Below are 111,759 nucleotides of genomic sequence, written 5' to 3'. Positions count from 1 at the left end.
ATTCTGAAAGCTGTATGGGGGTAACAAATTCAAAGTGTGTAATCATTAACAGAACATATGCTTTTGGTTATTAACTCCTGAATGCTCATTACATATAAAATCCATCCAGTTTTTCTGGTTGGACCATGACAAAGACAACAAAAATGGCAAATCCTCACGATCCATTAAAATACATGTGCATACACATGTAGCAATAAGGTGAAGGGAAGCTCTCATAAGTTCACAAAGCACACTGCAAGTTGTAAATAGTGTGTGGAATAGTAAATAACAGTAGCAGCTCAGACTAGTATGAGACTCCATAAAGATGAGATACAGTCAAGTAATATTCATGTTGGGCACTGAATACATTACACTTACAATTTTAGCAATGCAAATGACTCGATGATACAGAGTGTATGTGTATATCAAATACACTTTGAATGTAAGGGTAAAATAATGGCAAGTTGAAAATAAATTAACTGCTCCTACCTTCCCAAATTTTCCTGTGTGTTAGTATACACTGTACTACAGAATGATGTGAGTAACATTTGTCAAATATTTGATTTTTATTTTTCACCAGCAACTGAAAAACCTCATCCCAAAAACAGATGGTTGGAATGAATCAAGTGACAGTAGACCAAACTGGCAGGAGACATAAAGATAATGACAGTTTATACTATAAAAAGCCAAGATTAATAAAATCTCAGTATGGACATGTCTGGAAAGAACAGCTATTTCACAGTATTCTGAATATAAGTACACTGTATTCTCAATATAAGTAGTGTATTCTAAACATGAGTAGGCGTATTCAATAGATTTATGCTGTGAGATTGCCTATACAGTATGTCCCCCCCAAAAAAAATTACAATCAGATTTTCTTATTGATAACACCCAATATGATTAAGCTGTCTAAATGCTACTTCAGGGTCTTAAAATATAACATCTTTGCTCTATTTTGCAGAAAACCCCATTCAATTTGGTTAAGCGGTCACAGAGAAATGTGGATTGTTGTAAAGCATGTCATACGTCTGATTCTTCGAAGTGTAGCACTTGGATACTCTTGTGTGTGAACACAATAGATGGAACTTGGAGGGAAGAGATTCCTGACATGCTCTACAACATTCCTCATTTCTCTCTGAACACTTAAGCAAATCGAATGGGGTTTTCTGTAAGATGTGGGCAATGAGTATAGTTTCGTACCCTGAAATTGTAAAGTGTATTTGGATTGAGTCACTATTTTTAAAGTTATCATTGCAGAGGGTCCTGTTGTAGTTTGTTTTTGTTTTTTTTTTTGTTTTTGTTTTTGTTTTTTTTTTGGGGGGGGGGGGACATACGGTATATCAAAACATCATCTACATCTCACTTTGACATGTTACTGTGTAAACTGTTCCATTTCAAATCTATGTCACTCACTGAACCATGCACCTAGCTCTGAATAAAAATATTCCTTAACCTGAATGCAGCATGTCATTACAGGGTTTTCTCCTCTGGTTATTAGACTGTATCACTGTCCATACCTTCATCTTTGACTACAAGAAATATAGCTACAACTAAATTGAAGGAAAACTCAGTATCTGAAAAGAGACTGTATCAATGTACACATAACTAACCAATGCAATGCCAAATTTGATAACATAAAATTCACATTCACTGTCTTATTTCAAACTGATTAATACAAACAGTTGCTTGTCTACATGGGCAAGAGGTGTTGAAAATGTCATGACTGTTTCACTACATAGGAAATCAGGATGCCAGATGTAATGTATTACAACATACGATCTCATGAAAGTAAACACAAAGGCAATAGTGTGGGGTGGATAGTGGTAGTGTTAACAATCCATTCAAACATGATATGCCAGTATGTATGACAGTCTTAGACTGTGATAATTTGTCTTTGCACTGTCATCCAGACAGCCTCAAATTGAAGATGTTTGTGACTGCTTGTGATTCTCCAGTAAACTGCTTCTAACATGGTACAAAAATATATAGATATCTTCAAAACTTATCTGCCTGCATGGTGAAATACTACAGCGTCACATATATTTTGCAACAGCACCAAAAATAGGGAAAAAGAAAAATCAATTCTTTAGATTACATGATCTTGATGGTTCCTTGAAGAGACAATGCCCTGAAACTGATGAAATTATAAAACTGAAATGACATTCCTGGTTCGAACAATTAGCCTAGAATGTCCATGTCATCAATCACAGAGAAACAGACTACTCTGAGAAAGATTCATAGAACACAAGAATCCCAAAGGACTCTACACTCAAGTGATTTCAAACTTTAAATAAATCTAAACCACTGTGGTTATTATGAAGATAAGCATTTCACTTTTAATCATGTGATTCATAGTTCAGTCAGTTTATGTTCATTTAAACACTAGAAGCTAGTTTAAGAGAGCACACTTCAATTCCATTGGTATACATATATATAGTGCATTATATAAAAAAGAGGAATGTCTCCCTTATATGAATTCATGGAATTAATCAACATACAAAAAGTACCAAGGTATGCTTTCAAAATAAAACATTCAACTTTTCTTGGTATCAGTGAGAAACCACAGATGGTGCTGGTGTTCATAGGTTGTCTGAGGTATTCCAGTTTTACCAGCAAACAGACTTTGGAGGGAAAAAATCTTAATGGTAACAAGCACATAGCAAAGCACTGCAAATACCAGCAACCACCCATACACACGCAAACACACACACCCTTTGTGTACATTGTACAAACACACACATCAACCACAAATCTACCAACTTAGATCAATAGCTGCCATGTAGTGACAGTGTTGAAATGATCTTTATGTTACACAAAAGTTTTTCTGGAAATTTCAACAAGCACAGACATGGCTATTCAAAACCACCTCTATGCCCTTGATTCAGGCATCATACCATAACATGTGAGCTCAAGATGTTAGAAATGTCTGGAATATGTATTAAATAGCATTACATAGGCACAATATAGTCTGTTGGTGTGAATCATACATGCTTTCAACACACATTATTTTTCCTTCTCCATGCAAAGTGCACAAAGTCACAGGAAAACCAACACAAGATGATGGAGGTAATCTGGCAATTCATCCTGTCTCTATGAAAGTCTTTTGGTATTGCCTCTTGTCTCAAAACCTGGCTGGTTTAGGTGCAGTCCATATCTCTCTCTATGGCATCTTGTACTACCTCTTTTTCTGCTTCAAGTGATGCTTCCCATGAAGAAGTTTGATGGTTTTCTCTTCAGCACTACATGGTTCCAGTATCAGGAGAGATGATGATGATGATGATGATGATGATGATGATGATGATATGAGAGAGAGAGAGAGAGAGAGAGAGAGAGAGAGAGAGAGAGAGAGAGGGAGGGGGAGGATACAGAGACACTGATTAAAATTCACAGAGCTATGAGTCTTAAAGGCATTATTATTATAGACCCCATGGAAGACCAGCTTAATGTAGCTGAATATGGGCTATCCAGCCATCTTCCCAGATGGAAAATAAACAAAACAAACGTTTACCATTTGCAGATGAAACAGAAACCCAGCTTCAGTGCTTCAAATTAGTTCTACAATGTGTGTTAGGGATAGAAATAATCAATCATGTAAAATTTTAAATTCATATTTTAATCAATGCTAAGTATTGTTAAATTTACAAAATGTGAATAGTTGTGTGATAGAACTGACCTACTCATATGCATCAAATGTGATATCTTGAACATCTTTTTTTAAATCACCGCTCCCAAAGGTAAACAGAACGTTTAAACATTCCTATTAAAGATCCTTCATGGGGACCATACATACATAACTCATGAATGAATAATTCTGCACTCCCATGATTTTTTTAACTAAGTCAGCTTGGGGCATGTGAGGCTTTACCCCTGGCGTGTCATGGAGACCACTGAACAATTTACACAACACTAAATTCCCTGTCTTTAAGAAGGATGTCAACTGAATTTGGTATCTGGATGTCAGGTACTGGATGACAAAATGTGACCCGCGACAACGGTTTCAGGCAAAAGTCACAAGAGCAAATTCCCTCCTAGGCGGGGTACAAAGATTTTGACCATTATTTTTGTCGATTTAGGTTTTTTGCAGAAATCGAATCTTTGATGTTTTCTACATCTACACTAAATTTCATAGCATAAGACTAAGTTTTTCCTATCGAAAATGGAATTTTAAGCACCCTATGTTGGATCGCACTCGTCAGTTTCGAGCTTCTTTCGAACGCCGCGCCAATATCCTCAGCGTTGCTACGGTGCAGGGTCTCGCATGCGATTGGCTGGTGCGTCGCATGCATTTACATAATTCGGCTTTCGGAGACACCAGTTGCAGCGTTTGGCGAATGCTTTGTCCACACATGCACGATTACATGCTCCATTGTTCTTGCTGTAGTGGTTTATATACGCTCGCTCTATAGTGCGTGCTCTTTGTTTGGCTTTCTATCCAAACTATTCTACCACAATGTTCAACAACGGAAGTGAATCAAAGATCATGTAGCATGACATAATCGTGTGAAAAGAAAACTAAATATTCTCAAATTTGTCTACTTGTACATGTAGTAAAAATTATGACAGTAGACTGACTCAATGGAAGGTAGATGAGAGGAAAGGAGCGGTCACATGTGACCAAGTATATTCAAATAATACACGTCAAGATCGCACCAAACTAACGAGTTGTGTTTGTTTGTTTGTTTGTTTTAATTTAATGAGCACCACCGAACAAAGCAACATATTATGCATGTCTTGTAAAGGCAAAACAAACAGGAAGCGTGACCCTTGCCGGCACTAGCAATTTTCTGCTTTCAAAAGGCACCACAATGAAAACGCGATTTGTAAATGTGTGGATTCGCCACCGTTCCTGTTACATGCACACGGCCATGGCATGTGGATGCCATTGCATAATGCGTGCACCATACACATGTACATTGTACATGTACACCATACGTGCAATTATCGTATTCGCCATCTTGAAAGACGTACAGGTAAACGAACCCGAGCGAAATGCATTGTTTATCGGCTCCATACGCTGAGCTCCGAGGAAGGTGCCCGGGAAATTTGACTCTCTCAGTGAGCCAATCAGAAGGCGATGTGGTTGCTAGAGGCGGAGCTTAACATCGATTGGCACCATCCCACGGATGGGTGATTCTCCCCTCGCATCGCCGCTCGGACATTGTCTTTGAGAAAGAGGTGAAACTTCAAAGCCTGTTTTCTCGCAATTTTGTCAGGCTAACAACTTCAAAAGTGCATTTTATTTCTCTTTCTATGCCCACTTATGGTGCCGAAGAATACAAGTGTTTTATATTAGTGCAAAGCTTAGGAAATGAGCAATGAGATTCAGTGAAAAAATGAATTTTCAAAATTCCTGACTTTTGCCTGAAACCGTTGTCGCCGATCACAAATTATGAAAAGCAGTTAAGACAAGTACATAAAAGTTAAAACATGTACACTGTGCATTTAGCTGCTTACATGGCTTTCAAAATAAGCTAAGAGAGTGAAGTCCAGTGATCATGAGTTTTATCTTCCAATCTCAAATGTTCTGGCAATGTTCCACGAGTCATTGGGCCCAAATGTCTATGAAGCAACTTTTTACCAAAAAAGTTGCATATATGCCAGAGTTGTAATTTAATCTTCACTGCCAGTGGAAATGATCAATATAATGTCTTATGTGGTGGATAAGAAATACCTGTCAGTATGAAGGAAACAGCTAAAGGCTCTCATACATGATACTAGAGGCCATTTCTACCAGAAATGTTTGTCTATCTGTGAGATTACTAGTGTAACTCATAATCACAGAATACTTCCCATGAAGAAAATCTTATCCTAAACCTAAGAACTCACCTCCCTGGTCGTATGATAGAGAACCGACCTATCTCTGAAAGGTCAATGACCGTTGAACCTTTCCTGGCCTCTTCTGAGTCACTTAGGATGCCTCCATCAAAAACCAGATCTATCTTGGACCACAGCTCTTCAAATTCCTGGGAAGAATTTAAACAAGCAAAAGCAACCATCACAGTACATCAGAATATCTAAAGAACAGTATGAAATGTAGTAGGCAAGATCTACAGTACTAAGAGAAATGTGAAGGTACGTCATTACCATTACCTTCAGCATTAAAAGCAAATCAAAATTCTTGCATCTTTCATTTTCACTTGCATGTTACTGACAGTGGGCCAATGGTGTGGATTACTTGTTACAGTCAGTGAACCCAACCAAGGATCGTTTACTGCTATGGACAGTCTTTCTACCCTGTTCATAATTTACTCTTACTAAAATTCAGAGGGAGCCCACACTGTAAACTGCTTACTGCTACTGGTAGTGAACACATACTTTGGACTGCTCACTGCTACTGACTGTGAACTCACACTGTAGACCACCCACTGCTGATGACAGTACGCTCAAACTGTAGCTTGTTTAATCTTACTAACAGTAAACCCATACTGTGAACAGCTACGGCATAATTTTCAAAGGTTTTCGAAAAGTTGGTACACAAACAATTGATCTCATTCTTGGAAAAAAATGCAATCCTGTATCAAGGGCAATTTGGTTTCAGACAAGGATATAGCACATTTATGGCCCTTTTAGAATTTGTCAATAATGCTACTTTGGCTTTTGAAGAAAAAAATATTGTTATTGGATTATTCTTAGACTTATTAAAAGCCTTTGATACTATTGATCACAAAATTCTGATAAGTAAAATGTATCATTATGGAATTAGAGGCAATGTGTTAAACTGGTTTGAAAGTTATTTGTTAAACAGAAAACAATATGTGTCTATTGACAATCATACTTCACAATTTCAACATATCAATGTTGGTGTCCCACAAGGATCAGTGTTAGGTCCATTACTCTTTTTGCTTTATGTTAATGACCTGGCTTTTGTAAGTGATGTTTTAAAGCCCATTATATTTGCTGATGACACAAACATCTTTCTGTCAGGCAAGTATATCCATGATATGAATGTTGTATTCAATGCAGAACTTGAAAAGGTGTATTCCTGGTTTTTATCCAACAAACTCACTATTAATTTTGAAAAAAACAAATTTTATGATATTTAGACCTCAGCAATTACAGCTAGATACAAATTTGTTTGATTTATCCATTAATGACCAAAAAATAAGTAATGTTAAGAAAATAAAGTTTCTTGGTGTCATTATTGACGAACATCTCACATGGAAAGATCAAGTTCAAAATATTTCAGGTAAAATAGCAAAAGCAGTGGGTATTTTAAACAGATTGAAGAGTTTGCTTCCTCTTCGAATTATGTTAAATATTTATAATACCTTGGTTTTGCCACATCTTTCATATTGTACTGTTGTATGGGGAAACTGCTCTAAATATCTTTTGAACAGATTGATTGTTTTACAGAAACGTGCAGTCCGTTGTGTCTCAAACTCTCACATTTTAGCTCCAACAAACCCTTTGTTTGAGAAATTTAAGGTTTTAAAGGTCTTAGATTTGTATACATTGCAGGCAGCATGCTTCATGTACAAATTTTCTAAGGATTTACTGCCTGATGTTTTTAAAGATTATTTTATTTGTAATAACAAAGTTAATTTGTATAGAACTAGAAACTCTGATAAATTGTATGTACCATTTTACCGTCTTAGCCTGTCAAGAAAGTCAATAAGGTATACAGGCCCAAAAATATGGAACTCAGTTACCCCCAGTTTGAAATTATGCTCCACCATTTCATCATTCAAAAGACAGTTTAAATTACAGTTGATTAATGCGTACCGGTATTGTTCATAGAACTGTACTGTGTCTATACAGTGCACTGGCTGATTCTCGGCATGTGTTGTTCTGTGTTCTCTATTCGGGCGCCTGCTCAGTGACCTTCACCCCAGCGCGCTGGCGGGGTGCGCGCGCCGCGATGGGGGTCGCCGGGTGGCCACCTCGGGTGGGGGATGTAGAGTGGTACAGGTTGGGAATCGCGCGCGTGCCTGTGGTGATTATGATCGGAGCCTTCTACATTCATTGTACAATGTATTACAATTATTTTTTACACTGTACTCAGTACATGTATCGTAACGGAGAGCTCTGATCATGTTGGAAGTGGTGCGCCCTCAGTGGCGGGGCGCGGCTCACGATATTGCTTGGCATATGTACACACTGAAGAATCACGATTATACAGCTGCACACTATATTCAATGATACTCGGTATTATGATGATATGTAATTTTTTTTGTCTTTGTCGATTTTTATAGAATATTATATGCTCAAACCATATATATATTTCTTAAATTGCATTCAGTGATAATTCTTGCCCATTTTTTTTTTGTCCCACCCTTTTTATGGTTGTTTTTGGTATGTCATGGTTCCTTCCTTTTGGATGTGCTTTTTTTTTTTCTTCTTGTCCCTATTTATTGCAAATCCAGTTCTTTTTTATGCGACTCATGATTTATGTAACAGTGTATAACGACATACAGTTTTAATATTGTATATTTGCTCAGGGGATCAGCCTCGAAAGGCCAATGGCCTACTGCTGATTTCCTCCACCATTTATTTTAATTGTTATGTCAATCATGAACTGAAACTGAAACTGAATTTACCATTTGCAGATGAAATTAAAACCTGGTATTAGTGCTTCAAAATAGTTCTAAAATGTGAGTTACGGATAGAAACAACCAATGTAAAAATTTGAATGTGTATAATCAGTATTATTTCAAGTAATGTTGAATATTTAAAATGTGAACAATGGTTATAATAAAAATGTTACTAGACTAATCTGTCAACAGTTACGGTTATTGAGAAAAATAGTGATATCTCCTTATATTCTAGGTTTTATTGCAAAATTTTTACATGACACACTTGTAGGATGTTTTATGATACAACTGACCTGCACATATGCATCACATGTGATACGGTATCTCAAATATTTTTGAAATCACTACTCTTAATGGTAAACATTACCTTTAAAAACATTGGGCCTCTGCTGTGGATTGCTCACCTGTACTGACAGAGTGCTTCTCTCTGCTGAGAGGTTAGCACTGGTCAGGGCAATAGGTTCTCCCACTGATGCAGCCAACTGCTGAATGAAAGGATAATTTGGAATACGAACTCCAATCAGGTCAGTGGCAGGATTGAAGTCAGGATTTAACTCAGGTCTTCTTCTGAAGACTAGAGTCACTGGTCCAGGAAGGAGGTCTCGAAGAACATCATCTGTGACAGTAACATAGCTCCACCTGGTGAATGACCACAATGCACACAGGAAAATTAATAACACTTAGGACAATTAGCAATGTGTTTAATAAGCATCATCAATGCCATGATGTCAGTAAATAGTTATTAGAATGCAAGCTATACTGAAAATGAAAAAAAAAGAAAAAAAAGTGAGTTCATTTTGAGTCATTCCAGCAATGAATGGCCTAGCATTTTTCCCTGGAACACTCTTCATTTCTCTGACAAAGTTCATAAGGGCTGAATACCACATATGAATACAACAGTCACATGTACAAGATGTAGGATAACTAGGAAAACTGTGTTAACTGCTTACTGGTACTACAACTGTCTGTTTCATATCACACAGAGATTGTTGTAGGAAGTGCATTTCATTCACAGATTTTATCATTGATGGCAGGGTACCTGTCTGAAAACACTCCTATTTGTTTTTAGCCCAGTGGCATGCAAGCCTACACTGTCTGGCTAGGATTACCATAATTTGTAGTAACTACAAATGGTGTATGATGTATGAAGAAGATAATAGGCAGCCAAAAATTTACTGAATTCCTGCAGTAACTGAGTTCCTCCTGGTCTGATTTGAGCTACATTTGTATAATTTGTGGGGTAATTTTAAGTTTGGGCACAGAAAGATCTTAATGTTTGATAGAATTCATGATGATAAAGACTTGACCAATATCCACTACTTCACCAGTCTCGTAGCCTTCATATGATGGCTTGTGCTCAAACCAGTCAGACCACCATTACCAGACATGCTTTAGTTATTCAAATTTATGAAGTTCTTCCGTCGAGATGTTTTCATTGCAACTGATTGACAAATTGCCCTACATCGACGTAAATAAGCACTGAATTGATCAGTGTTTTAGTAGTAGCCATGATAAAAAATCATGGGCGTACATACTCAAGCAGGATTCGAACCCACTACCTCCTGATCACCGGACAGGCGTCATCTCCACTAGACCACCGAGCTTTCGCCCGACAGCAAGTGTTGGTTCTAATCCTTATAGCATGCAGCGGGTACTGCTTTTGTTATTCAAGCAGTACCTGCTGCATGCTATAAGGATTAGAACCAACACTTGCTGTCGGGCGAAAGCTCGGTGGTCTAGTGGAGATGACGCCTGTCCGGTGATCAGGAGGTCGTTGGTTCGAATCCTGCTCGAGTATGTACGCCCATGATTTTTTATCATGACTACTACTAAAACACTGATCAATTCAGTGCTTATTTACGTTGATGTAGGGCAATTTGTCAATCAGTTGCAATGCTTTAGTTATTACCTCAAGTTACCTCAGTAACAAAGGTCATAAAAGCAGTCATATTATTTGAGATTATGTGTGTGGGTTGAAAATCCAAAAATTGTGAAGGTGGCACAAAGCTTAACACCAAAGAGGTATAATGCATAGTACTACAGTGATCCAGATTAAATAAACAGTATTCCAATTTATATTACAACAGGCAGGGTCACAAGCTCAAATACAGACTTCAGTACAATGAGTTGATATTCTGAATACAGTGTACATAATGTAAATTTTGGTTTCATCAACACCTCAATTATGTCAGCCACTTATCCTTGACTGATATAGAATTGTAGACTATAATTTTTTTTTTAATAAATATTTTACTTATTTCTTGCCTGAACTGAATTGCCTTCTTAGTAGAGGGTCTTAAAAATTATGTACAAACTGTACATGTAAGGACAATCTAGTAACTGCAAGTGTATAACCCAGTTACTGCAAAGTCATCAGAAGACAAGACAAGATGATCATACTGTGGTAATTTGATGACCTCCTGGTTATAGCTCAGGGCATTCACTCACATTATGTGTGTTCTATGTAAAACATTAACTTAAAATAATATGGGCAGAAGCTTTATTCATTCACTTGGCTGAAGACGAAAATAAACTGCCATGTGATGTGACTTCACCTTTTTCTAAAGATTTAATCCAACTCTACACTTTAAAATGGGCTACTCACCTGTGAATGTCCTCAATACAGCTGACCGATATGGCAATAGGCTTCTGTCCATTCCTCCCTTTGATTTCATACAACTTCTCGACTGCTGCAGTATTCTGAGCAAGAGCTGCAACACCATAGATTGTGTCTGTTGGCACTGATATGACATTTCCACTTAGCAGACTGTTTGCTGCTAAAGCAACAGCTCCAGCAAGACAGTCAGGATTGTTTCCTTCAATAGAAGACAAACAAAACCTAAATTTAAAATATGTAAAGCAAACTGACTACAAACATGCTACAAACCCAACCTATGGAGAGTGAGCTACATGTACTTCAAGACCTACTTGCTAGTTTATATACAAATATATTGCAAATCCAAAATATCAGAATAAGTTTCTGAAGTCAAGGATTAAACTGTTTCTTCCAAATTTCTCTGAGAGCCTTCAATGCCCCCCAAAAGATTCTTTTGCTAGTCAAAGGTTGGCAATCTATCAGTGCAAAGCAGTCAAGCAGTATGTACAGTACAATGTAGTCCCATTTCATGGGCAACTGCATGTGCCATCAAACACAACATGTTGTCTGGATCTGAGATTATGACTACAGCGCATGCTGATGGGTTCGCAAACTCTTTTGTCACACTTTCAGGACCGTATCAAAAGGGGTCAGCGAAAGACAGTAGTAAGCTCAGCCTGAATTACATGTACATCTTCATATGAGTACTATACCAAAGTGTGCACTACAATGATGGAAAAAGTAAATTACTGGCAGACCCCCCTCCCCCCCCCCCCAAAAAAAAAATGCATGCTTTGCAGTTTTGATACAGAAAAGAATAGATATTGATAGAAGAAACTCTGATCTTTTCATCAAAGTCATTTTCAGGTCAGCATTACACAAATAAACTTAAATTTCGGCCACAAATGTAGACACTCCTGTCGACATTTTGAAAATCTGGCATCAAGTTCCAGTAGGGAGCAGGTTAAAGGGGATGGCTAGCAACTAATCAGTGGAGATCAGTGGGAATCAGTGGGAATGCTGGGGGATGATTGTTCCAATTCTTGTGGGATTCATTTTAGAGTACATATCTATTGTTGTGTGAAAATGATTTGCTTCAGAACGGTCTAATATTCAAGTAATGGGCAATTCCGCGGTAACGGAATTACAGATCAGAGAATTTTGGCTCATATTCTTTCACCCTGTATACAGGATTGATTACTCTGCCTTCTCTTGATACATTTAAAAGATGCAGAGGTACTCACACTGTCACCCCAAGTACAAATTTGTTAAATGTTCTCACTTGGTTGGTTACAAAGGAGGTCTATGTGAGATGGTAACGGAATTACCAGAAAATTTCGTCACAACTTCAACTCTGACTTTGGGAGTTGTTTCTCTGAAATCTATAACACATACAGTGTAGGTTGTTGTCTGATTTCATCTTTGATTGTGTCAACTTCAATTTAGCTGTATTGTTTTTCAAATATTTCATCACATTTTCCAAGCAGCAGGCTTTTTCCCTGTAAAGTCAGTGGTAACGGAATTACACAAATGGTAACGGAATTACGCCTTCTGAAATACACTGGAAAAAATACACATTCTTGGTACTCATGTATTCTGAAATGTCTTGATAAAGATTGTTTATGCCGTTAGCTATAATATAACCACTAAATAAGTACTCTCTAGCCTTTGACCTTGAACTGCTACAAGTGTATAGAGGCCAAATGAGTTTTTATTGTCAGAAAACATAAAATGTTCATGCTAACGACCATGATTTGAAGTCGTAACTATGTCAGTCAAGATCTCTAACTTCTGAGTACCACATCCATCAAAATTTGTCTACTTTCAAGTTAAGAATTTCACACTCTGCAGGTAAATGACATCTAAGACACATGGTAACGGAATTACGCTAGAATAGCCCTATACAAGTACAATTCTATAAATCCAGCCAACAATACTCAAAATTTCTTGTATTTCTTTTGTTGATATCATGCAAGACAAGATTTCTCTGTTTTCTTCTTCCTAAATATGCCAATAATTGACAATATGTATGAATTACTTACAGGTATTGTACATAGATATTATGTGCACATGCATAAGAAAATAATAAAAAACTGTCCGGATTGACGCTGAATTTAAATCTAAATCATATAGTGCCAATTTACAGTGCAAGAGCACAGTGTGCAGCCCCATCATTGAACACAATGTTTAATATTAAGGATGAACACTAAAGATGCTTGAAACTTTTAATTTGCTAAGTGAAAAGATGCAGTTGTGGTTCAATGACAAATATAGCATATTTCAATTCAATCATAAATAGAAAAGAAAATTTTCGTATATGATTATGGTACTGCACCAGTGCTTAATCATTATTATCTATGTTGTGACATATAAATCATTAAAAACTTGTGACATTTTACTAATAGCTGAAGTTGCCCCCGGTATATAATGTAGTGCATAATTTGATAATTCCCTTACAGTGTAAGTCCTACTTAAGCCCACCAAAATAAAATGAACTAAACTACTTTAACAAACTACAACTTTTTGAACCATTAGAGTGAGTCCACCAAATTCTGTTAATTCATAGAAAGATAAGAGGGCCTCTTTTATCCATCTGCAGCTCACTGTGTTAGAGTTAGATTAATCAACCTGTGAATAATGTTATTATTTACTTCTGACCACACAAAATTTCCAAATGACGTCTTCAGAAACACAATCATGACTTGGCCTATAAATTTCCTACAAATTTCCTGTCTCTGTCTTTCTTCTTTGACTTTGTCTATTTTCTCATCCTGAGTGTTGCCATATATTTTCTCACAAAAAGTGTTCATCTTCTCTTTTGCAGTAAGTTGTATTTTGACTGCCTGAAAGCAAATTATAAAATACACTGTAATGGCACTTGTATGAAAGGAAACTGGATTGTACAGCAAATGGTAACATGAAGAGTAAAGGAAGAAGCAGAAGCCCATTGACTTTAATATTTACAATCTTCTTAGGATGGGAAAGTATCTTAGGCCTAAATGATACATTTTAGAGCTGTATCACAATTACTGACTGGGTAAATGTTCATCACAAATGGTGTTTTTGTCTTTATTCCTTTTAAAAAGAAAGGATTAAAGAACAAATTTCAAAGGGTAGCAGATGCTCTGTATCAAATGGGTACCATTAAAGATAAAGGACTTGAGGATGAAAACAGGACATGTCCAATAAAAGGTCAGACTATATTGACTTGGTGATAATAAAGCCTTTAGCATAAAGAAAGATCAAAGTTGTCACATTTAGTGGGCATCCCGTGTCAAGTAATGACTTCTATCATATTGTGTATGATCCTTCTCTTAAATTCCTGATCTTTCCTCACAAAAATTATCCTGTTCATTTCTCTCTGTCAGTAGCAGTGCTCTCTTTTCCTTTTAAAGAAATGTTATGTCCTTCTTCTTCTTTGTAACCTTTGTTCAATTTATGCTGCATCACACCCATTCAATAGTCCCTCATCACTATACTCAGATTTTGTATGAAACCATGAGACTTTTTAGCAAGAAAATATACATTGATATCTCAGAATTCAGTATGATTTTTAACATTTGAGAATGAGTATCTGTAGCAAACCTTATAAAGTTATCAGTTAGCACAGTCTCCATGTACACGTGTAGTACTTGTACATGAGAAAAGGTGAAAGAAGGGAGGAGACTTTCAGCACAAGAAGTCTTCTCAAGCGTGTACCCTGATGTCAGGACTCACTGTCAGAGGCATCCAGCTACACTGTATGCTGAGTCAAGTCAGTGTATCATACCATACATATATTTCAACTTTCACTCCTTTACTGCCAGTCACTAACACTGTTAAGCTCAATATTAATGCCCTGAAGCTATTTCATGAACAGTTCACATACATATTGGCACGAAAGTAGGATATGTCATTCTCTTCCATATTAGATGTGCGTGTAATTCCGTTACCATGTAATTCCGTTACCACAATTACAGAAGAACTGAAGGAGATATTTCACAAAATGTTTTGTGACTTTTCAGGGAGTCACACGTAGAGTAAAAATTTACAAAGGGAGAAAAAATCAGTGATTAGTTTGTTCAGGAGAAAACTTTTTTCAATTTTATGGTAACGGAATTACGTCAATTTGTCAGTAGATTTTGAAAATTTCTCAAAAAAATATCATGATGAGAGTGACTGAATGCTTCATTAAATGTGATTGTTGAAGCATAGGAAGAAAGATGTGGAAGTATGGATAAAGCAGAGAGATATTTAAGTTGTTTCATTTTAAATTTTCATTTAATATTGTAAAATTTTAGATAAATACTATAAATAGTCTTCCAACTTTAAAAGTGTGTACAACAAAAACGAGGAAAGTTATTGGAAAAGGGTTTTTTGTTTCCGTAAATACAACAATCCGTCTGTACGGGAATCTGAAATTTCTGAGCATTTACTTAACTTTGAATTTTGCTGTTTTTGCCCTTCCCATACGGAATTGCCCTAATGTGCAGTTTAAGGCCCCATCACTGTACAGGCATGCTAACCCGGAAACATTAAACTGCACATTATTTGAATATGAGACCATTCTGAATCAAATGATTTTCACACAACAATAGATACAGTACCGGTATAATGTACTCTTAAATGAATCCCACAATCACAATCCCCCCATCACACAATAGGCTAAGTTTACATGCATGGCTGAAGAGTACACATCTTCTATACACACCCTCAATGGAGAGATTTAAAGACTGTTGTGCTAAATACTGTTAGTAGATTTATGGAGCAAGACTCGTCAGTAAACCTTCTCTGAATTCAAAGATTCATCTTAAAGCTTCAGACTAGCTAAATGACAGTTAGAAAACCAAGATCCAGGTACATGCACATTGTAAGTTTTAATTGATGTCAGTGATTATGTATTCAGGAATATGGACAGTGGGAAATTGACAGGTTTGGTATACCTAGACATAAGGAAAGCTTTCGACTCCGTGGATCATGGCCTGTTATTACATAAACTACGTACCGGTACATATGGTATAGGTGATAACGCAATATCACGGTTCAAATCATATTTGATACGTCGGAAACAATGTACAATGATCCATGGGGAAAAAAATCTGATACACTGGATCTCAAATCAGGAGTACCGCAGGGTTCTATTTTAGGACCCCTGCTCTTCACGCTTTTTGTTAACGACCTACCCTCTGTTGTCACACACAGCAAAATCGTTTTGTATGCAGATGACAGTGCTATTATGTATAGCGCTTCGAGTCCCAAAGAATTAGAGACTGTATTGAATGATGATCTAAGGCAAGCAGAGTCGTCGTTTCACACTCAACACTGAAAACACAAAGTTTTTGTTAGTCGGCACCCCACAGAGAGTAAATGGTATCAGGGAAGACATTGATATTCAGATTGAAAGTGTGTGTCGATAGAACATGTGAAGACGGTCAAATATCTTGGTGTTTGGTTGGATCAACACTTGACCTGGAATGAACATGTTGCCCAGGTATCTGCCAAAATTGCTTACAGGCTAGCTTTGCTCCGTAGAGTAAGAAAGTATTTGACTGTAGAGAGCACTAAGCATATTAGCAAATGCTCTGATATTACCTTACTACGATTACTGCTCAAGTGTGTGGACAAACTCAAGTCAAAGAATAAAGGATATTCTTATCAAGCAACACAAACAAACAGCAAGAATAGATGTTCACACGTCTAAAATGGATAGATATAGAGAAGAGATGGAAATTTCAGAAAGGAAAACTTATGTTTGACATTCTGAATGATTCTGCCCCTGTATATCTGCAGAGTATGTTTTCAGCTGCCATGAGTGTACATCGATACAGTACGAGAAATACTCAAAGTAGAGGTTTAGTTGTACCCAAAGTAAAAACTGAAAGTGGCAGAAAGGCATTTTCTTTTGATGGTGCAATACTTTGGAATAGTTTTCCAAGTGAAGTGAGAAATGCTCAAACAAAGTAAACATTTGTACTCAGTTTCTGAAAAGTCGGCAATATTAAGATGCTGTATTGGTGATTATCATACATTTGATAATTTGGTATATGTTTTTTGTTTTTTGTTTGTTTGCTTTTTTTCACAAGCAATGTTGTTTTGATAATGCCATACCTTTTCATTTGAAGATCATGCAAAAAATGCATTTTTTCTCTGAGCTCACATATTTTTTGAGCACACATGTGCTTTCTATGGTATGTACAAGTTTGTAGGAATGCAGACCCACCTTTTGTAGTTGTCGGAGAGTATGTGCTGTGGTGACAGGTTTTGTTTTGTTATTCTTTTCTCTTCTTTTCTTTTCTCTTTTTTTTTCTTTCTCTGTTTTGAAGGTCATTCAAATTGCCAGTGGATGAGATAGGCTTTCTGGTTAACTGTTGTACAATGTCTTGCCATGGTAACAGTATAATTTGAATGAAAAATCATATAAAAAATTATGGATTTTGTTAACTCATATGAGTTTTGAGTATTTGGTTTGAAATTTGGCATATGTGATAATTATATGATTTAGATGTTTACATTTTTGTTATGTTATAGTTGAAAAGTGTGTTGCCATGTTAACAACATTATTTGAATGAAAATTATAGAATAATACTGCTTTTTTTTAGTTTTTTGAGTATTTGATTTGAAATTTAGGATATGATATGATCCATGATATCATACTTGTGTATAATTTTTTTTTCATGTTATACATTGTGTTACCATGGCAACAGCGTTTTCACTGACAAACACAGAAATTACCGATATATTTATTTTTCTCAGATTATGAGCATTCGACAAGAGATACGATATACAGCTGTATATAATGTGAATGTCAGTGGGCAGTGTATTCTTATTCAATGTTGAGTAATATATTGTTACGTAAATAAGTTTGTTAATTAGTAAAATAAGATGGTTGCTGGTTGGGTATTTATCACTTCCAGTGACAGTTTTAATTTTTGATGAAATTTATGGTTAATTATTTGGTTATGATAGATACGTAGGCCCACCATGTTATTATTGCTTGTTTGACTAGTAAGCATGTAATTGTCAGTGTATAGTTATTGTGTGACTGTATGTAGGGGACTCGGTGGAAGAATTGTACTTGTCCACATACAGTGTGTTGTATTTGATGTATATGTCTCTGTTTTGTCAACTGTAATGCTTTGTTTGTGCAGGGCCCCCAGTAAGAACAGTACCTGCCTACTGATGGGGCTACCCTGTTGAAAAAAGACTGAATAGATAGATAAATAAATAAATAAATATCTCACAGAATTGCACAAAATCCCGAAATATTTCACCTTGAAAAGGCCCCAGAATACGGTCACCGCAACCAGTATTTGGTCACGCGATGTGCACGTTCAAAGTCAATGCGTGTTCAAGGCAGCTGAAAAATGCGCGTGCGCGCTACCCTGTTGGCGCAAAATTGCATCAGGGACGTTGCGACGACCATTGGTGACCGAATACTGGGGCCTCGGCACGCGCACCTGTATTCAACACTTGTACATTGAGACACTGTATCGGCATGTACGGAAATTTTGTTTTTCTTTTGCGTTTATGAGGATACCATTAGGCCAAGTAAAAAAAGAAACCAGTTTCTCGTCCTCGCGCGCATCGATTTTGGCCGCCGCATCGATTTTTTTACTATTTACTATTTTCAAAATGGCGCTGAAAATACCAAGAAATTCATAATTCTCGTCCCAGCCCGCTCCCCGCCCGCATCGATTTTCAGTTGCCGCATCGACTTTTTTGATATTTACTATTTTTTCGGTACGTCGTGATGTAGACAGGACGTTGAGCACCTTCTGTACATTTCTCTCGTGCTGTTGCCCGCTTCATGTGCTGCTAGATTGATTGCGCAATGTAACCACAAACCCCGTTATAACGAGGTCCGTGGGACTGGCGATATTACCTCGTTATAACCGTACTCATCAAAAACAAAGAAAAACATAAGCCTGACGTCATATACCCATCAATGAAACTTAAACATACCCTTTGCGTTGTTATTACACAATTATTGAGCGTTATTATTGAGAGAATAAAGGGAGATTATTTGTGAATTAGACGAAGAAATAGAGGCTGAAATGATAAGTTAATTCTTTATTGTAATTCTTGTTTGTTAAGCTTTTTCTAAACACCAGCGCAAACATGGGGGCAAATATATAGAGTAACATACAGGCCTTGTTTACCGTAACTTGCTAGGTATTTTTACGCTGTTGGTGCCCAACGGGAATGCGATGATTTCATGAATAATTTCGGCTGTAATCTTGTACACATGTACAATGTATGATCGTTGCGCCCAAATGGATTAAAAATGCGTTCTTTATTTTCTTCCGAAAATCTCTTCGCGTTTTGTACGACCGTTCTTGAAAATATGCGACAGGATTGAATGTGGGAGGTTGTCATCTTGTTTACGCAAATCTGTACCAGATCTATTCAAACTAATAAATGCGTTTGTTTCTTTTTCTGATTTAGGTTAACATGCGTCATTCAACTTTTTTTACGCTACTGTCACCTGGCGAGATCGCGATGATTTCAGAGTAACATACGTGCGTTGTTTACCGCTAACTTGCGAGGTACATTTTTGTATTTTACGCTGTTGGTGCCCAGCGGGAATTCGATAATTTCATGAATCATTTGGCTGTAATTTTATCGTTATGCTCGAAGGGATTAAAAATACGTTCTTTATTTTCTTCCGAAAATCTTTTCGCGTTTTGTACATCCGTTCTTGAACTGTTGAATGCGTTTGTTTCTATTTCCGAGCACCGATTAAGTAGGTTAACATGCGTTATTCAACAATTTTTACGCTACTGTCACCCGGCGAGATCGCGATGATTTCATTAATTATTTCGGCTTTAATCATACACACTCATATTTAAATTATCATTCGTTAAATGATAATGAACAAATCCAAATCTATTCAAACTAATACATGCGTTTGTTTCTTTTTCCGAGTACCGATTAAGTAGCTTAACATGCGTTATTCAACTATTTTTACTCTACTGTCACCCGGCAGGATCGCGATGATTTCACTAATTATTTCTGCTTTGATCATACACACTCATATTTAAATTATCATTTGTTAAATGATAATGAACAAATCCAGATCTATTCAAACTAATAAATGCGTTTGCTTCTTTTTCTGATCACCGATTAAGTATAGGTTAACATGCGTTACTCAACTATTTTAATGCTACTGTCACCCGGCGGGATCGGAGCGATGATTTTATTATTTCGGCTTTAGTCATCCAAACTCATATTTGCTCAAAACCTGCAAAAGAACTGGAAGTCGGAACTAAAATTGGAAAGGATATAATGATGAGTTGCACACGCATTCCAATTGTTCATTTTTGGTCACAATTTTATTGATCGCTACATGAAAAGTTTTTGAATGCGTTATCTATTTTTTTCTCTTTGCACTTTGGTCTAACCTCATATCACGCACGCGTTTCTCGCGAAAAAAGAAAATCGAATGATTAAGTTAAATTATTTAGTAGGAACATCGGAAGGTGTTCCTGTGTCTTATCGCGTGATTAAGAAGAAAACATGGAAGGAACGGTTCTCTGCAAAACGGGAAAAGACGTGGATAGCGAGATTTCGGTTTCCAATGTTTCATTTGTCGCGTGTTTGAAAGCGGCAATTTGGTCGAGAAATGGTCTAGAAATGGAACCTCGTTATATCCGATCAAATTGCTTATGTTTTTCTTTATCATGATTTACCGAAATTGTCCTCGCTATAACCGGAATCTCGTTATAACCGAACTCGTTATAACCGATTCGTTCTACCTTAGGTTTACACGCAAAGGAAAACGGGACCGAGGCGATCACCTCTTTATAAGCGGTTCCTCGTTATAACCGAACTCGTTATAACGGGGTTTCACTGTAGTAGAGACCAGCCAGCCAGCATAGCATGCGTTCTGGGGCTGGGAAAAAAAAAAAAAAAAAAAAAAAAACGTCGTGGAGTGATGGAGAGAACCGATCTCAACACCATAGTGATGCATAAATGTCACTATTTTATGTTAAACCCCCCCCCCCCAAAAAAAAAAACACGTTTTTTTCCCATACCCTTGATATGACTGAATGAATACAGTCACAGTGTAGTTAAATTGGTATACTTGTCATGCATAAACAGCAATATACGCAGATTTGGTATAAAATTGTGCATCACTCAAATGATAAGTGGTTTATGTCACTGCTGGTTCTTGGTAGCCTGTAATGATGGCCATGGAAGAAATGAAGGGAGAATATGACTTACCTTCTCAGGTACATGTTTTACTACATATGTAGTTTTGGTATACAATCATTCATCATCCAAATGATGAGTGATTATCAAATGTCTTTTTAGAACATGAAGAAACATCTTTAAATGTTTAATGCTATAATGCCATATCAGTATCATTTTGACATCCATCTGCAATTGTACAAGCCAGTTTCCAGTTAAATGTGCTACAATTGTACTGTGAAGAAATGCAGATACATACCAGCTGTGTGGACACAAAAAGTCACAAACACCGATGATAAATAAAGCAGTGTTTTGAATATCATGGAATTTATTTCAGTCGTACATTTGTTGAAAGACATGTTTTATACCTATTTCAATTAATAGCACAATACATCAGAATTGCAAGTACACTGGTATCAGAAATGCCATTACAACACTAAATACCAGTATTAAGATGGCCATTTTCCCTTCATCTGTAGTGGAAAGAAAAAGCAAATGTATTTCTGCATGCATGAAGTTTCATTTCAAGTATGTTACATATATCTATTTGTTTGAAAATGCACAGAGTGCAGGCAAGACATACACTTGGGACCTGGTCTCTCATAACACAGCTACCAGAGTGATATTTCATTTCATAAACTGGATATAGAAAATACATGTAGTAAAGCCCTCTCTCGTTACCTTTCTCAGAATTACCGGACGAGAAACACATATTTCTTTCATTTTGACAATCCTGGAAAAAATAGTAAGATATCAAATAGTAAGGACCTCCCTCATCGCCTTGCTCAAAAAACCCGGACGAGAAACTGCTTTCTTTTTTTACTTGGCCTTACATTCCAAGCATGCGATAAGCAAAAAATCCCGCAAGAGAACGGCGTATTTCTCGATTTTTAGTGCTTTTTCGGTGAACCATACTCTTTGACTGGGCCTCATCCGCGCCGATTCCGCACTTTTGACGGTAAAATTTGGGATTTTGGAGGGCTTTTTGGAGGGGGCTAAGGGAGTTTCCTGTTGTGAATGAGTGTGTAAGTATGTGAATTGATGTGATTTGCATGTGTTGTGACATTTGAACTTACTGGCTGGTGGCTACGCTACTGATAAGTGACTGAATATATTTACCGGTACCTGACCGAATACTGGTGCCCTTACCCTAACGTGTTAGATACTGTTTAATAATATGAGTGTTTTAGGCTCTGGCTGGCCCTTGGCCTGACCAGACCGCTGTGCACAGCACAGCAGTCTGACATGCGTTAGTGTTTCAACGTTGTAAACGACCGTCACTATTGCAAAATCACATAAAATACCTTTTATTTTGTATGATTTTAAGAGTAATATAATGTTTAACACTCACCTACAGCGTATTTTCCTGATGGTTGAGTTGAATTTGGCGTTTTGTTAGTATCCAGACCTTATTGTTGAATTTTTCAGAGAAAATCGTGCGGTGGCATCTTTTCCTTCGAGAGCTTCACAAAATCGTAAAGCTTATCTAGTATTGGCCTACCTGTTCATCACGCGCGCCGGCAATGATTTGACCTTTTTTAGTCGGGGTCATCTGACTATCTCATCACTTCTGCCCCGACTACCTACGTTGTAGTATACGAGAGTGAATGTCATTCAAATGATACGCAGATGAGGAGTGAAGCAATAAGGACGTTTACAGACCTGATTTTAGCCACAGATTTCGGTGAGTTTTTGACAAAAAAACAAAAAATCGCATACCGATTATTGAATGATTATCATAGATTACGATAGTTCCTTATATTTTAGTTTTCCACGATTAATAAAGATATTCATGAAGGAAACGCACACCCTCCGCTGAAACATAACAACGTCTGCGAAGGAATAGACGTGCAGCCACTGTCGCGAAGCGACAGCAGCTGCGTGTAGTTAGCTGGCCCTGTGCTGTGGCTGCCCGAGCTGAGCCTGAGTAGAGCCAGGTGCAGGTGTGCTAAATTAACCCCCGCCCCCTATACTTACTGTACTAAAGTATAGTCTGATAGTTTTAGATCTAGAGAGACAGATGAGAAAGATCCGTCTGCCCATGTGCGGAGTCTTCTTTTAATTTGTTTGACGTTATCATGGTTATCGCTCTCCTCCGCGGAGACTGAGTCTGGCTTCACGCTAACGTCAAAAAAAATAAAACTACCAAAAAAGACTCCTCCGGACAGACGGATCTTTCTGTCTACTGATGTGCATGCTGACGAGGCCCAGACACACAACACCATGAACACAGAGCAGAGAGCTCAGCTGATTTTGAGTGAGAGGCTAGCGCCAGTAGCGGCTCGTAGAACTTATTTACTTACACGTAACTCAATACCTGGGACTGCAGTCTACACGCGTCTACTCCACAACAAGCTGCACTACCAATACTCACCAAGTTGAATAACATTAGCCATCTTCTTGTATATGCCAGCGTGGTTTCCACACGACGAACGGGACAATGCACGCAGAGCACTGATAAAAACCATGAATTATAGAAATAACTACTCCCTGTCCCAATTACATCGGAGCATAAACTGGCGCTGTACAAAGGGTATTTCGCAGTCTTGCATCATTGATAATGCATGTAGTCGAGAAATATTGGTGTGATTGATTGTCCACTGCATGCACTGTACTCAGTACTGCGTGCGCGGCATATGTCATGCTGTCCAAAGTTACACACACACGCGCACGCGCGTCCTTACGTACGTGTAATACGTAATCTCTTGTCAGCGCTGAAGCAATTAATGCATTATTCATCATACCTGATAATTCGCACATTCCATTCAGACTTTTGACCAATGAGTTTAGAGAGATTATTTTGACGTCATGCATGTATACATGTTATTGGAATGCAGTGTTTGTACCCGCCACGCCTACATCCTGACGATGTTGGTGGTTTCACGGATCATGGACCATCTCAGCACGGCCGCCGTGTCCCGTACGATGGTCTGTGGCCGTGGGTAGATGCTGGCGGTGCGATGGCGTTCGGGTCTGGTTCTACCAATGGGTAGGGTGTGCAATAAACCACCGGCACCGCGCCATGCCCAAATACAGAACAGTAGACAACGAAAAATGGCCAGAGTTTGGAAAATCAATCTGTGTTGTTTGTGGTATTTGACTGCACTAATTCTTCTCCAAAGCGTCAATGGTAACCTGGTATCAGAATGTAATAGCAGATGTTTGGATCACCTGGTAAGTGAGTTAGGCTTTTCAAAACTTTCCTTCATTTCTTGACAGTAAGGTATTTTGCGAACGTTATTGAGAGCGATTCCTGCTTCAGTTGAGCATGGTGTGTGACCCCTCCTATCTCCCCAGGTGTCCCCCAAAGTTACGGCAGGAAGTAAAGTTGGAGCATGGGGTGGTGGTGCGGCACTGTAGTGCGGCATTTGGTGTTGCTTGATGTTGATGTAATATAAACTGGAAGTTCAATAGGAAAAGTGAGGGGGGGGGGGGCTAGGGGGATCAAACACATCATCAAGAAGGGTCCCAAAAAAGGTGGTATAGAAAACTGTAAAAAGTATGTATTAATTATAAGTGCATTTTATTGTTTCTGACCCGCTGATGTGTTTTGCACAGGTCAATTTACTCAGATACTAATTGATGAACTACAAAGGAGTGTATTTTGTACTGTAAGACAGACGTCTGCTAGTTACATAAGTTCATGATTAGAGGGGGGGGGGGTAGTGCTAAATTAGTTTAAGCAAAAGATTGTGACAACTGCTTTCATGTTTGTCTAATAATGACTTAAGAATAATAATGTTTTTATGAACTCTTCAACTGTCCCATAGGCCTAGAAAAGCTGATATTGGGTCCTGCATCTCAGATGTTGACTTGGAGCTTAATTGCCTTTGGCCAAAAACTTTTCTGTTTTGAGCTATGATCTGGATCAGGTCCAGATTCTGTTGGCTAGGTCATAGCCATGGGGAATGGCATCAAACTTGAACTTTATGTTTTTTACTTCCAAAACTTGTCCAGACCAATTTCAGAAAGTAGATGACTTGGTGCATAATAAAGTTTTTCGTTTTTGTTTCTACTTGTCTAAGGTTTCTTAATTTGTGATAAGCATATGAAATGATATGTTTGATGTATGTAGTGGTGAGTGCTCTAGAATAGAAATCTATAGTTTTTATTTTTTATTTTTTTAATTCTGTACTCTTGTCATTCATTTGTCAGGCCTGTAAAATATATTGCAAGTCAGGGACTTATGTAATAGTAATATACTTTCTTATCATATCTGCAGAGCATGAATGCTTTAATCCATATTACCCATCATCGGGTGGTCAGCCAAAGTTTAGAATCCAAGGTGTTTTTCTTTTAGCCTAAGCATTCCCTATAAATGCTAGGGCATAAGAGTCACATTTTACTTATAAAGGCAATGCTAGTCATTCCAAAATGTGTAGCCATGTTTGTAGTATGTGGAATATATGACTATAAAAAGTGCATGTATTTTATTGCATATATGAAAATAAGAGTTTACATGGCAAAATTTGTGGTATATCGACTTTGTGGCATTGCATTTGTTTTTTTTTTTTTTTTTTTTTTTTTAGGGGGGCATAAGGAAGTCTTTCCTCATACTGCAGGTACATATGTAAGACTCTTTGCCCATTTTAGGTATATCAAAGTACACGTAGTGGAGAAGTACAGGGATGAATACCTGCATTAACCCGTTGAGGGCAAGTCCCGAGTATACTCAGGCAGGGGTCTATTGGAAATGTATGATGTAGCAAAATCAGTCCGTCCTCAAGAGAGATTTGTGTTTAACAGACAACATGTTCAAACTCTTGAATGCTTTATCCTCAAATTACTTCATAGTTCAGGCAACTCAATGAGACTCAGAGAGTCATACAAACAGAGCCCATCCTACAAGGACTAAGTTAATGCAGTATTTTGTATCATTTTGCTTGTACTTTCTGCACCAAGATAAGTAAATGTTCCAGTTCTTGTGTTTTGTAAATTTTTCAAGCATTTGTAGGGTTATTATGCACATTCAACCAGAAGCACTGTGATGCAGAATACCAAGCTGCAAACTCTGAAATCCTGTTCTAAATACCACAAACCTATCCTAACATTTTCAATAAAATAATTGAACTAGAAAAGCACTCAGAGAGCGCAGACCTCCACCAAGCATGAAGCTTATTTCCACCACTACACTGATCTTGTTCTTCCCAGGGAGGTGCTCACCTCCCTCTTCTTCCATAGAGATATCTTACGTACACACAACATCGGTGCTAAAAGTCGCCAGATTTCCAAATATAGAAGCCTTCGTTACGTCATAAGCCTTCAGCTGCACGGCGCGCCTCGTCCCATCAGAAACTAGAGCATGCACTTTAGTGCGCGCAGGCAAACCTCAAATACGCGCGGCCTGAACTCCCAAGTCCATTAACCCTACCTGCCAAAATATCAAAAATCCTTCATAAATTCCCCCAAAATTCTCAGATCACTACCAAAAGTTAATTGTTTGGTACTTGTGTCATTCTCAACCTTTCCTGCAAGTTTCATCCAAATCTGTTAACTACTTTTTGAGTTATTTTGCACACGGACAAACTAACTAACTAACTAATGAACGAAAGAACGAACACACAAACCAACGATAACAAAAACATAACCTCCTCCCTTGGCGGAGGTAATAATCATCGGTGTCTATAGCAAATAAGAAAACAAGCAATTGTCTGCAAAAAAAGAAGAAATTATCACCTTGATAAAGGTAACAAACTGACAAATTCCTGACAGTGCACAATTCCTGTTTATATGACTTCAAAGTTCAAACAAAAGTCTGAACAATCAGAATAGCTTTATAGCGAGGAGATTAAGTAGTCCATGACCACAATGACTGAAAAACAACAAATTCATAGTGATTTAAGGGAAATTAATCACATACAGTCACAATGTTAGAATATCAGTGCCAGGGAGTTGGGTAAAGACAACACGTGGCAAATGGTTACCACATTAATTAACTGCAACTTTTACATGCAAAGGGTTGTATTTATACAACCATATTTTGGTCTGTGTTGTGCTGAAGAAAAAAAAAAATGCTTTTTGTTTGTTTTTTTAATTTCTTTTTTTTTAGCAAAACAAATCCTAATGCTCGTCATGTCAATTGACTGCCTGAACATAATGCACTGTACAACTGAACATTGCATGCTGACACTCTAACTAACAAGTTTTTTAGTCATGAAATTAAATTTTATTTTCAATATCATTGATTAGTTGTCAAATCATACGATCAGTTCCCACTTCAATGTTCCTTTGAAATGAGGTATTGTAGCTTGTACAGGTTGCTCTTGTATTAAACTTATGAGTGGAATCATGTACATGAAGACAAACTGTCTATGCCTATCTTCAACATATGTGCCACAAAAAATAACTTTTTGTGTGTTTTAGTGCAATTGTACAGACTGTCCCTTATATGTCCAGATACAGCAATCTTTCTTGATGCTTGTACATGTATTTTTTTTTATTTTTTGTTATCTTGCTATCTGAAGCTGTTTACTAGCTCTTATCCTATTGTCATTGTTAATGCTTTGAGATGTGGGTTTGTTTTCAGCCAACCCTATTGCATTTTCATGATTCTACTGCCTTTTACTTTAGCTATCTATAGGCCTAATATGTTTGGCATCAGTTGTTTATGTGGAAATCAAAGAGTGTAATTTCTATGAGAAGTGAAGGTCTGAGAGGATGGCTCTGGTCAAGCAGTCAAACAAATCCAGATTTGAATTGTGCTATCATTTGAGTTGTGCTATCATTCTAATTTCAGTATACAAATGTATGATTGATTACTGGTGAAAACATATAGCATATAGAGTATGTTCAAGTCAGAGCTTTACGTGCAGTAAAGATTTGTAGTGTACTGAGTGTTAGTGGAGCTGGGAGGAAAGCTGAGTCTCCCAGAGTCTCATTTATCCACCACAGCTGCCATTGATCACCAGCTGGAATTTGATCTGTATATCATGTTTGAAAGAAGTAAACAAAAACCTGCCTCCTTAGTTTCCATTAGATTTCAAATCTGCCCAAAATCATGAAACAAACTAGTAACAAACAACTGGAATCATTACTGAAAGAGGCAACTTTGTGCAAATCTTTGTAACTTTCTCATTTAAAGGCAGGCATACAAATGGTCAAACTTTGTGATAATGTACAGTGTAGGCCTACATTGTATCCTGGTGGTGCTGGATTGGGGTTACAAAAATGTTTTGTGGTAGGACTTGCAGACTGAAACGTGTGTCAGCACACAGATCCTGTTCAGGGCTTGAAAAACCCCTGCTGGTAACACAAGGCTCATGTCAAGACCACTAGAAATTCTCCTATGCGGTGTGGTAATGGTTTGACTGTCATCTGCCATCTTTCTAACCTCATTTCCTTTCTGTAATTCCATACTTCCACTGTTTTAACCACCAAAAGTCCAATGGAAGTCTTTATGTAACCGTTATTTGATACAGAAATCTGTCTCCGGTTTCTGTTTTCCGATGATGGCATTGATGCTGACTACACCGTAGCTCCTTATGACATTGCGGCCTATTGGTCAGACTCATTTCTTACGAACAACAACAACAACAAAAAGAAGATGAGTTTTTATCACAACACACACTTCCACACCTTTCCTTGTTGGACTCACATTCCTTAAACATTTTGCTCAAAAGCAATTACCATCATACTTCAAAGATTGTGCTCAAAGGATTCTATGTGAGATTTTGTGCGTACATTGTAACATCAGGCATTTGATGCTATTTCACCTGACTTCTCTATTGATGATATCAAGAAAGTCAATACTATCATTATTTAAAGGGTGGAGCTTGGTGGGTACAAAAAATAGAAACAAAAAAGGAAATGAAGTGATTAAAAAAATCATATTTACTGTATGTATTTTAATTAAAGAAAATTACAATTTGTGACAATGTAGTAAGTATTCCCATCTGTAGAAATCATCATAATGGATGTCGAGGGACAATGATGATCATTATAGTCAAGACATACTGTACATGTATAGTACACTTTGTATCTCAAAGCAGCAGGTTATACCTCCAAATGTACAGTGAAAAAGGCAGATTTATGGTGTAGAATTTTTCATTGCATACACAGTGTTGGTGCTGTAATTATGTTGTCATTTGAGCACTGTATGAGAGGTTTCAGATGTCGAAAACAGAGTGATCATAATAAAAGGTGGGACCCACTTTTTATTATGATTGTTTTGTTTTACTCTGTTTTTTGATGTCTCAGCCATTCCAAAACTGATTTCCATCAAATCAACTTTGAATTGCTCAGATTATAATGATATGCTCTGTACTATTCCAAAGTGGTTTCTTGGTATCTCTCAAAAAGTTTAAAGCCAAATCCTCATCTCCACCAATACTATACCATCCCTTTAAGTTGGCCTATTCTGGCTGTAAGTGTTATTGAAAAAAATGAGTAAAATGGTAAATTACACCAATTATACTTTAATGAGGTCATGGAGAGCCTGACAGCAATATTCCTTTCATCTGATGGAGAGGAACATTTTGTGTTTGTCTTTAATAAATGTACTTTAATTGTAGGTTTGTTATGAGTGTTACCTTACTCTGTGTGTGTTTGCTGGTTTATCATTTCTTGCCATATCTGTCAATTCAGCTCAGGCTTTATAGGAACAAACCTGGACATAAGACACTCTTATGCAGGTTGAAGGAAAAACAGTTGATGCTGTCAGTGATACTGGCATTGTGTAAAGGGATAGAGACACACATAGAGCGTGTTTCTACTGAGAGCACCTCACATCCCTGGCATCGCCACGAATTTTGTCCAACGCAGCACCTCGTATTTTACGACCACTCGAGCTGTTTCTACTGAGCGATAAAATACGAGGTGATGCAAAGGTGACGTGCAAATTCGGCGATTCCGGAAGTCAGGTATTTTTAAGTCACAGATTTGGGTCACGCGCGCACTGCTTTGCTTTACTTTGCTTTGCTACAACTGCGTCGGCTATTTTTTGATTAGCCATTTCTCTTTGTCTTCCCATCCAATATACCCCGAACTAACATACTGGTATCCTGCCACTGACTGATGAGAAATCTTTGGAGATCGAGGGTCCAGTTGAGATTTTCTCAAGGCTGCGACATACTAATGTGGTACTCTCGTGATTCGAGACAATATAAAATTAAATGAAATGACGCGGTGTAAAATCAATTTAAGTGATGAGGGCTTAGTACTGCAATAAGTTAGGCTGTTAATCACGCGAACAATAGACGATGAATGCCACAATTCACATGTAACGTAACGTATAGGGCCTATAACACATACACAAGCGAGTTGGTACAAAGCATGATGCGAACACGGTCGCTATGTGTACATACGTATTTTGTACACATGTGTCGAAGGAGTATGTGCGATGAACCGATTGAAAAGCGCGGGGAGAAATTCTAGACGTCCGATACACCACGAATTTCGCTACCCGGTGTGTTTCTACTGAGAATCGTCCTTCGCGTCACCACGCATCGACCACCTCAATAGATGGACGACGGAGCACCTCGCATCAGCCGGCATCGGCCACTACCCGATCTGTTTCTACTGAGGAAAAATTCGAGGTGTCACCACGCATCGGCCGGTATCGGCCGGCATCGGCCGGTATCACCACACATCGGCTGGCATCACCTCGAATTTTCGTCGCTCAGTAGAAACACGCTCATAGTAGGGTTTGTGTTGGGCTTTGTCCTGTTGCAGAGAGTCATTCAGAGATTCCCTATTGATTCCCTATTGATATTGGGTGCATAGATCTTCATATTCCACCAAATGGGGTTCCAAACATGATGTACAAGATCTGATGACATGTCATATGCGGGTTCCATTGTCTTTTAATTATTGTTTTTCAGTTTGGCCGACTTTATTCCACACATAAAAACCTCACCAAAAACGTCAGATAAAATGACACTCAACTCTGCACACATACCAGATCAGCATAGTCACTTGTGGCCTTGCTTGTGGTTAGAGGAGGGAAATACCAACCTCACTGCCTGACTCAAGATATGTGACATTCCATGCACAGGTGGTTGCTAAGCAACCATGACCTCTGGTTCTTCAGTCTCTTATAGCATGCCTCAGTGAGAGGTGGGTGCAGTCACCTAGGACTGCTGTGACTAATGGCTTGTAACCTACAATTGTACAGCATGCTGTTAGTTGGGAGGTCTTGGTAGAAAGAGTGCAAGCACGAAATATCTACTCTGGATAGGATATGTGGAATGGCATAAGATTGTAATCGCACTGCATGTGGAGAGTACATCGACCTATACAAACAAGTGTGCCTCATCACAAACTTCTGTATAGAGATGAGTTGACCAGATTGTTTTTTCCATAAACATCTAGATGCACATAGTTTCGGATATGAAATGTGTTGTCTTTTGAAAGCTTTTTGTCTGTAATCTCCTATTTGAATACTGTACGAGCAGAAGTTTTCTCGATGGTTTTAGTTTCGCGAACTTCGTGAATCGCCTTTGAACCGCGAAAATGATAACATGCGAAATAACAACGCGTGAATAAGTAAATTCAGTTAGACCCTCGCAACCGCAAAATTAACAACACGCAAAAATGTCCTCCAAGTAGCAATTCACGAAAATATCTGTACGCGAAAATTTCAGCTCGTACAGTACCGTTCATGGTAGAACAAAGAGCTTTTATTTCAAGCCTGAGTCAGGCTGGATGTTCAGTGTACCGGTATAACCCTTACAGATGAGACTTTCTTTGCAGTCGCATATTGAAGACATAATCAGTCCAGGTTCATGTAGGCTGTAGTAAATTAAACAAAATCAAACAGATACAGTGACGAACTATTGAATTGAAACTTGACCAAGCTTGGACATGAAATGAGGAAAAAAATATTGGGAAAGTTTCACAATGTTTGCATACTGTGTCCGGCAGTGGCAGATACTGGCAGAAACATGTAAATTAATGGGGATGATGTTATCACGCCATACATTTATACAAAAATTGTAAGTCTCCATTTGACCTGTGCACATAAACCTTGCAGCACAAAAACCTTGCTTCCTTTCTTTTCGAATAAAAGCACTGATTGTAAGTTCTAAATTGCTGCATAGAAGTGTTGTTTAATATCACAGTAATGGTGTTTTATGTGTGTGTGTGTGTACAAGTGAATGTAATGGTTGTAAAAAAGTGATTACTTATTGCCTGTAGATAGTTGCAAGTCGTAACTTGATTTTGTGAATAATTCAAAGATTCCATAAATTTCCAGGTTTTGATTTTGACTTTGATGGAACTTTTACCATTCTGTTTGTATATTTCTCCTTTGCTTATCAAAACTTGAACTTCAGGTACACTTTAAGTGTGCAGCTATTGAACCGATTAGACATGACTGACAGGGAGGAATGTTGGAAGATCACAAATATCAGTCAGCTTCCATTCTATGTGCTTTGCCATGCATTGAAATTATTCTGTTTATTTGTATAAAGCACGGCACTGTAGCACAGAGATACTGAGGATTGAAATGACCTAGATTGAATTGACACCACACCTTGTCCAATTGATATGGCATGGCGGGCTGCTACAAACATAATTGTCCCCGCCGAACGAGTTCGAGCAGGGGACTATGAAACGGGCTCCGTACGTGTGTGTGTCCGTGTGTCCGTCCGTCTGTGCGTCCGTCCGTCTGTGCGTCCGTCCGTCTGTGCGTCCGTCCGTCTGTGCGTCCGTGTGTGATCAAAATGTTCAATTTGCTACTTCTCTGTCATTTATGAGCCAATTTTGATTCTGTTTGCTTTATATGATAGCACTGCATGGGAGCTTTGAAACTTCTACACAGAATTTCAGTTGTGACCTTTGACCTTGACCTTTGACCTATATTGTACATTTTGCTTCAAAATGCTACTCCTTCGCCATTTCTAACCCGATTTCGATTCCGTTTGCTTTATGTGATGGCACTAGGTGAGGGCTTCAAAACTTCTACACAGAATTTTGACCTTTGACCTTGATTTTTGACCTGTATTGTACATTTTGCTACAAAATGCTACTCCTTCGCCATTTCTAACCTGTTTTCGATTCCGTTGGCTTATGTGATGGCACTAGGTGAGGGCTTCAAAACTTGTACAGAATTTTGACCTTTGACTTCTTTGACCTTTGACCTTGATTTTTCACCTATATTGCACATTGGCTACAAAATGCTACTCCTTTGCCATTTCTAACCCGATTTCAATTCCGTTTGCTTTATGTGATGGCACTAGGTGAGGGCTTAAAAACTTCTACACAGAATTTTGACCTTTGACTTCTTTGACCTTTGACCTTGATTTTTGACCTGTATTGTACATTTTGCTACAAAATGCTACTTCTTCGCCATTTCTAACCCGATTTCAATTCCGTTTGCTTTAAAAGTGATGGCACTAGGTGAGGGCTTCAAAACTTCTACACTGAATTTTGACCTTTGACTTCTTTGACCTTTGACCTTGATTTTTGACCTATATTGTACATTGGCTACAAAATGCTACTCCTTCGCCATTTCTAACCCGATTTCGATTTCGTTTGCTTTATGTGATGGCAGTAGGTGAGGGCTTCAAAACTTCTACACAGAATTTTGACCTTTGACCTTGATTTTTGACCTATATTGTACATTTTGCTGCTAAGTGCTACTTCCGGTGGGGACATATATTACGCACCACGTAATTTCTACTTTTCCTTGTTATTATTGACTTGCTTCCCTGCTTACCCAGGATGACTAAATCCTTACCCAAATACCAATTTGAGCCAGTTTGGGATTTTTATGCCTCCGCCACGAAGTGGTGACGGAGGCATAATGTTTTCGGAATGTCCGTCCATCCGTCTTTCCGTCCGTCCTTCCGTCCATCCGTAATGAATTTTGTGGACAGGGTAACTATCAAAACCTTTTGAGGTATCCTAATGAAACTTGGCATGTACACGTGTATATGTATTAGGGGGTGAAGTTGTGCCTATCAACTTTTGGGTGCACATGCTCAAGGTCAAAGGTCAAAAGGTCAAGATCAAATACATAAAATTTCACTATTTTCATCATATCTATGCAACGCCTGAAGTTATTTTCTTGAAACTTAGTGTATACATGTATTACCCGATTAGGATTCTCTGTTGAAAGTTTGGGTCATGAGGTCAAAGGTCAAAGGTCAAAAGGTCAAGAAAAATATTAAACCTTCACCTTTTTTCTCTGTACCTTGGAAATTGTTCAAGGTATCTTCATGAAACATATACATGTACTGACTGGCAGTGATTATCTAGAGAATTTAGGGTTCATGGGGTCAAATGTCAGGGGTCAAAGGCCAAGGGCAATGCTTCAAAATTTTACTAAAAAGTATAATTTCCCTCATGTTTATGCAATGCCAGCAGGATTTTTTTTTTTACACTAGGTGTATGCATGTATTTAACCTAATAGAGATCTCTGGAAAGTTTTTTTTTTCTTTTGTTTTTGCCTCAAAGGTCAAAAGGTCAAAGATCAAGTGGAAGTGCTAATCTAAGTTTTTCCTCCATATCTCGGAAGTGGCTCAAGTTATCTTGAAACGTACTACATATTTATGCATGTTCTGCCTGACATTGCTTATCTTATGAATTTTAGGGTCAAAGGCCACATGAAAATGGTAACAATTTACTATTCAATACAGAAATTGCACTTTTTCTCCATACCTTAACGTGTTGCTTGATATTTGTGATATTGTGTTGGAAATGCATGTTGGACAGGTGAGTTTTCTTCAGTTGCTGCTGTGATGGCTATGCAAACTTTGTTGTTCACACTGCACTTTGTGTTCAAGACTTTGTTTAATCTTCTCAAAATTGTCATTAAAACAACAGCAAACAGACAAAAATGTTTTCACTTTAATTGTGGAATATACATTGTACATTGTATTTACCATTGATGTACACAGCTACTGTTAGGATTGCACTAGATGTGATTTTCAAAGTAATAATGTACTTTGGTGGGAAGCAACACCCTTTAAATATGAGCTCATTCACATGGTGCTTATCATTTAGTCACAAAAATGTTATCATCAATAAACACTTGATAGTAATATAGTGTGCACTTTCATTTAATTGTAAACATTTGTTTGATAGTGAAGTGTGGTATGCCTATAATATCTACTTCCAGTGAACTTGCTGTGTTCATAGCGGCCTGAGAATGCAGAAACCCAACATTTCACTGTATCTAGTGAGATCTGATGAAACAAAGCCAACAATGCAAACATACCAATTATCAATTGACACATTATACACCCGTATATGTTATATGCACACCACATGCAATACAATGTTGACTCGTACAGATGATGCTATACAGTGTATATTTATGACAATGATAGTGATATTGTATGTTACAATGTACTGTATATGTGTGCTTTGTATGAATGTATCAATGTAACCGGATATGCATGCAAACAAAAAAAAAAAATTCCATAAATGGACAATGAAATTGTATTAAATTGAATGGAATTGAATTGGAGTTCTTGGAAAAGTCATCAAACTTTTCTCTGAACAAACATCAATCTTTAAACTATGTAGTGACATTTATTTGCATTGTGGTCTATCAATCACCTCACACATTGGTGTACAGCATATGTTGTGTGGATTATTGAGAATATCCATTATTTGGTCATTCATAATTCTTCACTTTCATCTTTCAGCTTTGTATTTACAACCTCTCTATAATGAGGTGTGCATGTGTACTGTGATCCCCAAATATCCTTCTTTTTTTTTTAAATCTCAGGCAATACAGACATTGTATGTGCTTTTCAATTGATAACTCATAGTGTCATAGATACACACGGTCCAGGGTACATATCATGTACATCATCAGGCATTGGTATTGTCATTTCTTCTGAAGATGACAAGCAACGAAAGACTTGTACCAGTTTTCTGTGATTAAAATATTCATGGAAATTGTAATTATGTGCAAGTCTCTTTCAGCCAATGTACCACATAGGGCCTACTGCCTGTGTCAGGTATGAGTGTTTCACGCATACAGTGTATCTATAGGCCTTTAATGTCTGTACATAAACAGTATTCTTGCTTTGTTCTGTGACATGTATACATGAATTATTAAATGTCATGATCACCAATCAGTGTGATCCAATTCATTTGTATTAGAGGAAGGACAGAAATTGTGTGTGAGACCCAAAGGAAGAGGGAGAGAGAGAGAGAGAGAGATAGAAAGATAGGAAGATAGGGATAAAATGGGAGGAAGAAAGATTGAGGGAGGGGAGAGAAAAATTTCATACACAAAGCTTCATAATGTTTGAGCAGGGAGGTGGGAAGTCCCTCCTCCCTTGTTTGAGTAAAGCTGGCAGTACGTTGTACATATTATGTGGGGTGGTAACTCTGACAGCCACTCCGCTGCTTTATCATCTCTCAGCTGTCTGTTGTGGAGGCAATCGCCATATTGTTTGTTTCAAAGCCTTGTCATAAATGATATATACAGGTTGTATGTCTCTATGAATTTTAATAGCGTGAATCATGTGCGGATGTCCTGAAACCTGCTATGAAACTGGTTGTGTACTGAACTACTGAGTACTTGTACATAGTATCTACAGTGTATGAATGAGATGAAGGATGTGTCATTCAGTGCCACTTTCAGATTTCTCCTAAAATATTCCACCATTATGATTTGCACATTCAAAGCAAATGGGTGCAAAAAACCCTGTCACATCCTTGCTTGAAGTGTTTGAGCCATGGATTTGAATGATGTCTCATGTTGAGTACAAATGTTACCATGGTGATGAGGTCAAGAGTGAGAGGGCAAGCCACGCCCTCCTGGTCTCCTTAACTCCTTGACACCAGGGATCTGTCAAGAGATCAAGGATTCTGTCTCTCATTTCTTATCTGTCAAATCTCTCTCTCAGAGTGTTCCCTGAGGTACTGCCCTGTAATGTAACTATGGAGTTACATGACTGCAGGTAGCTAGCAATGTCTCTGAATCTCCCTAGAACCCCCAGTAATCCCTCGACAAACTTTACAGGCCAATCAGGAAGGATGCACCAATTCAATTGCATACATTGTACAACGTAGTTTGTAGTTTGTAGTACTTGTGTGTTCAACTGCCATTTCAAGGTTCATTGTCCAAGAATTCAATTGTTTGGTACACTGGGTTGGTTGCTTTGTGGGTGTTGTTTACCGCTTGTGGTATGTGTGAACAAGCTGTACAGTGTGAGGATTTGTGTGGGTTTTGGCCTGTAAAGGTACAAGTTCATCATGCAGTCATATATTTTGTTTTATTTTGCTCTGCTATGCAAGATGACTTTGATGTGTAATAGTAATGTTCATTTCACTTCCAGAGACTGAGAAAGATCAATGACAGAATGAATTCACATGTCCATTGAACAAAATGTTTGTGTTTTTCACATATATAGCTAGGGTTGTGAAATGAGAGAAATGAATGAACATGTATCCATAGTCTCATTCCATGCATTTAGATGCCTCCACCACAAAGTGGTGTTGACTGACGGCCTAATGTTCTAGGTTGTCCATCCCTCTGTCCATCCGTCTGTGATGAAATGAGCTTGGAAGCAAAATCATCCCACCCTAGAATGTCATTTACAAAATTTATTATTGATGAAAGGATGGATATATTATATGTCCGTCTTTTCGTCAAAAATAGATTTTGTACAGTGATTCTTTTGCGGGAAGATTTTACTTCCGAGCTAATTTCATTTCTAAAAGAATTTGTCAGGAGTTTTATAGGTCTGCAATATTGTTGTACATTATCTTTGCCTGCATCACTTGCTGTATATCTGCATGTACAGTATTTGAATGACTTGACATTCCTGTTTGCTATGATACAGGTTGTGGGATAGGATCTGTCATATATTTCAATCTTGACTGCTCATTTGTCTGTGCGTTGCAACAATGCTTAGATTGTAATATAGTTCATTTTGTTCTCTGTATATACGTGTGGTTTTAATTGAAACAAACACACACACACACACACAAACAAACACAAACAAACAAACAAAAACAAACAAACAAACAAACTCTGAATAAGGGCTTGTTCTTCATCTCTCTTGAGGTACACATTTCATGTTCACCTGAACAATCATTATTTGTAGTTTTGTGTGGCATCCAGTGCAGAAATATCAAATTCATATTTGATGATGTGAAAGGATTTCATTAAAAACAGAACTGATGTTAGCAGAGTTGTAAGATATTGAAATTGCATGCCATCAAAATAACAAATACCATTGCCTAGTAGATCCATGAAGTGAATGGGAGAACATTTTTTTTTTATTTATTTATTTATTTATTTAATTTTATTTTATTTATTTATTTTTTTTATTTTTTTTTTTTTGGGGGGGGATTACATGAGCTTAGATCATATAATTTATGTAGGTTTCACCAGTTTTCATAGGCAGTGAAACACCCAGGTTCTTCTGACGTTCTACATATATGTCTAAGATGCAATTTCTAGGCACCTATTGGAACATGTATGTACAGTGAAAAACATAGATGAAAGACCATTTATTATTTTTTTTTCTTTGAGATTCTTTCTTCTCTTTTTTTTTTTCGTTATTCACAGCAATACCTCTTTCAAATAAACCTACACTGTATCAGGTTTCAGTGTTTTCCAAACAAAGTCACTGCACTTTTTTTATGAATGTTTTTCATCTAATCGCTAGAATGAAATATTTAGAAATCTGATCTGTAGTCCCTACAGAAGGCATAGTTGTTATCCTGATAACAAATCTAGAATGCTTCATTGCAGAACTTACTGCCCAGCTCTATGAAAACTTAAACGACTATTACAGACCTTACAATTAATGTAGTTTTCTTCAGAACCAGAAATAAACTGTGTTCAATGGAAAATTTTGATGATTTTCTGTTTTTTGTTTCCTTTCATCCCACAGTCGGCTCTCACTTCAGACATCGGGTCTTGTGACCTCCCATGCAGAAATGTTTCGGTAAGACATTCAAGCCATTATAAGTGATTCTTGTGTAATGGTAATATGAAACTTGTCAAATCAGACAAGCTGTTATGATGTATGATGATGCATGCAAATTTACATTCAGTTCTTCTGTTCAAAGTCTCTACTCATTCACTATGAACTGTGGTGTATTCACGCTCTGTACCTGAGATTAGTTGTCCCTGCCGAACGAGTTCGAGCAGGGGACTATGAAACAGGCTCCGTATGTGTGTGTGTCCGTGTATCCGTCCGTCCGTCCATCTGTCTGTGCGTCCGTGTGTGATCAAAATGTTCAATTTGCTACTTCTCTGTCATTTATGAGCCAATTTTGATTCTGTTTGCTTTATATGATAGCACTACATGGGAGCTTTGAAACTTCTACACAGAATTTCAGTTGTGACCTTTGACCTTGACCTTTGACCTATATTGTACATTTTGCTTCAAAATGCTACTCCTTCGCCATTTCTAACCCGATTTCGATTCCGTTTGCTTTGTGTGATGGCACTAGGTGAGGGCTTCAAAACTTCTACACAGAATTTTGACCTTTGACCTTGATTTTTAACCTACATTGTACATTGGCTACAAAATGCTACTCCTTCGCCATTTCTAACCCGATTTCGATTCCGTTTGCTTTATGTGATGGCACTAGGTGAGGGCTTCAAAACTTTTACACAGAATTTTGACCTTTGACTTCTTTGACCTTTGACCTTGATTTTTGACCTATATTGTACATTTTGCTACAAAATGGTACTCCTTCGCCATTTCTAACCCGATTTCGATTCCGTTTGCTTTATGTGATGGCACTAGGTGAGGGCTTCAAAACTTCTACACAGAATTTTGACCTTTGACTTCTTTGACCTTTGACCTTAATTTTTGACCTGCATTGTACATTTTGCTACAAAATGCTACTCCTTTGCCATTTCTAACCCAATTTCACTTCCGTTTGCTTTATGTGATGGCACTAGGTGAGGGCTTCAAAACTTCTACACAGAATTTTGACCCTTGACTTCTTTGACCTTTGACCTTGATTTTTGACCTATATTGTACATTGGCTACAAAATGCTACTCCTTCGCCATTTCTAACCCGATTTCGATTCCGTTTGCTTTATGTGATGGCACTAGGTGAGGGCTTCAAAACTTCTACACAGAATTTTGACCTTTGACTTCTTTGACCTTGATTTTTTACCTATATTGTACATTTTGCTACAAAATGGTACTCCGCCATTTCTAACCCGATTTCGATTGCGTTTGCTTTATGTGATGGCACTAGGTGAGGGCTTCAAAACTTCTACACAGAATTTTGACCTTTGACTTCTTTGACCTTTGACCTTAATTTTTGACCTGCATTGTACATTTTGCTACAAAATGCTACTCCTTTGCCATTTCTAACCCAATTTCACTTCCGTTTGCTTTATGTGATGGCACTAGGTGAGGGCTTCAAAACTTCTACACAGAATTTTGACCCTTGACTTCTTTGACCTTTGACCTTGATTTTTGACCTATATTGTACATTGGCTACAAAATGCTACTCCTTCGCCATTTCTAACCCGATTTCGATTCCGTTTGCTTTATGTGATGGCACTAGGTGAGGGCTTCAAAACTTCTACACAGAATTTTGACCTTTGACTTCTTTGACCTTGATTTTTTACCTATATTGTACATTTTGCTACAAAATGGTACTCCGCCATTTCTAACCCGATTTCGATTGCGTTTGCTTTATGTGATGGCACTAGGTGAGGGCTTCAAAACTTTTACACAGAATTTTGACCTTTGACTTCTTTGACCTTTGACCTTGATTTTTGACCTGCATTGTACATTTTGCTACAAAATGCTACTCCTTTGCCATTTCTAACCCAATTTCACTTCCGTTTGCTTTATGTGATGGCACTAGGTGAGGGCTTCAAAACTTCTACACAGAATTTTGACCCTTGACTTCTTTGACCTTTGACTTTGATTTTTAACCTATATTGTACATTGGCTACAAAATGCTACTCCTTCGCCATTTCTAACCCGATTTTGATTCCGTTTTCTTTATGTGATGGCACTAGGTGAGTGCTTCAAAACTTCTACACAAAATTTTGACCTTTGACCTTGATTTTCGACCTATATTGTACATTGGCTACAAAATGGTACTCCTTCGCCATTTCTAACCCGATTTCGATTCCGTTTGCTTTTTGTGATGGCACTAGGTGAGGGCTTCAAAACTTCTACACAGAATTTTGACCTTTGACCTCTTTGACCTTTGACCTCTTTGACCTTTGACCTTGATTTTTTACCGATATTGTACAATTTGCAACTAAATGCTACTTCCGGCGGGGACATATTTTACGCACCGCGTAATTTCTACTTTTCCTTGTTTCTTCTGTAATGTTTGCCCTTCTCCTCCCTCAGATTTTGTTCTTTCTCATCAAGCTTTGAGCTCATTATGATGGTCTCCTGCAACTTACCATTCATTACTCTATGAGCTCTGAGTTTGATTTACAGCTTGTTTGTTGTCAAATACGAAAACAATTTAAAAATAGAAAAATTGTGACTTTTTATGCCATTTTAAAACTCAAAGACATTATGCCTCTATAAGCTGATTTACAACACACTCTAGTAAGTATTTATTTCAAAGAAGATGTGCCCTGTTGAATATTCAAAATATAGTGAATTAGAGTCAGGTAATGAGGTAAGTGTAACCAAATACAATTCCTTAACCTTTCATCTGAGTGTTGAACTTCTTTAAGTACAGCTTTATGAGGTAGTTTTTGTGTCACTTTGTTTCATTTGTTTTTACCCAATTCCCGGGAGCTGTATTCAACTGACTAGTGACACTGTCTTAAAATCCAAATAACCTTAAATCCATTGCAGTGTGACACTGGCTGTTCATCCTGGGACAATTCAACACTTGAAGCATGCTACACAGAGTGTGTGAGTATTACACCAATGTAATGAAACAGGCAGATGATATTCCAGTAAGATTCAATGGAAGATGAAGAGTTTCAGTTATCATGAGAGAAAGTCTTGTAACCAACATAGGACCCTCCTGATGTTCATATAATGCAACCAATGTAGCACCCTCCTGATATTCACTTAATGCTGCCATTGTGCATGTGTATACTAAGGGCAAAATACATTGTAAGTTCCATATCATCAGGCACTGACTGACAATGCTAATTTTGGATGAAAAACAACAACAACAAACAAACAAACCTTTCGACAATCTTACAAAAAAAAAAGAGAAAAAAAATAATAATCTAGAAGTCTTCAGGCTTCCTGAACACCAAATGTATGTGTAGAGAGCTGCAAGTAAGATTTTGCAGAATTTCATTGTCACTTGTAACACCTGTAAAAACAAAAAATGACTGTCACATGAGTAATTATTATGTATAACAGAATATCAGCACTTGGGATTTATTTTGTCATCAATAATTGGGCAACTCAGGTCTAAATTAGTAGCTTCTTGTATATGCACATGACTGAGACCATTTTCACCTAAAGAATACCAGGTACATACTTTTGTGTGGGTAAAATGATTATCAAACCCACAAGATGAATTATGTATACATGTACAAGTGTAGCTCTCTTTATCATGCAAGCAAATTTTGTCTGGAAAATGTGAACATAGAGCTTAAAAACAGTTATCCTCTTGCATTTATTTGGCAAAATCATTTGCATTATAAATGATTTCAGACTCAAAATTACTTTTGAATGTTTCTGTCTCCCAAAGAGTTGAAGATTGTACAAAATGTTTTCATTTGTATTTCTTTCCAGAATGTCACATACTTTGGAGAATCTCAAAGAGTAAGTATTCCCTAACTATCTCGATGTTTCAATTCTATCTACTGTTTGGAAGCCATCATGCCCAGTCCATAGATATTCTTCCAAATTTTCAGAAAGTTTTAAATGGCATGAGGGTAACATGAGACAAAGTGAGAGCTCAATCCAAAATATGGTAGTAAAGACTGTACTTTGCATGTCTGCTGTTAATGTATCCAACCCATCATGGCATTATTCTAGTGAAACTGAAGTTATCAAATCCAAGACAATTGTTAAATGAGTTGGACTGATTCTATTGAGAAATGGGAAATTGACAGTTAGCAAATCAAATGGTTTGGTGTGAACTACTGCCTGTCAAAAAAAAAAATATTTTGAAATTTGTGATTAATTTTAATAGTTTTTGACAATAAACCAGCAAGCTAAGGATCTAAAGATGTAAAAATACCATAATCAGAAAAATGGCTGCAATGTGATTTCATTAAATGTTTTCATAGTGTGGGGTGACATACACTTTGACCCCTTGAAGACAAAGGTCATGCCATGATCGATGGTTGTAACCAATCACTCAAGACTGCTCACTATCTCTTGACACATGAACTTGAGATAAGTTTGAGATGACTTGGAGATTGTAGTATTGTCTCTGGACAGTCCTTTCATGTGGACCAGCCTCACATTGTCTTTCCACACCGTGACACTAAAGCAATAATCTGTTCTGTACTGTGGACTGTGGAAACCAAGTGTTTGTAAAGAATGCCATTGGCTGTCTGAGAATTACACTTTCATTAGTGAGAAAAAAGTATTGTACCATACCGCATTTATCAAAGTTTTTGTACTGTGTATTTATACTTTACACATGAAGTGAATTAAAGGAAACCAAGACCCAAATATAAATGTGGATTGAGTGAAAGCAGCAATATTAGTTCAATTCATCAGTGAAAGTTTGAGGAAACTGGACATTCCATTCAAAAGTTATGAATTGTTTAAGTTTTGGTACTATTATCACTGGACAAGGAGACTAAATACAGTTCAATATGTTGTAATGGACAACAATCTATAGAATACATGATGAAAATTCAACATATTTTCACTTTTCTAACATTATAAAAGAGCACTTTGCTTATTTCTTTCAAAAAGCACAGGGAATGATATTACCCTTAACATGTGTCAGTAGCATGCCAATGAAATGCGTACTTTCCATGAAAAAATTAAATGATTTTGGGATTTTCAATATGTTTTCTTTGTGTTGTTGTCTGCAATGATGTCAAGAACTGTAATAGTCTCCTCATCCAGCAGTGACAACACAGAAACTTTAACAATTCATAACTTTTGAATCAACTGTCCGATTTTCCTCAAACTTTAAATCTAATACATGTATTCTTCTAAATGCCTCTTTCACTCAATCCAAATCTATATTTGGGTTTTGGTTTTCTGTAATCATTTTGCTGATAAACATGTTTTTATGTGTGTGTATACAAGGTGCAATATTGTGAACTTGGCTGCCTGTTTGCTGAAGATGAGTATGCATCAATTATAGAAGGTGAGTTTCTCTGAATTTACTTATTAAAGTGGTGTTAAAATTTGTAGTGTTTCCTGGTCAAATTTGACATGCTGTTGAATTGATGGTTTGTGAGCAACACTTGCTCATCAATAGTTCTTTAAACAAATTTAAAAAGTCAGCTCTTCTGTACCTGAAATCCCAAAATAGCACATGGACTGTAGAGGTCTAGAAATTTACATTGAATTTTTGAAGCTGTCATAATCACATCTCAGTGAGATTACACTTTGACCGTGGAAGTACATTGTATGGTGTGGTACTGGTGTACATCAATTGGCATAGTGTAGTGCGGGTGTACAATAAGATATCAATTCCAGATTCATTTTTACAGTACCATTCAATTGCTGTATGAATGCATAATGTTACCTCATACTCTCAGATGATGGCGTGATACTACTGTGAGTAAAAAGTTTAAAATCCTTACTTCAAAGTATGTTGCTACCATTGACAAGAGCCATCCCACATGTTATCTTTCTCTTATGTTAAGGGAATACTAATAGAGGAACTGAATTTGAAACTTTACTTGAAATTAGATTGGAATGATTCTGTGTTTATGGAATATCACATTTCTTTTGATGCCTCTTACAAGGAAAGACTGCATAGTACATGTATGGGTATTTACATTAACATGCTCTGCTTGCCGAAGTGATAATGTTGCATTAATTGCATTCTAGAAACTAGAGAAGCACTCTGAGAGCGCAGACCTCCGCCAAGCATGCAGCTCTTTTCCATCACTGATCTTGTTCTTCCATAGAGATATCAGTGATTTCCACCCATAGGCCTACGTACTTATAGCATGCTGAAAGTGTTTATAGTGTGCTGAAAGTCGCCCAATTTCCCAATATAGAAGCCTTTAATTGTTACGTCATAAACCCTCAGCTGCACGGCGCGCCTCGCCCTAGCAGAAACTAGAGCACGCACGTTAGTGCGCGCATACAAACCTCAAATACGCGCAGCCTGAACTCCCAAGTTCATTGACCCTACCTGCCAAAATATCAAAAATCCTTCATAAATTCCCCCAAAATTCTCGGATCACTACCAAAAGTTAATCGTTTGGTACTTGTGTCATTCTCAACCTTTCCTGCAAGTTTCATCCCAATCCGTTGACTACTTTTTGAGTTATTTTGCACACAGACAAACTAACTAACGAACACACACACACAAAGCAACGGTAACGAAAACATAACCTCCTCCCTTGGCGGAGGTAATAACATAACTATGTGAAAAGTGACTCATTCATATCAAATGTTTTCAAGAGGTAGTAGTCACCATCTGTATACTGCCCAAATTGTCTAGAGTTATGAGTACAGACAAGGAATATTGACTTGACTCATTTCAGCTGAAGTAAAGGAACCCTCCACCCCTGAAATCAGTGACATAGAGGCAACCACTCTGACACTAACTTGGACGCCGGCAGTCAACTCAGCTGTTACCTACCTAATTGAGTGGCGCTATGCAGAGGGTGCTAATACAGCATGGAATTATTATGGATCATCAGAGGTTTGTTACATCTCAACGTGTTCCTGAAAAACTTTCAGAGTATAAGAATGATTTATCATCATCATAGTCAAAAACTGTTTGGGTTGTTCTTCATATGTATTTCTGTTAAACATCATGTAGGCAAGTTGCCATGAACAATAACTTAATTACCAGTAGTTATTAAGATTCTGTTCTTGTTTTCCAACAGCCATCCAAAATCAATGTGTAAAGAAGAGTTTTTGTAAGATATCTGTTTCACTCTAAGACTTATTTCTGGAATTCAGTGAAAGTCACACTGATGGTGGTTGTTATGAAACATGAGAGTGCTCTTTCCCTGGACTTTCCCCACAATGCAGTAGTGAGAATATTATGTTTTGATTTTGCTTCAAGAAGGCAATTTTCTTTCTTTGTCTTTTTTTGTGTGTTATTGTTTACTTTTATGTGAATTATGTGATCAGGTCTAAAAAAGAGCAGAACTACATTTTCTTGTCTCAGATTGTCCAACTTGTTTTTGCATTCACATAAGAGTGTCAGAGGCATTATTCTTTGATGTAGCCTGGTGTTTTGTACAGAAATCCACTCATTAAAGTTATTCATGAGAGTTTTTTTTTTTTTTTTTGGGGGGGGGGGGGCGTGGGGTCTAGCTCTTTTTGTGCACCATAACCTGGAAGTACAGTGTACGTAAGTGGCACTAAAAAGAAATAGATACAGATCTTGAAGTGTGATCGCGGGTTCCGCTGAAGACCTTTTTTTTTTTTTTTTGCTTGTCAGCCGAAGAAACCCGGAAGTGGAAGGGGAGAGATGAACTAAGGACCCTTTTTTTTTTTTTGCTTGTTTGCACAGTGTGAAATAAACTGCACACGAAGTACTAATATGTAGCTACACTGTACATTGGTATCTCTGTCTAGACCAGCCTGTATTCAAACCATAGTGTGTAGGGTATATAGGGCATGCAAGAGGAAATGTTATTTGTGGTATTCTTGGTTGAATAGTTATGCCTTCATGCTATAATGTCTATTCATCACTGTCACATTCTATCTTTCAGCCGATAAGTGAGTCAAGTCTGAATGTGGAGGATTTGATACCCTATGCCCTCTATCAGTTCAGAGTGGTTTGGGTCATCACTCCGAGACATACCCTCACCTCGAACCAGTCAAGAGATGTCAGAACTGAGGAGTCTGGAGGTGAGTTTAGAACTTAAAAGCATATGATAATTCAAGACACATACAGTGTATATTCTACCACCTGATTCAACTGAAAAGGTTTTCATATTGTATGAATACTCCTGTTGCATTTTTTCACATTGAGAATAAACATGTGATTGACATGTGCTAATTTATTGACATGAAAAAGCTCAAACGGTATTTTCGTCTGTTCATTGTTTTTGTATATTTCCTTTAATTTGATGGTGTATTCTGTTATTTTGCTCTGAAGTGCATGTTGCAGCAATCACAGATACAGAATTGCGATTTATGGTAACTATCTGTGTGTTCTCTTTTCCATTGTTCATGATGCAGCGCCCTCTACATCACCCACCATCACAAGTCTGACGAGCTCCAGTCCCTCAGCTATCTCTGTGTCATGGGAGCCTCCTCCCTTTCCTAATGGCCCTATCACAGGATACTCAATAACTGTACAAAACTTTATGGGTCAACCTTACGTGGTTCGGTCAGTTGTAGCATCCAAGCAGCAGGACACAGTGGTGGACTCTTCCCTTCAGGCGTCCACTCTGTATAGAGTTTTTGTGAGGGCAAGTAATATGGCTGGGGATGGGCCGGCTGATGGAAGAAATCTGACAACAGCTGAAACTTCTAATGGTGAGTGTAAATAGTTAAAAGGCAGTGTGGTAAACCTCAGCATTGGTTGATAATGTATGTTTGTTGACTGGAAGGCATAGGTTGAAGGTGTCCATGTCTAAACGAACATCTCAGTGTAGATTTCCAGCTCAGGTTGACTGGAAGTCCCGGAACCTCGTAAAGTCTTTATCTTTTCTTATTGTCTCTGGTTCCAGTATCAATAATGTACCTGAAATAACCATTGAGAACTGCTAACTGGTTATGCATACAGGTGTATATATTCACTCAGTTACATAACTCAGTCTTTTTAAATGTTTTTTTTTATAGCAAGTATTCCTCATTTATAGATTTAATATGTGGCTTGCAAAGTGTAGATCTGAGTGCTTGAATTGTTTTAAAGTTAAATTTCTTGTACAATCTCATTAATGTTGTTATGCTATTGGCCTGTAGTTAAAAAAACAGAGATTGTATACCATGATATGTTTATGATGTAACAGTGCTATGTGAAAACAATGTCTTCATTTCTATTACCATATGAAATCTTTAATGTAATCACACAAACACGAGTGCAATCTCTCAATACCCTCTCATACTAACAAGTGTTAAACACAGTCCAATATTTCTTAGGTAGTCAAAGCTGTGGAAAATACCCAAGTGTCTTCTTAGAATTTGTAATATTGGTGTGTGGCCTCATTTATTGGGATGTTCTTCGCATTCTCTTTTTTAAAAAAACAATATTTTAGTCTAACTAAATATATAATGGAGTCAAAATGGGCCTGAGCTTTCGATCCTAACAGAATCTTCATCAGAGGCAAAATGACAAACAGGCAGGGAAAGTAATCACATATAAGGACTACACACAACAAGAACAGTCAGGGGAGGGCTAGGGACACAGAACAGAAAAAAAAGGAGGGTTGGAGGTCATGGGCAAGGAGCCCAACAGGCAACGTCAAACAACATGAGGAACAGCAGAGAGATAAAGAAAGGAAAAGAGTGAAATAGCAATGGCAAGAGTGGGGGGGGGGGGGGAGGGGGGCTGAGCAAGCAGGGAGCCCTATCCTGGTATACCAAGAAGAGGCAAGTAAATGAAAGTAAGAGTCAACCAACAAATGCAAGTTATGAAACATATCAAAGTTTATGATTTATAGTAATAATGATAATAATAATAATAATAATAATAATAATAATAATAATAATAATGATAATATATGTATATATATATATATATATATATATATATATGTATATAATAATAATAATAATAATAATAATTATTATTATTATTATTATTATTATCAGTATTTTTATACCCCCGCCAAACGAAGTTTGAAGGGGTATATAGGAATCAGCGAACGGTCGGGCGGTCGGTCGGGCGGTCGGTCCGTTGCAAATCTTGCGTCGCGAACTACTTCCTCAGTTTTCAACCGATTCCCATAAAACTTGGCACAGATGTGTGCCTTGGGTTGTAGATGTGCAAGACGTATTTTTTGACAGTACCCAAAAGTACGTTGCCATGGTAACGGCATATTATGGGCAAAAATGGGTACAAATCTTGCGTCGCGAACTCCTCCCACAGTTTTTGATCAATTTTTATGAAATTAGGTACAGATGTTCATCTGAATATGTTAATGTGCAAGACACATATTTCCACAGTGGCAAAAAGTGCGTTGCCATGGTAACGGCATGTTATTGGTAAAATATAGGGCAAAATGCTTCATGGCAAAACTGCTTCATCAGTGTTCTTCCAATTCTCATGGAATTCATATTGAATGTTTGTCTTAGGATATAGGTCAGCATGACACATTTCTTGACAGTGACAAAAAGTATGTTGCCATGGTAACAGCTCACATATTATGAGCCAAAATGATGGAAAATTATGTGTTGCAAACTACTTCCTCAGTTTTTGCCCAATTTCCATGAAACTTGGTACAGATGTGTGCCTTTGGTTGTAGATGTGCAAGACGCATTTTTTGACAGTACCCGAAAGTACGTTGCCATGGTAACGGCATATTAATGGCAGAAGATCAAGGAAAGATCTTGCGGATTTAACTACTTCCTCAGTTTTTTGACCAAAGCTTATGAAATGTGGCACACACCTTGATCTTGGTGGGAAGATGTGGAAGACATATTTTTCGGACGTGTCGGAAGCTGCGTTGCCATGGTAACGGCATATAAATGGCAGAAGATCAAGGAAAGATCTTGCGGATTGAACTACTTCCTCTGTACTCGACTGAAGCTCATGAAATGTGGCACACACATTGGTCTTGGTGGGAAGATGTGCAAGACATATTTTTTGGACGTGTCGGAAGCTGCGTTGCCATGGTAACGGCATATTAATGGCGGAAGATCAAGGAAAGATCTTGTGGATTGAACCACTTCCTCAGTTTTTGACAAAAGCTTATGAAATGTGGCACACACAATAGTCTTGGTGGGAAGATGTGCAAGACATATTTTTCGGACGTGTCGGAAGCTGCGTTGCCATGGTAACGGCATTCAAATGGCAGAAGATCAAGGAAAGATCATTCCTTGGGTAAGACTGTCGTCACGGGGCGGGGGTATTAATCACCTTCAGTGATATTTCTAGTTAATGTTATTATCAGTAGTCTATAATATGCTTTCTCCCTCCAGTGACAGGCATTGTACCGTATCTTGTGGTTGGGGTTACAAGTGCAGACTTGGAGGTTTCTCTTGCTGTTGAAGCATCCACTGTGGCCTTTGCTGAGTATGACTCCCTCACTGGTTCTGATACACCAAAGAATCTGCACACAGTAGACAGAGAAAATGTAACCATTGCAGGTCAGTTTGCAAAATTCCATGACATTCATTTTGTGTGTTTGTTTGTGTGTGAGTGTGTTTGTGTGTGTATGTGTGTGTGAGTAATCATATCTGTACCAATTTGTTTTTCCTTTTTCCAACCTGATTTGTAATTATTCTGTATTATGTGACCGTGCACCTCAAAACGAACATAAAGTCGCACACACTGATTTTGCCAGAGGACTGAAAATAAGTGAAATGGATCAACCTAGCCGATCTTGACTTTTTCATATTTTCTGAAAGAGCAGGTCTTCTTTTACATTATGCTAAAATTTGGTATCATAAAATGGGCGGGAAAGTGTGTTTTTTAGCAGTTTATGTCGAACATTTTTGGTCGAATAGTGTGATTAGGTGTGTGTGAGAGTCCCTTTTTCATTTCTGAAAAACCTTGTCCACACTCTTCACTCTCAACTCTAATAACTTTTGAAGGGATAGTGCTACTGCTTTGAAAGTTGGCATTAATTATGGACAGAATGAGCTAATAAGGCATGCTTAATTTCAGTTTAATCTGATAATCCCTTCATTGTTGGTAGTCTGGTGGTTTACTTCCTGTCTTTTGTCCCGTTCATCACACAGCCATCACGGTTTGGTAAAGATTAAGCGCTTGAATAGACACTGTACTTCAGAGCCTGTTTTCTCAGTTCACACTTTTCCTGAGTTTGTGCCTTCTTTCCAATATTTAGATAGGTTAGGAGAGTCCACTTGACTTGAGTTATACATCATTTTAAAGCTTAAAGTCTGCTCTTTCAGAATATGGTCGTAACTAAAAATTCATGTCTGGCGACTTTTTGTTTGTTTTGTGGTGCAGGGTCACATACAACTGTATGATATGGTTTTTGAAGCTTCAAAGAAGAAGTTTTAAAGAAGACATAAAACTCATTTTTTGACCAAGAATTGAATGTCCATTCCTTTAATATTGACTTATCTTTCCAAAGAACTGTATTTTATATGCTTTATATGATATAGCTTTAAATTTCATTCATTCATATATGCTTGTATTAGCTGAATTAGGCCATTTCTGGGCTTATATTCCAGTCCAGAATAAATATTGTACTGTCCATTCATAAGCTCCCACCACAAAAAAAAAAAAAAAAAAAAAGGAGAAGAAAAAAGAAGAAGAAGAAGAAGCTGTATGTACAGTTGAACCTCTCTTATCCGGCCTCCCTTTATCCGGATCTCTCTGTTATACGGACGCAATCTCGCCGTGATTTTTTTAAAAAAATAATTACGGGAGGAAAGTGGGATTCCCAACTCCTTGAGAACTCCTACACGAACACACATGAATTACACATTACTTCCAACATGATTAACATACACCTCTATTTTGGGGTCTGTTACTGAGTGCAACAATGAAAAGGTTGCAGTATACACATTACTACATGTGGTACTACAATGGGCTACATCAGTACATGTATATGTATATGTACATGTATAAAGCATTGAGTCTCCCGTATCCGGCCAAATCCCTTATCCGGATGAGCCCCGGTCCTGACTTGTCCGGATACGAGAGGTTCAACTGTATATAAATTGTTCTTACATTTTGTTCATGCTTTATATAATACAGAGGTCAGTTTGGATATGTGGGACCGACTTAATGACAAAATGCTTTTTATGGTATAAAAAAAGTGATTGTCCTGTACCACAAGAATGAACACCAAGAATGAGTGATGCAATGCTTAAATTCTTATTTTGTCAATCATTTAGTTTTTGTCGAGCCCACAGGAGGTGAGGGGAGACTAAGGGATCGCCTGCGGCGTCTGTCCGTCCGTCGTCTGTCCGTAACGCTACAAAAACTTCAATAACTCTTTACTCTGGGCTTCAATTGCAATCAAACTTCGAGGGAAGAGGGGTCATACAAAGTTTCACATTTTACCAGGAAGGTCAACTCAAGGTCAAAGCTCACAGACAGGGGTCAATGAACTTTAGGGCCCAATGTTAAGTTTTTATGGGGCGTTTCTATTATGGGTCATAACTTTTGATCCATTATTCCATTTGTGACCAAACTTGGATGGTATATGCCCCTTGGGGAGTGGATAGTCACTACAAGGTCAAAGGTCACAAGCATGGGTCAATGAACTTTTAGAGCCCAATGTTAAGTTTTTATGGCGTGTTTCTGTTATGGGTCATAACTTTTGATCCATAGATCCGTTTGTGACCAAACGTGGATGGTAGATGTCCCTTGGGGAGTGGATGATCACCACAAGGTCAAAGGTCACAAGCAGGGGTCAACAAACTTTTAGAGCCCAATGTTAAGTTTTTATGGTGTGTTTCTATAATGGCTCATAACTTTTGATCCATAACTCAATTTGTGACTAAACTTGGATGGTAGATGTCCCTTGGGAGTGGATGGTCACCCCAAGGTCAAAGGTCACAAGCAGGGGTCAACGAACTTTTAGAGCCCAATGTTAAGTTTTTATGGCGCGTTTCTATTATGGGACATAACTTTTGTTCCATAACTCCATTTGTGACTAAACTTGGATTGTAGATGTCCCTTGGGGACTGGATGATCACCACAAGGTCAAAGGTCACAAGCAGGGATCAACAAACTTTTAGAGCCCAATGTTAAGTTTTTAATGCGCGTTTCTAGTATGGGTCATAACTTTTGATCCATAACTCCATTTGTGACTAAACTTGGATGGTAGATGTCCCTTGGGGAGTGGATGGTCACCACAAGGTCAATGGTCACAAGCAGGGGTCAACGAACTTTTAGAGCCCAATGTTAAGTTTTTATGGCGCGTTTTTATTATGGGTCATAACTTTTGATCCATAGGTCCGTTTGTGACCAAACTTGGATGGTTGATGTCCCTTGGGGAGTGGATGGTCACCACATGGTCAATGGTCACAAGCAGGGGTCAACAAACTTTTAGAGCCCAATGTTCAGTTTTTATGGCACGTTTTTATTATGGGTCATACAGTGTAACTTTTGATCCATAGGTCCGTTTGTGACCAAACTTGGATGGTAGATGTCCCTTGGGGAGTGGATGGTCACCACAAGGTCAATGGTCACAAGCATGGGTCAACGAACTTTTAGAGCCCAATGTTCAGTTTTTATGGCGCGTTTTTATTATGGGTCATACAGTGTAACTTTTGATCCATAGGTCCGTTTGTGACCAAACTTGGATGGTAGATGTCCCTTGGGGAGTGGATGGTCACCACAAGGTCAGAGGTCACAGGCAGGGGTCAACAAACTTGAAGGGCCCAATGTTAAGTTTTTATAGCACGTTTCTTTTTTGCCATATATTTTTACCCTTTTATATCTCTTTTTTTTTAGCTGTTATATCCCATTCGCGTACAATTTCTTGTACGCGAATGGGCGAGACACATTATGGCACTTGCCTTGTTTAAACTCACAAACAGCACAGGTTTTTTTTTGAATTGTGGACATATAATGATCCTTCAATAGTGACTAGATTTCTTGGAAGGATAAAATTATTCCAGAGACATCCTTTTGATCTCCTGTGCAACTTTCAGCATCTCAACAACAAAGTTTTTATGCCTTGCCACAAAGTGCCCCCAGGAGCATTACCGTATGTTTTTGGGTTGTCTTGTGTGTCTGTCCGTCTGCCTTTCGTCTATCTGTCTGTCCATCCTTCCATCTGTAATCCATTTTGCAGACAGCATAACTTAATTAGGCATCCAAATGAAACTTGGCATATATGTACATGTATGTATGAGTGAAAGAAGTATAAAATGCATTATTTATTAAAGGGACACAGTCCTCACGAAATTTAAAAAAATATGTTGTTGTTGGTACCTCCAATGAACTACTTTCACCAAAAACAAACTTTAAAATCACCAAATAAGCTCGTACATTTTGGTTGAAAAAGTGTGACTCTGCATGGTGAATATGCTAATGAGCAAGTCTTGGCGGAGAGTCATACGTCGTCGATGCACAACTCTTCCCAGCCGTGTTCTGCTCGTTATCCGTACGCTCCCTAGTTTACCCGGATGCATGAAGACGTCGGTGGCTACTCCGACTCGTATTTGATATTTATTGTTTCTACGTTGTGTGTGTGTGTGTGTGTATTTGTGTGTGTGTGTATGTATTGTGTATTATATTCACACGTGTGGACGGTACAACTAGATGATAGATCTACGGTAGATACGCGTACGCACCCCGTACGCGGTTTGCCCTTCGCACTTTTCCAGTCTCAAGCGCAGCTGCAGCCCTACCTGTCGCCGCTCATGCATGTTCTATAGTACGTACAGAGTGTACATATTTGTAGGTAGAAACGATTCTACACAGGCCTGCTAGTACACTACAGGGGCGACCGCATTCAGCGTCGTCTGGTCAGGCTATCTTACATCAGTAGTTTTGCTCGAATCGTGCAGAAAATTTCCCAGGAAAATCCTTTTTTCCGTCCCAGACCAACAAAAGTATCGTGAAAGGTGAGCTGTATGGCTGGGAAATATCGGTACAACGATGCCGAACATAAGAAACTTAGGGCCTACAAAATCTCGAAATCGTGTTGTGACCTACCTGTGCGTGGACAATTTGTGAAGCGATGTTTTTACGTGGACCGGCAGGCTGTGGCCCTCGGTTATAAACCGAGAAAACTCCTGAAACCAGATGCAATCCTGACCATTTGCTCACATGAGTTATAAAACAGAAACACCTCGAGCATCGACTTCGAAGAGAACCGAGGGAAAAAAGCGTAGAGAGGTAAGGAAAGTGGCTAGCTATGTTTAATTTACCGTGGGCCTGCAGCCGGGGTTGGACTGCAGTACAGTGCCACTGAGCTAGCTGCTGCCGGTAATGCCAGTGCCGACTGGACATGCACGGCAAAGTGGAGCGAAATCATATCCATACGACCCCCTGTGTTTACCCTTCCCGGCTCACGTCATATTTTTTTTTTTTTTTCGAGGAAAGGCGATTATCTGACTACTTACAGAAATATTGAGATACAAACAATATTTTCTTTGAAGAATTCGACTCTCTCATGCACAGGTTATCTTCGGTTTGAATGCCAAAATCGACTGGACGGAGTCGAGTGTAGGCCTACTGTGTATGTATACATTGGTATGGTAAGGATTTGCGCGCGTGAGTGGTTTCTACGCTAAGAAGTATGCAACACGGACGGAAGCTAGAAAACGACCGTGCCTATTTGATGTCAAGTTCATGGTATATTTGGTTTAAAAATATAAATAAATTTATGTTTACAATATTAATTTTTCGTAAAATTATATATATCTAAGCTTGAAATATTTTGTTTGAAATTATAAAACCACAAACTTTCACATTATATGATAAAATTGCAACTAATCATTTGAACACTTAAATTGGTTTTTAGAGGCACGGCTGTCAACTTGGTGAGTAGGGCATGCACTACGTAGCATCTTTTTGCCGGCTCTTTCACGATCGCTTGCAGGAATTATTTTTCAAAAATCGCGTACGGAGACAATTTTTGATGTCCAAGCGTATAAATTGGTGAAAGTTTATATTTTTTACTCTTCTTAATTATCAGTACAGTGAAAATCTCAGGACTGCTTCCCTTTAAGTTTTTCTAAACACCAGCGTAAGTAGAGTAACATGCGTGCGTTGTTTACTGTAACTTGCTGGGTATTTTACGCTTTTGGTGCCTAGCGTGATTGCGCTGATGTTGTAAACTATATCAACTGTAATCTTTTAATATATGCACCCGAAGGGGTTAAATATGCATTCTTTATTCTTCCAGAAATCTCTTCGTATTTTGTTAATCCGTTCTTGAAACTATACGCGACACGGTTGAATATTAGAGATCATGACCCTTTTTACGCAATCACTACCTCATAGACCATTTTGAGAGAACGACAATCTTCATTTGTGAAATGCAGCACTGCATTTCACAAATGAAGATTGTCGTTCTCTCAAGTTAACTGATGGTGAACAAAAACATATCTATTTTAAATACATTTGTTACTTTTTATGAAAACCGGCTCAAGAAGATTGTTAACATGTGTTACTCATTTTTTTTTTTTATTGCTGATATCATCTGGCGTGATTGCAACAAATTCATTAATTACATAGGCTGTAATTTTTTATGTACTATATACACTAATGTCTCCTAACCAGCAAAACAACTGGAAGTCAGAACTGAAAATGAAAAGATATTATGATGAGCTTATGCATTCCAAACACGTATTCTTCCATTTTTGGACACGATTGTCATTACATGACAAATTTTTGAATGCTTTTTTTTTTCATGTTGCAATGGGATTTGAGCTAATATCATGCATGAGTATCTCGAGGGAAAAAAAAATCCAATGATTATGTTCAATTAGTTAGATCTAGTAAGAACAGCAGTAGGAATTAGTGTCTTATCGTGTTATTTAGAATAAAACATGGAAAGAACGGTACGAGTTCACATTATTCATCTGTGATAATGAGGGATAGAGATAGATAATAGTGGGATGCGGGACTGAGCCTAGAATGGCTGATCCCTCTTCTCGCTTCAGATGGTGAGTTCATGTAGAGAAATGGCATGAGGATTGTATAGGCCTACATCTATAATGCACTTGTGTGTACATGCACATTACTGTGTTCAGTGCAGACTGCAGAACGGGAAAGAGACATGGATAGCATGAATTAATGTTTTGTTTGTCGGGTGTTTGAAAGTGGCAGGTCAAGAAATGAAACCTTGTTGTATCCAATCAGATTGCTTGTGTTTTTCTTTATCGTGATGCACTGAAAATGTCCTTGTTATAACTGGAATCTTGTTATAACTGAACTTGTTATAACCAATTTGTTCTACCATTGGTTTACAAGCAAAGGAAAATGGGACGGACATGATCGTCTCATTGAAAGCGGGTCCTCGTTTTAACTGAACTCGTTATAATGAGGTTTCACTGTACTTCCCCTCTGGATCAATTTAGCCCCCCAAATGAAATTTGATTCAAGGAATATATAAACACTAAACACATTTGGAGGTATGTCATCAAACTTTCAAACATTTTATATCAATTTCTAACCAATGTTGTCTCACACTGAAAGTGTAATATAGACCTATGGGAGAATAGTGTGATAAGGCTGAGACATATCGCTTGCCATAGTGACATTTCTAGTTCATATTTTGTTTGAAATCTCTAAGATCGATGATATTTCAATCTCAATTGCTTCTGTAAGTTATTGTTAATTAAAAAAAAGAGATGCATCTATAACTAGATTTCATGGCATTGCTAAATTCTAACAATGTTCACGTAAGTTGAAATAGTCTACCATATTTCCATGCTACGTACTTGCAGATGTTGCAGTACACTACTGGAAGAGCATGCTTTTCATCAGTGATAGTGGGGGCAGCATTCATCGTCAAATTGTGGATCCTTCCAACTTGACATTAGCACAATCTCAAGAGTTGTACACCAATGAGAGTCCAGCTCCAACCAAGCTTGATGTTGATTGGTTGAATGACCAACTGTACTTTGTTGAAGGTGATGAGGTGAGAATAATGAAAGTGGAATTTCCCCCAAATATATCCTTGAATTTTTTGAATGCTGAAAATTGATAGAACTCTTTAGTGAAGTTTGGCAAAATCAGACAGTCTCTATTCAAAGTTATGAACACGAGTTTTCATTGTATGTATGGGCTGTCAATGTTGGATAAAAAGACTTCCGCAATTCTTACTGTAGTACAATGTGTAGTGATAGTCTTTCTCTCTTTGATAAGAAAGTTATCGGCGGAGAGGATAGAAATAAATTGGAAGATATTTCCTCTGCATACAAGATTAACACAGATTTTGTGTAAAGAATGAAAAGTTAAGACCTATTAATCCCTTATTTGAAATTTAGCACCACAAAATAAAATTTGAGCTAGAATTGTTTAGTTTAACATTTGAAACTTTCATTCATGTAATGCAGACAGTGCATTGTTATACAATGTGGTTTGTTCAGGGTACAATTATTACTTTGTCTTGTTCTCGGGTTGCAACAAAATGTTTTGAATGTTTCTCTTTTTCAGATATACCGCTGTGATTTGAATGTGTCAAACTGTGTATTGGTAATCACTAACTTTCAGTCTGTGCCAACTGAAATGAAGGTGGATCCTTATTTAGGGTGAGCTGTTTATATTTCCATGGGTTTCATGTACAATGTACTGCACATTCTGCTAGCAAAACTATGAGGTGCTTTTCTCTTTTTTTTTCTGTTAGGATGCATGTTCTCGTAAAGCAAATATCAAGTCAATTGATTCCCTGCTTAACAAGAACCATTATTGTGGTAATTTTTGTTCGCCCCATGTTTATTAACTCTTGTATACGATTTTTTTTTAAATTCAACTTTTGTAGACATTTGAGGACATAAAGCAAACTGCTGCCACATTATCAAAGTGCACATTCTATGTGCACCCATGCACATCTTCACACAGAAGGTGAAATAAACAAGGCATATGTTAACTTTTACGCTCTACTCCAGTTCCGTGATGTGCAAAATATGCAAAAATGTTTCAGCACAAAGTGTCATGTAGAGTGTATCTGTGTCTACAACAGCAGGATGCTGAAGTATGTTTAATAGAATTTATGTCCACATCCATGCATACATGAAAATGGTTGCTGAAGATGTACCTGTTTCAAAACCTTTCAAAGTAAACTATGGAGCATGCTACTCCAGACAGTGTAAAGGTTATTATCACACTATAGTATGGCAAAGTTTTGTAAAATTATCAGCAATCCTATAATGCATACATGTATGTTGACCATTATATCAACAGTAGACATTTATCACTGTATTGACAGGTGGATAAAATCTAGTATCATAGTCACAGGTTTATTGTTTAGTTGACAAAGCTTTGTAGAGCCCATTGAAGAAACAAGAGAGTGTTGGATTTTCTTAAATGTAGTTTCTTAAAATGTCAGAAAGTAGTTATGTAGCTGCCCACGACGTCAACTCTTACACGTGTACCTCACTCAATCGCTGTACCATGAACACACAGTGATTGAGTGCAGACACCTTAAAAATCAAAGTATTCTGGTTAAATAAAATGATCAAAGTGCAAGTGTCAAACTCATTACATAATTATTGTGCCAAGTAGAATTCAGTGAATGAATTGTATAAATTTTTGGAAATAACCAAAGTGTTTGGAGGTATTAATATTATAGTTCTGTGACTGTTTACCATTTAATTGTCTTTTTTTTTTTGTGGTAGGTACTTGTTTTGGAGTTTGCCTGATGATGGAATCTATCGCATTGAACTGAGCAGTCTAGAAGGAGCTGTGAGTGCATCAGAAGCAGAGCTGGTAGTAGGTTTGTCTGGAATGTCTGTGTTTGCTATCAGCACACAAACCTTTCAGATACTGTATGCCAATGAGACAGGAGACTCCATGCATTCAGCTCTACTGGACGGGTCTGAGCAGAGGACCATCCATGAAGTAAAATCAACAGATGTACACACATTCCGGAATACAACCAGCATTGTATATTTCAGCAATACTTTCACCTGGACACACGTGGCACACGGGCCTCCCACGCGGTGCTTACGTTTTGGTTATGAATATGTTGAAGATGAACTGTTCCATGAATCTCCACCTGGAGCAATCTCTACCTCGACTGTGTTTTCGTGTGCATCTGGATACCATGGACTGGATATGTTCTATCCCACCTACCAACCTATTCCAGTGCCTTCATTCCCTCCCACTGGTTTACAGGCACTGTTCACCAACTCCACAGCAGACATATCTTGGACTAAACCCTCAACCGTGCCAGGAAAAGGTACAATGACACAAAATGCAGTAACGTAGTGCCTGAGTATGAACCTCCATGCTGAGATTTTTTTTTAGAATTAAAAGTTGTTTCAGTTAGATATACATACTTTGGTAAAGGTCACTAACGAGCAGTAGAGAACTGTTGCTATGTGATTGTAGGCCTATAGCACATTACAAGTGTGATGTAATAATGATGTTAATTAATTTTCAGCATATTAGCATCTGGAGAAAATACTGTTTGAAATCTAAAGCCAACTGCTGTAATTTTGCCACGCAGTGAGCATAGTACATGTAAGAATGCCCTAAATGTACAGTAAATGAAACTCTGAATTTGAGAAGCAAATGAAAAGTGCTCTTTTGCTGCTGGACTACATTATGAAGGAATGTTAAGCTTTGATTTTTTATGCCTCCGCCACGAAGTGGTGCTGGAGGCATTATGTTTTCAGGTTGTGCTTCCGTCCGTATGTCCGTACCCCGTCCGTACGTCTGTCCGCATTCGTTTATGCGATAACTTGAGTAATATTAACTGGAATTTTACCAAACTTGGTCCAAGTAAAAGTTATAATAGGGCAATTGCTTAATTAGATTTTGGGTGAAATCGGCTAAAGGCCAAAGGTCAAAGATCAAGGTCAAATCATGAAATTGTGTCCGTTTACGCCATAACCCAAGACTGGATCAAGCAACTTCTACCAAACTTGGTCGAAGGATGACGTATGATGGTGCAATTAGTTAAATAGGTTTTTAGTGAAATTGGCAGCAGGTCAAAGGTCAAAAGGTCAAGGTCAAATGCTAAAAATGTTGCTATTTCCCCCATATCTATGCAATGCCCAAAGGTATTTTCTTGAAACTTAGTGTAGACATGTACTTCTGCATAAAGACTCGCCAGAGAGAGTTTCATGTCATAAGGTCAAAGGTCAAAAGGTTAAAGGTCAGGTGAAAATGTTACAATTTTACTTTTCTCGCAAATGGTACAATGTATCTTCATGGAACTTGGTACATACGCATGTACTGACTGGCAGGATTATCTAGGGAATTTCGGGGTCATGGGTCAATAGTCGTGGGTCAAAGGTCAAGGCCAACTCCTCAAAATTTCACTATTTCCCTCATATACTAGTGCAATGCTTGCAGGATTATTTTTGAAACTTAATATATACATGTATTACCTAATAGAGATTCTCTTGTAAATTTCCTGCCAGAAGGTCAAGGGTCAAAGGTTAAGTGTCAAAGGCCAGGCTAAAATACAAAAAAAAATCTATTTTATATTGTAATTACACTTTTTCTTCATACCTTGAAAATTACTCAATTATTGTTATTATTATTATTAATGGTATCTTTATTCAACAAATCATTGATCGCAGCCAGAGGCTGAATTACAAATGATTTTACAAAAATGAGAAATATACTTACACAGTATTACATAAATATACAAAATCAAAATAACGCACAGGCTCATACAAAAAAAGAGCAATTCAGCAACAACAACAAAAAATCCTCAGGCACTGCATACATAAGAAAATAATGAAAGTTTGAATTGACGTGGACCTCTGACCGTGAAGTTTCCAAATCACTGCCAATCAATACATGAATATTCACTAAATTCCATAAATATACCTTGAACCATCTCATAAATATATAAAAAAATATATTTTCACTTAACCTTTCACCATAAACCTTTGACTTCATAATCCGAAATATTCTCTTTATAAGGTTATATGAATACCGACCAAACTTCTGAAAATACCAGTATTGCACAAACAAATGGGAGAAACACTAAAATATTAAACATTTGTTCTTGACCTTGACCCTTAAATTCCAAAACAATCATTACCAATCAGTACATACATATTTACTAAGTTCCACTAAGTTCCATGAATGTACCACATACATATTTACTAAAAGATATGAAGAGGCAAAAAAAAAAAAAATCATTTGACTTTTAACCTTTGACCTTTGACCTTTGACCTCTGGCCCGCAATATTCTCTCAAAAAATAACTTCCGGCATTACACAAACATGAGAAAAATGATAAAATCATAAACATTCAAATTATAGACCTTTGCCTTAAACACATACACCCGATTTTTTTTAACATAACTCCCTCTCATAATTTTATATATTACTTATTATTTATTTATTACAATTACCGGTACTTCACTATTGTGGAAGTGATTAAAAATTGGAACAATTGCAGTTGCCATGACAACACTGCCTTGATTGCAAACACAAATAATATTATGCATAATTACACCACAGATCATTATACATAACAGACTTGAAATCGATTACCAAAAATTTTGTTTACCATGGCAACACTTTTCGTGACAGACACAAAAAAAACATATCTTTCACATTCATATTTGATACCGCAGTATCCACCAAAATTAATTTCAATTGCTTCACAATTGCTTGAAAAAAAAAAAATCAAAAATAAATATACCAAAAAAAAATTGTTACCATGGCAGCGCTTTGTCGGGTATGGATGCAAGGAGTGTCTTGTACAACTATACCTTTAAAACATTAAACCTTTCCAAATGCATACTCTTATAAATACTCTTATAAAAGAGTCGGTCAAAAGTCAAGTAAAAATCCTCAATTCCCCATATACAATCATGTACCTACACTCTTAGACAATTATAACAAACCTAGTTCAAGGAAAGTGAACATAACAAGACATTTCTGACAAACCTCTCATTTCAATATTTTGCCAGTTATGTGAAACTGTCAACACACATTGTGAAAAAATTGTACTATACATCTATTGGGAGAACCATGCATTATGGCGGAGGCATACCAGTCGCCATAGCGACATCTCTATTTTTTTTTTCAGTTTATTTGTTTCATTCAATGATGGATCTAATGATATTGGATTTAAACTAGTAAATACTAATGCATACCTGCCAACTATTCAGTTTTAATGTGAATATTCAGATTTTTCACTGAAAGAAAACACATTAATTTCAGTGTGTTCTGATTTTTTGGAAATATCTGTTAATAATAAAGTATATGAAATTTATGAAAGTACAGATTTTTAAAATAATTTTTCTTTGTTTGTTCAGATTGATTAAGTCTCAGGGTTGGCAGATATGCTAATGCAATTTGATATACCATTTTGCATATTCCAGAGTTTCTTGTAATATAACACTAACAGCTTACTTAAAAGCTGGCTAAAGTTGCAGGCAATAACACAAAGCTTACAAAGCTATGCCAACTGTGTACATGTATTCTGTTCTTTATATTTGAGAATTATACATCCTGTAGTAAACTGATAATGACTTTAGATATTAACACAGTGATATACAGACTTTCCAAATGTTCATGGGCTACACCTTGCGTGCTGTTTGTTTTAGGTTCAGGTGCCTGGGAGGAGTGGCTTTATGAGATCACCATCACAACCCAAGAAGGAAATACAACAATCGTTAACGGTATCACTGAAGTCTATGCTACCGCTGTAAACCTGGAAGCTGATACGGAATACTCCATTCGTGTGAGAGCCTACTCCCAGGCTGGCTTTGGTCCTTTCTCTGAGATATTTACTGGAACTACTCTTATTACAGGTAGGAGAGAAAGAGATGAATATTAAATAATCGAGATTTGATGAGAAGGTAAAAGGTCAAATGTCATTAAACTTTGGGTCAACATATCATTTCTAGCCATGATTCAGCAAGGACAGCTAGTGGGAATGTAACTGGTATAAAGGCTAGACATTGTGGACATATGAAATATATCCTTCCTGCAATTCTTGCTTGGAGGTCTAGGCTTTGAGTTAAAGGTCATGATCAATTAACTTCATAGTATTTATGTAAATGATTTTGCAAAACGTGACAGCTGCTTGTGGTGATTGACACATCCATGTTGCCTGTGTGCAGCAGTCAGAGTATTCTTTCCCTCACAATCTAATGTGCGTCTTTGTCATGATAAGAGTGTGCACATTTCTACATCAACATGTAGAGCTAGCCATGAGAAAAAAAGGATTCTTTTCCATAACAGAACATGACAGGCAGTTTGCAGTCCCGCATTCTCCAGTGTCTTGCAGCAGTGGTTGTATTGCTTGAAATCTACTTTAGATTTCAAACTATCGGAATTCCTGTTTATTCTTAAACTCCTAAAGTCTTGCTTTAATAGTAAGCCAGGCATGAATAATTTGGACTGTCAAGTGTTCTTAAAATAGAAGTTGGTATTTCCTACGTATTTTGATAACTTATTATATATTCTTTGATTGTGTACAATGTAAAGTGGATGTGGATCCCTATCTGCTGCTGACCAATGACACAACCTTGTGGACCAGTGAGCTGGATGGGAGTATGGAAACAGCAATCCTTTCACTGCCGTCGCCTGTGAGAGGTAAACTCATTGCAATGCTTGGGTTGCCTTCCAGTCCCAGATATTAAGCCTGATATATGTATGATGATATATTCTTTATTTCCTCCTGCATGGTTATGAGTTCAGTCAGGTAGAAGGATTGTTCTCTCAATGATGACATTTTGTGTGCTGGAAAACTGTAGACATGACATGATGATTGTATATAGTAGTACATTCATGTCTCCTTGAATGTTAGCAAGTCCATAGTAATACATTCTTGTCTCATGTGAGGTTGGCCAGTCCATAGTAATATTTTCATGTCTCATGGAAAATTAGCACTAGAGTGCTTGGTGTAATATAGTAATCACTAGTTTAATAGATATTTGTCAACACACATGGGGTCTGCATCATGAGTAAAACTCAGTTTATATAGTGAAAACTTTCCTTATTCAATCCTCCAGCAAAGACTTTGATATAAAGTGGCAAGTCAGTGGAATCTGAGGCTGGGTGCATTATAAGACCTGCAAGAGATAGCAATCCTTTTTAAAGCTTTCAATACAAGGATGTAAGAACATTAATATTTGTCTTTACATTTGTTGTTCTTTTTTCATTGTGTATGTGTGTGTAACTTTGTGATGTGAAGATATAGACTGGTATGGAGACTACCTAGTGTGGAGTACATCATCGGGGGAGCTCTACCGGTCTGTCCAGGGTAGTGATTCAGCTGATCAGTTGACTATTGATCCTCCAGACTTTAGTAGTACAGTCAGGGCCATTGCTGTGGATTGGCTGAGTGAATTCATTTATTGGGCTGATACAGATCAAGACCAGGTAATTTATACAACACCTATAAAAAGATTGTAGCTATCTGATTGGTCAATTGCCAATCACATGACATTTAGTTAAAAGTTCCATCTCGCACTGTTGCTGTCAGGCGTGCAATTTTGTTTGAGCGAAAGTGGATATCGCGCAGCTGATTTGTATATTCATGGGGTTCTGTTAAGTGTTGTCTTTTTTTGTTTTTGTTTCATTTTTTTGCTATCATAATGCCTGTCAGAAAAGTTCTCACTAGATTGACAATGCAATATGTAATGTTGATTACTATTGTTTTAGAAACTCTGTGGATTCAATTCATTCTCACTTCCTAACATCATTCTGTACTGAATACAAATGGATTTACTTTATCTCTAACTCTCTGTGCTTGAAAGGTATTCACAGGTTTCTTTATAATCACCAAAGCGAGAAGAATAGAAACAAAGTAAAATGCCTGATATTGTTGTGAGGCAGCTGAGAGTGTACATGCAGCAATGTATATTGATTTCCAAGTTTCTCTCTTTACATTCACTACAGATCATTCAAGGGAGATTATCAGAGCCACCTTCAGTCTCTGTTACAGTACCAACCATCATTGTCCCATATGCAACTGATGTTCAGGACCTTGTAATTGATTCAGTTCAAGCCTATCTCTACTGGACCACAGCCAAGTCTGTACAGACTTCTCGTCTCAATGGAGAAAGTCGTCAGGTGATCTATGAGGAAGGAGACTTGTCTCTAGATGCAGTAGCAGGTGTGACACTTGACCTGAATGGTGGCGCCCTCTATTGGTTTGTTGTGACCAGGGAAAACTCTATGGTGGAACAGAAACTCTACCGTGCTTCATTGGCAGGAATAAGGTACACTTGTCAGCATTTAGTGTAAAGGATGTGATAGTCTTGTGATCAGTACAGTTTGTCACAAATCCTGGTTACTAATACTACAGTGTGCTTCTTATCACTTCTTATCATGACAGTATGCCACACATGATTGGATGACACAGTATATCATACTATGCAACACATCTTGGTTGACACAGTGTAGCACACATCTTGGTTGACACAGTGTAACACACATCTTGGTTGACACAGTGTAACACACATCTTGGTTGACACAGTGTAGCACACATCTTGGTTGACACAGTGTAGTACACATTGTGGTTGACACTGTGTAACACAAATCTAGGTTGGCACAATGTGCAGCACATCTTGGTTGGTACATTGTCGTACATGTCTTGGTTGACACAGTTTTTTTTCTATTTTGATGCAAATCGTTACACTTGGTAGACAGAGTACCTGTATATGTCACTGTATCGCAAAACTCAGTTTACCACATCATGTCATTCATTTTGGTTAACGCAGTGTGTACATCCTTTAAGTCACTACAGTGAGGAGGTTCAAGGAGTGCTCTAAAATTATCTCATTGACTATGGTGTAGGTTCAGGTAGGGTTTGATTTGCATGAAACATGTATATCTGTGTGTACAATGTATTTTTGGCTATAAAACCCTGTTGAATACATCACCATTCTATGTGTTAGCGGGAATTACAGGAAATGAAAACAATTCCTAAAAGTTGCCAGGAAATTGTTTATATCTTTGTAGTGAACTTGCAACAGCAATTGTTGAAATGTGGCTTAAAGTAGTTTTAAAAAGCCTGTTGTGGACCCAGAGAAGTATTGTAATCATTTAGCAAGCTTTGGCTCTATATGATGGTACCCCTCTCCCCCACTTCAAAAGCTGAGAGAGAACTTGAAAGACATATTGGTACAGGATATGATGTCACATTACAGTTCAGAAAACTAGGTTTAAGTAAGCTTTGACATTCTTTGATTATTATGATTGAGTTGTCAACTGAAGCTGTCTTCAGTTTTTACTAGCAGTCTTTTACCATTTTTCCCACTTTTCATATATTTTCATGTACATTGTATATCAACTTGCATGCTTTTTGTGATTGCTTTATTTTGAAGCTGGTGATATAAGCCCTATTAATTTGTAAAGACATTTGCCCCACTTATATTTATCTTTTTATGAGTTTCCCTGTTGTTGTTGTTTGAATTATGTTTTAAGTTCTTTTTGTTTGCATGTGCCTCCTTTTTCATTTCTCCTTGCCATGCTGATCAACTAATGTATTCAGCAGTCCTGATCCTCAGTCTAGTGTGGAAGAGATTGGTGTAGTCCCATCTGCAACACAGTGAGTATTACAGCTCTCAATCTAAATCTGAGATACCTGACGTATCCTATTCATTGTATTTCAGTGTTGTTCTAAGACCAGATGATGATATTTTATATTGATTTCAAGGTATGTTGTATTTCTGCAATAACCTGATCTAAAGCTACAAGTTGTGCATTTCATGCCTGATATGCCTTTCATAGGCTAATTCAGAAATAAGCAGCCATTGATACACTTATTTTTCCATGTTGCTGTTGTTTTTTAATTCTTTTTAGGGGTTATCTTTTCATCCAGCTACCTGTAAATTCATGATACTGACACTTTAATTGTATCTCTACAGAAGTGTGGAACTGCATTTTTACAGCTCCAAGTTGTTTTGGATAAATGACCAGTCCCAGGTGGTGGTCAGCGATGACCAGGGCAAGAGGCAGGCTCTGCTTCCAGCCTCTGATGTCCAAGCTATGAGCATTGTCCAGGAGTCTTTGAAACCTTTGCCAGGTAAGCAGCAGTGTCTGACTGCAGGGGAGTGGAGTCTTCTCTTCTTGCATCAAGATACCAAGACATAGTATGAGCCCTTTAAAGCAAACATCATTTGATATTATCTTCACGTAATCTCTCACCATTCACAGCTCACTTGAGCCTTTGCTCATTATTTCTCATCTGTCGTTCTCCATCATTCCCGTTAAGTCTTTTCTTGCCTGTGATGAGCTTTATATCTACTCATCTTGAGAATCCAAGGTCAGATATTGAACAGATTTGTTGGCTCATTTCTTAGCTGGGGGCAGCTGATACAGAATTCTCCTCTATTATACACAGCCTTCACCAGACCCCCATTGCAGGACACACAACAGAATTGTTATCATGACAGATCCAAGGGAGTCCCCATGGGGTTTCAGAGGGGAAGACCTACAGCAGACTTTCACATTACACAGTCAAATTTCAACCCACTTTGTCAGAAGTTATGTTTGGTGTTAGGAGAGTGCAGACTCTTGGAGACCAAAACTATGAAATTGTTGTCATCTGTTGGAAAGTATTACCTACACTTGTGCTGTAATTTACACAAGAGTTTGAAAAGACAATATGAAATGCTATCATTTGGTATTGCAGCGATTACCTTTTATCCAACAGAATTCATTATTGATAGAATTCATTTATGGATTCTCAACACATTGCTGCAAATGTGTCTACAGAGTGGAGAATCTTCAGATAATGACATTACCTTTTCCTGCTTTCCAAGATTGAATATTAGATATAAGTTCCAAAGTGCTTTAAATTCTGTCTTTATCGCCCAAATCCTGCAAATGCTGGTAGGTTTGTTTTTCATTTTCACTTTCCACAGTGAGGTTTGAAATCATCCTGAACTCTTTGTCAGTTGTCATGTTATGTAAACCACTGATTTCATTGACATGATTTAACATTGATTCTAACTTATCATTGTCAATTTTGTTCATGACAGCTGGATTTAGTGAAAGCCCAAATGTGATACCTGCTGATATCCCACAATCCTCAATCAATATTGTTGGAGTATGGAATGACTTTAACGTCACTTGGCAGGAGAGTTCAGAGGTCAGCTATGGGACTGTGTTTTACTCTGTTGCCATAACAACAAACTCTGAGGAAACATATAATGACATTGTTCAGGTGAGAATCAATACAGGGATGTTACCACTAGTGATAAAAGTATGCCTTATTGGTAACTTTGTACAGGTAATGAATCAAAGCAACGTCAATACAGAAACGTAGTTTATATTGTTTGACTTGCATGACTGTATATTAACTTCCCATACTACAAGTTTGATTATTATAGGAAATAACTCTGCACTGTATTAGGGTATACCACACTAGTGTGTGGTCCATTTGATAAAATGCAGATAATTTTGTTAACATTGCTCTCTTGCCTTTGCTCCAAGTTTACCAAAGTCATCGTGACTTGTGTTGTTATTTGTCCAATCAGACATAATATATTGAGATGTTATTAGTCTAATCATGCATTGCTTCATCTGTTTGTAATGCATTACAAAAGGAGATTTTTATAGTCCAGATTATGAAATAGCAATGTAAAATTAAGTAATTCTGTGCTTCTTCTTGTTATCTTTATCATAGATTAAAAAAAAGAAACAAACACCAGTAATTTGAATGTGAACATGTGAAATGTACCAGTATACTCCTCCACAGAGGAACACTAAATTTCTTTGTTTTGTGATACTTTCATTTCTCCCTCATAAGTGTACAAATAAGTGTTTAAGGCTTCTGCAGAGAACATCTTTCTTGAAGCATCTTCATATGAGTAATTCTTCAGTTATATGATTAAATATGTCTTTCTTCTCTTCCCAGGATGCATACTACACCATTGAGAACCTACACCCATACCAGGCTCTGACGATATCAATAACTCCATATACATTCTGGGCCTCAGCTGCATCAACCTCTACCCAAGCAAGATCTCCAATGTCAGGTAAATTCACCAACGCATTACTTCATTTCTTAAGCTCCGCCCTTTGATGTATATTTCCAGGATGTTCGATGGATCTGTGCTGCTATATGAAGCTGCCTTTTATTGTCTTGATCAGAATCCCAAAGACACAGGGCTATTGTTAGAAATGATCTGATGCCAGACTATACAAGATCAACATGATTTGTTGAGTTCCATTGATTTACATGGATTATAAAGTACACTGAAATTGGTAAAATCACTTGCTGACATTCTTTTCTTTTACACAGCCATTTTCTGAAATTTTTGTTTTTGGTAAGGAGGTTCTTTCTTTTTTATGTGGAGAGCAGTCATACGATGCATTGGTGTTATGTATCTTCATTAGGGAAGGTATTACATCATATAAGACAGTTGTTTTTTAGTGCTATTCATCTGTTTAGCAATTTGCGAGTTTACATCATAAAAGATTCCACTGAGTTTGTTGAAAATGGATTATACAACATGTAAGTTTAGACATGTGAATTAAGAAAACGACTTGTATAATCTGCAGTTCATGAAATGAAGAATCAGAAGTTTATAATTCATGGAGAAATTCTTTTGATACAGTAGGTCGTCTACATACTTTCCTGTAATATTCATGTGGGTTTCTTAAGTTTGGTTTGCAAAGTGTGAATGAGAGACCTTGTTTTTGTATCTGTCTCAGAGTTGACTTGTATCAATGTTTTCTTCAAGGATTGATTCCTTGCAACATTTAGTTTGAAAATGACTTCATTTTGTAAATACTTCTCTTATATTTTCATAGTTCCAAGCATTCCGCTCAACCCCCGTGCTTACACCTTTGAGGAACAAGACATTTTTACAGGACAAGTGAATTACTCTGCAGAATTTCGCTGGACCCAGCCTAGTGATGCCAATGGTATATTGCAAGGCTATAAGATATCCTGGGGATCAGATGAGGATCAGCTTTCTGTGATCACAGTTAATACATCAGATGTGTCAATTATTTCAGCTGCTGGAAGTGAGACTAATACATACTCCTTCTTCAACCTGACAGGAAACAGTACATACTTCTTCCAGGTTAGTATTACAGGTCTGCAATTAATGTATTTTGTATAGATCATTCAAAAGTTTTCAAGAACATGACAACACTTGTGCCATGGGACTATTTCCCAGAATTCAATCAAATATGTCTATTTCTGTTTTTAAACAATGGTAGTAATTTTGTCTTATTTGATATGTTTAAATATGTATATTATAATTGCCAAGTCAAAACATAATGCCATTATTAACACACTCTGTAAAAGTGATTATTTGAAACACATTGAATAAAGACTACTTATTCATTTTACTATCAATTACAGAAAGTACTTTCTTATTAGGTAATCAATTTCTTTTGCTGGTATCTTGAAATATTTGAAATAGGAAGAGAACAGAATAAAGTCCATCTTTCAATTTTATCTTTTCCTTTTATGTGTTCTACTGATGTATCTAGGTGGAGGGTTTCACTGAAGTAGGAAGTGGGCCAGCCACTGATCCTGTTTCCATAGTTACAGGAGGTAAGATTTGTGATAGTCTCTTAATATTTTGCAGTTAATTAGGAGACTGGGTGATATGTGAAAATGTAATGATAATAAAAAACAGACCTTCAGTATTTTAAAGGATGCAAAATCAAGCAGCTCCCTGTGTTGATTGCTCAAGTTTGGAAGAAAATATCTTAATGTGTGAAGTCAATGCACTCGCTTACAAATAATGCACACCCTTGTCAATCTGATACTGTATTAAGGCCTTGTCACACCGAATTCAGTCCACGTCATGGAACCCATTCCTTGGCTCGTACTACATCACATCATCTCCACAGTGATCACATAGAAACTGTTGTTGTTACTCTTCCCGCCACCATGGCATGGATAGTCTGAATAGTCACATTGGAGGGGTACACAATAATTTTATTATCACTTTTTTATGCCTCCGCCAACGAAGTGGCCGGAGGCATTATGTTTTCGGGTCGTCCGTCCGTCCGTCCGTCTGTCCGTCCGTCCGTCCGTCCGTACGTCCGTCCGTACGTTCGTACGTATGTCCGTACGTACGTCCGTATACGTACGTCCGTCCCGTTTTGTTTTTGTCGATATCTCAAGAACCGTGTGGTGGTTTTACATCAAACTTGGTATGAGGGTATATCTTGGGGGGATAATACTTTATTTGGATTTTAGGGTCACGCTGTCAAAGGTCAAAGGTCACAGGTTATTTTGTGGAAAAAAAAAGTTGAAAATTCATGTTTTTCTCCATATCTCGCAAATGGTTCAAGGTATCTTCATGGAACTTAGTATATATGCTTGTTCCAATGGGCAGTGATTATCTAGGGAAGTTGGGGGTCATGGTTCAAAGGTCAGAGGGTCAAAGGTCAAGGTCAACTCCTCAAAATATCACTACTTTCCTTATATTCATGCAATGCCTGAAGGTTTTTTTTTTAAAAACTTTATGTATGCATGTATTACCCGATATATATTTTGTGGGAAGTTTCTTGCCAAAGGGTCAAAGGTCAAAAGGTCAAAGGTCAAGTGAAAGTGTTGAATTGCACTTTTTCCTCCATATCTCAAAAGTAACTCAAGGTATCATCATGAAACTTACATATTTATGCATGTTCAACCTAACAGTGATTCTCTTTGGAACTGTGAGGTCAAAGGTCAAAGGCCAGGTTTAGATAATGCTATTTTCCCATTTGATACTGAAATTATACTTTTTCTCAATACCTTGAAAATTACTCAATGCATAAACTTATAAAAGGGTCAAAAGTCAAGTAAAAATCATCAGTTCCCCAAAGACCTGGTTTCTGACATTTTAATCATTCATCCAATTGAACCTACATGTAGTTCTAGGAAAGTGAACATTCAGCACATTTGTGGCAAACCTGTCATTTTAATATTTTGCCAATTGTGTGAAACTGTGATCACACATTGTCAAGACATTGTACTATAGACCTATTAGGAGAACCATGCATTATGGCGGAGGCATATCAGTCGCTGTAGTGATATATCTAGTTTTGCCTACATTGTACTTGAAGAGGGCTTGTTCTGTGGCCAAGACCGTAATTTGTGTGCCACATCCTTTAGTTTAAAAACATGTTAATATTTTTTTTTCACTCATGTGCTGAAAGGCATTGCAGTCTGACTCTTTCTAAATTTCCACAATAATTTCCCCAAATAGGTCATACCTCTGGGACTAAAGTACTGTGCTCCATCACTTTGATTGACCCTTCATCTGGTCATGTCTATTCATTTTGTGTCCCCCTCTCCATAGTGTCCACCCCTCCACCCACTCTGGCATTGAGTTCTAGTACTGGTGTCACTCTGAGAGATCTTGATAGTGGAACGTCCACTTCAATCCTTGGTGGAGATACTCCTCTTGCAGCCCTGGCGTACATCGCCAAGGATGACATTTTCTTCTATGTCGAAGAGGATGGAGATGAAATCTATCGTAGTGACACAGAGACTGAGGTAAGTTACCCACTTGTCTTGTTTTGCAGGATTTATTGAATATCACTTCAATGTTTAGCATTTTGCTCAAGCTGTAATGTCACAGCTTGAGTATACAATTTCTGTTTTGAAGTCTACTTGTGTAAAGTTTCGAGCTCATGAATGGCTGTATCAGCTGATACCACCAGATAGGCTGGATGTTTACACAACTGTTTACACATTCTACCCATCAATGAAGCATTTTTCTTGGTTGATGGTCTATTAGCTGATGGTCCCTATTAGCTGATGGTCCCTATTGGCTGATGGTCCCTTTTGTGTTGCTTAGGTTAAAAATACATATGAAAGTTGGAGACTGCTTTAAATCACACCTGGTATAAGGGAGATGTATTACAATGCATGTGAATAGTTTGCATTGAAAGGTAGATGAATGTCTTGTAGCAAGGGTCAGGGGCACATATCAAGGTTTCATTGATAGTGTAATTGCTTGTTATGATTCTGATTTTTTTCTCCCAGCAAATTGGGAATATCATGTAGATTTGTAGCGTGGCAAGGTGTGTCACTATATGGATTTTGTGAAAACTCTGTAGAAGGTCAAGGGTCAAAGGATGTAAATTGTAAAATTTCATCTCTTGCACTTGTCCTGTCTATACTCTGTTGTGCTATGACATTGAATGTAGCAGGTTGATATAGTTTGAAGGGATGATCAAGCTAAAATGTCAGTATGAAGTAATATAACTGATGATCCACAATCACAATCAACAGTCAACATAAAATGCACAATTGCAGTCTGCATGATAATGTTGAATATGTTTAATGCCACTTAAAAGTTGGATGTGATGCTGAAATGAAATGTTACAAGATATTTGAATGAAAAGATTTTGGCAGGAGTTCTAAAAGTTGATACAGTATGTACAATGTATATACAGTGTGTTTATTACATTTGTGCATAGATATGACTTCAATTACAGTGTAATATTCTGAGGAATGCCATTCACCATACCGGTCTCAAAATAAAGTGGATTTCTGTGTGTCAAATATTCATAAAATTGGATACATGCGTATTAGTGATACATTATTCAATATTGAAATATTAAAGTATGATAGACCATGTTTACTGTTCATTATATGAGAAAGGCATGCTGATATTTGATGTATGAAAATAGCTGCAGTATTGTACCATTTCTCTAGTCATGGATGTGAGCCTGTGTTGACCCACTAAAGTCAAGATTAGTTTAGATAGTGACTCTGACCAAGGTCAGATGCTGTGTACTTGCTGTTTTATGAATGAAACATTTTACATTTGAGAGATGTCTATGATCTTAATGGCGAGAAGTTGATGATGAATGATGAAGTCATGGCATCGGAGGGGGCTATGTCATGCACTCGGTGTTTTTGTCTTTCAGAAAATGTCATTATCTGATATCACCTCAGCAGCAACATCCTATCATGAATGTCATATAACTTCTTTGTGTATCCATTCTAGATTCTGGACCTTGGTGAACAACAAACTCCTAGTCAGTCAAACTTTGTTCTTGATTGGATTTCTCAAACGTTGTGCTGGAGTGACACTCAAAGTATCTACAGCTTTGACACCACCCTTCCTCTATCCCTAGCAGCCATGAAAACACTTTACTCAGCTCCTGAAGGGAGCTCCATTGGAGGAGTGGCGGTTGTTCCTTTCTCAAGGTCAGATAAGTTTTATTTCTCACTCCAGAAATGCAAACTCAAATCCCATTTTACAGCAGAAATTTGTGAAAGAGTTGTTATTTTTTCCTTTCTTTTTGTTTGGGATGGGGTGGAGTGGAGAAAACAGAAACTAGTAACTTAATTCCCACATTTAATTTGTTTTGTTTTGTTTTGTTTTTGTTTTGTTTTGTTTTGCTTTTGCTTTTTTAACTGGAAATTGTTACTAAATTTAGCATGCTATACTTAAGACGAGGTGAATATGAAATTTCAAGACAAATCTATTATGTCTAAGTATCAAACTTGTTTAGTTTACTTGTTTGTGGGGAAAGTGAGCAGATAGAATAACAACATAGAATTTTAACAAGTGCATAACACTGTTTGGTATTTAGGAAGCGTTACATTAAGAATGCATACTTAAAGCATCAGACTGGCAAATAGTTTTAGAAAATTACTGCAGGGATCAGTTTAGTTTTTGTTTTGTTTTGTGGGCGCATGTGTGTGTGTGTGTGTGTGTGTGTGTGTGTCTGCGTCTGTGACGATTTCATGTATGACTCCAATCTAGGCCTACTGTGATTGTGTATTACAATAAGTTTCTTTACACAGACTTCTATGTAATATTGTTTGAGAACTCTAAAATGAGTAATATCAATATCATGTGATAGTGGCTCTTAGCTATTTTATGAAAAAGCTATGCGTCGCTGCGGTGACAAGACCTCGTATCTACAAAATGTCAAATGTTCAGGAGAGCAAGAAAACATGGCGGCCAAAACTCTATAGCGAATGGGATAGTCTTTCCTTTGACATGCCATAGTGGCTTCATTTTTGGGGTAAGACAGTTGGGATTTGGCCAGGACATCACTTAACCCACTATTTGACCACAGATCCAAAAAAATCATTTTCACCAAAATTTCAGATACAAGGTCTTGTCACCCCAGCGACGAATGACAGTTTGAACTTGCAAAGTATTATCCAGACTTCAGTCTTACTGCTAGAAATTAATCACATCTCCTATATGATCAAGTTCATTGCTGAGGCAATAACGTTTTGTGTGTTTTTCAGCTTATTGGTTTGGACAGAAGTATCACAGTCTGGCTCAGCTCTGATCTCATCCGACCTGGATGGTGGAAACATTTCACCCATCTTTGATGACATCAACCGAAGAAGACGATCAGCAGAGAACTGTTCCTGTTCCTCTAGTCTTAGTCCTGGTTATGTCATCGTTGTAGATAGCTCAGAGCCGACAGCAACAAGGATTTATTTCACAGATTCAGCCACAGGTGACTTGTGGGTGTCTGATGATCAAGGATGTCAGTGTCAGCTTCTTTTCACTGCTGCATCACAAGTGAACTCAGGTAAAATCAACTCTCCTGCAAAATTGTTCAGAATTATAGATTTTCTTCCATTTCCGAAATTTGTCTTGAGGTCTTCTCCACAACCAAATTGTTACCATTGCATTTTTTGACGAGAGCTAAACTAGGTTCCAATTTCTTTCTGTCAAAATACCTCTTTAGAACCTTACTAGGCCAAAGTATAGCCACACAGATCTCCAGGCCTTCTCACTGTAATGATGTGAAGTAAGATAAGCAAGTAGAAGTGCCAGGGAGTGAGCCATAGCCAATTCACCATCCAGAGGGCCATTGAAGCCCAGGTCTGTGTCCTCAACTATTTTTTTCCCCTCTTTTGAATTGCAACCAGTATTTCACAATTATTTTGAATCGTGAGCAGCAGTCACTTTCAGAGATCTTGCTAATGTGCTGACATGTCCAGCTTTGACAGGCTTTCCTTTCCGGCATTTGGCAATCTCAGTAACACAAGGGCCATGTCTCCTCTTCCTCAAAGTTTGGAGAAGCACCAGTCCATTGACTCTGAGCTGAGAACTACCCATCGACTACACTTCTATACCTCCCTTAACTGTCTAAAATTGTGTGAGACACATTTGCCATTTTACCTCACAAATTGAGTCAGTAATTGTTTAAAAGAGAGCAACTTACTCGTCTTTCGAATTTTTTCTTGTAATTCAGGAGATGTCTAGTCATGCAATACAATAACTGCATTTCTATGCACTTATAGCAGGTTTACATTATTTGATAATTGTGGTGTCCCTATTTCATGTACATGTGAATAATAAAAGTCAAAGTTTGCAGTCACACTACATGTAATGTGTGTTAATGTTGATTGTTCTGTTCATCTCGATATATCGTACACTAAAGGAAAGGAAAGTATCCTTTTGTGAGAAGCTGTTTATAATCCTTTTTTCTTCCTATGAAATTGATTATACAGTCCCCTGTAAAACAGTGCTAAGCTACCTGGACCTTAGCCTTTACAATAATGGTAGGCTAAGTAGCTCGTAAGAACTCTTTACAAAGAGAAGAATTTTGAAATTCCATTTTTCCACAGGTCTACCTCCTGACTCACTCTCTGTGGACACACATCGTATCTACTGGTCCAATTCTGCTCAGGGCATTGTAGCCAGTGTAGACAAGTGGACTGGTGCAGATTTTACCAGTCAGACTGGGCAAACAGACATCAGTTTTGTCGTGGCATATGGTACCAGTCTTCAGCCATATCCAGGTATCCTTCTCAACAAGTTTGGCTGTTGTTGTTGTTTTATGATGGTGGTGATGGTTGTGATTGTTGTTGTTGTTGTTGTTATTACAATCATCAATCCCCTTCTCATCATCGTCATTACTGTAATTACAGAATGTGTGTTTGTGACTGACCATGACTTTACATGGAATGAATACTTAATATAAATATTCTCTTGCAATAGATGAAAACATGACATAATTCTGCCAATGTAGACTGTACTACTTATTTTAAAAAGTGTTGTATGCAGGATCCAGGTCTAATTTGTTTCCTTATGTATATAGATTACATTAGCTCATGGTATGTCTAACTTTTTTTTCACATGATTGAGCCATGGTGATATCTTTCAGGGGTTTCCCCAAATGATGTTCTCCGTCCATTGAGAGGGAGACAAGTCAATGATATTTATAGCCATCTTGGTACAAGTACTTCTCTTTATTACTCATTTACACCAGTGAATACATGAGTACCTCAAATACATGTAAATTCCCCTGCCATATGGATGCTGTTTGCAGCAGAAGTTCAGTTCAGTTCAGTTTTCAGATTCTTCTAACCAAATCAAAAATAACAAAAGTACAAGACATAAATGCAAAAATTCAGGATAATAGTTTCAATAACAGAAATAAAGTGTTCTTTGAATCCATAGCATCAGCAGTGAAGTCCCAGCCATGTGTTATGTGTTATTGTATGTAATCTCTTGACAGACCCAGAATGCCTATCTCCAGCAGACTACAGCCAGCCTGCACTCTTTGACACCTCAGATGACTCTTCTTTGACACTAACACTAACACCTGTCACACAATGTCCTGGTGTAAGCACAGCAGCAATCATCTACACTGTGTTCTATGGGATCATTGAGAGTGAGAATTCTGAGCTTAATTGCAGCTCACTCAACCTGACATGTGTCTCTAAGGTAAAATAATGATTACCTTCATGAAACCTATCCTAATACGCTGCGATAATTTTATGTTTTGATAAATAATAATAGTGAGACTCTTTTAAAGCGCACATTTCTACCTATTCATGTTCAATGATTATTGCCTGTCAAATTCTCAGATCTCACCAAAATTAAGTGTGCCATCATACCTCATCTAAAAAAGATTTTACAATATAAGAATAATTATGTCTTAGAAGTATATACACTTGTACATTGTACATGTATTGTTTGAAATGATTTGTATTGTTAGTATCAAGTATCATATGATGTGGGAATAACTGCTGAACTTTATTGTCTGGCTGAGGGCACCTCAAGGAAGAAACCATTCCCCAGGGAACTGTGCAAAGTGCATTGGTACTGCTTCTTCTACAAAGTTGATGGTGCGCACAGCTCAGTGTGCATGTATATCATAGGTCAGCTGAATGTCATAGAGTCCCATCCATACTTACTTTTTATCCTGTCTGTTCTGTGTGGTCAGAGCATTTGGTTTTAAGTAACTTGGTTTTGTGTGTGACAGAGTTGTTATTTTTGGCTGAATTAGAGGAGTAACGAGATGAAATATCGATATAGGTTAATTTACTTAACTCTAATATCAGTTGAGTTTATCTTTGTGCTGATACGTAGACTTCTTCATGCTGGTTGATAAGTGTACTTATGAAAACAAACAAGATCCGGACTAAATGATGTGTTCTTTCTTTCACCAGGAGACTATGGAATCTATTGTTAGGATAGAGAACCTCGAGTCATATTCTTTTTATGTCACTCAAGTGTCTGCCAGAAATTTTTACTCCGTTGGGTCTCCCAGTCTCGGTCCTTCAGCAATCTTCAGAACGAGTCCTGGAGGTGAGTCAAACAGTAACTCTCTCAAACCACTTGTAGGTTTTAGTTTTTACATCATAAGGACTCTAGTCTTGGAAGCAAGACACATTTCTGTAATCCCTATTTGAATATTTCCCCCCCCCCTCTCTCTCTGTCTCTCTCTCTCTCTCTTTATTTTCAATTATTTCCATATGACTCCCACGCTGTCCTTCCATTCTATGTGACTGTGCCAAAATACTCAAAACCTTGATTAATTGTGAAATGACCATTCCTATCCCAGGAAATTGAATCTTATCCATAACATATGAAAATTCCATGATAAAAGAGGATAGTGAAAATGATTGTTGCTCATTGTAAAACAGAGTTTATGGTTGAGGTAGATGCAAGGCTTTTGTAGAAGATAAAAAGATATTTACTGGTCAAACTGATACCACCCAAACTCCAGACCCCTCCCCAGCCAGGGATGTTGATGTTCAGGTCCTGACTCCATTTGAGGTGAACGTCTCTTGGCTCCTACCTGTGGAGGTCAATGGTCCCCTTGATGAGCTGGAGTTTAGAGTTTCTTACTCTACAGACAACCAGTTCTTTAAGACACAGACAAGTGATACTGTGTCAGATGGAGATGGACAATACTCAGTGCTGATTGATGGACTGTCTGGGGCCACACAGTATTCATTTACAGTAAGTAAGACGGAGATCAACGAGTAGAGGAATTCAATTTAATTCAGTGGTAAGGAAGCCAAAAGATGCAACAAAATCATGTTTGTCTGGAAATTTTCTACCCTTTTTAATATTGAAAAGGTACTCAATTACTTGGTGAACAGTACAATGTAGGTAAACAATAAAACATACTGAAATAGTTTGTTCAGGCAGTTTGTAAATTTACTTTGAATTAGTACTTGATAAAGCAGTACCCGTTTGTGCGGCGATTTCTAAAATTACTATTCCAAAAGTTTGATTGCAAAATGAGTTAACTCCACTCCTGTCAATTTGAGATATATGTGATTAAACCCTGCTAAAAATGATAATAAAAAAGTAGATAGAAAATGTAGGCTACTTTTAATCATAACTTCAAGAATATTCCTTATTATGCAACAAGGGAGACATTATTGGAAATTTTTATTTCGCCCTATCCGATGACAGACTTTACTTTAAAATGTTTAAAAATGACTCTTAACCCCCCTTTTTTTGCAATCAAACTCTTCATTTGTAATGCGGGCAAATTTTCATTTGAATCATGTAAGTCAGATTATTGATCATGGTTCTCTTTGACTTGTTTATCAGGTGGAATCATTGCAAATCTCTCGTCCCGATAATAGCTTTACTCCTAGCAACATCATTGCAGAGACAACTTTCCAACCTCCAGCCATGGTCCAGCTAGTCTCTTCTACCAGTCAAACCTTACGTGTAACATGGACTGCCCCCAATGACAGCAGTGCTACATTTCACTGGATAAGATACAAAGAGGTAAGCCAATGAATGAAGTCAGTGAGTTTTTAAAGGGATGGTATAGTATTGGTGGAGATGAGAATTGAGCTTTTAACTTTTTGCAAGATACTGAGAAATCGTGTATGGAATGTTACAGAGCATACCATTCTGACAGGAATTCATAGTTTATTTGATGAAGATCGGTTTTGAAATGGCTGAGATACCCAAAAACAAAGTGAAACAAAGTGATCCTAATAAAATGTGGGTCACACCTTTTAGTCGGATTGCTTTGTTTTGGATATTTTGGCCGCTTCAAAACCAATTTTCATTCAATAAACATTAAATTCTTTTTGGAACTACATTCTCTTTCATATGTCATGAGAGGTTTCTCATTATCTCATCTAAAAATGTTTGAAACCTGAACCCAGGTCTCAAACAAAACTATACCATGCCTTTAAGTCTGGTAGTCTAGTGCATGGAATTGTTGAGTCTTATGTCTTGTTGGCCAATGGATGGAGTCAGTCAGTCTTATAGTGTATACCTTTTATGTTAGGTTAGACATTCTGAGTGGAGTTTATCAGTGGATTGAGGTTTTTGCCTTTCTGTATCCTGTTTCTTTAGCAGACAGCCGGAGAATGGCAAGAAGCCGTAAGTGGAAACACCACATCAGGTGCAGTCTACAGTGTGACTATTGGTGAAGGGAGGTCAGACCCACTCACTCCATTCACAGACTATGAGGTTCGGACTGACCTTCTTTACACATCTGGAATGGAGTACACTTACAGCAACAGTGATGAGATTCTGACTGTACAAACTGATGGTGAGTGTGATAGAGTTTACATTTGTATGGCATTGTAATTAGTCATAACTGAGAGAGAGATATTCATGTGAATATTCCTTAGAATTTATATTGTACATGCACAAAGGAAAAGAATATGTGTGGTTTCTGGAATTGTATGTACATGTATTACATGTTTTGGGAAGATCCATGAGAATACATAAAAGTCTAACTCTACAAATCGTTTTGCCATCAAGTTAACAAGTATTTCTGAAATGTCTTCTCTGTAAACTGTTGAATGATTTTCTGTTCCAGCTTCTGGACCTGATGCACCAGGTGTACCTACAGTATCAGAGACAGGGATAGGAACTGGAACCTTTGTTGTCCAGTGGTCAGAACCAGTGGCCAATGGACCTGGAACTCTTGAATATAAACTGGAAGCTAGGTATGACTGTCATTGTCAAGAAGTACTATATGTTGAATTCTGCTTACATTGTGAAAGAGTGTGCTACGTGTATTTAATGAATGAGGTCTTTTGAAGATGACTTGATTGAATCTGGCAAAAATCTTATAATTGTTTGAAATGTGGTAAAAATATTAGCATATTGCTGTTGTGAATAAATTTCCTCATGTGCCTCAGTTGAGTACATCTAATAACAAAGCACAATACTTCAAATGAAATGTTTGAGTGTTTTTTCATGGAAAGCATTGCCCATGATAATATGGCTGGAGGATATGTTACTTGATATCACCAACCGTCAACAAGACCACAGTTTCCTTCCATTCTGATCTGTCTCCATATTTTCATAGCCTCAGTACACCTGTCTTAAGTTCTCCTTCATTTTTGTAACATTTGTACACATGATGTGTTTACCACAGGGCCTTGTCCATTGGAGAGTGGGAAGAAGTCTATGTAGGCCCTGATAGATCCTGGATCGTTGTTGGCCTTGCTACAGGAGACACCTACACCTTCAGGGTCTCAGCTGAAAATGGTGTTGCAGAAGGACCGTTTAGCCCAATCAGTGAAGGAACTGCCTTACCCAATCCAAACAGTTAGTAAAGAGCCCTTTATACAATGTGTCCATATGTCAGTATCAAGATGAAAATAGAGCAAAGACCAATGGCTGACAAGATGACCTTTGTCCCATTGACGAGATTTTACTTAACATTTAACGTATAGTGCATCTGTTTTTCTTGTTTTCTTCTGCAGAAAAGGATGTTTTTCATTTATCCATTTTTTAACTCTTTTTGTGCCGTGTTCGCATGCCCAACTTGTTTGACGGCGTGCGAAGTCCGCATATTGTCCGCTGCTCAAAAACTCACCCAACCAATTAATAAATCGCCATATGTCACAGTACAATGAAAGCATTTCTTGTGATTTTAATCTTGTTGCATGTAGCTTGTACTTAATGTATGTGGTGATTGATTATCAAGTGGTGTCCCTACTCTATCTGCGAGTGAATTCTTAGTTTCTGTCACTCTTTTGTGTGCAAAAGTTCTGCCTCTACAAAAATGTCACTACTGGTCATATGAAAGAAGAGCAAACATACATTAGTCACACAATTTACATCAAAGCAAAGCCTGGCATTTTGTACAAATTTCTTCTTAACATGTCAAGAGTAACAAAAATCTGTAAAAGTTACATTGATTTGAAGCAAAGCCTGGCATTTTGTACAAATTTCTTCTTAACATGTCAAGAGTAACGAAAATCTGTAAAAGTTATATTGATTTGAAGCACAGATTATTTTCCCAAAGCATGACAATGTTGCTGTCTCAGAATAATGTGGCACACATGGGGTTTACATCATTGTACACAGGGGGTTTACACCACAGCACATAAAGAGTTAAAGGTTGACACCAGCACATAATGGAATTACATTCAATATTGATTTTCATTAGCAGTAAACATGAGCAAATACCATACTTTTTTCTCTAAGAGTATGGAATTAATCTTACTCCATTATCATGTTTACTTTCAGATAATAGCACCACATTCATCATCATTGGAGCTGTGGTAGCTGTGCTGGTCATTGTAGCCATAGTAGTCATCGTCCTTGGTAAGTATTGAATGCCTTGGAATTACCCAACATGACTGCTTATGGGTGGTCTGCCACTTGTATTGTGTTTGACTGCTTTTCATGTATTGATTTTGTGTGTGTGTGTTAATTTCAGTTTGCTGCCACCGAAAACAAGATTCTAAGGCTGGGGCCATTTTCCAAGAAGACGTTGAGCTTGCTCAACTTAGAAGTTACCCCAACACCCTTGTACGCCAGGACAACTCAAACTATGCTGTCATGTAAGTACTTCTGACTTCAGTTGCATGGAAAGATGTGTACTGAGGGCTATTAAGACACTGATTACATTGAGTGCTATACTATGGTGCTTGCATTCACACAGAGTCTGAAATAAGGAATATGGTCATGATATTTACACTCATACATATTTACATACATACATGCACAAAAACACGATATAACTGTGCATTTGATATCAAAAGAATACATTTTGGGCTCTGTCTTGAGAAAAAAAGAAGAAGAAAGATTACTTATTTTATTCAGTGAAGTCAGAAGTAAAGTTGACTTGATGCCAAAACTTGATTTGTACAGAGACCATGAACTATTCAGGTTTGTGGATTTACTTTAACACTTTTTGCACTCTGTCATGAGGAATGTTGCAATTATGAAATTTTTATGATTGGTGACTAAGAGATATTAAAATAGTTCTCTTATGATTTGGATTTGATATGAGAACTGTAAATGTAGTGTACGTAACAACCATCTTAATGAAACTCTTCCGTAACCCCGCAATGTAATTCTATATCAATCTGTTGTAAACTCCTTGGTGTGAATTTGTTGAGACTGAATGTATTGAAATCTCTTTGTGTTCTCTGCTAATCCTCTGTGATCCAGGCATGATGGCAAAGAGGTACTTCTTCCAATCTTTCCAAGAGAACGTCTCAAGCTGATCACCTTCCTTGGAAGCGGAGCTTTTGGGGAAGTCTTTGAAGGCAGTGCCCTGGACATCCTAGGCAGTGGAAGTGGGGAGTCCAGAGTGGCTGTGAAGGTGGGTGTGGTAGGAAGTCCAGAGTGGCTGTGAAGGTGGGTGTGGTAGGGAGTCCAGAGTGGCTGTGAAGGTGGGTGTGGTAGGGAGTCCAGAATGGCTGTGAAGGTGGGTATGGTAGGGAATTCAGAGTGGCTGTGAAGGTGGGTGTGGTAGGAAGTCCAGAGTGGCTGTGAAGGTGGGTGTGGTAGGAAGTCCAGAGTGGCTGTGAAGGTGGGTGTGGTAGGGAGTCCAGAGTGGCTGTGAAGGTGGGTGTGGTAGGGAGTCCAGAATGGCTGTGAAGGTGGGTGTGGTAGGGAGTCTAGAGTGGCTGTGAAAGTTGGTGTGGTAGGAAGTCCAGAGTGGCTGTGAAGGTGGGTGTGGTAGGAAGTCCAGAGTGGCTGTGAAGGTGGGTGTCATAGGAAGTCCAGAGTGACTGTGAAGGTGGGTGTGGTAGGAAGTCCAGAGTGGCTGTGAAGGTGTGGTAGGGAGTCTACAGTGGCTGTGAACGTGGATGTGGTGGGAAGTGCAGAGTGGCTGTGAAGGTGGGTGTGGTAGGAAGTCCAGAGTGGCTGTGAAGGTGGGTGTGGTAGGAAGTCCAGAGTGGCTGTGAAGGTGGGTGTCATAGGAAGTCCAGAGTGGCTGTGAAGGTGGGTGTCATAGGAAGTCCAGAGTGGCTGTGAAGGTGGGTGTGGTAGGGATTCTAGAGTGTCTGGGAAGATGGGTGTGGCAGGGAGACTAGAGTGGTTGTGAAGGTGGATGTGGTAGGGAGTGCAGAGTAGCTTTGAAGTTGGGTGTGGTATGGAGTCTAGATTGGCTGTGAAGGTGGCTGTGGTAGGATGTGGTAGGGAGTCCAGAGTCCGCTTCATTCAAGTTTTGTCCATTGTGTTACCTGGTTTAAGTGCTAATAACAGATTAGGGCTAACACATTTTCCCTTATATATGGTATTACCTTTGCACCAAACTAAGGATTTCAAAGTGTTTAACATAAAAGAAACTCAACAATTGTATGTTCTGTAGATACATACACTTCATGAAAGCAACAGTTTTATTATTACATACATCTGTTAAAAGATACAGCTGTATCATCTTTTCTTCATGTATCTCTGTTTTCTCCTCATGTCTTCTTTTTTTTAATGAATGGTCAGACTCTACGTAAAGGAGCAACAGACCAGGAGAAGGATGAATTTTTGAAGGAAGCTACAATTATGGGGTAAGTCTCCTGTCTGATGTCCACACATTTCTTGTGTACACCAAATGTGAGTGGTGTATGTGCATGGCCTGAGTCTTTCTAACTGATATACATCATTCGTTTTTGTATGCTGACTGAGACTGTGTGTACCAGATTTCATATTTGTATGAAGCTTAATGTTGGAAGTGTTGAGGGCATTTATTAGGCGGTCTTCGCATCCTCAGCACGGACGTAGAATTTGCGGTCCATTTGCAAAAATCGACACGTTACTATAGTAACAGCGGGCAGCCTGCCGTAGCGTAGAAATCTGGAACGGGTCTTGCCCAGATTTATGTCGGTCGCAACGAGGCCGGACACAGAATCAACAACCAATCAGCGCGCTTGTAGCAGTGTAGACACCATGCATGGCGTGCATGATTGAATCACACGTGCGTTGCAAGCCTCTATGTTCAGATCCAGGTTCTGTTGTCTCTAACCGGGTGGTTTGGCCTTATAATCACAGTGGATTCGACCAATTTTCAGAGCTCTTTGGGGATTTTTTAAAACTATAAGTATGGGTATAATTAAGATGAAAATGCTATACCGTACTATGAATTTGAATGAGTAATTGTTAAACTTTGTAGTAACTATGAGGAGCTTAACAACATCGAAGAACAAGGTTCGCCGCTCGTGAGTCGTGAGATGTGCATTGTGAATCGTTTGCATAGATCTGCAAGCTGCAGCTGCAGCTGCATGCATGCAAATTTGTGTTAACTCCTTAGACCTTAATTCTTGACCTTGGTATTTTCTAACTTGCTATTTTCTGTGAAATTGTGTCCTGGCCCCGTTTCATATAGAGAGTTGTGATTAATCGCAAGTTCAATACCATGATACAAACTACACAGTGTGTACAACTACTACAAGTATGGTTGGCAGTCTACGTACGTCCGCGTTCAGCAAATCAGCAAAACCACTTCGTAGGGAGTGTTCTTTGAGCACGGCGGACATAGCAGGAGATCGCTCCCACATCGTTGAAACCCTCGTACTTCGCTGAGCGAAAACACGCTAATGTCTTGCTGTAGAGAAAACCAACCCCACACCATTTAGTTTTTAGCCATTAAGAATCTTACTGTCAGAAAAATCATATGTCTGACTCATGGTCTGCACTTTGTTTTACTTTTTACTTTCACAGAAAATTCAAGCATCCTAACATTGTGTCTCTGATGGGAGTATGTCTTGACAACGACCCTCAGTACATCATTCTTGAATTGATGGAAGGTGGTGACCTCCTGTCTTACATTCGAGCAGCGAGGGCGCCCTCACCAGAAAAAAGTAAAATTACTCTTCAAGACCAAATGGATATCATTTATGACGTTGTCAAGGGGTGTGAGCATTTGGAGGAACTACACTTTGTTCACAGGTCAGTGCCTTGGTGGTCATTACTTGTTTGGTCACTAACTGAATGACCACAGTAAACCAGTCAGAAATTGGATTTCCTTCCTGTTTATGAGATAACATGCAAGTTGTCAAAGGCAGCCTCGAGAGATCATGATTACTGGTAAACTGAGTGCCAAAGTGTGAAGCCTGCTGTCTGGAATGAAAATTTAGTTAAGCTTTGGACATAGAAGCTTGTCACTTGAAAACTTGATTAAAATTAGCACTTCACAGTTCTGCTGAACTCAACAGCACTCTGATTTATCTTTTTTTTTTTTCTTTTTTTTTGAGGGAAATCTGTCCACAGAAAGCTTGATTAAATTGGGTACCAGGCAGCAGCACTGCCCTTAGAAATCGTGATTTAATTTCATTGCTAATTACTGATCTAAACCGATTCAGATTTCTTAGGCAATTCTTTGTTAAGCAGCATTGCTACCTCAGAGATATAAATGTCCCAAGAAATCTCACGAAATCTCATTTTTCCCTTGTTTTCTTTGTTCAGAGATCTTGCTGCAAGAAACTGTCTTGTGTCCACCAAGACATATGACCCCCAAGTAAGGGTAGTGAAGATAGGAGATTTTGGTCTGGCTCGTGACATCTACAAGAATGATTACTATCGTAAAGAAGGCGAGGGCCTCCTTCCAGTACGCTGGATGTCACCAGAGGGTTTAATGGATGGATACTTCAGCATACAGTCAGATGTCTGGTATGTCTTTCCTTGTTTCTCTCTCTTTCTATGTCTGTAATGTTTCCTGTTCTCATTTTGCTTATCACAGTACTCACTTAATAATCACGAGTCTTTTAGCTGGAATCTCTTTTAGCAGGAACCCCATTAGAGTGCTACAAAATTCACTGTTAAAAACTTTTTGTGTGTAGACTGTACTATTGTCACCACTCAACTGAAATCACAAACTGCTTTATGAAAACATATTTTGCCTAACCCTTTCTTTTTTGCCCTCATTGAAGTCTTAGATGTTGACTTAACCCATTGGTAAAACTGCAGGGATTTCATTTTATTACCAATTAAATGGTTGTTTTCATACCAATTATGGACAGATTCTGTTAATTCCACAGTGTAACTACTTTGATCAGTAGGATGTAGTTTGTGGGACTACACACAGGGATGCCAGTTTTTTTTGGCAAAAGCCTGAATTCAGGCCGTGGCAGTGTCAACGTTCAGGCTTCTTCATGTACAAAGTAGCTTCATGTAGATGTATTTTAGGCCCTCTCATTCATTCTAACTGTATACAGTGGGTAGAATTATGTTGACAGTCACGTCAAGTGCTGTCGGCTTCTACTCATACCATACATGCAGTTCAGTACACACTTCTGGGTCATGGAAACTGTGATTTGATATGCATTGTGAAATCAGAAGAGGATTGTTATGCACCATAAATGAATAAAGCTGTTCCAGGGATGAATTTCCCCAACCTTTAGATTGCTGTGTCATTCTTTATTGCCGTTTAAATAGTTAAAATGTCATACTGTTGCCACGGAAAGTTAGGGATGTTAACCTAACTTTATGTGTGGCTTTGCATAAATAATGCCCACTTACTTTGTTCATGTGAAGTGATTTTCAAGGGCCAATACTAGCTTCCATTTAGAGTGGAATCCCCTGGTAAACGGGAGAAGAGTTTTTCTCCCGACCCCTCCTGATTTGAAGGGGGCCACTATATTCTGCAAAAAGGGGTGAATGCCTCTGTGAACACAATTCTCTTTTATTCATAATAAAAAGACCAAACTAATTCACACTGCATTGTCAACCATGACCCCTAACCCTTATTCTACTCAATGGATGGATCTAGACCAGCATTATATTATGCTGAGCATGATAAAATGCTGAACTATTAAAGTACTGCTTGCTGCTAAAAGTGAAAGCTAAATTGGTTGATAGGATAATATGTTATTTGTGAAATGTAGCAGTGACAGTTGGGTGACTTATGGAAGCAGGTTTTTTTTAATTTGTAATGATTTAAATGTTGTATTGTTATCATAGGGCTTTTGGTGTCCTCGTATGGGAAATAATGTCTAGGGGTCAACAGCCGTATCCAGCCAGATCCAACGTAGAAGTCTTGCGATTTGTGGAAGCTGGAGGTAGACTTGAACAGCCAGAGAATTGTCCTGATGATGTGTGAGTAAAATAAGCAGTGATTTGTTGCTATTGATTTGTATAATCTTTCATGTTCTTTGTTTTATCATTTTCATCTGCTGATTTTAGTCATGAGAGACAGGCGGTGTTTGGGCAAAGTTGAGAGACACAGAGAGAGAGAGAGAGAGAGAGAGAGAGAGAGAGATAGAGAGAGAGAGAGAGAGAGAGAGAATCCAGGCTGTCATGAAATTTTGGTCTGTCTCCACAGAACAATTTGAAGTCAAGCTTTGAGAGAAGACACATAATTGTGTGTTTATTCTGTTGTTGAGAAGAGACAATGTCTCCTAAATGCTCATCTTTTTATGACGAAAAAGTGACGATATAGACTGAGTTATTATGAGTCACCTTATTCTGTATCACCAGGCTGTGTGTGCAAGGTGACCCCTGCCTGCCAAATTCAGAGAAGTCTAGCATGGCTTGCTTGAGGTGTTGAAAAGCATCATTATGTTTAATAGGAGAGACATATGAGATAGTTGTATTAGTTCTTGATCTGACAGGGCCTAACGTTTAGCAACTTTTCTTTTTTCTTAAAGCTATGAGATGATGAGAATGTGTTGGGCAAAACTGACCGAGGATCGTCCTTCCTTTAAGATGCTGAGAGAAATGGTGTATGACCTGAGAAGAAAGTCTGGTGTACCCAGAGGAGAACACAACTTTGGATTTCAAGGTTAGTTTTATACAAGTTGCTTATTATCACAGAATGGTAAGCTTGATGTTGGACTGCAAAGTAAGGTGAAGTTAAGTCCTGAAAAAAAAAGAAAGTTGAGAAATCCTTGTTAAAATGCTGCTTTAGGTAGAGAGGTTCGAAAGTGTACAAATCAGGATGGGTAGGTGACAATCAAGCATTTTGATGTATCAAAAAAAAAGTCTTTTGATGAGATAACCTATGAGGAGATAAGGATGATGAAGGGATAAAAGGTAAACTTCTATTTAAGAGTAGAGCTCTCACAAGGGCTGAAATGAATACCCATAAGCAAATGAAGGAGACAGTAATCATATTTGTGTAGAGAGGTTTTGAACGTTCTGATGAAATGGAACTTGTGTCAAACTAAGCTGTGAAACATGTTAAAGAATCCTGCCATGTCAAGTTGCCCTTTGCTTTCAATGGAGATCATTAGCCATATACATAGAACTGTGAAATCTAATCAAATGAGCAATAGAATTATTTCATTAGGGAAGAAATACATTGCGATGTGTACAAATTTGTTTTCTTAAATTACATACGGAAATTTATTTGCATGAAGGTTCAATGGTAAAGCTCATAGAAGTACTCTCTGAGTTGGGGTTAGCATGTTACCCACTATACTTTACCATCTGGTCCTATATTGCCTTATTGTCATGTCACAACTAGATATGGTGTGAATGGATGCTAAACTGCACTCATTTTATTCTCACAGGAAATTATTGCCTGCTTTTTGTTATGTATTAAAGTCAATGAGAATCTGTCATGCCATCATGGTGTTGTTAACATAGTTCTTGTGTATGCTGCCCCCTACAGGTGACGGTAAGGTGAATTATTCTCATCTGAAAGAAATTCCGCCAGAGATGGAAGATTACCTTCTTCCTATGGACAGTAAGGGAGACATTAAGAAACCTCCTACACTCCAACTACCACCTGACATTGACTATGATGCTGCTGATAAGAAGCATGAGGAAGAATCCAAGAAAGTGAAGAGGAAAGGGAGTAGGCTGACAAGAAGTCCCTTCAGTAGTCTGCGAGGCCACTTGCCTGGAGCTAGTAGTGAAGCCACTCGACCACGCCTTGAAGCAGCTCTTCAAGATCTTGCCAGCAACAAAGAGAAAGCAAGAGAAATTGATGATGAACGCTACTTGAAGTATCCTGTTGGATCGGTGAGTAAGGCCACAGGGGCAAACCTGGCTGGTGATCCCCCATCTAATGAAACCACCTCTACTCACCTTACACCTCCTGGTATGGATGAAGGCAATGGTGCCAGTCTGGACATAGATGGCGCTGTTGGATATTCACCCGATGCTCCTCCTCCTGGGGATTCCCCTGACAGGACTGATCAAGCCAATTATGCCCGGCCAAGAAAGCGACATCCTAATCCATTCCGAGCCAATTCAATGGAGGATCTTGATGGCTATGACAACATTCACTTTGGAGCTAAAGCCACTTCACCTGGTGGTATCTCAGCCACTGATTATGCTAACGTCTGAAGACTGGTGGAGTACTCTTGGTAGTTGAAGTTCAATCATCAGCAACCTTCCTTCCTTTTAGTGATAAAACATTTTGCTGAAGCATATTTGAACGGCATTATGCAAAAAGTTTGACTGCAGTGGTTTGAGGGAGCTGTATTAGATACTGTTTTACACTTTATTAACCTTTTTTTTTTTATACAGTATGTCCCAACAAAAATTACAATCAGATTTTAGCATTGATAACACCCAATATGATTAAATTGTCTAAATGCTACTTCAGGGTCTTAAAACATAACATTATTTTGCAGAATGCCCCATTTGATTTGGTTAAGCAGTCACAGAGAAATGTGGATTGTTGTAAAGCATGTCATGAGTCTGATTCTTTTAAGTTTAGCACTTTGATGATCTTGTGTGTGAATACAATAGACAGAACTTGGAGGGAAGAGATTCCCGACATCCTCTACAAAATTCCTCATTTCTCTTTGACCACTGAAGCATATCAAATGGGGTTTTCTGTAAGATGTGGGCAATGAGTTATAGTTCCATACTGTGAATTTGTATTTAGATTGATTCAATATTTTTACAGATATCATTGCGGAGGGTCCTGTTATTTTTTTTTTTTTGACATACGGTAATTATGGCCAAACTAGTCTGAGATACTTCTGTAGATGTTAAAAGGAACCAATATTCTGTGCACATGTTCCCATACCGAATCATATTACACACATTAAGTTATGTAGTATGTTTTAGATAAAATCATTACAGCAAGTCATTATTCCAGTATGGCATATTTGTGTTTACTTGCAAGGTGTTTGAAAAGTTGGGATATGAAAAAGGTTTTGAACATTTTATCATACCCTGAATGAGTCATGTTTTCAAAGAAAAAACTACCAACAGAATGTTACTGATTTGTACTTCATTTACTTTCAGGATGAAATGTAGTCATGTGTCTTTTTGCCAAAAAATTTCTGACCCTAACAAATCATTAACTATTAATGAGAACATCTTACTTCTTTCATTGTAATTCCTTACTCCATCAGCTTTTCCTATCCTTTACATTTTCTTTTTTTTTTTTTTTTGAGGGGGGGGGGGCATGGTAGGGAAAAAATGAAGTACTTAATAATATTATGTTTAACATAATGTCTACATAAAGAAAAGTACAGCAGTATCTTATGCTAAAACTATTGTTAGAGATGACAATTAGAAGACACACTTTATATATTGCAGTGTACAATATTTCACAATGTCTATATCTTAGTGCATCTCATGAGTTGATATTATTGACTTGCCAGCCCAATGCCTCCCATATGTCAATGCGTTGTTTATCAATTTTAGGAATCAGGAACTCTTCACTAGGAAGTGACAACACAACTCTCTCATTCAATAAATTTGGTTCTTTAGGTCAATTTAAACATTCAGAAAATAGTCTGACAAGTCCAATTATGGCATCTATGGTACCACATTATTAATTAGTTTATATATGTCCTATTTTGAAATATGCATTGTTTGTTTGATATTTTAGCTGTAGTATGTTTTGGTTGAGTTATGAATAGAATAATGTCTAGTGATCTATGCTGCAGTGTAGTGCTTTCAACATGACTAGGAGGTTTTACATTTCATTATATGACACATTGTATGTTGGTATGCTGGCCATACATAATTGTATTGGGGCTCTGCAGTGTTAGTGAGATATTCCCAGCCAACTGACTTTTGACTTTTCAAGTTAAATGATGAATTGTATTTCATGAAATATAATTATGGTAATGTATTTATAGTACTTTACATAATCAAGATTTGTGCACACATTTGTTAAAAGTCATTTGTATATCTTGTAACAGTATGGTGCTGTCCATTAGTTACTTGTGTATAGAGTATTTCTAAATGTTGTGAATGAACTCCTCAAGGTCTATGATTGTAGGAACCCTTGACATGCTAATGAGTTAAAACCAATAGACATTGCATTCTGTAATTTTGCTAATGATAATGGTGTAGGATCTCTTATACCAATTTAAACATTGATATGCAACATAGGCAGCTGAGGCCTTTATAGTTGATATCACAGCACACTGATCGACAAAGGCTTTATGTCGTTTGTCTCAAAAGAAGCTCACTCCTGCGTGATAGTAAGGCATTATAACTAAATGAGTGCGGTAGGCTGTGTAGTACAATGACCATACAGAGAACCTGAACCAGAGATAGCCATGGTACATCATGTACATATATCTGGTTTCTGTCACAGGACAATAGTCAATATCCTCGTCTGTCATTCAAGGCATAAGTTTAAAAAACATGAAAAACTCCTTGATAATATTTTAGTTACATTTGCCACTTCTTGTTTTTATTTCAAAGCATTCTTGATGACTTGCCCCTTTCATATGCACATTACTATTGTCAATTACATTGAATTTCTTTTATGTTTATTTAATATTTTTTACACTGTTGTGTAGTATCATAGACTCACCCCTTTGTGCCTTTGAAGATTTTTTTCTAGAGAATGTGTGAACAATGAATGTTTTCTGTAATTTGTGATATCAGTAATACAGTAAATTGATTGTGATATCGACTTGATATTACATAAAGGTAATAGTAAATGTCCATCCTCTATTATAGAGATAGCTGTGGTAAAAGGAACAGCATTAAGGCAAATGTATTCTATTAAATCAGCAACCAAGTATGTGAATTTCATGCTATCCTCAGCTTTAGATTGTTGTTGTTTTTGTGGTGATTATGTTGGTATGCTTATATTTGTTTGCTTATCAGCCAATGATTTGGTATTGATTGACACCAGTCCCTTGTGTCATATTCTGCATTCCATTGTCAGTGTATTTCAGTGATGACTTCTCAGCCATGCTAGAGGTTCAAAGTTTGCATATGATAGTAGATAATTTGTTGTAGTTACTGTTCTTTGTAATTTCTGAGCAGAAGGATCAATTGATTACTGTAATCATTGTTACCCACCCTCAATGGTTAGTAAACACCATGCATAAAGGTTACATTTCATCTTAATGAAAGGAAGATTCCTGGTACACTTATGGGGGAAGAATCCCATGTGAAAGGTGTACCAAGCTCCTTATGCAGACAGTTTAGTCAGGGTCCAGCCTCTTGGACCAAGCACTAGCTACAATATACTTTTTGAAATTATTTTCAAGATTCAAATGCATAGAGTATGTATTGAGCAAACCATTACCATAGTGTACAAACAGTAACTATTTTTTTATCTCCTAGTTTGTTTTTTTTTTTTTTAGAAAGGTCTGGATGTAAATATTGGGCGGGCTTTAGTTCAGATTTGACAATTTTTGTGGCAGTCGTGCATAAGTAATTTTCTACAAACTTAGCAGGAATTTTTCAAGAAGTACTATATGATCTCAGATATCTTGTGTGGGTGTAGTAGTTTGCAGTGTGTCAAAGGGTTCGCCTCTGTGTTCAAATGAGAAAGCACAAATAACCTCAATTTCCATTCTTCTAAGGCTTAGATTTTTTGGTCTGAAGTGAGTCATTTGGAAGTGATAAAGTTGTTATGAGAGGTCTTATTGCGACCACTTAGGGAAAATGGACAGATGGCTTCGCACAATCACACATTTTTTACTTTGTAAAAGAGACAGCAGGTGAATATCACTTCCTTGATAGGTTTAGATATCATTAGACCCTGATCCACTTTTCTTCTTCTATTTCATCAGCCTTTTCATCTCTTCTATTGTCAGTATCTAATAATCCAGCAGCTCTAGTTTTAACTCAGGATGTGATTTCTTGCCGTGTGCTGAATAACCTCACTCTGTGATATCAAATTATAGTGCCAACCTGTAATACACAGATCAAATGATCGACACTTTGCGTGGCACTGTGTAACATTCATTTCAGGTACTAAGAATACCAAAACCAATGATCCAGTATGGTCTTAACCAGTAATGGATTGTCCTGCAAAATGTTTTATTATCTTTAGAAGAAACTATATTTTGTTTTCATGTGTACTTGACATTTTATGATTTCTGAACAATATGTTTAAAAAAAAATGTGGAAATGTTTATTGCCAGGGTTCCTGATACCTTGATCCCAGGTGCTTGCTTGTACAGCACAAATTGTGTTGATAGGTTGATATTCACCTAAGGCATACTTTCAATGTATATTACCTATTCGCTTATTTGAATATTGAAGGAGTGTATTTTACAGATCAGTACTTCCATAGTAGTGTTCAATTCCAATATTACTGTTTTTTTTTTTAAATTTCCAGACATTGTATTCTCTTTATATTCATTCCTTAATTCAAGTGCCTGTTGTTATACTGTAAAGAAGCCAACTCTTGTTTTCATACGAAATTTGTATATTTTGTTATTGATTATGTCATATTTATATTTTTACTTATATATTTTATACATTGTAATTAGATGTGTTTAATTTTCTTTTACAATTGGAGGTACACTATATTCTTTTAATTCCATTAAACTTGTACAAAACAGGTGATGAGTTAAGAGAGATTGTTTGCATTGAAATGCTCAGAACAGGCACACAATTGAGGTTACTTGAGTATGTGATTCTACTTTGTGATGGCCAGATATGAGTGTAGAAGATATTTATGTGATGCAAATCTTCCATCAGTTCAACTCAAAAATGATGCTTACAATGCCAATTTTACAAGATTTTTAGAATAAGTGTTTCAAGTTTGAAATGCACCAGAAATAATGTTCTATGCATTGTGCAAGTTGACAACAAGATGTAAGGACTGGAGTGAGAATATCTAGGACATGTCACTTTAAGGGTCAAAGGTCAGTGCCTTTAGTTTGCAAAATGTATTCTCTAGTTATAAGTGTACTCGTCACTGTGTTGAACTGTACTTCTCTGTCAAAGAAGAAAGAAACATCCTAAAATATCCCACAGGTTGCATGTGTGTTTGATGAACTGCTAGCCACTTTATTTTCTGTCTCTTTTTTTCCAAGACCACGGTATAATATCTGTTATTGGGCTTGTATGCATTATGGTTGAAGAAAATGCAGACTTTTGCAGTGTTTAGTATTAACGAATAACTCATTCACATTTCAGTTGTACTGGCTATCAGAAAAAAATTGTGATTGCGTATATAAAAATCATTATGGTGTTTATGAATGAAATTGAATAAATTATGCAGATACATTATATTCATGCTGCAAAAGAAGTCATGTGTTTCTTTTCTCTCACAACTGAAATTAATTGAAGCTTATACCTTTGACCTTACCGGTACAGTTACTAGGCCCACAAAAGTTTAAAATGATGATGAATATGAGTTCATTAGAGCTTCCATCCTTTTCATGCAAGCCAGTGTCCAGTAAGTACCTCTAAAAAATGCATGAAAGGCATTTAATCTGCAGTTCGTGATTACACGTTAGCTAATGTTGCTAAAGACAAGATGCAATCTGGTGAATGAAGTGTGCCCTTTTCTTTTTTGTTTCAAATGCTAATAATGAGTGAAATATAATGTCATTTTCATAATACATCTTTGCAGTCTTTGAGGTGATGTCGATTCTAGTTACAGTAGCTCTTTCTGATTTTTTTGTGACCCAGCCCTTATGGGACAAGTCGTATTAAATAGCATGACACAAAATGTGGGATATTTCTCTCACTGTGAGTATATCCTATGCCTGAATATGACATCACAGCCCATCACTTAATACCCTGAATGATGGGGCTGGCAAACACCCCTCCCCTTTTATTCCGCCCATTGAATGTTTTACAAAAAGTCATTTCTGTCAAAAGAAGACACGGAAACAAGGTGTGGTTTCGTGGGGGAGGGATAAATGTGGGACTGCTTTTAATTACAAATTGGATAAGAATTTGATTTCCCTCTCTTTCATATTTTAGTTTTTCGTTTTAGTTTCAAAATTGTATTGATTGTCATGTCTCTATATTGTGAATGCTGACATGTCAATTACCTATTTAATTACCAGACTGCTATATTATGCGATTTTGATATCAAATTTTTGTTTCTCATCCTCCCTCTCTCCCTCTCTTTCTCTTATTCTTTCTCATTCTCTCCCTAGAAGACACTGATCTTACCCTTTATCATGAAAAGACATGTTATCTTCACCATAGAAATCAAAATAGTTCTTATCCTTCAAAGACACAGAAGAAGGCTAAGTTTTTTTTTTAAACAGCTTAGCTGTCATTGCTGTGACTGACAAAAAAAAAGATATCTCAAAACTTTTGCAAAAAACATAACGAAACAGTAAGCAAAGACTACGTTCGGTTCCGAATTTTGTGCACATTAAACCAATGGGAACCATTCTTTATCCACCACGTGGTATTATTATCGGAAGAGAAAATGGGTAAATTATTTTATGCCAAGTTACAGCACGATATGGCCCTACCATTGAGTAATAAGAATGGTAGCGACAATAAGGTCCCTTTATTCCCACTTCCTTGTTAAATGGACTTCCCCTCAAGCTAAAGAAGAACCTTTTTTTTTTTTCTGGAAGCTGTTACGCCTCGTTGAAAGGTCCTTCGAGCTCGCTCACCACGCACGCTCGATATAAATTGTCATTTCTTCTAGTAATACACAATCAAACCCTTACAAGAAACGCTATCCCACTTCACTATACCTTGGAATCGACCAAAACCCGCGATTTTCCCCATCGTGAATGTAATTAGAACTTGTTGACATCCACTCTAAGCAGGTGAGCACACTGAAGAGACGCGGTAGGGAAGGGAAGGGGAAAGGAAGGAGAAGGGAACGAGATACACTCATTATGTGCTTGCCCTTTGCCTTCTCTTTCCTGTCATAGCTTTTCCATAAGAACAAACAATATAAACAAAAAGTTGTAATATGCTACATTATTCGGTCTGCTGGCATTGATAAATGTCGATAAATTGCAGTTATCCTCAAATCGCGAGCTCATAAATGTTTACACCTAAGCGTGCAATTACTGTATCATGTTAACATATTGCTCAGCATTGTCGTGTATTTTTTCTCTTACTGTAGGACCCTACACATCGATGTGCATCTGTCAATCATCCCTATAGCGAAATCTGTAGACCTTATTTACCGAGGGAACCTGTCGATTATATGCACTGTCCCTTTGAAAGGCCAAATGTCAGAGCTCGTTTTGGTGAACATTTTCCAAATTTTGTTATCCTTATATGCTGACAACGTACTGGCAAACACAATATTGTGAATCTAAATGTGTATTTAGACTCCTTTTAACTTCCCCCCCCCCCCCCCCTACACACAACGACACATGTACACTAATCAAGATTTAATGTGGACTGAAATGTTAATAGGACAAACACGAAGAAATCAGAAGTTAACTATACGCATGATTTATTTCACCGTTAAAGTTTCAAGCTCAAGTTTATTTTTCAATTAACATAAAAACAACAAACAATTCGTATAATGAAAACGACTAAAATGGAGATACAAATCTAACAATATGCGAAATACACACACAAAAAAAAACCAACAAGAGCCAAAGTGATGCATAAATCTATGTGAATGGGGGTCAGCAGGGAAGAACAATAAGCCTTGTGAATCGCTGACCCCTAGTAAAATAAGATTAGTGTACGTCATATCAGGAAGTATAGATAAGAGAGAAAGAGAAAAACAACAACAAAAGAACAAATCAAGAGGCATATCTAAGTGTAATCAAGACAATCATTCCAATTGAAAATATTAATTCAAAAGTAAGGATTTTCTAATTTCTGTTAAAACTATACAATGAGGGTTTAATTCTCATATCAAATGACTCTTAAGTCCATATTTATGGACCTTTGAAAAAAGGTATTCTTAGAGATATTTGTTCTACCGTAACGTAAATAATATTCATCAGCACAACGGGTGTAATAATCGTGAACTTAACTATGCAATATAAAAACTTGGAAGAGATATAAGAGAGTAATAAACTTTTTGAATACATATGCATAAAAATCGCAAACTTATATATATTGATATCGTATTACAATCAAAAGAGGTAAAGTGTAGGCATTATAACCCATTAGTCGCTGAACCGCCCGTCTTTAACTCCCTAAAACGCCCGAAAACGCCCATCCACTATTGTGTAGTTTTATGCTTTACCATATTTATCGTTTCAATACAGAATAGATATGTAATTTAAAAGAAGTCAAAGGTCAACAAAAACAAAACTATGTCAGAATTACTTCCATAACACAGAAGTCTCTTGGTAGAGTCTTAATTGGCCGCTTTCAAATAAACATAGCTTATGATAGACATTAACAAACATGTAGTGGGCTATTTTGCATAATTTAGAAAATTGTCAAAATAATAATATTGATAATAATAATGACATTTTTATAGCGCATATAACAAATGAATGTACCCTATGCGCTTTACAATCTCATCACAAAACATACTGTAATTAACAATTTACTTTCAATACACACACACATGTACAAAGAAAAAAAAAATCAATTCACAAATAGATAAGTCTTTAAAGAAAATTTGAATGAGACCAATGAAGCTGACTGACTGATATGTTGTGGTAGTGAATTCCACAATCTTGGGGCAACAACTGAAAAAGACCTGTCACCATAAAACTTTGTATTAACTTTAGGAATGCGGAGAAGGGATTGATGTTGTGATCTCCGACTACGTGTGGGGACAGGTGAGGTGATCAATTCCTTGAGATATTGTGGACTAATATCATTTTGAACTTTGTGAACGAACAGGAGAATCTTAAATATGAGACGCTTTTCAATGGGGAGCCAGTGAAATGAATGAAAAATGAGTGAAGAATGAGTGAAAATGAGAGTTATATTGCTGTACCTTCCAGTAAACAATCGGCCATTATGTGCGGATCTATCAGTATTGCTGAAGGGATAGGATACATTTCAAAATGTTCGAATAGCTTTTTCTCTGTAATGAAAATATGTTGTAGTTTTCTTTCCACTGGACCTGGCAACATTACAATAATTAATATGAGAAATGATATAAGAGTGGAAGTCACTGTGTTCAAATAAAGATCCCCAACTGAATACCTTGATAATCATATATCATGCAAAACGTTTCAAACAGTAACCAGTTTAGGTGGTTTTGGGTGATTACTCCTAATCTGGTTGAATGCGGTGACTGTACGTATATATGTAAAACAGATCAATGAATGTGGTGGGTCAAGTATGATTTGCACATTGGCGCATGACTTGACCGAGATGTTTTCTACTGCCCACCTGTAACATATCCAACGTAAAACTGATTGGGAATAAATGATTTACACCCAACACTGCCCCAAATTTCAGTTTGAATGGTTTGCAGGTTTTTTTTCTGAATTTTTTTCGCTTGTGTTGTCCAACGCCATCGAACCAAAGAGGTTCAAGGAAGTGGACCACCTCCCTGATCGAACAGTCATCAAAATATGTTGGAATGAAAGACTGAAAATACAATGCTGTCGTTTGTTTGTTAGAAAGTATAGAGTTTAGTGAGAAGTTTGCCAGCAGTTCTAAAAACAAAACAAAAAACAAAAAAAAAAACCCTCACAGGGTAATGTTGGTTATATTTACTAACTTATTAGCTTTTTCCCCTCTTGTGTTATTTACATTAGTCGGGTTTGTTTGTTTTTTGTTTGTTTTATTTCCGTATTACTAAATAAACATAATCTACATACAGTAAGAAAAATGTTTTACATAAAGGTTAAAAAAAACACGGGCTTAGGGTAACCCATTCTCAGTAGTGACAATGATTGTGACTTCTCGTCTTCCATGGGGCCCTGTTTACAAAAATTTCACACAATGAAGGACTGATAATAGAATAAAAATGTATTACACAAGAACACATAGAACAGTCAAACATTACAACATTGTGACTACTTATTATAATCCTGTATACCAAATATTACATAATTGTTTATAGGTTTGGAGCAATATAAAAAAAAAAATTCAAGTGGAAGGGATTTTGGTTCGGATTGAATCGAACTTAAAACAATTGTCTTAAACGACCCATATAACTAATTATGCATTTTACTTAACTTATTACATAGCTGTTGGATGTGAACATCCCATAGTAACTTATCATCTACAATAATTCCCAGATATCAAAAACTTTTTACCCAAAGTAATTGCTTTCCCCTAAATTAAAGAAAGCATGTTTAAAGAACAAAGCCTGGTTAAATTTTCATCTTTTGTGTTGGTTTAACATACATATCACGAAAGAATTCTAAGAAGAAGTAGAGAAAACTCATGTATAAGGCAAATGACCATGCGATATTTGTCCAGTTCGTGCTGCATTTGTTTCCCATCCAGATTTGTGATGCCGCATATAAGGTGACTATGATCGAAATGACGAACTGAATAAGTTGCAAAGATGTGATGACGACTTTCACACTCCGTACTTTAGATATTATCTTAGCAGCAGTCATGGCGTAATATGAGTACATCACAAAATGGACTACGAAGTTCAGGGTTGCAAAGTAGCGACCTACAGCGATCCAATCTCGATACGCATACCATGTATAAACTAATGTAGAGACGTGGTGATACCAGTGAAGAAATCGTAATTCTTGTTTGCGGAGTATGATGAAGACAGTGTCACCAAGTTCCATGACTTTACTGATGGTAAAAAGCCACATCCACAAACCGACTCGACCATCGAAGAAGTCTGTTTGACACACTGATGCATGCCAGCCGTCTTCTTTAACACAGCGAAGAAAGTCTCGGCTCGTCTCCACCATCCCACAAAAGCTGAACAGCGCAAAACCGGCCGACCAAGCCACCAGCATTGGACGAAGACCAAACGGTTGCCGCTGAGACATCCATCGTTTTCCTGCAAATATTAGTGCTACATAAATAACTGATATCACAAGACATAACCAGCAGTTCTTTCGTAGCGACATGCCATCTGTTTCGCTGTTAAATGATTTCCCATTTACGAGTTTGGAAATGCCGAATCTGCGTAGTTTTGCTTCCATTTCCAATGATGCGTTATTCTCTTGGAGAGTATCACAAAGTCGCTGAATGCGGACTGGGCAGCGTGATATGATATACTGAAAAAAAAATGAGGTAGTAGGTGTTTTCACGTCAGCAGGCACATTTAGTGATTGTCTTATCAAGATATGAGTTACACCGAATGTGATTGTACTGAAATCTCTTCCAGTCAGGAACGATATTAAGATGGCTCCTCGGTCACTGTTCCCACCTGTCGTTGACTTTATAGGAAGCAGCAATCCGTTTGACGGTATTCGAGATTGTTGAGGAAGAAAAGTGTATTTAAAACCAACTCCGATGTCCATATCTTTTCATTTTCTTTCCGCTACAGGAATGCATGCTCACTGCCAATATGCAATAATCCAGTTTCCCGTTTCTTTTAATACAGCGTACCGGCGCCTCTTTCTCAGTCGGCGCTTAGAGTCAGCGATCCATATAAGTGATCATATCGAACATGATTGTATACCAAACGCAGGGGGGGGGGGGGCGTAGGTAACTAGGTAATAGGTCATTTCATTGTCACTCGAGTGAAATAATTTCATTCAACCCATTATAAGCCCCCTTGTTTGCTTTCTCGTTGTGCAAGTCGTAAAAAAACTGCTTCCTACAGTTCAAAGTACAATTATATTTGTGGATTTTTTGGATTCACACACAAGATGGGGGAAAGGGGGGGGGGGGGCCTAGCCGAACATCGTCCAAGTGGGAATTTCTTATTGTTCCCCATCATTCTCTTTCTCCCCTCCCTCCTCCCTCCCATATGCGGGGGGGGGGGGGGGGGATATGGACGGGAAGCTGACGAAAGCCAAGGGCTTTAGTTGTTCTGTCAGGTATACTGTACAAGTGTAGCTCATACCAATACCATTTTTTTTTAAATGCTTAATCACCCTGATCATGTTGGTTTCATGCACAACGCACTCATCACAATCAAATGTATGCAAACTTACGCTCAACCTTGAAACAAGGCATATAGTACAGAACCCTCGTGCAATGATGCTAATATAACTCTCGATCGGTGACTATCGAATTTTTAACGCGCCGTCAAGATGCTGCGCAGTCACTTTGAGAGTGTATCAACTGTTGGTTTTCTCAAGGAGGTCTTATGGCGTGGAAGCTGTATTCATATTGTCTTGGTCATATATTATTTTAGTTTATATACTGACAACTACGTGACAGCATGGAGTATAGTTCTATTGGGCAGCTATAGGATATGTATTTTGTGTGTTGATTGGGTAGAGGGAGAGAGAGAGAGAGAGGGAGAGAGAGAGAGAGAGAGGGAGAGAGAGAGAGAGAGAGAGAGAGGGAGAGAATGGTGGGTAGAACATAATCAGTCATCGAGTACCATGACTGTGCAAAGAAATGACTGTAAAATTCTTGCATGCATACCAGTCCCGTCATAAATGGGACAGCATATTTTGCTTTGTCGGAAGAAATTGTTTGTAAAGCTTTTATGATTCCGATCAAAGGTCAAATTTCGCTATAGCTCACCTGATTTCCAGAATTTTGGAATAAAACGTACTTATACAGTGTGTTATTTAAAAAAGGTAGCTGAAGTTCAAGGGTCAGCTATGTCAAGAATACATGGTTTATTCTAGACTTGTGAAATGTTTACTACAATACGAAGTAAATCATCAGCTTTAATTTGACCCCTTGCTTGCGTCAACATTGTTGCGGATCACAGAGTTAGGGTCCGTCGAAGGTGAAGGGGTGCGAAACCTATACTTTTGTGTAAGTCTTGGTTTGTAAAGTACCACCTTTTCTGTAAGTTTTTTGTTGTACCGTTTGTTTTTCACACGAAGTTTTAATGAAATGCTATCCTCTCTATAAATAAGTGCAAGTGAATGTATAATGTTACATAACTAGCGTCTAGCAGCAATCTCTGTTGAGCACATCCTTTCTTACGTTCATTTTACTGAGTAAGAATGAGAGATGAATGGCAACATCCTTTCTTACATTCATTTTACTGAGTAAGAATGAGAGATGAATGGCAAATTGACTGCTATATTTTCATCCAGCAGAGTTCAATGACGACGTAAACATGTGAGCAGGCAAAAATGAAGTATGTAGGCTGGCCTGTGTGGAAGTGGCCAAAATTGGGCCATTCGTCTTCTACGGAAACATGAACCTTGAACTTAAGACATGACCGAGAAGTGTTTCGGCACCTTTGGTGGGTAATAGGACCTTGAGGATGGTGCTCCAGCCGACCGTCTTCGAGCTGTCCGTGAGAGGCTGGTAGAGCTGTTTGGCCAACGCATAATAGGCCTCAATCATGAGGGGAAATGGCATCCACGATCTCCTGACTTGACACCCTGTGGCTTTGTTCTCCTGGGGATGCCTAAAGGGCTCACACGGGTAAATAATTCCCCATAGAGACGTGTGTTAAAATTAAAAAATGATCTGTAAAATAGCTGGGAGAAATGAGGCGTTTCATCTTCACTAATCTGGATAAGTGAGCTATACTCTTTCATCCATCAAATTTCCAAGGCAGGTTCTTTGGTTCAAACTCTGTCCAAGGGTCCGCAAAGCCAGACTACGAGTTCTTTTCACTCAAAAAATCACTTTCTGAACATGCACCCAATGCGATCGAGGAATGCCGTGTATGATGACAGGAGAAAGATGAAGGGCGTCACGGTCCACGACTTTGGCTACCAGGGTCGAGGCCAGATCTTCATCAACGAGAATCTGGTGGCATCCACCAAAGAACTACTGAGCGACGTGAACAAGGCTAGGAAGGGCGCAGGCTACAAGTTCCTCAGGTCACATAATGGAAAGATCTACGTAAAGAAGAACGAGAAGGCCTTCCCGACAGTGGCGTATCTAGGGAAAACGGCGCCCGGGGCAAGCGCGAAAATTGCGCCCCTAATTTCTGAAAAAGTGTTCAACCCTATACCCATCCCGGTAGGGACTTTATTTGTTTGTTTGTTTGTTTTTACTTATGTCTTCATATAAAAATACACACATTACAAGTTACATATACATTGCATATACGTACAGAAGATACGGGGGATTGCCTGTTCAGTCATATTTTCAAAATATGTCTGTTCTTCCACATGGTCCCGATATAATACGCTTTAAACAAAGTCCATATGATATGCTTTTTCAAGCACTTAAAAGGGGTCTTTTGAGGGTGATTCAAATGTAATGAATTTTGATAAATTGTGGCGAACGAGCGCAGCGAGCGAGTCAAAAATTTTTGCATTTCAGCTTACAAAACATGGAATTCTTGTCATTTTTTGCTAATCATATCTTACAATATTTCCGCGTCATCATCACGTTTTGTTATTATCTCTTTTTTTTTTTTTGGTAAATTTTGGCGAGCGAGCGCAGCGAGCGAGCCGGAAAATTTTGTATTTCAGCTTACAAAACTTGGAATTCTTGTCATTTTTTGCTTATCAAATCTTACAATTCTAATCAAGCTATAGTGACGACCTTATAGATAACGATTTATACCAACAAACTGAGGACTTGAAAAAATACTCTAAATTAGTACGAGCGAGTGAGCCGAAATTTGTATATTTCCGCGTCATCATTACGTTTTGTTCTTATCTTTTTTTATTTGTTTTTTTCCGCCCCCCCCCCCCCCCCACGTATGTTCGAAACCGTTGGCGTCCTCTTTTGATCCAATCGGCGATCGCTTCAGAACGAATGAAATTGCAGCCGCTGCTCCGTGTAACATTTTTCCTGCTAAATATAAAATGACACGTGTGAACACGATAGACATTGTCATTTTGTCCGCGTCATCGTCACGTTTTGTTGTTATCTTTCTCTTCCTTTTTTTTTTTTGGATAAATTTTGGCGAGCGAGCGTAGCAAGCGAGCTGAAAATTTTTGTATTTCAGCTTACAAAACATGGAACTCTTGTCATTTTTTGCGTATTAAATCTTACAATTCTAATCAAGATATAGTGACGACCTTATAGATGACAATTTATACCAACAAACTGAAGACTTGAAAAAATACTCTAAATTAGTACGAGTGAGTGAACCGAAGTTTGTATATTTCCACGTCATCATTAAGTTTTGTTATTATCTTGTTTGATTTTTTGTTGTTTTTTTGCCCCCCCCCCGTATGTTCGAAACCGTTGGCGCCTTCTTTTGATCCAATTGGCTATCGCTTCAGAACGAAAGAAATTGCAGCCGCTGCTCCGTGAAACATTTTGCCTACTAAATATAAAATGACATGAATGAACACAATAGACATTGTCATTTTGTCCACGTTATCATCACGTTTTGTTCTCACCTTCTTTTTTTATATAAATTTTGGCGAGCGAACGCAGCGAGCGAGCCGAAAATTTTTGTATTTCAGCTTACAGAACATGGAATTCTTGTGTAAACACAATAAACATTGTCATTTTGTCCGCGTCATCATCATGTTTTGTTTTTATCTTGTTTGATTTGGTTTTCTGCCCCCCCCCCCCCCCCCCCACCATTCTCCCTCCCTTTCCGGGCGATTTTTTTTTTCTTCTTCTTCTTTTCTTTTCTTTTTTCTTTTTTTTTCTTCTTCTTCATTTTTTCCTTTTTTTTCTTCTTCTTCGTTTTTTTTTTCGTTTTTTGCGCCCCCAAGGAGTGGCGCCCGGGGCACGTGCCCCCCTTGCCCCCCCCCCCCCCTAGATACGCCACTGCTTCCCGATCATAATCTACCGTAAAGACGACATGTCTAAACTTGAGTAAACATTCCCATCAATCTTAATTTCTGACTGTTAGTTACAATGTTAAGATTTAATGCTATTGAAAACGAAACAGAAGCGTTTATCCACATCTATAACCATAATATTCATCATAGCCAGGAAGCAGAAACAGTGGCTGAAAGGCTAAATTCTACCACAATGTCCCTTGAATACTGTATCGATGAAGGTTCTGAAACAATTTTACCACCTTCCTTTTACCAAACTGAAAAACACGTTTGTGAAAATCAAAATGTTAATGATGATTTTTCCCTTTTTCACTTAAATATCCGTAGCATTAACAAAAATTTTGATCTGTTGAATTTACTCTTAAATAACATAAACCAAAATGTTTTGTTGTTGGACTTACTGAGACATGGACCTCATTATGGCAACGGCGTGTTTGCTCTTACTGGCTATCATAGTCCAATTACAAATAGCAGGCTGAATAGGACAGGTGACGGTGTAGCTTTATATATCTACTCTAATTTTGAATATAAGCTTAAACCAGAACTTACTGTTATGAGTGAGGCTTTAGATACTCTATTTGCTAAATTGGTTATTCCCGGCCACAAAAATATTGTAATTGGAATTTATATATAATAGACCGCCACATAATAGTACTTAAGTCTGCATTAATGAATTACAGGATATTCTCTCAAGCCCTTTATTGAATAACAAAACGTTGCTAGTGGGAGATTTTAACGTAAACCTCCTACAATTTGGAGAAAATATTTATGTGAATGCTTTCTTGAATACTCTCATTTTATTCGCTTTATTCCCACTCATTAATAAGCCAACCAGAATCACTGATACCATCTCAACCTTGATAGATAATATCTTTAAAAATCTACAGCCGCTTCCAGCGGCAGGGATTCTAGTAAGTGACATTTCAGATCACTTTCCTTTATTGCTAGTTTATCTCTAAAGATTAAACGGTATGAATTATGCAAAGAATATGTACGAAGTTTCGGCCCTGAGAATGAACAGAAATTTAAGGACGACTTAGCTGCGGAAGAATGGACCTCTGTTTTGAGTGAAACTGATACGACCAAATATTTTGATAATTTCATGCAGATAATAACTTTGTTATTCAATAAAAATTTCCTCGTGCTAGAAAAGAAATCCTGTAATTCTAAGGAAACTCCTCGCATGCCTTGGATTACACGTTGTTTATTGAAATCAATAAACAAGAAGAATAGGATTTTTTATGAACATAAGTATAAAAAATACCAGAATCAAAGCAAAAGTATACTCGATATAGGAATATTCTTGCTACTACTTTGCGTAGTGCTAAGAGAGAGGCTTCTTTTTTGTAACCAATTCAAAGCTACATCTAATGATATGCAAGGAACTTGGAAAGTTATAAGACAATATTACATAATACAAAGTCAAAACTCACAGGACCCACAAAACTTCTGATTAATGGTCACCAAACTGGAGACAAATTGATCATTAGCGAATTATTCAATGAATACTTTGTGAATGTAGGGAAAAGGTTGTCAGAAAGTGTTCCAAACAGCACAAAGGAATTTTTTGACTTTTTAGAAAGTCCGAATTCTGAAACATGTTTTTTTTTTATTCCAGTTACGGAAGAGGAGGTAATTGATATTATTAGTAACCTCAAGATAAACAAGTCCCCAGGATGTGATGGCCTTACAAACAAGCTAGTGAAGAAAATCGCTGCATTTTTCGTGAAACCTCTCACTCATGTATTCAATTTATCTGTTTTTAACGGTGATGTACCACAAAATATGAAAATTGCAAAAGTAGTACCTATCTTCAAGAAAGGAGATCCTCAAGAAGTAGGTAATTGCCGCCCTACTTCTTTGCTCACAATCTTTTTCAAAATCCTTGAAAAGCTCATTTATGTTCGTTTGATTAAATTTTTCAAGTCATGTGAAATATTAACTAATGTACAATTTGGCTTTCGTGAAAAGCATACCAACATCACATGCGATACTACATTTTATTGATAAGGTTGCCTCGACAATTGAGAAGAACTTACATACTGTACGTATATTCTTAGACTATTCTAAAGCTTTTGATACAATTGATAATATTTCATTTTACAAACTATCCTATTATGGAATCAGAGGAAAAGCTTTGGAATGGTTTAGAAGTTACCCAACTAATATAAAACAATTTTTTTTTTTTTAATGGTGCGAAGTCTACTTTGCGATCTATTTCTTGTGGTGTTTTACAGGGCTTGGTCCCCTACTTTTTATTTTGTATATAAACGATTTTCCCAAATCGTCACTACTTCTTTCTTTCATATTATTTGCCGACGATTCTAGTATTTTCTCCTCTCACAAAAAACCACACCAACTACTGAATATTATAAATGCAGAAATGAAATCTGTATTACATGGATCCATGCAAACAGGTTATCTTTAAATTTCTTGAAAACCAACTATATGCTATTTAACAATTCATTATCATCTTTACCAGGCCATATACTCTAATAATGTTCAAATAGAAAAAGTCACGAATACAAAATTTCTTGGCCTACAATAGATGACAAATTGATTCAGAGAATGCATCGATGCTACTTAAGTAAAGTTCTTTCCAGAAATGTTGGCGTTATCAATAATATAAAATCTATATTTCCAAAGAATATATTGCGTATACTAATACTCAACCCTTGTAGTACCCTATCTCAATCATGGCGTTCTTGCCTTGGGAAACTCAGAAAATTATACTCCAAAAACGAGCAGTGAGAATTATTTCTTGTGCAACATTCTCACACTAATGAACTCTTCTATGAAAATAAATTCCTAAAAGTACAGGATACATATCTTATGAATCCAGGATCCATTATGTACAGCTCGAAGGATTCTGAATTTCCACAGGTTATTTTGTTATGAATGAACAGATGCACAATTACTACACTCGGCAGTCTTCTTCTTACCACCTGCCATCCATTAGAATCAACTTTATACACAATACACTTGCTTTCGCTGGACCAAAATATTGGAATTTTTAGCCTATTCTCTTCAACAAACCATAAGCTTCAAAGCATTCAAAGACAAATTCATACCAAGTCTTTTGAGTAAATATGTTACGATGTAACTAGCCTTTATAATCCTATACCAGATACCTGGACACTTTTACCCTATAAGGTAATCTTATATGAATTTTTACATGGTATATTATTCATGTGGAATTCCTATTCATTTTAATTCCACTGTTTATTTTTCTTTCTTTCTTTCTTTCTTTCTTTCTTTCTTTTTCTTCCCCTTCTCTCTCCCTTCGGTTCTCACTTTATTTCCTCTATTTCTCCCGTTCTCTCCTTCTCTCCCTCTCTTTCTCATTCATATTTACTACCTTTAAGATATAAATATGTACAAGTTATGTAAATATGTTTCAGGAGTCTGTATATAGGCCTATGTTATATTCTTAATTACTCTGTACATAATTATGAATATTACTCGTCATGGTGACCTACAAATTTTACAAGCTATGCTTTTAGTTGGGTCACCCCATTTCCGTTTGTATAAGTACCCTATATTCTGTTAATTCATGCTGATATATTACTGTAATATTATGTGTCAATATGTCAACAACAATGCAATGTAAAAATGGAAATGAAACGAATAAATTCAAATTCAAATTCACTATTTAAATACAATATAGTCCCCTGAAATTCCATGAGAAAAGCTTTCATCTTCAAACCAAAATGCAGTTTGTAGAGGAATTTATACTCAATATCTACAGCTATTCAGCTTTTTGCCAAACTGCATTATTGATTTTTAATTCATTTTTTTCTTCATTTATTTTGGTATCTTTGGTACGAATTTGTGAAGGGGTCTGGGACATTCCATTTTATTTGCAGGTGTGAGCGCTAAAGAGCAGGGTATACACATCCAAACCACGTGATCTGGATGATTTGCGTATTCGGCATGACATCAATGTTCACGAGTCTTCGTCATGATCCCGCAATAGAACAGTGCGAGACATGCAGCGTCGTTCACAGCTTTGTGTCTACAAGGGAGGTGGACGCGTCGAAGATGTTGGTGCATAAAAGGTAAAGGCTGAATAACGTGCTCACCAGAGATTGTAAATTACAGTCACTCTCAAAATGTTAACAGAGGGGACATAGCATTTCATTAAAACTTAGTGTGAAAAACAATCGATGAAATCAAAAACTTATAACAGAAAATGTTGGCTTCGTATCTTCAAAACCAAAAACTTGGAAAAAGTAGGTTTTGTACCCTTCACCTTCGAAGGACCCTAACTCTGTGATCCATGATAATGGTGACACAGTCAAGGTGTCAAATCAAAGCTGATGAGCCACTTTGTATTTTAGTAAACATTTCACAAGAATAAACCATGTATTCTTGACCTTGTATAGCTGACCTTTGAACTTTGGCTACTTTTTATAAGAACACACATCATGCGACCTCATATGACGTAAACATAAACTGACTGAGGAATAATTGTGAGCATGTGAATATTTTCCTCTATGGGTAAACACCCTGATTATTTGTCACTGCAAAAGAGGAAACAAAGTTTATCTTTGAAATGCAGATAAAACACGCACCTGTTTCATTCACTTCCATTAAAAAAAAATCTACAAAACAGCAATCAATTGGTATTACTGTACATCGTAACAGAAAAAA

The 111,759-nt window shown here is 37.6% G+C and overlaps 2 protein-coding genes, 1 long non-coding RNA gene and 1 pseudogene across 3 annotated transcripts; 2 read left to right on the top strand and 2 right to left on the bottom strand.

The window, feature by feature from the left end:
• Window positions 1–3,078: 3,078 nt before the first annotated feature.
• Window positions 3,079–23,813, bottom strand: LOC139740186 (threonylcarbamoyl-AMP synthase-like). Its single transcript, XM_071650771.1, has 5 exons — window positions 23,651–23,813; window positions 11,116–11,326; window positions 8,915–9,149; window positions 5,806–5,942; window positions 3,079–3,218 (listed from the first exon to the last, which is right to left on the bottom strand). Exons 1-5 carry the CDS (start codon window positions 23,742–23,744, stop codon window positions 3,155–3,157), a joined length of 741 nt encoding a protein of 246 aa, XP_071506872.1. The 5' UTR covers window positions 23,745–23,813; the 3' UTR covers window positions 3,079–3,154.
• A 475-nt stretch (window positions 23,814–24,288) lies between these two features.
• Window positions 24,289–42,050, top strand: LOC139740185 (uncharacterized). Its single transcript, XR_011711548.1, has 3 exons — window positions 24,289–24,450; window positions 39,081–39,134; window positions 41,991–42,050. It is a non-coding gene; the product is annotated as an uncharacterized lncRNA (long non-coding RNA).
• A 20-nt stretch (window positions 42,051–42,070) lies between these two features.
• LOC139740156 (proto-oncogene tyrosine-protein kinase ROS-like) lies at window positions 42,071–92,179 on the top strand. Its single transcript, XM_071650744.1, has 40 exons — window positions 42,071–42,094; window positions 42,894–42,923; window positions 44,376–44,436; window positions 45,794–45,954; window positions 46,979–47,117; window positions 47,451–47,750; window positions 50,358–50,525; window positions 57,765–57,958; window positions 58,477–58,571; window positions 59,658–60,220; window positions 63,560–63,766; window positions 64,446–64,553; window positions 65,155–65,342; window positions 65,862–66,184; window positions 67,462–67,515; window positions 67,835–67,992; window positions 68,951–69,135; window positions 69,829–69,949; window positions 70,728–71,002; window positions 71,418–71,481; window positions 73,223–73,419; window positions 74,882–75,084; window positions 76,144–76,436; window positions 77,482–77,655; window positions 78,375–78,574; window positions 79,312–79,450; window positions 79,872–80,107; window positions 80,711–80,893; window positions 81,476–81,674; window positions 81,948–82,077; window positions 82,512–82,684; window positions 83,612–83,689; window positions 83,805–83,928; window positions 84,542–84,695; window positions 85,820–85,884; window positions 87,035–87,262; window positions 87,779–87,982; window positions 89,273–89,407; window positions 89,959–90,092; window positions 90,924–92,179. The coding sequence occupies exons 1-40, from the start codon at window positions 42,071–42,073 to the stop codon at window positions 91,601–91,603; spliced, it is 7,347 nt and encodes a 2,448-aa protein (XP_071506845.1). The 3' UTR covers window positions 91,604–92,179.
• Window positions 92,180–101,499: 9,320 nt separating this feature from the next.
• Window positions 101,500–102,448, bottom strand: LOC139740184 (very long chain fatty acid elongase 6 pseudogene; annotated as a pseudogene).
• Between the last annotated feature and the right edge of the window lie 9,311 nt (window positions 102,449–111,759).

This window comes from Diadema antillarum, unplaced genomic scaffold (assembly GCF_040938485.1).
Source record: "Diadema antillarum isolate AM-2024a unplaced genomic scaffold, OU_Dant_1.0 seq00000839_RagTag, whole genome shotgun sequence".
NCBI lineage: Eukaryota > Metazoa > Echinodermata > Echinoidea > Diadematoida > Diadematidae > Diadema > Diadema antillarum.
The sequence above is the reverse complement of the archived record's forward strand: the minus strand, read 5'-3'. Positions and strand labels throughout refer to the sequence as shown.

Excerpts from the sequence above, each read along its gene's own strand:
- LOC139740186 (XM_071650771.1), bottom strand. The coding sequence starts at position 23,744 with ATGGTTTTTATCAGTGCTCTGCGTGCATTGTCCCGTTCGTCGTGTGGA. Across the intron at positions 5,943-8,914 it reads GAAGCACTCTGTCAGTACAG|GAATTTGAAGAGCTGTGGTC; the intron begins GTGAGCAATCCA and ends AATTCTTCCCAG. Across the intron at positions 3,219-5,805 it reads TCTATCATACGACCAGGGAG|TGCTGAAGAGAAAACCATCA; the intron begins GTGAGTTCTTAG and ends GGAACCATGTAG.
- LOC139740156 (XM_071650744.1), top strand. The coding sequence starts at position 42,071 with ATGAAACAGGCAGATGATATTCCA. Across the intron at positions 60,221-63,559 it reads CTCAACCGTGCCAGGAAAAG|GTTCAGGTGCCTGGGAGGAG; the intron begins GTACAATGACAC and ends TGTTTGTTTTAG. Across the intron at positions 80,108-80,710 it reads CCACACAGTATTCATTTACA|GTGGAATCATTGCAAATCTC; the intron begins GTAAGTAAGACG and ends CTTGTTTATCAG.